This window comes from Phaethon aethereus (assembly GCF_964289735.1).
Source record: "Phaethon aethereus genome assembly, chromosome: 1".
NCBI lineage: Eukaryota > Metazoa > Chordata > Aves > Phaethontiformes > Phaethontidae > Phaethon > Phaethon aethereus.
This window is the reverse complement of record NC_138575.1, coordinates 40,800,308-40,944,486: the sequence shown is the minus strand read 5'-3', so window position 1 is coordinate 40,944,486 and position 144,179 is coordinate 40,800,308. Positions and strand designations below refer to the sequence as shown.

The window sequence follows — 144,179 nt, the reverse complement described above, 5'->3', positions numbered from 1 at the left end:
AATACAGGACCACAAGTGAAAAGCAGCAAAGCAGCAACCAAAAAAAAATGGGTCTTTTGGCCCACCATACCCAAGCCTTTGTGCAACCCACTGCTCCTCATGAACATCCTCAAAATAAGAAGATACATCCATATCTCTGATGTTAGTGTGAAATGACATTCCAGAAGTTACACAAAAATAACCTAGTCCTACAGAGCTCAAATCAAAGTGAGATGCACTCTTCATCTATAACTAGTACTTTGCCAACAAGACCCCAGCAGCATAGGTTCCCTTTGGAAATTCCATATAAAATCCTAACAAACAGCCCAGTAAAATTGTTATGTTTGCTGTTTTTCATCTCCAGCTTGGACACGTCAGTGGTTGTATCAGGCTGCACTGAGGCAGCATGCTGTTGCAACATGAAAAGCATAAAAACAGCACCAAATGTTTCACTCAAAGGCAGCCATTTATACTATTCTCCTGGAGACAGACAGCTATTTTCTCATTATTTAAATAGGACCCAAATCCTGTAAGAGAAGCTGCAAGTAACAGTCTCCTTATGTCTCTACAAAGGAGGCTTCCCTAGTTGCTGGCACTAAACCAGCTCTTATTTGACAGCCATGCTATAATTACATCTGGGTCAGGAGAATAAACTGACAAATTTTATTTGGAAACAATAATTAGGAAAAGAAGCAATATCCAGGCAGAGCTAATAATTTGGGATCCATTTTGCCCTCCTGAAAAGCCTTTTCACAGGTTCTTATTAGTGTAGCAATTAATATAGAATGTACACCCTGAAGAGTATGCGAGAGAAATCATGCTAAAAAATTAGGTATAACTAGAAAAATATGTAATGAACTCTGATCTCTGAGCTGGATGCTCTGGAGTGGGACAGTGAAGCAGTAGCCTGAGAGCTGCTGTAACAGCTGGGGGATTTGACCAGTTGGGTAGGAAAGACGAAGTTCCCTTTTCCAGATCCCTGGGAGACAAGACACCAACTTGGTCATCCACTTTTTGCTGCACGCAGTGCTAATTTCTGAATTCTTACTAATTACAATGACTAAATGATTATACCTTTAAAGTAGCCTATTGTGAATTGCAGCGAGGTGTCTAAGTGCTGGTCACCGTACCCTAGAACCACAAGATACTTGCAGAAGACAACTTTACTTCCATATTTTTGGAGCTCCCAGTAGTTCGAACAGACGCTTGACTGAATGAGATCATCAGTGACTGAGCTGCAGCCATGACATACGTTTATAAAAGCAGTGCCAAGAGGCCCAGAAGGATCAAGAAAGATGGTTGTAATGGTATTACTGACCATTTGGCTTGACTTTCTGTGTGAGCGATGCCAGCAGGCCATTTCAGTGTACAGGCAATTTCTGCTACTTGTGCTACAAGGGATGATTGTGGTCCAATGAGTACCAAGAAGACGTGGAAATGAGACCTTGCAGGGAAGATCTTCAGACTCCCAAGCTCCTCGCTCAGCACCTATGCCAGCCATCTGAGCTCTGACATACTTGCTGCAGACCGAGTGCCCCTCTGGGGTTTTCAGCACACCTACCTCTCCTTCGACTTCAGAGGCAACAACACGGGGAGAGCGGGTGGTCAAATCAGGTGTGTAAAGCTGAGCAGTGTGACCCTGTGGAAAGAAAACATGCCCCAAATAAGCAGATGTGAAGATGGTGCCATCCTGAGTGTGCCACGGACACCGAGTGCTTCTGTAGACTGTATCTGAGAGAAGCCATTTGCCATTTGATCCACTGCTAAAAGGTCGTGGCAAGCACAGTCCTGACCCTGTCCTAGGAGCAAAGTGGAGAAGCCCTTCAAACCCCAGGATAGAGAGAGGACATTTACAACAGGAGTTATGAACTCTACCATTTCTGAGGCAGGTTAGCTTCAGATGTGTTTTGAGAAAAGTCTTTTACCTGGAGGGGGATTCGCAATACCAGGCATAAGCTGCTGCTGCTCTCCCTGCTTTGTCAGGGAGGTGGGCAAGACATCAGCTCATCAAGAGAGAAACGGTTGCACTGTTTCCTTCGCTGTCGATGTAAAGAAACACGATATAGGTGATGTCTGTGAGATGCTGAGAGGGGCAGCAGCCACTGGCCCATGCTGGCTCCTGGCCTGGAAATAGGTCAAACGCCGTCACAGCAGTGAGTCAGTCGGGATCGGACAGCGAGGGGCAGAGGAGACTCTTCTCCCTCGTGCTTTCCAAGCCCAAGGATTAGCTTCAGCTTAGGGAGAGGCGGTCTGGGGAAGGAATAACAGGAGAGAGGAGATGGGGCAGAGGGGAGAGGAGTGAACTTGTCTAGGCATGGGGGAGAAGCCCTAAATATATAAAATGTGTGAGGTCATGGAAAGGAAAAGAGAAAATAGTAAAAGCCTCACATTGCCTCACTTGAGCAAGCTGCTTCTACACTCCACCAAAGGTTTAACATCTTTATAGCGTTTGGTTTCGTTGCCTACCTCTCCCCATGAGCAATTCCTTGGTCTGTTCAATTCTCCAGCCCTGCTCAGGACAGGCAGAGCAGCACAGGCATGTACCTGAGAGCATGGCCACGAAGAGCCATTGGGGTCTTTCGGAGGGGCCGTGCCCAGCGCAAAGATGTGCTGCGTTTTCAGCTGCTGCTGCTCTTTGGGTGCAATCGCCTACGAAATAGGAGAAGGGTGTGTATGTGCACACCCAACTGTCCACATCGTGGCTATGCGGTGTCCTACAAAACCCTTCCCAGGGGAGGAGGATGGTGCTTCAAACCATTCATAATGATTAAAAGAAAAGGTTCATTAATCACCTGTACAGTTGGGATTATGAAGCAATTAACCAGATAAAGTTATTTAAAACCAGTAAGCTGAACTTGGCATCCTTCTCCCATTTCTTACAGGGCTTCACAGAGCTCTGTGCTTATAGCAAAGCTCTGACAGGCAAAACACCCAGATGCTCCTGAAGAGAGAAGGAAACTTCTTGTGGTCACCAATGTGAGGTCAGATCCTGGTACGTTGCAGTCTCTTTCACACTTCCCAATGTCCCTTTCAAAATACCGATAGCACTGTGTTCCTAGAAAATATCAAAAGATCAACACAGAGGTGTTGCAACAAACAGTACTTCTTGTTCCCACACAGTTCTTCCCCCCAGGGCTACAAATCATTTAATGGGAGAATTGGCTATTTCAAAATGAACTGTTCATTACGGTATTTTCATTGACAGTTCAGTGAAACTGTCAGCTCGTCTCTCTCTAATTGCTTTTGATCAACAAAAGAAGAACATGCACCCTTAAAAGAATATTATTTTGACACAGCTGGGATGGCTCCCTCTGTACAGAGGCTGACATGTAAAGAGCAAGCAACAGACAACAATGAGAAGAGAAAGAAAGGGGGGGAAAAAATCTAACACGTTTTCCCAAACAATCACTTGTTACTTCAGTATTTCTGCAGACAAATGCAGTTACTCCAGAGGAAAACTTTTTTGGTGTCCTTCAGCAACCTCTGCCAGAAGAAGGATTTATCTGGATCAGCTCCTGCTAGCACTCAAGAAGAAGCCCACTCTCGAGTATTTATAAGGGAGCAAGTTGTTAGTTTGTGTTGTGTGAGTCAGGTTTCTCACTGGTGCCCTTCAGTCAAGCTACAGAGATTAACTCGGATATACAGCCCAGTAAAACCTGCCATGGAATACCCATAATTGAATTTGGGTTACAACTCTAGTCATAAGTCGCAGCCGTGTAATCCTAAACTCTAGTGGAAAGTGTGACCTGTCAGCACTTGGGTTTTAACAGATTTCTGTAAAACACCTCGCATAAAAATACTTGGTCCCTCATTGCTTGCCCTTCGTAATTCATTAAGCATTAGTACATCACACAGAAAACCAACTACTACCATGGTTCTTTAAAATGTAAATAGAAATTTCTGTTCATTTTCAGCCCTCTTCTTTTTCCCAAATCCTGAAATATGGAAGAGACAAAATAAAAATCTTTAATCCCAGTTAAATTTGGGGTCCAGAATAAAAGGAAGGCCTTGCACATTCAGAAAAAGCACAGGAAAGCCCCCAAACGCTGGAGAGCCACCAGCTCGCACCTTCATCGGACCTCGGGGTGGCTGGGGCTCCGTTCCCCCACGGGCTCCCCCCCTGCATGCGGCAGGGCGCGGGTGCGAGGACGGGTCTCGCCCCTCCTGTTCGGCTGCAGCATTCACCGCCTGAGCCTCGCTCAGCACCCTTTCCCTCCTCCCCTCCCGGCAATGCAGTCCCACCGCTCACAGCAGTGCTCTGCAGGACCCCGGCTGCCACCAGCCCCATCCTTCCTCCCGGCTGAAGGCACCGGCTGCCTTTCCAGGGCCAGGAGCATCGGGCTTCACCTCCAGGAAAAGCCCCTGCCAGAGAGCTGGAGGGAAATTTCCATACGGGTGATGCTGGTGAGAGTCACTGGTCGGGTCCTAACCAGAAAAGTTAGATCTGGTGTATGAGTTCAGGGAAGAGACAAGCACATCTGGCTCAGGCGACAGCGTGCTCTCTGGGAAGGACGTGTCTGCGCACCAGGTGGGCTACGCATCATTACGCTCTTCTAACAAGAGCCTTGATTTCTGAACATTTAAGATTAGAATTGATTTGGTTGGTTTTAAAAGAACTTCTGTATATAGCGTACATAATCTGCTAGCCGAAACAGTCACCCTTGGGATTTCAGCAGAATATGTGAACGCTCAGCTTTCCGGGAACAGATTTACGTACCTAATTATGGATTTAAAAGCTTAACTTGTAACATGCTGGTTTCAAAAATGTGGCCACCTCCTTCCTAGTTATAGAAAACAGCTGTGAAAAAATAAAAATGACGGAGAATGTCGCTTAGCCTGACCGGGCTTGTTTTGGCAGCCAAAAGAGCATCTCCTGGGGGAGCGCACGGAGGATACCTGTGTTTAGCTGCGAGACATGAACTGACCAGACGTGAGGCGGGAAGGATGGGAAGATACCTTGATTTGCCGTGTCAAATCCAAGCGTTGTGTGAAATTCCCGTCCCAGTTTAACCCGCTATTTCACATAGCTGGTGGTACTCAGGCACACCAAAGCCTTTGAAGTTGAACTGCAGACTCCAGACTGGCAGAAGGAAAGCAGGAGCAGCCAACACCTCCCCGATGGCCTCTGTCAGCTCCATCTACCCATTTTCCCAGTACGTGTCCTGCTTCTGGAGAAACAGTGCAGTTTACAAAATCACACTGAGCTTCACGTGACCACATTTTCCTCATGGCCTTGAAGAAGACAAGATGAAGACCCAGGGGTTATGCCGTACCTTTGCGGTGCTGCCTTTGCCCAGCCTGTAAATGATCAAGTGCAAAAGACCTGCAGGAACCTGCAAACTCCTCATGCTGTATCTAACCCTGCAGCAACAGCAGGCTTTTTTGCTTTCTGATGGTTTAATTTTTTCCCTCCTTGCTCTATGACTTCCCTAGAAACCTCTCTCTCTCAGATTTCTTCTAATTTTGCCTTTTTTTTCTATCTATCAGGCATCAGTTATTTTTACTCCTGTGTTCCTAATGTAGCCTGAAATTAATGCAGCCTTTTTATTTATGTATCAGCCTCCTCAATGATGTATGCGCAGTTTGAGGAGAGAAATAATTACAGGCTGTTGCGGAAGAGCACAACAGGCTGGTGTCATTACGTCCCAGGCAAACTCCAGCTTTGTTTGGAATTCACGGCATATGGGATTTTTTTTTTTTTAAAAGATGTTTGATCTGAATGTCGTTTCTCTAGACATCATAATAATTTAAATCAGATCAGGATGCAGGCGGTTTCATACTGTTCCTAAGTGATGCATGCAGTGCCTTGTGCAAGCCTCAGAAATCACAGGGAAAAAAGCCTGAGAGGACATGTCCCTGCTGCCCACTGGACAGGGCAGTCCTTCATCTAGGGATTTTTGAGCCCAAGTAAGGAATAGGAATGTTCTGACCAATATTTTAATTAAAAGCACTCCAGATGAACACATCTAAATCCAAGAAATGAAGACGCAAAGTTCAGGAGAAAAAACCTGCATCCCCTTTGCAATGACACCACTCTTGGACCTGTAATGTGATATTAAACCATGGATAACTCACTTGTTGCCAGAAAAAGCAGGTAAACCTTGCACTGTTATTTGAGAGAAGAGGTTCGGCTGTGACGCACGGGGACCAGCCGTGGCTGTGGATTTCATATGCTAAGGATTGCAAAGGAGGAGAAAACCAAGGAGGGGCCTGACATGAGGCAGCTGCTAAACAACAATAAAAAGAGAAAAAAAGAGAAAAAGGATTGAAGCTTTCCAGTGTCTTTCTAATGGCTTTTGGTGGGGTATCTTGCTGCGGTCCCTGAATATTTGGATAGAAAAAGTAGTGCTAATAAAACGAATATGCCTTTTATTTTTTAAAAAAAAGCTCGCCTCACCTCATCAATTCCTCCAAGGGCACTGTGGTTGAGATTAACTCTGGTTGGGAAATGGCTTTCCCATGCTTTGAAACTTCAGAGTTGCTATAATCTCTGGGTCTTTCCACCAAAAAAAGAGAAGGTGAGTGGAAGCCCAAAGCAGATACCAGATGACAAGGCAGAAGAGCAAAAAACCCCCAAACTTTCAAAACATGTAAAGCCTACTTTCTGTAGAGCCCCATCCATAGATGCTATGTATTGTTGCGTTACAGGAGGGATTTTAACGTACTTCTTGAAGCAACTGGGTTTTAACCTTTTTATTTGTAATTTCTATTCATAGCTAAATTCAGTTTCCATTTAAGAATATCTGTTGAATCTTCTTAATTTGTTCATTGTACAAATGCCATATAAAATAGGAGTAAAGGCAGGAAATGAAGAAACAATTATTTATGGAAATGATACATTTTATTGCGATTTAAATACTATGGCACTTAGTATTATTTAAATAAGGCAGCACTTTTTGTTTAACATTGTTCTGAGAGGGTTTTTTCCTAAAATAAGTTTTGAGTTACAGTCCAGGTACCAAACCAAAACTATTCCGAGCATTCTTGGCGCACAATCCAGCCAGCAAGATATTGCACAACCTCGTGTTCTAAAGTTCTTTGGGAGTGTTTAAGTAAATCAGTAAATTGGGATGGTGCTTGTCTTGCCTAGGGGTAGGCTAGATTAGCCTAAACTAGTCACCTAGGCTCCCTCCTCTGTCAAAGGGGAACGAGCATTTCCAAATGGCAGATCATCTCCTTAACTATTTAAAATTTGCAGGTTAAATAGCCTTCCACAGGTGCCTCTCTCTCCCCTCTGAGCATGGTGCAGGAACTAGAAGAGTACTTTCAGCAACACTACTTAATATTAGATGCATAAAATAAAGAGGTGAGCTCGTGCTTTAGTAATCCGATGACATTAAAGCCAAGCCTTTAATTTATTAGCTTTGGCATGAACCGTTGCACTAACTGCTATGAAAAACAGGTGCCATATTTCAGCAAAAAAATAACCAAACAAACATGGAAATAGTAGAACATGCAGTGCTTCAAAAATGACTGTCCCAGGTAAACAGTTTTATATACAGTGGTAGATCAGAAACCAATTTAAAAGGAGAGCAAGGGAAAAAAAATAATCTCTGTAGTCTGTACAATTTCAATCTGATAAAAAGACACCTTAAAACTGTAGTGGGTTTGGGTCTACTCTGAAAAGTACATAAAAACATCTCAGAGGGAAATCTCATTACACTACAACAACAATAAAAACACTTTTTAGTTGACCAGCAGAGCAATTCTAGAGAAACACCTATGAAGGTACTGAGCAGAAAAAAAGTGGATGGATTTTGCTTGTTTTTACACAAAAAGCTCACTGGATAAGTTGAGTCAGAAACCTAGAGAGCCTCAGCTCTGCAGACCTCTCCACTGAGCAGTAGGTAGGTCCTGTGCCTCGCTGTGTGCTCTCCCACGTATTCATCAGTCATCTAGAAAAAACAAGGAGGGTTTGAAACAAGCTTTGCTGAATGGCACTGAGAGGCACTGGAAACCACACGATAACCTGGGGGACACGCAGCAGAATGCCTGAGACAAAAATCAAGGACCGAGGGACCTCTGATTTCACCCAGGAGAGCTGTTCTTCTGATGATGCTGAATTAAATGCTCCTCAGGTCTGGAGCAAGACTTAGTCCCTGCCTATGACTGCGAAGTTCAAAAGGACTTCTCCTGGGAGTATCAAGAAGAAATAGCCACTGCTTATCAGCCACAGAAACAGGAGTGCTCTGTTCTTACCGCACGGCATTGCCTGGGCAGATGGATGGTGTGCCCCACGGCCCCTCGCACAAAGCCCCTTTGTTTCTTGAGAAGTGAGTGTTGGATTTCACCCGCATCTCAACACCAAATCTCTCTGCCATGTTTAATTTGTTTTCACTTACAAGGCAGGACAAAAAAATCTGCACTGCACTCACCCCAAGCTAGCTATCAAACAAATGCACAATTACATATTTGAAGAAGAGATGCTGAATATTAAGATTATTGTCACTGTAAATCCACCCTACTCTTTGCTGAAACCAGTATTCATTACAAAAAAGGCTGTATTTCAAGGTGATATTTTGTAAAATGGTAATAAACTGATGGCTACACGATTACTGCAAAGGTTGTATAATTGGATGATTTAGGATATGCAGAGCTTTTGAAATACATTGGTTTTGTTCCTTTCAGTAAGATTGCTAACACTTTCTTTTAAGTCATACATTTTATATTAATGCATTCATTTTACAAAATCCTCTTTTGCTAGTACTAGAAGGAAATTCAGTTGGGCCAATTCGCATTCTCTGTACTGTTTGTTATTGTACATCATTCCACCTTGTCTCTGCATTCATCTCCCCTCTAGATGAAAAAAAACTGGTTTTCTTCTGCTGTATTTCCCAGACATCTTTTCCTGCTCTCATTAATTTTTATGGCCCGGTTCCGAGCACACTCTGCTCTGCTAAACACCAAACAGAACAGGAGCCACGTTTCTGGTAAGGTGGACAGCAAGCTCCTCAAAAGGAAAAATAATAATCCCGTGTAATTTTTTTCCCACTCCATCCCTTACATAATCTGGCACTTGGGTTGTTATTTTTAAATCACTAAGAACATCAGCGAGAGGTTTTCTGCGATCTGTCAACAGTCACATTTAGCTTTTTCCCTCTGTCCCACCTGCAAATTAATCCAGCGTCCCCTGGGGTAAATCCATCGTTCAAATCATTCCTGTCAGCAGCTCGTGAAGGTCTTGGCCAGCTCACCAGTGCAAGCACTGATCCCAGACCTCGTCACCTCAGCGGGGACACAGCTGCTCGGTGCCGTGCCAGGCTGGTCCTGTCCCCTGGCGAGGGCCAGACAGCCCCGAGGCTTGAAGCCACGTGAATTTTGTCTGTCAGCAGGAGGCATGCTCAGGGCTTGCTCTCATTCATCATCCAGGAGGGCCAGAAGTACTTTTTGCCCCCACCGCATGCTCTAACCCAAATGTGGTCCCCCTCACACACACCAAAATGCAAGACCGTTAGTTAATTGCTCTTCCCAGTTTGCCTGCTCTAAGGGGAAATAGCTACTGGAGGATAAGTTGTACATTTGCATATTTTCTTGGGTTTTTTCCTAACTTAAATATTTGATGTCGTTTGCAAACCATGCATCTAAATTTTTTCCACCCCTTCTTTATATAGTTAATACATTGAGCAAATAACTCTGTGGCTCACCTGCAGAAGGTGGAAGTGCTGGTGGGCTGAACAGTGCCAGTTTCAAAACCAATTATTTTCTTTCCCCCTTGATTAGGAGAAAAAGGTCACAAGAAAGTCTGTTTGCTTTGCCTACTGTCTACCTCCTTTATTTGAGCCAAGGTATTTCCACAAGACGTTTGAGGCATCAGAGCTACTCTGTCAGGTGGAGGCCCTTCCCTCTGAGCTCGTGGAAAGGACACAGCCGCGTCCTGAGGACCCCTTCCCCGTGGGAGAGCCAGGACACAGCAACCGCCGAGGGATAGAAATCGGACTCGCTTCAAACCTCGAAGCATTGCCTTTGGGCAACACAGTCTCAGCGAAGCAAAGGTCTGTCCTCATGGGGAAAGCAAATCCTCCATGGCTGGCTACGTGCAAAACCTGATGGAACAACATCTTGATCAATACGGTTTTTACCTGACTACCACTCAGGCAAAGCTCAGCTAAACAACATACAGACTTGGCCTCAAGTAACCACAGTAGCATAAGAAAAATTGTCTTCAGTGGGATTTTTAGGTTACAGGAGTTATCTCAATGCTTTTACAAGACTGTAAGTTACTCCCACCCCAAAAGAGACAATCAACCTTCCTTGCAGGGCTTACAAATTGTTTCCTTTTCTCTTAAAAAGCTTTGAGAGTAATTAATTTTCTAGTTTATCTGCAGAGAGCTTGAATAAAGATAACTGTGTTTTACGGTGCTTGAGAGAATCCAGAAAGCAATTCAATGTCAACCTTTCTGCTAAAGGGAGCCAGATTCAATACCAACAAACACACTGAAGATGCATAACTTGGTAAATGCTAAAGCTCATCATATTGTAAGTGCAATTTCGATGACGACTACTTTGCCACTAATTCAAAACACCACCTGTCATTGTGTTTGAAGTAGGCAAAGTGCTGAACTGACAGTGCTGGAAGCTGAATTTTATTCAGAGATGCCTTATGGAGACACAAATGCAGCATCAGCTCCTGCAAACTGGCTCATCTCCGCATGTTCATGTCTATCTGGAAAGGCTCCGGCTTTCAGAGCATTAAAAATCCCTTCATGGCTTGTCCCTGGTCTCTCTGCCAAAGCAGGGAGCAGCAGAGCACTGCTGCAATTCCAGCTTTTGTAAGGGCTTCCCTTGGCTGGTAGTTGAACAACATGGAGAATAACATCCATGACCCCATGTCCCATGGTTGTAACAGATGTGGGTGAAAATTTAGAGGGGCAGCAACCCTAACCCCTAACCCATCCACAGGAAAGTCCATTCCCTTTTGTCTCATGCTCTGCCTTTCCCAAATTCTGCTGCTGGATGTCCCTGAATCACCTGATACCTTTCTTACTGATATAACTCACTTCTCTATTCCTGTTTGCAATGCATCAGACACTCCGTACCTTTCCTGTTCTTCTCGTAATAGGCCAATGAGAAGAAAACCTGAAAGTTAGCCGCTAACTTGCCTGATGAAGAAAGACATGTCAAAAGACACATACCAAGGACCAAACCAGAGGGTAGGATACAGCGCCAGCCTCCACCGCTTTTCCATCCGCACCAAGTCAGCCCCAGGTTTGCCATGCTCCTCACCACCAAAGCACGTCCTCACCACGGCCCTGGAAGGAGACTGGGGTGCCCCGGCAGGGTGGGCACAGCTGGGGAGGGGTCCCCGTCTCGCACTTACACCCTGAGCACCCGCCCCAGGCTGGGCTGGCGGAGCGGCGCGTACCCCCAGCCAACAGCCCGGAGCAGCGTTCACCGCATGCACCAGCAAAGCACTCCAGAGCTTTCATCATCCGTGTGACCAATACTAATTTACTGCTTAATTATGTCTCAGTGAGAAGCGGTCTTTTTCTCCACAGAAAATATTACTGGAATCAGATGGGGCCAGCGCTCGTGGGGGGCACAAGGAAGGCAGCAGACATCTACGCTTCAAGTAAGATGTTATCAGAGCAGGCTTTTTCCTCCCTCTTCTATTTTGAGTAATCAATCGTTATTTAATTAGAATTTAGCAATTCTAATACATGTTTAAATACAATGCAACAACTGTAGATTAATTAAAAGCCACCTGATTAAAAACATTTGATGGTTGATAACTTTGCAACTCATTTTATGTTTCATAACTCCTGTTCTCCAATATTGTTTGCAAAAATCAATTGGCACTTAATTAACCTTATACCATTGTCTCATTCAATCAAAACTAAAACACCTTCAGACATTTGATTCCATCTGTTAACAACCCTGTTAAACAAAATAGCCAAAGCCCCAACTGTTTTTTCATAATGAAATTTCTTGAGGACAGTTTCTGTCCCCAACTTCTTGTAAAGTGAGAATGAGAGAGAAGTCAGATTGTGGTGGGTTGACCCTGGGTGGGTGCCAGGCACCCACCAAAGCTGCTCTATCACTGCCCTCCTCAGCTGGGCAGGGGGGAGAAAGCATAACGAAAGGCTCGTGGGTCGAGATAAGGACAGGGAGAGATCACTCAGCAATTAGTCATGGGCAAAACAGTCGACTTGGGGAAAAATTACTTTAATTTATTGCCAATCAAGTCAGAGTAGGATAATGAGAAATAAAACCAAATGTTAAAACTTCTTCCCCCCTCCTCTCCCTTCTTCCCAGGATCAACTGCACTCCCCATTTCTCTCCCTCCTCCCCCCAAGCGGCGCAGGGGGACGGGCATGGGGGTTGTGGTCAGTTCATCACACGCTGTCTCTGCCGCTCCTTCCTCCTCAGGGGGAGGATTCCCCACACTCTGCCCCTGCTCCAGCCTGGGGTCCCTCCCACGGGAGACGGTCCTCCATGAACTTCTCCAATGCAAGTCCTTCCCACGGGCTGCAGTTCTTCATGAACTGCTCCAGCCTGGGTCCCCCCACGGGTGCCGTCCTTCAGGAACAGGCTGCTCCAGCCTGGGTCCCCCGCGGGGTCACAAGTGCTGCCAGCAACCCTGCTCCAGCCTGGGCTCCTCTCTCTCCCCACGGGGCCACAGGCCCTGCCAGGAGTCTGCCCCAGCGTGGGCTGCCCACGGGGTCACGGCCTCCTTCGGGCATGCCCCTGCTCCGGCGTGGGGCCCTCCCCGGGTGCGGGTGGAGATCTGCTCCCCCGTGGAGCTCCATGGCCGCAGGGGCACAGCCGGCCTCACCATGGGCTTCCCCAGGGGCTGCCGGGGAACCTCTGCTCCGGCGCCTGGAGCCCCTCCTGCCCCTCCTGCTGCTCTGGCCTGGGGGTCTGCAGGGCTGCTCCTCTCACATCTTCTCACTCCTCTCTCCGGCTGCAATTGCACGGGGGTTTTTTTCCCTGCTTAACTAAGTTATCCCAGAGGTGCTGCCACTGTTGCTGGTGGGCTCAGCCTTGGCCAGCAGTGGGTCCATCTTGGAGCCAGCTGGCCTGGGCTCTATTGGACACGGCAGAAGCTTCTGGCAACTTCTCACAGAAGCCACCCCTGCAGCCCCACCCCAACCTTGCCACACAAACCCAATACACAGAGTTATCCTGAGGCACAAAGGAGGTCACTGCTGTCTCTTGAAACTGCTCCAAAATAGTGTGAGGAGATACTGGGCATCTGTGCTGGCCTTCACGCAGCCATGATCTCTCCAGAGGTAAAAAACACTTCCTCAACACTGCTGCAGAAAATGAATTCCCAATGGGCCATCTCACTCTGCACTAAGGAGCAAAACCAAACAACTCCAGCCACCAGATTCCATCTTTAAAACTGAAAAAGAAAAAAAAAGAAATCTGAAGTCCCACAGGAGAGCAGGAATAAGAACTCACAACCATGACAAGGGTACGGCAGCTAAGACTCTCTCATTTACAGGACTTGGAAATAATAAATTAAAATTATCTCTGCAACACAAGCAGGCAAACGTGATGCCAGCAAAGGATAATGAAAGATGCAGCACCTCAGGCATAATCCCAGCACACAAGAACTGGCAGCCATCTGACATTGTACTTATGTTTGTCTGCTGAGGCAGCTGATGGACAATTTTAGGTGTTTGGGGGGGTCATGACTGAGCTTCTGGGCTGGAGCTCACCTGCATGGCACACCTCACTCTTTTACCTTTCCTGGTGGCCAGGGCTGCAGTCCCATCACGTACATCTGAAGATGAGGATGCACAGACCCTCTGCCCACCCAGTCAGAAACCACCCCTCATCCATGCATTAAGGATGCTGGGAGTACTGAGGACCACGTTCTAAGCAATAAGCCTACTAACAGGGGCACATGGGACAGTATCTTTAAAAAGCACTATAGGATTAAAAGGCTTTCCCAGAAAAACACCGGCTGTCAGCTTCAGTCTATTAGTGCCACAGCTGAAACATGAGGAGGGCCTCAAAAATGATCAGAGGGATGGAACACCTCTCCTGTGAAGAAAGAGTTGAGGTTGTTCAGCCTGGAGAAGAGAAGGCTCCAGGGAGACCTTATTGCATCCTTCCAGTACTTCAAGGGGGCCTATAAAGATGGGGACAGACTTTTTAGCAGGACCTGTTCTGATAGGACAAGGGGTAATGGTTTTAAATGAAAAGAGTTTTTAGACTAGATCTAAGGAAGAAACTTTTCACCATGAAGGTGGTGAAACACAAGAACAGATTGCCCAGAGAGACAGTAGATGCCCCATCCCCGGAAACATTCCAGGTCAGGTTGGACGGGGCTCTGAGCAACCTGATCTGGTTGAAGATGTCCCTGCTCATTGCAGGGGGGTTGGACTAGATGACCTTAAAAGGTCCCTTCTAACCCAAAGATTCTATGATTCTATGGTTCTATAAATATGTTGTATTTTTGTAGGTCGCAGAAAACTTGGGAGCATTAGAGGGTCCTTAGGACACCATCCCTAAAATGCAGCCTGCAAAAATATTCTCATTTTCCTTAGTACACTGGAGAAAAAGATAAAAGTTTTATTGGTACTCAGGCATCAGACATAAGGTCAAGAGAAATGCATGGACAATATGCTATTATAGAGCTTATGGATGTTTTTCCCAGTGACATTGGCCAGTATCAAACATAGGATGCTGACCTAGGTGTGGACCAGGTGTTATCCTGGAATGCAGTTCCTCTATCCGTAAAACAGTGATGACAACCCATCACCGATAATCCCTCACAGGGGTTTGTTAATCATTTTCTGACAGACGAACTCAAGAGAGAGCAAAGACCAGGGCAAGTTCTTCCCCAGCAGTGATTTATGGCCCCATATAACCCCAGATAGGCACCTGCAGTCAGAGGGACAACAGCTTTGCACTGATAACAAACAGAACCTCCAGGCAACAAGTCTTCAGGGTTGCCATGAGCTAAAATGTAGACCAACTTCATCAGCTTTCAAAGGTGCTGGAATTTAGGGTGTTCTTTCTTGATGCCACTTTCTGACTAGGAGAAAAATGACACCTTTTCAGAGCAGACCTGGCACCTCACTCATGCCCAGAAATCCACTAAAATGAGAAAGATTTGGAACCACTCCTGTCCATGATGCTGCAGGATGGCAGCTCGAGAGGTGTGCTTACAACATATTTTCTAACCTTCTCTGGCTTTGGTTGATTAAAACGAAAAAGCATTTTGCTAGTGACACTGAGCATCACATGGGCGTTTTATGCTCTTACAGCCAGAGATGTCTGGGGAGAAAAGCTTCAAGCCTGGCATGCCACACGGCATGAAAGTCCTGTGATACTTCCAGGCACCTGCAGCTTTTAACAGAGACCCAAGTCTTTGAATTTAGGGGCGATCTGGTCCTGCTGTCTGCAAGAAGATAAAGTCAAATGGTGAACTGCTTCCTCTGTGGCCAGAAAAACGTCTGAAGCGTAGACAGGAGTCTCTGAGTAGGAGGGGAGTCTATGTCTCGGGCGTGCAAAAGCCTGAGATACAACCTTGGCTATGTGTGATGGCCGATCATAAAACATGCAGAGACGAGAGCACTGCTAAGACCTCTGCTGAAGAGTACTGAATTAAGATAATTAGTGGGACTAAAAGAGCAGCTATAAATATGAAAATTAAATCACTTATCTTCCAGTTAACTCCAGGAGGGCACTTCATCCATAAAGCTACTGAGCCCAGGGCCTTGGACATTACAGGTCAGCTTGTCAAAAAGTCATACAATCAGCTTTTTAAGAGAAAGGAATTTTTTAAATTAAGGTTTTAGTCTTTTTATTTGCTTCCTCCTTAGACAGTGAGATTTATCTTTAAAGGAAGAACTTTAATCTTCTACTAAATTTTCCCTTTTATCTATAAATTCAGTCATGTGGGCTCAGGGAAGGTATTACAGGCTACATGAGTCAATGCAAGACCAGGTTGTGGCTGAGAGGCACAAGCCGGTCCCTGGTTGCATGTTCCCATGGCCGCTCCTGGGTCAGGGCTGGGGATGCTGCTGCCACGTGGTGTGTCAGACCAGCTCATGGGTCTGACCAGGCATTAACCCCGGCTTATTCATTTGCAGTATTAGGTTTCGGTGTGTTCCTCAGCCTGACCCTGATGTATCGCACAGTGGCACAGAACTGCAGCTACTGACACCAGTGCAGGGAGGAGAAGGGAGCACGTGGGTGGAAAGGGCAGGTCCAGCCCTCCCGGGGCAGCGTGCTCTTACACCCGCTTAAGCACACGAAGGTAGACTCAGGCCATATTGGAGAAGACGGTTATACTGAGACTTTGGATGTAAAGGAAAACCCATACCGTTCTCCACACTAAACCAAGAAGCCAACTGAATGTGACCCCATTGCTTTTGCAATGAAAACTCATCGTTACATGAGCTTGAAACACAAAAGAAATACCAGAGGAAGGTTCACTAAGGACAAGCACCACAGAAGTGTGTTTGGCTGAGAGTTAAATGCATTGGCTGCCAGTGACTTTACTGTGTGTCTGTGTATAAATATTTTCATGCTTTTATGTACAAAGTACGTGAGGGTACCTGGAGGCGATATTTTAAGTGGGGGGCACAAGGCGTGCTCAAAAGCCAGACCTGAAAATAGGATTTAATTGCATTTTTCAACTCATTTGATTATCTCATCATCAGAGGTTGAGATTGGGGTAGGTTTGGAGTAACTGATCTAAACCTTTTCTTCAGTGCAGTTCTGTATTTTAAGGACATATTAAGGAAGAACAATCATTAGCCAAGGTTTAGGTAATGCATAACATCTGATTCTTTACTGAGTCGAAATACGCCTTAAATAACAGTGATTAAGATGTCCTTTCCAAGTCTTGTTTTTTCTCATCCACAAAATGAGTGTAAAAATACATATCTGTCTCACCTCCCAGGGAAGATAAACCTTAACATTTCTCATGCAATTTTACCTTTTGAACAATGTCTAGGTCACTATTTATATTATTATTTCTCACCTGATTCTTCCTTATTATTTTAGAGTTATCATACTCTGCCTGGATGCATATTTGGTTGTCTCCCTTTTCAAGGGTATACAGATGATTACAAGTTTATTTTCACAAAATATGTGGCATGGTTATCTCTGCTAAATACCAAAACAGTATTCAATCAGGAGAATTAAGCTTATGAAAGAGATGTTAAGCCAATGTCAAAGATCTTTTAGGAAGACAGAACCTCTACGCAATAACAACACGGTTGGATTAACTTTACAACAAAAGGAAATTAGACTGGATTTCTACAGAGTCAGTTTTGTTATTCTAGCTAACAATATGATTAACATTGAATGAATGGTAAAGGCCTCATTCATGCTTCGCTTAGCCCAAATTAATGTGACTGATTACCCAGCCTCCCTGTTCTGGCAGAAATTCCTGCACCTTCTAGGCTCGTTTATCCAGAGAGTCTCACTTTTAAGGGGGTTGACCCCAGCCAGAAGGAAACAGTAGCTGAAGCCTCTGAAACTTTTGCACTTCATTGCCTTTTCCTCTGGACAAGCAGCTCCAACTTCATGTTTAAGGGGGTAAAAGTCTATGGCCCCAGCTAATGTAGAAGATCCAGCTGGGCTCCCTCACAGGCATGCAGGTGTTTGACATACAATTACAGTAACTCCAGGAATCGTTCCTTCCTCAGGGTGCTTCATTTTTTTCTTAAATTATTCCCATGCTCCACATTGCCAATTATCAGACCATCCTAGGCAGAAGCTAGAGCTAGGCTTGGGATTAGCTGCTCACCTTCCTTGAGGAGCTTCCCTGACTCCCCAGGGAGCCATGAATTAAGCTGCTGATGAACAACCCCTTTCTGCCAAGCACCTGAGGAACCCGAGAAGACCATATGGGCTGTGAAAATGACAATATGCACATCAAGCGCTGTTTGTGCTTGCTGTGAGAAAACAAGTCAGCACTGACTGACATCAATGTCAGCATGATGAAGGCTGCAACAAAAAATGTGAGCTGTATATTTATCCTAAGAGGCAGGAAACCAGCCAGGAGCAGGTAACTCCCACCGCTCCTGCTCCCCTGCCCCATAGCACCAGTAATGCTCTCTCACTGGAGCAACCCACTGCCAAAATGTAATCAACATGGAGAGAGCTGACTTTTCCTTCTCCTCATCCTCACCTAGGTATAATACAGACAAAAGCTAGAGGCAGTGGAAACAGTCTGTGTGTACATGCAGAAGCAAGCAAGCAGCTTTCCATGGTGCTCCTGCCGGCAGGTGTCTTTCCACAGAACCAAGACAAGCATCTTTCCTCCACTTACGGCAATTGGTTGTGGTGCAACAGAAAAAGCCAGCCCTTCACCACCGATCGTCCCCAACAGGAGCTCACATATGCCTTACATTATCCCTCAAAACCCTTCCACATTCAGCCGGAGGAGCCTGCCTTTCATAAGTGCACAGGAGGCACCCACAAGGCTGAGGGCCTCCTGTGGTTTCAAGATCTGGTAACACTTGAATGCAACTCCCAGTTCCCACCAAAAAAAATCTTCAGGTGGATTTCTGGAACCAGACTTACTGGTAAACTGACTCTTGGCTTCATCTTCACACATTCATGGCTGAATGGATGGTAAGTCACTAAGGACATAGCTACACTGCTGCCAAGGTGCTCGCCAGGGTATTGGCACTGACCAGTAGAGATCTTCTCAACCGCCCTTCAACTTCTGTCTTTTCAACCCCCAGAAAACTCTCTTAAATGACACTGATTCTTCAGACGGACCAAGTGCAGATCAGCGCTGGGCACTTTGGCCTTATGTGTTTAAATGAAAGCCAGTGCATAAATAAGGGGAGTAGCAGCCCTGCCATGCTAGGGGCAAAGCAAGGGAAGCAGCTGAGCCAAGCACGAGCTGGAGGGCACGAAATGGGAGCAAACTCACACTAGCTGCAGCTTAGAATCATAGAATACTTTGGGTTGGAAGGGACCTTTAAAGGTCATCTAGTCCAACCCCCCTGCAATGAGCAGGGACATCTTCAACTAGATCAGGTTGCTCAGAGCCTCGTCCAACCTGACCTGGAATGTTTCCAGGGATGGGACATCTACCACCTCTCTGGGCAACCTGTGCCAGTGTTTCACCACTCTCATGGTGAAAAATTTCTACCTTCGATCTAGTCTAAATCTGCCCTCCTTTAGTTTAAAACTGTTACCCCTTGTCCTATCGCTACAGGCCCTGCTAAGAAGTCTGTCCCCATCTTTCTTATAAGCCTCCTTGAAGTACTGGAAGGCTGCAAGGAAGGTCTTGCCAGAGCCTTCATTTCTCCAGGCTGAACAACCCCAACTCTCTCAGCCTTTCTTCATAGGAAAGGTGCTCCATCCCACTGACCATTTTGGTGGCCCTCCTCTGGACCTGCTCCAACAGGTCCATGTCTTTGCTGTGCTGAGGGCTCCAGAGCTGGACGCAGGACTCCAGGTGGGGTCTCACCAGAGCGGAGCAGAGGGGCAGAATCAGCTCCCTTGACCTGCTGGCCACGCTGCTTTGGATGCAGGCCAGGATACGGTTGGCCTTCTGGGCTGCAAGCGCACATTGCCAGGTTTCTTACCTGTTTTCTGCTATTGCCCAGCAAGGTACTGGGAGCGATGTACTGGAGATAGCTCTCAGGAGCTGGAGGAAGCCAAGGAGATGTGGGAAGAGGAGGAGTGAAGATGGCTCTGATGGTCTGTGGGTGGGAGAGGAAGAGAGCAGGACACTCAGATATCCAGAGAGAACACTGAACACAGCTAGGGAAGTCCCAATATTGTCAAGTTACTTCTATTTTTAAAAGCACACAGAGAAACTGAATGCTCTATATATTACAGGGAGGTTTATCCAAGCCAGAAGGACCTGGACAAGCTCAAGGAATGGGCCCGTGTGAACCTCATGACGTTCAACAAGGCCAAGTGCAGGGTCCTGGCACCTGGGTCGGGGCCACCTCCAGTATCAATACAGGCTGGGGGATGAAGGGATTGAGAGCAGCCCTGACGAGAAGGACCTGGGGGTACTGGTGGATGAAAAACTGGACATGAGCCAGCAATGTGCACTCGCAGCCCAGAAGGCCAACCGTATCCTGGCCTGCATCCAAAGCAGCGTGGCCAGCAGGTCAAGGGAGCTGATTCTGCCCCTCTGCTCCGCTCTGGTGAGACCCCACCTGGAGTCCTGCGTCCAGCTCTGGAGCCCTCAGCACAGCAAAGACATGGACCTGTTGGAGCAGCTCCAGAGGAGGGCCACAAAAATGATCAGAGGAGTGGAACACCTCTCCTATGAGGACAGGCTGAGAGAGTTGGGGTTGTTCAGCCTGGAGAAGAGAAGGCTCCAGGGAGACCTTATTGCAGCCTTCCAGTACTTCAAGGGGGCTTATAAGAAAGGTGGGGACAGACTTCTTAGCAGGGCCTGTTGTGATAGGACAAGGAGTAACAGTTTTAAACTAAAAGAGGGTAGATTTAGACTAGATCTAAGGAAGAAATTTTTCACCATGAGGGTGGTGAAACACTGGCACAGGTTGCCCAGAGAGGTGGTAGATATCCCATCCCTGGAAACATTCCAGGTCAGGTTGGACGGGGCTCTGAGCAACATGATCTGGTTGAAGATGTCCCTGCTCATTGCAGGGGGGTTGGACTAGATGACCTTTAAAGGTCCCTTCCAACCCAAGGATTCTATGATTCTATGAATAGGGTATGGATCCTATCACTGAGAGAGTGAAGGCAGCACCTGCATTTTCAGTGGACTGGCCCAGGAGGAGTGGCTGAAGGAAATGGTTCAGATATTAGTCATTAAGCAAATTACTTCTAATACAATTCTTAACACTATAAGCTAGGTAAATCTTAACTGCTGTGTTACTTCAGATGAACAAAATCCAAAACCAATCTCATAGCGAAGTTCAACATAAAATCAATTACCACTTGCTGTGAAACATATGCACATCTTGGAGGCCTTTGATCTTTCAGAATGGGTGACAGAAAGCTTCTCCTTGCAACACACTTCATACTGAAATGATCTGGCTATGGGGTTATGACTCTGAACACTGGCACATGCCACAGGCAATTTGACTCAGAAAAAGGCTCTATTCCTGCACACCGATCACTGGTTTGAGCGCTGGAAATCACCATTTTGGTCTGTTTTCATAAACTCATGTCAGAAGCACGAAAGGAGTTAGTGAATGCCTTCTCTCAGCCGCATGCAGTCGTCACTACCAGTAGCTCCTGCATGACAGTGTTTGAGTCTCCCAAAGGTCTTTCTGGCATCGGCAATGCACATGTCTGTGGCAGCCAGAACCAAACCAAATCCTCCCCGAGTCCTCTACGATGATTGAGAGAAGAATGGGAAAGCATCCTAACATTTTTCCTGGCAAAACTCTACTGAAGCTTAATTTTTATTACCGCCATGTAGATTCCGCCTGCAAAAGAAAACAAAAAAAAGAAAGGAAAAAATAAAAGGTTTCTCCACAGATATTCATATAATTTTCATAGCAGAGTAAGTCCTTGAGTCATGCAAAGGACAAAGCTGTGATAATGTTAAAATAGCATCACCAAATTTTTCAGCCCTACAAACTCTAAACATTTCGTATCTAGCAACGTTTATGTGCATTTTAAAAGGTAAAAATAATGAATTCTCACAGAAATAAGCATTCATACATACATTACATATAATATATGTTTGGCTTTTGGCTGGAAAAGAGGTTTGTACATTAAATCAGAAAGCCCTATAGCACAGAATACGATTCCAGAATGAAAACAAAAAAGGACAGAAAACTCCATTCCAATAGATTGTATTGTCATAGTTTTTCCATAGCTAAAAGTGAAACCATGATTCATTTTAAAGATTTGTCATTGGGACAGATAGAATAGTCTGAGCAAGAGACAGGAAAGGTGATCGGATTTTGTTACTCGTTTTGTTGTGTGGTTTTTTCATGGTAGTTAATTAATCTATAAACTTAACTGCTTGTGCAATAGCTTTTGTAGATCTTAATTAATTTATGCTTTTGAAGGGTATCCTTCTGTGCAAAGAAAGGCACCCTGAAACTGCCAGTACTGCACATCATTGTTTTGATGATGGTGATGGTGTTGAAAGCCAGCGAGACAGTTATCCACTTTCCTGAAAAAGTACATAGCTTTTATAAACATTTCTAGAAAGTAAATAATAATAATAGTAATATGGCACTCCAACACCGAAAGAGTGCATATATAAGAACAATGCATTTTCTTACAGAATAACGCTAAAGGATTTGGCTTTGGGGAGAACAAAGAAAGGACTCAGCTCCTGACAAGATAAACATGATGTCAGAATCCTGGACAGGATACATAAAGGGTTGAGCTCACAACAGGACAAACATCTACAATCATTGATGTTGATGGAATACTATATATACAAACATACATCAAACACCTGCACACTGCATTATAGACTATCTTTTTCTAAATCTAACAGGTTTCCCTGCTCTGTCACGCACATACAGTTTTGCAGGCTGGCTGGTAGGAGGACAGAAGCCATTTTCCCAAGGTGACCCTGCCAGCAAACCCCTCAGGGTGGATGAGAAGCGGGAGCTCTCTGGGGCCTCCAGCCCGGAGCCCTTTGATCTCAGCCACGTGTCCCCGCTTGGCAGCGGGCAGGTACGGCGCGTGGTGGCCCTGCGCCAACCACGCTGTGCGTCCGTGGCTCCTGGCAGAGAAACCGTGTAGTTGGTGGGGAGGAAAACCTCCTCAGGATGCCAGGGGAACGAAACGAAATGACTCCTGGCAGGATGCAGAGCAGGGATTTTCATGCACGGCGGACTTAGGTACCGGTTTGCAGAGTCAGGGGTTGAACGGCTGACAAAGCAAATGTAACTGGGAGGAGGAGCAGAGACAGACGGACGCTGAGAGATCTCCCCCCTTGGGAGCCAAACATACTGCTTTTGGCAAAAACATGATTGAGATTTAATTACAAGGTAAGAACAATCTTAAGATTGTTTCCCCAAAGGAAAATCTTGTATTGTTCACAGCAAGAATAAAATACCAAATTAATTTTTCTCAGCACATATATAATCCAGGCTGAGGCAGAACTAACATTTGACTTACTTAAACTTCCTTGTAGAGCAAATCTTTGTCTTATCCTGACAGGGATCAAATATCCATGAACACGCTTAGTTGTGGCATCACAAACCAATAGGATTTCTGGTAAAATAAACATATGGAACAGGTTTTACAGAGCTCGTCTCATAAACCAGACCAGGCAGCAAACTCGGAAGGGCTGCCAGTGCACCCAACTTTGCAGCTTCACTCCGAGGTGGACAGGGAGACGGGTTGAATTCCAAGTGGGAAGATTTGGTTGCCACCATCTACCAGCTCTTCTCCCCACAGCCTCAATTTCTCCTCCAGGAAGACCCAGCATAGTATGTTTTCCATGTTTTTGCAGAGGACAGAACAGAGTAAGGCAAGTTTGGCAGCTGAACATCTGCTTGGACAACATTACACAACAATCACTGCATGCTCAATAAGCCCTGGGATGCAATCCCTGAACTTGGGTCAAGTGCTACCACCGGCTGACTTCAAGCTCAGCACTGTTTGAATCTTCAGTACGGAGCTGAATGACTAGTCAGACATTTGTTGTAACATCCTTGGTTGATTTCCAGGCAGCACATAGCTGAACACATCAAACACAGTAAACTAAATGGCAGGAAGACAATCCCATCTTCCTTCAAATGCATGGGGTTTTCCTCAACCTCCACTCTTCTACTGCAAAACTAGAAATTCTTGCCAGCTTATGGACTTATTTTGAGAAATATGGATGCTTTCAGACAATACTCATGAACAGCCAAAAGACTAGTGGAAACTTTCACTGCAGTCCAGTTAAAATATTGTTATGAGTATCAGCCAGCCTGTTGCCGGTGCTAGCATGCTTTCTCAACATATGGGGTGAAGGGCTGGTTTTTAATGCCTTGCTCTTTCTTTCCCTTATCAGGAGAAACTGAAGTCAGTATAAGAGCAGTAAACTCATCACTTTGGTGAAAGCCAATGTGTGAAGGATCCAAAGAAACTAGTACCTGGTTATGGGTTGGGAAATTAATTGCAGAAAATTTCCATTATTGAGTCAGGAAAGAGGGTGCTTGGGAACTCTGGAAGGGCCCTTGTGTCTAGGAAATTAGAGCTAGCCAAAGTAACTCCTCTGAAAAACATGTTTTCTTCACTAACAGCACGATAAGCTTTGGTTGTCTTCATGTTGGCAGCAAATTTCTCATGAAGTCTTAAGCCATATTTTTTTTTATTCACAAGCAAGCCCCTAGTCATCCCCTGCAGGCAAATTTTAAGGGTAAGTCAGCTGGTAGAGAGAATCAAGGGAAATAAAGCGTTCACTGGAAGATTGGGAATTGGGTTGTTTCTTGTTGGTCTCAGGAGAGGACCACCAAGAAAGCTGTAGGCAGCATCTTGAGGTGTTCCTGCTGCAGGACACATAGAGATCTCAGTTCTTCGTTAGTGAGAACTCTCAGTCAGGATCCCACAGCACATCCTTGATAGAATAACAAATCAAATAGTAAGTATTAGAAAGAAGGATATAAAAAGCTTCCCCTACCAAGGCACTGTCCCCAGCTGATTGTAACAGCAGTTGGTTCAACCCAAAAACCTCCAATGCTCTTAAAAGGCAGCCAGACTCCCAGCTGAGCTGCATGTGCCTTCCAAACTCAGCCAAACAGGGACAAAACTTCCCATGACTTGATATTTTGGTAGGACCTTTCAGTAGGCTCTGTTGGTTGAAAAGAAATTTCCTAGCAAGTCTGTGACAAAATATATAAAATTAAAAAAAAAAAAAAAAAGACAACTGAGTTTTTTTAGTTCTCTTAAGACCTTAAAAACAGAATGGAATCACAGTCAAAAAACATGCTGTACCTGCCCGCTGCCAAGCGGGGACACGCGGCTGAGATCAAAGGGCTCCGGGAAGGAGTCCCCAGAGAGCTCCCACTTCTCATCCACCCCAAGGGGTTTGCTGGCAGGGTCACCTTAGGAAAATGGCTTCTGTCCTCCTAAAAACAGAGTTATGATCACAGTCAAATAAATACAAGCAGCAAAGAATGAAGTTTCACAAGATGCTGCACACGGACATATGCAGGAAAGGACCAAGAAACTGGGGACACCTCATAGTACGAAGCTATAAATATTCCACCAGCTGATGCAAGTGAAGCTGCACAATTTTGGGGTGCTTAAGAGAGAAACTGGCTGCTACTGCTTCAGGCCTGAAAAAAGGCCTGTGGGTCCAAACCCACATCTGTTAGATCAGTTGATACAGCTGGAAAACGCAGACAATACCTGCTCCAGCCTCCGAGCCCCACCTTGCTCACATTCACAGTGATGAAGCAGCTCCAAGAACCGGGCACGTACCCCTGCCAGGTCTCCCGGGGCAGCCACCGGTCCCAGGTGGTCCACGTTGCCCCAGAGCCCTGTGCCACAGATACCCCATCCCAGAGCCAAAATAGCCACGCCAGCCTGAGGGCAGCTCTGGACGAAGGCGCTGCAGCCGTTTCTGAAGACCAGGCTCGCAGGGTGTGTGCTGGCACGCCGCTCCCCGGGCACACAGCAGGACGCTCGGCTCGAGCCTGCCGTCTGCGCCCCGTGCACATAAATATGCCCTTTGCAGCTGTGCAATCCCTCTGGATGTTTCGCTGACCTATATTCCCACGTGTACACCCCGCAGAGCAGCACCGGTGCTGTGCCAGCACCGTTTCTTCCGCTCACCGCAGCAGTTTTCCACGCCGATCACATTGCACGCCGCAAAAAGGACCACTTCCAGCACGTCCTCAAGCCTTGGACAAAAGCACAGATCTTTGGCTGGGTGTTTCGGTGTCACCCTGGCTCCGACACGCTCACAGAAGGGGTGCGAGAGATGGAACGGCGCAGCTCGCATCACCAGATGTACAACTGTGTCTGAACAGCAGCGGGCCGGTATGTCAGATGCGGCAGGAGGTCATGAAAACAGGCCCATTAGCCAGAAAACTAGGGCACTCTGCCAATTAAATTATTAACCTCCAGGCATATTTAAATGCATTGAACACGTTCAGCTTTTCCAGTTTTACTCCTTTTGCTTCACACAGCAACAAGTACGCGTCACGGCGCCATTCATTTCTAAAGAGCAAGGTGCTTTATGCAGATAGGAAAACATCTTTGTATCATTTTGTAAGTGAAGAAGAGTGGAAACTGAGTCCAGCAGAAGATCATACAGCAAGTCAAGGGAAAAGCCAGAAGATATGGCTCCTGACTCACCACCCCGTGCTCTATCCATCACACCCCATTTCAGTGTAGGGGCATTTCCGGCTCTGCCACATGCTGATAAAGTTGTACAAATCCGGACAAAGGAGCTAAGTGTGCCGGATAAAGCACATGTGGGATTTTTACCTAAGGGAACAATCTCTTTGACTGTGATTGGGGTGCTTACGTGGGTAAAGTTATATACACCTTAACGTCTTCACAGGCCATGCTTTTGTAAGCATAAAGGTCTTACATTTCAAAATCTGTAAGTATAAAAATAAAAACAAAAACTAAAAAAAGATTATTTGTTTAACTCACCCAGTACCATTTCCTCTTCCTCTCTGCTCTGAAGCAAATGCAGGCTTCCATCCAGCGGCACTCTGGGCTCTGCCGAGTGGGGTATGTTGCCCATCGAAAGGCACAGCCGCAGCGCAGGAGCTGCAGCTGGCCAGGCCGCAGAGGGCTTGGATCCTCCGACTACATTTATGGTCACAAATTTTTCACTGGAGTTAAAGCTGAAAGAGTGAAATTCATTCATTCCTCAGGTCAAACTAATTAGTTTTTAGCAAGCCAAAACTTCCAAAAGTCACTTACTCATTAAATCACTCACAACCAAGGATGCTTTTTTCCCTTAGTCTGAACTAGGGAAGTACTGACGTAAGCACACCGGAGGAAGCTCTGCCATGTAGGAAACTCCAACGTACAGTTCCCACTGGTTTTTGAAGGCACTTATGCCCTTTGGTCCCACAAATGCTTTTGAAAACTTACTCCACCAATGCATGTGTCTCTTGGTAAGCTCCACGTTGAGTGGCGCTGCCCTTTGGTGTTGGGGAATGTCTGACTGCTCTCCTGATGTAATGCAAACAGAGAAGTGAAGGACAGAGACAAAACTGACCTTACTTCAAATCACAGAGCAGGGCCGTCTGTATTAATTAGTTCAATGTCAGAATATCAGAGAGGTTTCCCAAGTTTATCTATTTGACAGGGATTCTGAGAGGTTCAGGGAAGTAGAAACTACTTTTACACAGTCAGAACAAAAGTAGCAGGCAAAACCAGGTGTTAAAAAGCCTCTAACGCTGAAGAGTTTCCCTTAGTATAGTCTCTTTTGACCATCATATTTTAATTTCGCACGGCTGTTAGTTGGACATCATCCTACTACAAGCTCTAGCACCATCTAGCTTGTGCCTAAGGTAACTAAGCTCCATTACTTTCTCCGCAAGCAGGCAAACCCTTGATCGTGTCATTTCCTTTAAGTATGACTGTCTGTACTTTGGTTACTTCAGCTACTTTGAAATTATAGTCACAATGAAAGTAAAAATAGCAAGTACAAAGCAGTCTCACAGGTTAAAGAGGCTCCTTCATGGAGCAATTCCTTTGGCTGCATCCTTCTCTGTCTGTTGGCTTCTCTGTTCCGTCTTTTCTGGCCTTTAATCCTGCCAAAGATACGTATGTGAGTTAAATATTTCTGAAGTTTACATTTCAAATTTAGTTTGCTTAAATATGGTTCCTTAGAGGAACTCATTAAGAAAAACAGCAAATAATGTGACAAAATAATGCAACACCAATTCTTGTTCCAAAGGAAAAAGCACCAAACAATACGAAAACCAGAGAAGAGTTACTGCTCATTACAGGCAAGGCTAATGGTCCATACCGGGAATGGGTTTGCTCATGGAGGATTGAGGTGGCACCCAGTGGTCTTCATGCCCCACAGAAGGCACCTTGCTGCACCCTCTGCCTCTCCACCCCACAGCTGCAGTTGCAGCCAGGGCTCAGATACAGGCAAGGCAGGTGAGAGGAAAAACCTCCAGTGAACCACTCAGCGATGTGGGAGATGATGTTTAACCTGGATCACCCAGAAAATTGTACAACACGAATCCATTCAATACTTCAGCTGGCATAAAGTCTCCTGTCCAGATTCCCGAAAGTGAAATTCATAGTAAGGACGAATATCTGCAGTTATGCAAACTGTGATAATGACCACCATTACCCTGTGGCAGGTGTCAGAAGACATCTCCTGAGGAGTCAAGAGGGCTGGTCCTCTTTCCCTGCCACTTGACACAAATGCCAAGTGAGCTTTTGCAAGCTGTGAGGACTCTCTAGTCATGCCTCTACAATACTTGTGGAGACCTTGTTTACCTTTTGGGGTGAGCTTCTAGCTGGCTTGCCCGCTTCTCCCTGAAAAGCACCACGTAGATGAACCCTCGCTCATATGGCACTTACTTACACTGCAGCACCAAGCAGTGGAGGAAGCCAAGTAAATGCATCAAATTATTCTTCTTCAGGCCACTAACAGACACAACTGAATGACAGCACCTCGGTCTCAGGGTGCCCACTGCAGGGCTCCAGGAACCGCATCACCCACTTGCGATGGCTACTGCGTATTTCCCGCACATGGAACAAGTACAGGCTTTCTGTTTGAGTGGCTTGCTTAGGTCTACTGAAACAGCTAAAGAAGAAAGGAAAAAAGCAAGGCCTCCGAGGTGAAGCATAGTGCATGTTGTGTTTGCAACACCTTGCACCAGCTCTGTTACACAAATGGCCATGTCCCTGCTCAGACATGCAGCATGCTCCCTGCAAATGGGAGTATGGAGAGAGTGGTCAAGCATTGGAACAGGCTGCCCAGGGAGGTGGTGGAGTCACCATCACTGGAAGAGTTCAAAAAATGTGTAGACGTGGCATTTCAGGACATGGTTTAGTGGGCATGGTGTTGGGTTGATGGTTGGACTTGAAGATCTTAAAGGTCTTTTCCAACCTTAATGATTCTGTGATTCTGTGAAAGAGGGGAATGTTTGCTCCAGAGACATGAAAAGGTGGATGTCTGACCCCCATCCAGAGCCTCATCAGGACCACAGCAGCTTAGTATGATGCAGCATTCAATAGAAGCAAATTCACACAGTTCTTGCTCCATACTGACTATTTTCTTGCATTTGTTGCCAAAAACACAGGCTTATCTATTGAAGAGAAAGGATTAACATTCCAGGATATGTTGAACGAGACATTTTAAAAACAAAATCTGACATGGTTTCACTGAAGCAGAGCAATGCACTGACCCTGTGTCCTGGGAGTCTGCAGAGCCCGGGGAGGGAGCTCTGTTAGAACTGCTAAAGTAAATTTGGGAAACGTACTTTTCAGCACATTTTGAAATGTAAAATCTTTCCAGAGAGGAGGCAGCAATTGAAGAGAGAACTGCACAGGAGCCTCTGGAGGCATTATCAAAATCCAGCTGGGCATATACCTGGAGAAGAAAAGTTGCACAAATAGGAATAAAACCTGTAGGAAGTGGGAGAGGGAGAGGGAGAGGAGAGGAGAGGAGAGGAAAAGAGGATGCAGGTGCCAGGATTTTATAATTCCACAATCCACAGAAATGTCGTATGTCCAAGACGAATCATATAGGAAGCAACCTTGGCTGTCTCTTCCCATCCTGTGTAAAGCTTGTTCTCCCAGATACACCATGCAGTAGTGGCCACTTTTCCTCCCTCCCCAGAAGATGAGCCAGCGACTCCACTCAGCCAAGGGAGAACCTCACTGCTTCCGAGATAAGCACATTTTTGCACTAGCCTTTTTGGAGAAACATAAATTTAATCGCACAGTCAGTGAGATTTCACCCAACATGAAACCGTCTGTCAGATCATCAGGGTGATGTCTGCCATTTTGAGAAACATTATCGGACTACAAAACCACGTGAGCCTACGTGAGCTGGTTCTTTGCCACCTACTGAAAGGCAGGCACACAGCAGAGCCTGAAGAGGGGTTAGGAGACTTCTGTGAAAGAGCAAAGGTGAAGTGTTGGCTTGGAGGCTGTTTTACAATTTTGAAGATGAAGTTTCTGCTCCTTGCCCTGCCACGGGCCTCTTGGGTGACCTCAGGTCTCAGCCTCTGCTGTCCCTAGCTCAGCTTGACAATTTATCACCTTGTCCCCACTTCCTGGACATCTGAGCTGCCTGCCAGTCAAACTGCCAGTGATGTTTCGATATTTTAAGGTACACCACCGCCAGTACTGGTTTGCCTGAGCCACCCTCATATTCTGGGTATTTACCTCTTTACAATCACTGTGCGTGAAAGCTTGCAATTCCCACAAAAGCATAAATATAAACCTTTGTTGTAAGTATAATGTCTTTCTGTTAAGCAAAGATCATGGTGCTTTCCTCTTTGCTGTGATGCATACATGAAGGTGTGCAGCCCATTTGTTTCAGGTTTGATGCTGTTCAGTTCAGCTGAGGCAAGAGCCCAAATACAAAAACTCAATTCTTGATCTAACACTTAAGTTTAAAAGCTTCATCCTGAGGTTCCACAAATGTCGTTGGCCTTCACGAGGCAATCAAGCCCAGCAGATGACTTCTGGAAATTGCCCACACTGGGAAAATGTGCAGCCCAGCTTAGACACGGTTGAAATGAGTGGGCTCATAAGCAGCAGCGACTGAGCAAAGTTCCACTGTTTTCCAAGGATTTTGCTAAAACTCTACTCATTATATAATTTATCGATGGTGACACTGCCTCTCACAAGCTGCTTGAACTACATTTGTGACCCAGGTCATCACCAAAATGCATCAGGTAGCACCAAAGCAATGACACCACCATTTCACCAGAGCTTTAGGACACCAGAGACAGGACATCAGAGCTTTAGCTTTTCCTTGCCTCCTCTGCTAGTGCAGTGGGAACAGTTCTCTTCCACATGCGAGGCAGAGGACGAGGCTTGCAGACCAACTGTGTGTAATGTCACTGGGTAGGTCACATTCAACAAGTGCTCGTGTTATCTCCCTCTTGAACGAGAGCTGGCGAGCCGCCTCAGCTCCTCCACCGCAAAGGACTTTGTCAAGAAGGCACTGGGGCAAGCATTGATTCAGGGATCGTTCCCATTTTTGCTGTGCCGAAGCTTTAGGGAGGAACTCAACTGGCTTGTTTTCCTGTCAGCAGCTTCATCGCTCAATCACTCAATTACTGGCGAGTTACAAGGTGGCGAAGGCAAAAGCGCAGCAACGTAGGGAGCCTGGTCACAAGCAGGTGTATCTAGATTTTATAGGTATAATATATAGATATATTTTATAACCATGCGAAACCTATCCTTCTGTCTAAGCTCCCGTATAGCTTTACGTGCTTCTGGGAAAAGCCCTTAAGGCTGTCAGTCAGGGGCTTTCAGCTGAATTTTGCCAACATGGTAAGAGTTGAGTGTTTTCCAAACACGGCGATGAAAACCACAGGGACCAGGCTCAGCAGGGACAGTGCCCTTCGGAGCGATTTAGAGGTCCCCAGCTCTGCGCCATGCCAGGACAAACCATCTTCAAAAACCGCGTTTTCCTGCCTGCAGGATACGCTCACAGAGGCAGAAAGCTCATTACTGGCCCTAATCTGAAGCCCATCCTTCCCGATTCGGTGGCTGCGTGAGATGCCCGCACCAGCATTTTCTGGCATGGGGGGGCCAGGTCCCTCGGAGCGCTCCCCCCGGGCAGGGAGCTCGCGGGACGCGCGGCCGGAGCACCTGCGCGGTGACAGACAGCTCGTCTACCAACGGCGCTTGGCAACGCAGAACGATTTCACAGAGGACGCTCCATCTGTTACTATGCTCTGCGGCAGAGCCTGACCTCACTAGCACTAAGGAAGCCCCAGCAAATTAACATTTAACGATGCTTTCAGTTTCATCCCTTGTAATTTTTCATCTTTCGGAGGGCAGACATAGAAGAGGAAGAAAGTCGTATATTATGTACAGCATATGGGTCGTCTTCTCGCAACCATCTCCTTTAATATGCTTGACTTTGACAGGTTTGGATTTGTTTCCCTTTTCTGCATTGAAAAAAAAATTCATCACATCTATTTTACTCCAGAAACAGAACATCATCTGCTTCTTGTATACACAGACTGGTTTTGTTTTGATTTGTGTAATTGTGATACCTAATTCAGTTTAAATAAGTAAACACAGGGGGTATGGTTCTTGCTAGCTGTCTGAGCAGAAGGAGACTAAACCCCTTCCTCACTGAGATGGATTGAGTGAGATCCTTCAGGTCAGTCTTTTTGTTGTCTTGAAAAATACACTGAACCACATAATGCAAAAAGAAACCCTTAAGGGACAATGAAGTGACCCAGAAACACAGAGTTCGCATTCTTCTTGTTAAGCAGTTCTGTTTATTTTTTGTATTTTCTGCTTGTGAAGTGCTCAGCTTGTGCCCTGTATTGAGGAGCACGCGTGGACAAAGCACTCGGAGTCTGCTCTGTGTACCCAGAGGACCACCAGTGCTACACGAAGCACCAGCTGAAGTCAGCAAGACCATCCACAAGCACAGAAGCCCATTGAAGAAACAACACTACAGCATGAAAGCTCATTAAATATATATGTGGTTGCGTGGCTGAGCCTCTGATGATTTGATATTTGTAGGAAATAGTGAACTGGAAGAGGGATTTACATGAGAAAGCACAGGGACAAAAGTGATGGCCCAAAAGGAGAGAGAAACACAAAAGCCAGCAGAGAGATCCCAAGTTGATGGACATTTCTAGAAGATAAGGGCACAAATTTTGAATTTGGCATGGTATTTACCAGGACACAAGGCAACTGAAGCTTAAAGCAAGTAGATCCCAAAGGAAAGTGATAAGACAAATGCCAAGAGGGTAATCTGAGCTGCTTTGGACATGGTGCTGTAGCGGGGGAGCAAGATGGGAACGCAGGAGGCTATGGAGGAAGAGCATCGACTGAATGCTGCCACCAGTCAGTTCTGGGGCCAGAGCGCAGCCACTATGCACACGGTATTAAAGAAAATGCCCGAGATGGCAAAAGTCCAGCAAAAGTAAGAACAGTGCAGTCACAAGGAGAAAAACAAGGCAATTAACCTGGCCCACCCAGTAGCATTTTGGGGTTTGATTCTTTGAGTGGTGCCCACGAACCTTCAGTAGCCAGCCAAGCAATGCTCACCAGCACCCTATCAGCAATGAGGTTACCACAAGCAAGCTGCTAGTGCAAGTTTTGATGCCTGAAGAAATCAGAGCTTCAAAAACTATTATGAATGCCTGGAAAACTGACAAAAGTAAATTGGGAAGAGGGGAAGCCAGAACTGACTTTTTTGCAACCAAGACCCTCCAAAGTAAGAAAAAGGAACTGCTTTTTGAAGATTAAAAATGCAAAATCATAAGGTTGCAGCAGACTCCAAACCAGCCTAGAAACTGAGAAATGTGACTTCAAGGAAAGGGCACCCTACAAAGGCTTGAGACACTCTCAAGAAGATAGAGAAAGAACAGCTCCATTCACAAAAGACTAATCCTCAAATAGTCAGAGCTTGTGTTCAACAGTTCAAGTCATAGAGCTGGCTCCTAGGAAACTTTCTTCTTCTTGGTGTCATGCAAGGCCATGGTTATAATGCTGCAGGTACTTCGCATCTTCATGGCCTATTTCTGTTCTACTCTGCTGTAGGATGGATACCCCTGCAATGGCGACAGACACGCTGAGATGATGCATATCTTTCCTCAGAGTGAGAGAAAAGCTTCCAGAAAACTTTGGGGCCCTGACTCTTCAACCTGCAAATCCTGCAGCCCCTTGCTAAAGCTCAAAGCAGATAGCAATGGCATAGAATTCAAAAGGCAATGTATTTTGAAGAGTAAAAATGGGTGTTTGCAGTTAAGTGCAATTATCAAAACAACAGAGTAAAGCCTAAGCCCAAACTTCACTCCCCGTAGCAAAATTCTGCGGTATTAGTATGCATTATTTGTAAGCATCCATCATCACTTTGTGCTTTCTCTGCCCCAGATGTATGCACTGACACAGCCCCAACAGCAATATGCAGTAGGGAAGGGAAGAGTGCAGTGAAGACCTGTAGGTAGATCTCTCTACCTACGTAACATTTTCACTGGGTACCATCCTCAAGAGTAGGATCTTGGCCAAAATACTTTGGTGGCATAACTACAGGATATAACCACGTTAACCACCCCTAGATCCGAAGATACCCAAACCCCTCAGCAAGAATATCTACAGTCTTAATTAAATTTGTGAGAAATCAGGAAAAGATAGATTAGGCTTAGTTACTGCCTCATTTTGTTAATGAGAGATAATTGAAAAAACCACATGCTAAAGTGATTGCCTAATCATCACATCAAATTAGTTCAAAAAAATCAATTCATCATGATCAAATAGTCATTTACAAAAAATGCAAGAACACACAGGGTAGATTACTTGTTTGGGTTGAATCTCTCTCACTCTGGACAAACAGCCTTTGTGTGAGGCGCTGTGCAGAGCAAGAAAGATGGAGGCTGTGCCCCAGCAGCCTCTGGATGAACCTGGGGAGGCAGAGCATCCTTCCTGCTGCTCCATCACCTTCCATTTGAGAGCGTTTCCCATCCCTTTGCTACGCGTCCCAAGGAACCTCTGACGCCTGGATCAGTGCTCACCCTTGCAGCGATACCCTGACCCCATCCGCTCTCCCTCTGCCATCGAGGTGGTGGCAATGGGGGCCCACATGAAGAGCTTGCATGACCGTACGCCTCCGAAAGGCAGGATTAGGCCTATTGACAGCAAAAGTCCTCTGTCACCCCCGTCCCCTAATGACATTCTCTTAATCTAGGTTTTCAGTGAGGAAATGTGTCAGCCGTGCATTATGTCTAAGTAATTTAAGCTGAGGAGCTTTGCTCCAGACTCGTGTAAGGCTCTCTGGATATAACAAAGTGATCAGGACACAACTTATTTTAGGAATCAGCAATGTGCTTTAGGCAGAAATCTCAGTTTGTAAATACTGCATTCTGGCCCAGCAGACTCCCTTCCTGACAGACCATGACCGCTTCATAATTCCAAGGCAGAACCATGAAGATTAATAAAAAGCAGAAAGAGGATTTTAATCAACACAGCCAGCTGGTCTGTGGTTTGGATTATGCCGTGGAAGGGAAAGTGTAACATTAAGATTGAATGAAAAATGCAAAGCACTGATTACACCGCAGAGTATCTCTACCGGCTAAATTAACATTAAACTCAAATTTGTAAATCCTGTGCTTATATTACTGCGTGTAGGCCATTGCAATATATTTAACATCAACTAGAAATTAAAAGATCCGCCTTTAAAATAATGAGTTTTGTTTTAAATCCTGTTCATAAAAGTCACTTTTCCTTCTACCGGTTACTAAGAAGATGACCTATTTTAAATCTCATCCCTCAAAAGTATTGTAGTGAGCTCCTTTTTCTTGGAAGGTGGTACAGCAGGGGACAGGACGGCTGGAGAGCAACTAGTGAGGGAAGAGAGGGAGCCTGCTCAAAGCCCGGGAGCGGGAAGATGAAGGCTTCTCCCATACCGGGGCGTGCAGCCGGAGGGCAGGAGCTGTGGTCCGCCGGGGAGGAGCGCTGGGTGCCCGGGAGAAGGTGACTCCGCCGGGAGACTGACCCGCGGAGTCGGCGGGGGCTGCAGCCCGGCTCCTGCTCCTGGCCGGCAGCTGTAGGCTGCTGCCAGCTGCTGCAGGGCGGAGGGAGAAGGGGAGGAAGCAGCCGGCCAGACCCAGGCCAAGGAGCCACAAGAGGCTTGTGTGCCATCCCCGTGTAGCCCTGCCCCGCCGACCGCCCGGCCTGCCCAGAGCAGCCAGGGTGACCGCTGGGTCGGGACCGCCCGCGTGAGACCGCTTGTCTCGCGTGCGGGCCTTGCGTTGGCGCTGAAGATGTCCGTGCGTGTGCTATTTTGACAGAGACGTGCTATGCAGGGAAGCTGGATGGGGGAGAGGAGACTATATTGACGAGGGCATCAAAGCTGCCTGAAGTGCTGCCAGGGCATGAATTTTTTTTGTTTTTTCAACCTACACTGGACCTGGGCAGGACACACTGGGACTAACTGAAGTGCCTTAATGTGTCTCAAACCCCACTGCCGCTCTGGTTGTGCTCAGCAAGTCCCAGGTCCCGCGTCTTGCAGCGCCCACCCCGGGCAGCATCAGCCAGGCTGCGGGATGCAACCACTGCTCGGCACTCCCCAAAGCTCAGAAGATAGCAGGAGGGGCAGCAAGTCAGCGGACAAAATAGACGTAATCTAGGAGAGGAACGTGCTTATGCCTTGGCCTTCCCTTAGACAGCACTGCTCTTTCAGCCAAGTGATTTTGCGAGGGTGGGACATAGCCAGCAGCTGCCATGCCAGGTATTATTTGGTGGTTTGCAGATGTTAATTAAACTTACTCATTCCACAGCGAGCAAACACACCCACATCAGATTAGAAAAAAAAAAAAACAAATACTGTGCATGCATAATAGCAAGGGAGGGAGTGTGGAAATGTAACAGTGCAAACTGTTTCTTCCAATTACTTGATCAACATTGTCCAGAAAAAAAGAACTTCATGCTCCTTCCAAAGAAACATTTCTATAGCCTAACAAGGATTTTGAGTTAGCATGCCAAGATGAAAGCATTCAAACTGAAAAGATAAAGTTAGACCTATACACTCTTCACTGGGCCTGATTCTTCAAAAGTGCTGAGCACGCTGGTTTACTACAGGAGGTTCTGTTGGATTAGTCCCAAACATACACAATCCTGACACACAGGAGCATCTCAGGGTGTTTAATACATTTACCCTTACAACACTGCCCCACTTCCAGTTCCTCCTCCCCTTCAAGAAGGGAAAATACTATTAGCAAAGTTTTATTAGTGAGCAACTGAGGCAAGAAGGCTACATCACTGACTCCAGGTCTACAGAAGAGCGAGACCAAATCCCAGCTCCCTTAGTGTCAAAGATGTTATCCAAAGCTCTGGATCTACAAACTAAAATTTCCCAAACATCCTGTTTCAAAAAGCACCTTTCCCCTAAGAAACCTGAGAGCCATCACTCAAGATTCTTTTGTCTGGAATGAACTAAATCCGGGCTTTAAACAGAACATCAAATTTCCAAGCTGATATGACCCACCTCCCTGTTCCGCTTATTAATAATTCTAATGTGTTGACCAATGATAATCAAATTCAATAGAGGCTCAGCCATATTATGTTTCTACAAGATTCAAGAAAATCTGAAGCCAAGAAGAGAAAAAAACCCAAACTGGTGCACACATAAAGAAACAGACAGGCACAGTTTAATATTTCCAAAGGCAGGTAGGAATTCCCTGTGTAAGGGAGCAGCCAGCTTTCCCTGTCAGTATGAGAACAGCTCAAATCAGAGCTGGTCCTGCCTTTTGCCTCATCCAACAGGTAGGGAATGTGGAAAGAAGCAAAAATCATGTAGAAGAGCAATGCACAGGAGACAGCAGAGCGGCTGGGGGTTTTGCATTTTATTTTTATTTTGGTGGACTGTCAGCAATACCGGACACAAATCTGCAGGAAATGGTTTCTCTGTAGCACAGTTTAGCTGGGGCATTAAGTAGAATTATTCCAAGATGAAGGTAAGATCCATAAATGATTCCTATAATGTGTTTCCATCAGTTGTGTTCAATGTTTCTAAGTGTACTATAATGTCATATATAAAAGCCGTATCTTCCTATAAAGCAACATATCATATGAAAGTCTTAAAGCACTGCAACTAGTTCATAAATTATAATTAATTTTCTGTGTGTCTTGAAACTAGTTCCTATACCTACAATGAGCTGGTTTATTTTAAACATACTCTAGCACTCAGATGAAGAGAAAAAGTAAACCTGGTGTAAATCAAGTTTTCATTTTGCAGCTGGATTGTCTCAGGTTCCACGCGACGGATTTGTAATTTAAGAAGTGAATGACTCCTGAGTGAGCAACTTCTTGCACTCTGGGCAGAATTTAATCCACTAACAGTTCTTAATGCAAGTAGTTTTCCCAGGCTGGAAAGCAAGCTATAATCTTAGAAAAATGTAGATAAGCGGGACTTGATCAAAAGCTCACCTGCAGGTCTCCTTCCTTCAGACCCGTGCTGTGCAGACTCCAGACTCGGCTTTGGGATGCTAGCTTCTCACGGTAGGCTCGCATCGCCTCACCAGGCCGACAGAAACAGCCTCCTCGCTACCTGCCAGGCCTCTGCCGAGCTACAGTCGTTTGAAGCGAGCTGCTGCCAGAAGGCAACATGCCCCTTTGCTCCCAGCTGTCTACAGCTTCGGCTGGGTTTGTGCCCGAAGGCTATCGGCTATTCCAGCTGCGGACTCACGCTCCGGAACCGCTCGTTCTGCTCTTCTGCCTTGTCCTTGGTTTCCGTGGGGTGACCATACAGGATTTTCCCGCTATAGCCTCCCTGCTTAGTGCGCTGGGCACTCAGTGATCAAGTGGGCACTAAGAGCAAGTGATCTCAGGTCCTCACCTAAAGTGCCGCTGCCACCGCTAGAACAAACTTACTGAAAGCAAGGCCAGGTGATTTGTGTTACAGTCAAGTAAAAATGTGAATTGCCATATCATGTTCTTGGAATGAACACCACGGTTTGAAACCCAGATCAAGCTTGAGCTTTGCCTCCTGCAGTTTATGGCTCTGTGTATCACCCACACTGGAAGCTTGCTTTGCCTCAGCTCCCTTTCACATTAGGGGAAAATATTCCAGTGATGGATGTCTGGAAGTCTGAACAATTCATCAGCATTGTGTTAAAAAGAGGTAAGGGACGGGGTTTTCCTGTTCCAAGTACAATGTACATAATACATTAACAATTCCTCCTTAGGTATCATAAAATTTGTTTCAAGTTACATTGTAATGACCACTATTAAAAATTGTTGCAACTTTGTAACTGAGCACACAGGAATGGCAGAAAAACAACTGAGACGCTTGAGTTTTTTAGAACCATGTTTCTCATTTGGAAAAATCAATCCATACTTCCTTCAGCTGTTGAGGATGGAAAATGCTGCCGGCCGTGTTTCCCCCGTGGTGTTCTTCTGTGGCAGTCCTAGTGCAGTGCTGTACAAGGGTGAAGGACTGCACGAGGTGGAGAGTGTCAGCAGTCCAGTGGTGTCAAGATGAGTTCCGCCGCCCCAAACACAGGAAAGTGAAGACTCAGTAGATACAGGAGTGAGAATCATTCTTTTTGCTTCCATATTTTCACACCCAAATGGCCCGAAATCTGGGCACGTACGTCACCCGCTGTGCATATGGTGGGGCTGTGGCGCGGTTTGATCCCGGTAGGCAGCGAAACACCACCCAGCCGCTCGCTCGCTCGCCCCCAGTGGGGTGGGGGAGAGAATCAAAAGTGAGAAAACTCACTTGGGTTGAGATAAAGACAGTTCAATAGGCAAAGCAAAAGCCGCGCACACACGTAAAGCAAAACAAGGAATGCATTCAGCACTCCCCATGGGCAGGCAGGCGTTCAGCCATCTCCAGGGAAGCAGGGCTCCACCACGCGTAACGGTTACTTGGGAAGACAAATGCCCTAACTCCAAACGTCCCCCTCTTTATTCTTCTTCCCCCTCCCCCCGTATACGCTGAGCATGATGCCATATGGCATGGAATACCCCTTTGGCCAGTTGGGGTCAGCTGTCCCAGCTGTGTCCCCTCCCAGCTTCTTGCACACCCCCAGCCAACTCGTTGGTGGGGTGGGGCAAGAAGCAGAAAAGGCCTTGACTCTGTGTAAGCCCTGCTCAGCAGTGACAAACATCCCTGTATTATCAACACTGTTTCCAGCACAAATCTGAAACACAGCCCCGCACTAGCTAGAACAAAGAAAATTAACTCTACCCCACCCAAAACTGGCACAGGCGGACACCCCGTGGGCTTGAACCCACTGTACATGCGCTGTACAGGCAGCCAGCACAGGCCTGGCAATTCAATGTATTCGGAAAACATCATCCAGGGGGAAGGAGAGTTGAAACATTTTCTGGGATTTCCAGGCGACCGAGCACCTGGCTGACTCTCAGACAAGAGCAGCATAATACAAGTATAGGCTGAATCATTACACTGGGCATCTGCTCTTGCACTTTTGGACCTGGTGCATGTGAGATCCCAGGCAAATAGCAAAGTTTTTCTTTTTTAACTACACTAAACTTCTAGATGGAAAAACAGATCATGCTCAGGGATGCTCAGGGTTCTGCTACACTATTAGTATTTTCTTCTGGCCTCAAGATCCACTAACTCATTCAGTGGTAACCTCAATGCAATTAATGTCACGAAGGGACAGAAGTCATCTGATCCCATTTAAAATGGTCAAGACACGACTGTTAATATGTCATCCCATTTAAAAAAAGTCTTTCAGCTCACTGTCATTCACAGCAGGAGCCTGAAGACTATTTAGCACAGTTTTTTCAATGCCAAGTATTTAATTTCTGCCAGTTTCTCCCTAGCTTTTGCCAAGTTGGATTTTTGTTGCCTCGGACATGTCAGAACACAGCCTTCGTACAGCAACCTGTCATCTTAAATCTGAATAAAATCTTCAAGAGTACCTTGCTGAAAACATATGACAGGAGTAAAGAACTAGTTGAAAATTCTCGAATGGGCAAAGTAATGTGTAAAAAAATCACCACAAGCATTTTCACAATGAAAATAGTTGCTACCCCACATGCACCTCACCCCAGACTATAATCACAGAAGTTTTTTGATGGCAAGAAACACTGGGAGCTTATATTCTCCTGCTACAGTGCTCTGTGCCACTGGGAAGAGTATTTCAACCCATAACAGTGTGATGAAAACCAAGTGGGTCTAGAAATGTAGAATTTTTGTCAAAAATGCACATGCATTATCATCTGTGACCAGGTGACACTTCTTAGGAATCACCCTCAAGTACAGACCATAAAAAAACTAAAGGCACAAAGTCCAGTTTGTTGCTGGGATATTACAGAACGTGTGGTCTATACTATAAATACTTCCCAGAAAAAACAAAAAAACAAACCAAAACTAAACCTTTACGTGTTTAAGGACAAAACAGTGAGTCATTTAAGGCAAAAAACCCTACAGACATTGCAGTTAACCCCAGCTGAAGCACATACATCTAAAAAAATCAGTGAGAAGGCCATCCTTAAAGGAAATCCCAAAACAGTGACAAAAGAAATGCCAAACGAAGGCACAGAAACAAATTAAACTCTCCCATCACATCATCAGGCAATAAATACACAGTTAAGACACACTGCTGTTTACAAAAGCTGTGGTCAGCTCTTTTTTAGAGATTAATTTTTCTTCCTAATGTTTCCCTTTCACTGCTAAATAAAGAATTTCATTCAGAGTAAGGTTGTTCACATGTAACTTTTACATTATAAGTCTTTAAAAGCCTACAGTCTCGCCGCTGTATTTACTTTCTCTTCTCTACAAAAGTGAATGATCATTCTAAACATACCCCACAACACTATTTATACTGTACTTGGTTATTACATCTGTTTTCTTCCTGTCTGAGCAACTAATGTGAAATTTCATTCAAATAGCTTTACCTTAAAAAATTATTTCCTAAATATAACCAGAAAGATTTCTGCCATGCAAGTGTGTACCCACATCCATCTTAGAAAGCCATGCAGGCAAGACATTGTTTTTCTTCAATATTTCTGTTCTTCCATCACACTAGCATGTATCATAAACACCAAGAAAAAAATAACCTGAATTTAGAAGTAAATAGTTCATTCCTGCCATTTAAAAAGTTTTTTTTAAAAAAAGATAGCTGAAACATATCTCATTCAAACAGCAGCAGCGGTCATTAAATCACACAATTGTAATGGTAATGATGCTACTGCTTTCTGAAATGGAAATACTCACACCCAATAGAGAATTGACCTGTTGTTCCCTAATTTAACAGCACTTATTTCAGAGGGCATTTCCACAGCGCTACATATGTCTCTCAAAGTTTTGTTTGGTTTTAGTTTTGTTAGGAAAAAAATAAGATTTATATATAAATAAAGGGCAGCTGATAATAAGAGAAGGTAAAGGCCTGTAGGACAGAAGCAGGTCTCCTGACTGCAAATAACAGTTTATTGTGTTACTGTCTTCTGAAGACTGGAGTGCATCCCAGCTCAGCAGAGCTCCTACCCATTAGTTCTTGCTGCTATATGTACAATAGCATGTAACTTCACAATGATCAATGGGATTATTTATTTACACATCATATACACGATTCCATTTTAGAAAGAGTTCCTGGAAATGCAGAGCTACGGTCATTGTCAAACAATTTGTTTTTCTCATTTTTTTTTTAATTTAAAAGTGAAACAAACAAGAAAGTGCCGTACAACTCAGCAAGAGGTTTAAAAAAAACCATCCAGGGCCATTCACAAGTCTTTTTTTCATATCAAGAGCTTCATCGTCTTTTCTCCAAAGAACAGAATGATCGGTGACATTTTAGTTACACTGCCGATAAAAATAGAAGTAGTAATCAGTAAAAAATATTCCAGCAAAATAAGGATCTGTCGAGCAGGCTGCAAAACCCTGCAGAAGAAAAATAAAGGAGATTCATAAGGATCTTCTCTCAGATCAAATGCTATTTGTCTTTTGCTGTGTTGCCATTTGAAAAGGCTTACCGGTGCAGCTACACGGAAATAGTATGCACTGTCATACAATTTAGCTACAGGGAGAGTCCAAATATGCTGACGTCCCTAGATGATAAATGAGAGCGAAATATTAGATAACCTTATTTTGCATTAGACTGGAAAGAAGGGTAGGATCTGGAAACATTTCACTGGCAAATGCAGTGCAAAGTAATTACGATAACAAGACTTCATAGCTATAGTCAGAGTATTTAAAGACAAAGTGCTGACTTTAAACCCTGCAAATGTGGGTTTGCTCTGATCAGTGCTGCCCAAGAACTGACAGACATCTGGCTCCCAGCGATACTCAGCTGTCTCTGAGTAACTGAACTCCCTCCCTAGTTTTCCAAGCAAATCCCACAATAAATACGGATTGTTCCTCATGTGTCAGGTGGCCCAAGAACTTTAAGGTGTAATAGTAGCAAGTGGCAATTCTGCTGATTTTGAAACAAGAACTCTAGCTGTCCTCAGAAGGCAGTGAAAGTTCCTCTAATATTGTAAAGATATGAGTAGCATCTTCACTCAGTATTTCAAAAACAGACACAGGTAAGATTTCATGCTATTTTTGATTGCAGTGTCCTGCCATGTACAAATGAAATAATATATTATTTGCATCTGAAATATTTATGCTACACTGAATAAAATAAAATTCAATCCTCACCTCTTTTTAACCCAATGATCCACGATAACTTCTATTTCATAAGTTTCTAGTGTCTCCACTCCTTCATCTTTCCCTCCTCCCTTCACTTTCTGACACATTCTCTCTGTTGGAGATGGTATGTTCACATCACAGAATCACAGAATCACAGAATCACTAAGGTTGGAAAGGACCTTTAAGATCATCAAGTCCAACCATTAATCCAGCACCACCATGACCCCTAAACCATGTCCTGAAGCGCCACATCCACACGTTTTTTGAACACTTCCAGAGATGGCGACTCCACCACCTCCCTGGGCAGCCTGTTCCAATGCCTGACCACCCTCTCAGTGAAGAAATTTTTCCTAATATCCAATCTAAACCTCCCCTGGCGCAACTTGAGCCCATTTCCTCTTGTCCTATTCTACTAGTTACTTGGGAGAAGAGACCAACACCCTCGTCGCCACAACCCCCTTTCAGGTAGTTGTAGAGAGCGATAAGGTCTCCCCTCAGCCTCCTCTTCTCCAGACTAAACAACCCCAGTTCCCTCAGCCGCTCCTCATAAGACTTGTGCTCCAGACCCCTCACCAGCTTCGTTGCCCTTCTCTGGACACGCTCCAGCACCTCAGCATCCTTCTTGTAGTGAGGGGCCCAAAACTGAACACAGTATTCAAGGTGCGGCCTCACCAGTGCCGAGTACAGGGGCACAATCACTTCCCTACTCCTGCTGGCCACACTATTCCTGATACAGGCCAGGATGCTGTTGGCCGTCTTGGCCACCTGGGCACACTGCCGGCTCATATTCAGCCGGCTGTCAACCAGCACCCCCAGGTCCCTTTCCGCCGGGCTGCTCTCCAGCAACTCCTCCCCAAGCCTGTAGCATTGCATGGGGTTGTTGTGGCGAAAGTGCAGGACCCGGCACTTGGCCTTATTAAACCTCATACAGTTGGCCTCTGCCCATCGATCCAGCCTGTCCAGATCCCTCTGCAGAGCCCTCCTACCCTCCAGCAGATCAACACTCCCACTCAACTTGGTGTCATCTGCAAACTTACTGAGGGAGCACTCAATCCCCTCATCCAGATCATCTATAAAGATATTGAATAAGACCGGCCCCAGAACCGAGCCCTGGGGAACACTGCTTGTGTCCGGCCGCCAGCCGGATTTAACGCCGTTCACCACAACTCTCTGGGCTCAGCCATCCAGCCAGTTCCTCACCCAGCGAAGAATAAACCCGTCTAAGCCACGAGCCGCCAGTTTCTCCAGGAGAATGCTGTGGGAGACGCTGTCAAAGGCTTTACTAAAGTCCAGGTAGACAACGTCCACAGCCTTTCCCTCATCCACTAGGCGGGTCATCTGGTCATAGAAGGAGATCAGGTTGGTCAAGCAGGACCTGCCTTTCACGAACCCATGCTGGCTGGGCCTGATCCTTTGGTTGTCCTGCAGATGCCCTGTGAGCACTCTCAAGACCAACCAACATGATACAACTTATGTGAGACTGCTGAGTCCAAATGATTGTTGTCCTGCCCTTTGGCAGGGCATAAGCCTTCCGGTCCCTAGGAAAATCCTCTTGAAAGAAAAACTCTTCAGCTAGGCAGCATTTCTATTCTGAGTCACACCAAACCTGAATGCTCATTGCTGCTGGAGCGTAGTTAGCTTTAGCCTTCTGATGTGGATTTCAGGTTGACACAGGAAATCTCTTTGACCAGTTTTGGCAGTAAGCTTCAAGGGTATTTCTGCATTGCAAAACTCCCTGGGTCTGACTTAATTCTGTTGGAATTATGGCAGACAGGTCAAAACTTGGACAATTTTGGCTTTCTGATGGCTTTGCAGCAGTTGCAGAGAAGCCTGTAACTTTTTTGCAAAGACGTGAAAAGTTGATCCAAAAGTCAGCTTAAGGGTGGGGGTATCCCAACAGCTCTAATTTGACAAACCACCAAAAAAGTAATTTAAAATCAGTTAAGAACATATCATGTATGGCACCATAGATCAGAAATCTAAAGACGGCTCTGAAATGACCTCCAACTTCAGGAAGGTTTCTCCTACAATGTGTTCAGAAATGCTGCTATCCTTGCTTCTCCCCTTCCTCCTGATTTAGCCAGAATGAACATTTCCAAGCAATGTGGAAAAATTGAGGCCTTGAGTCTTCTATTTCCTGCTAATTTGAAAGGAGTTTAAGGCCTTCATCAATTTACTGGAGATGATCAAGTTTCCAAGATCCAGTCTCTAAATGTTTTTTTACTGGGGAAAGTTAATATGTTTTAACAGCTTTTATTCCCATTGAGGCAATATAGAGAACGACATGTAAACAACTCCTGCTTTTACAGTGAAGAACTTTCCCTAGAGAGATTTCTTGGTAAACTCCTGTTCACACAGAAATAAAGAGGAATACTACCATTGTTTCCAGTGAATTCAAGACTTAAAAACTGGAATTCACTACTCACAAGGCGCTAATGGAAACAGTAGAGTAGATGAGAGTTTGGAGGACTGTCTCCTAAGGCCCTGGTGAAAAGTACTCCTATTTCTTAACTGTTTCTGGACATACAGAGTTGTAGTGGTGAGTTAGGCTGAAGCAGACTCAAAACCGTCCTTGTAGAGTCAGCAGGTAGTTTCTTATAAAATTCAGCGGAAAACTGACTCCTGCAAAAAGGTTGCATCTCATGATGGTCATGCCAAAGCCAGCTATGAGTGGCAGACTAAAAGTACCATTTGGATCTCTACTACCTTAATCAAGATCAGAATTTTGCAGCCATTAATTTTGTAAGTCAAGTTCTAATGGACTATTTCTTTTTTCCAAGTGCCCATAAATACACTATTAACAAGGTCAAGGTGACTAGCTGGCATGAGCTTCCCTCCTTTCCACACTCCGGAGCTGAAGATCTTCATGGTATCGTTTATCTCTTCATTCCTTACAAACAGTGATGCATAAGGCTATTCAGCAGAACTAGATATTATAACAAGGTTTTTTTTCCACCTTCCGTGTCTCACTCTACTCCAGAATGCATTCACACAATGTTGCTTGAATCGAGTGTCATTCAAGGGACTGTGACGTCTTATGAGACTCTGATGCTTTTATGAAAAGCAAACAGAGCTTGCAGAAGGGAGCACCATTCTGGACAGCAAGGGGAGCTTAAAGCTAATCACGAATTATTCCAGCACTGTATGGTTTCAACTGCCAAAACTATCAGAAAAATTAACACTTTTTTCCTACATAAAGCTCAATTTTATTTTCAGTTTTGCACAGTACCTTTAATGCGAGAGATGAAAAAAGAGCCATGTGCTGGGCAGTATATAAAAATTATCCCCACAAGCCAGAGTATTGCTGCAAAAATCTTACCTGTGTGGTTTCTAGGAAATCCTTCCTACTGTTTTGGCTTGAAGAATAATGGGAGCAATAATTTCCAAATGTGACTTTGCAGAGAAATACGATTAATGGTTCTGTGGTGCTTCAAGAAACAGAGAAAAATAAGGATCTATCCAATTGCTCTTAAAAAGGAGAATCATATATATAAATACAAAATACATACAAGGCAAAAACATCCAAAGAATCAAACTGCAGACAAATAAAGTGAAGGAGCTTACTTCACTGGTTGATATGAAGGAGATGGTAAACCTAAGCCACCAACTTCTGATCTTGCCCCATTCTCTCCGATGAATGGAGGCTGTTTTGCATTCAGAAACTTGGGCGACCTTTACTGTTGTTAAGATAAATCTAGAAATGTACATTAAACTTCCTCAGATCTCAAGCATATTCATATCAGAAGCTATTGTATATGACTTTTTATGCAAATTAATGGTCATTACATGCTTGAGTTGCATGGCTTACATCTTGCATAGGCATAACATACCTGTACCAGAGGGTACCTGGGCATCTAAACACAACATCAATTTTATGCAAGACAAACCCATAATAAGACTTAAAACGAGGACCTATACAAATAACTCTCATTTGCTACTGTACACATGCAAATGTATCATTAAAAAGAAGTAAAAATATCCCAGACTTTGTTTGGGAAAGCAGTCGTAAACAGAATTTCATTCAGAATTTTTCAACAGCAAGGACCCCATGGTCATATCTTCTCCAAACTATCCCTAGGGAGAGTTTCCAGCACTTCCTAGCTTACCAGATGGCTTTTCTGAGAAGAATATAAACAAACAATAATGCCTTGGAGATCCAAAGAAACTCAGATATGGCAATGGCTAGCAGTAAAAATGAAAGCAGAAGGTGAGGAAAAGGTGACATCAATATTTACAGTTTATGCTGTGGGGAACAATGAAGTACGCCCAGCAAAATGTGCTTTCACAACCTTAACGAGGTATTTAAGAAACATCAATTTTAAAGCATATAATTCATATATGGCAGATTCTCTTTCCTACACAGGCTGCCAGTAGTGTGTGTTGCTTTCATTTGATTTTATTCAGCAGGCGTAAGAATTTTCCAAATATTTGAAGTAGTTACAGTGTCTTACAATATTCGGACACAGCAATAATCCAAATATGTTTGGGTTTTCTTAAGCGTTTTGGGTTTTGTCAAGTTTGCAGCTTTGTTTAGTGAAAGTTTACAGCAAAGGTATATATTGAAAATTCCCCTCCCCTCAAACCACAAACCAATATCCAAAATAAATTCAGCACGTGCTACAGTGAAACTCTGAGTATGATGTATTTAATCCCTGCACGGGAGGGCTGCATTATTAGTTTATAATAGCATACACTTAAAAGATTTTCAGTTGCTGTAGAAAATAAGCAGGCACGTCAGGAGTACCGTTTTATTTCCTCTTATCTGAAAAAGGCAGATCTTTACAAGGATAATATTCAAGATCAAAAGATTGGACCTAAAGACCATAACTTCACAGACCCCTTTCTTGGAGAGACCAGAGTCATGAAGTGTCACCAAGCAGAGTATTTGGCAGCTGTTCTAGCTATCGCTGGCCTTTCTCAGAGAAGAACCCCAAAAGAAAGGACTTGTTACTTCTGTAAGAACACAATAGAGCTAGACTTTGAGAAAATATCTGCTGAGAGGAGTAAGTTTGCTGCTTATTCCCACTGTAAGTCACAAGTTTATTCATTACCAGAGGCTCCTGCACAAAAGTTCGCTCCTACAGTGCTTGGCACAACAGGCCAAAAAAAGTGTTCTCTAGAGTTATATGTACATATATACATTCCTAATAATATTTATTTACACCAAAAAAACTTAAATCCTTAGTCTACAGGCCACAATCCTGCTAATATATGCATACATGTCTGCTCAAATTATTATTAAACTGAACCTTAAGACTACTGGGTTTTAATGTTTGCATTAATGGGTGAAATTGTCATTGGGCTGAGAGCAGTACTGGACCTCTGCTACAGCAACCCAGAGGTCTACATTAAGAACTTAGTTGTGCATAGGTTTGTCCCACTCCTCTGAAAAGGGATAAATTACTGTCACAATAGAAATCAGGCAAGAATTACTATAAGAAAAATGAACCACTGCCTTCTTATGTATGTATTATCTTTAATTGTACTTACTTTATTTCCAGTGAGATTTGTACATCCATGGGTGTATATTTGTTAACAGGAATAACATAGCTGTAATTTCCAGACCTGAAAAAGGTGGCATTAATGCACATAAGATTTTGAGATAGGTAGTATCTTTGCAAAAACATGGAAATTGTATTTAATTTAAGAAGAAAAAAATATCAAAAGATAGAATAACCTCCCGCACACCAGAGGAAACAACTCTGAGAAGACAGACAAGTAGCCATGCCACTTTAATGGTATTCTATTCCACCATAATAAAGCATAATAAAACAATTTACCTACCTGCACTGTAGATTTTTACTACAATAGCGATTGTCAATGCTTTGCTGATTTTCCAAAATCTGTATGGAACTGATTGTTGTATCAATCCCTAAAAATACAAAGAATAATGTTTTCTTCTTGATTATTTCAGAAATCTTAGATAAAAGCATAATAAAGTTGCAGTCAATACAGTGGTATCTACTCCTTTACTTGCCACTGCAGGAGTTGCTACAGGTCTAAATTAGCTCTCAGTAAAAAGCCTTTGGTTGACTACCTTCCTTCTGCCATTACAGGGGAGATAAGATCCTTGTTCGATTTACAAGGACAAATACCCTGGGCAGGCACCTAATACTGTAACATTTTATTTTGGGCAGATGTTGAAGGCTATTTTGGTGGTAGTCTGAGCAGGATACAAATATGCCAATGTTCATTTTGATGTACTAGAAGCCACGCTCATGCAAGTAACCATTAATTTGAAAAACATTATCTGTTCTGAGAGAAATAATTTGGAATGCAACAAAACTTGTTTCTAGTCGTATGTGCAGCAAAACTACCTAACTGTAATGAATATTATAATTTCTTCATAAAATGCTGCCTTGAACTTGGAAGAGCTTCGCAAGTTTTGTAATATTCTACATAGACAAATATCAGGAAATATGAATCAAAATATGGTCAGCTAACCAAAAGTATATATGCACTTTGGTCCTAAGTAAACTGTGGCAATAGGAATAACTAAAAACAGCAGTAGCAGGATACTATATTGATATCTTCCAAACACATCCTGAACTTGGAAGAAGTTTACAGTCTGAGGAATTGGAATATGGAATAAAAACTCTACAAAAATTTGTATTTTAAAATTAGCTCAACATCCTACGTACAAACAGATGTGTACACATTGTATTTATACATATGCACATGCAAGATATGTTTCAGGGCAGCACGCAATGCAGCTAGATATCTAGACTAGTAATTGAAAAACTAGTTTCTGGGGAAAACCACCACCTCAATCCATAGCTGGTGTACCGATTATCAGGAAAGATAAGGAAAGCAACTGGCTACCAGAGTGATTATGTCCGTAACTAAGCTGGATTAAACTCCCCCATTTGCCACAGGCTTCCTGTGACACCTTGGGCCAGCATCTCTGTGCCAAGACGGCCAGTTATGGTGAGATGAAGAGTATAGCCACAGTGGTGTGGCTCTTCCCTGAGGCAGATTAACCCTGCAGAGAGTTAGGCAGCAAGAACCAGTGTGCTAACACAGCAGCACAGCTTCTGCTTTCACAGCTGGCCTCACAATCGCTGCACTGAGCTGCATCCTGAAAAGCTTATTTCTTCTGGATACTTCTGCAGCATCCAGTCAGTGCAGGTCCATAGTTAGGACCTGCAGCATCTCAGACATCTAAACCAGCCCACTTCAGTCTGCACTGTGGAGGGCCACCAAACAGAAGGGGCCAAGCAGGTCTAATCCCCCCCGAGTGGGCCTAGGTTCACACTGCCAATGGTTTGGGGAAGGCCCAGGTGTGGAGGGAGTGCGTGAGCCATCAGAAGATAGCCAGACTCCAGCTGTTGCCTACGGCATCAAGCTGCTGATTTTAAGTCTTGCAACATGGTGCAGACAGCATAAGCAGGACCTGGTTCAGGAGGCCCAAGCCTGCTCTTCACATCCCACTGTGAACAGAGGTTTTGTGTTTCTGTGCCTCTGTTCTACAGCAACAGTTCCCTACTTTGCAAAGAAACTTGATTATGATAGGCTGACCTGTGCTCCGATTATAAAACACCTATGTGACCGTATACACTAGCTATATACACTGTAACTTTCAACATGCAAATAACCACATGTATGCTTAAGTGACGGAGGGAAATTGAGCACGTTCGTCTCCAAGAACTAGCACAGATGAACATTTCCCTACAACACAACATCTCATTACAACACGTATCATAGTAGTGCCACAGAGTCTCTTCTCTGAGGTGTGTAGCCGTGTAAAAAATCAGCAGGGGAATGATTTTTCCGAGATCACCCCACAGGGGCATACCCAGGCAACAAGCAGAACCTGTGTTCTGTTCCTCACATGGCCCCACGTAGCAACCTGCTTTAAGTGCATGCCAGAGTATAGACGTTTTAGCATCCAAATATTGCCTAATCTTTAATCAAACATTTATAAAAAACCCCAAACCTTGAAACAGGGCATCCACATGAATAGAAAAGGCAAGGCATAATCCTGCTCATACTAAATGAGTGTCAGAGCCTGCCATTATAACATACGTAATCAGAGAAATCAGAGAAAGGAATCAATATTTTCAGCCCAGACCGGCTCTGACAGCGGTGTGCAGTCACTGAAAGGGGAGACTGAAATCAAGCCAAATGTCCTGTGTCGAAGAACTCCATTTCATCTCCACTGACACAGGCAGTGTCAGGATCCTGAAGCAGAGATGGCCCCTTTCAGCAGCTGATGTTTTTAACCCATTAGGTCAACTGGGCCAAACCCCAGACACCTCCTTTACACTGTATCATGCATTTCCTGCACGCAAATACCACACTCATAGGCTTAAGCATTTTGCTGTATAAGGGTTAGCAGTGTTGAGCACCTTACAAGATTTCAGCCCCTGTCAAGGGAAATGTCATTTGTCATTTTATTGCACCTGAAGCAAAGTCTAACAACTTCTCTTAGGGAGAGGGCAGCCAGAATGTCTATAAAAATCTAATGAAGATGTAAGAATAAATTGTAATGACAAGAAAATTATAGGAATCACAGGTATTTAATAGATTCCTAAGTGCTAATTCTCTATAACGACTAGTTATAAATGAAATTTTTCTAAATTCCAGCAGTCAAATTCCAAGCCTAAAAGTAGCTCTTCGAAGTTACACAATTATGCACTTCAATAGGTTTTAAAAAAAATATGGGACTTACAGTCATTTCCAAGATCAGGTCTTCCATTAGATTTTTTGACTGGATCTCCTTCAGGTAACGTGTTACTTTTGCCTCCTGTGAGAGTACGTACAAATGTCCCCAAGTTAGCCTTGCATGGTTGTAACAGCGAAATACAAATACAACACCAGAAGGTGTTTTGTTAATTAACTCTTGGATAAAGGCATGCGTAACCAACAAGAGAAACCTTGAAAATACAATGTACCTCTATTCATAAGAAGATATATATGGTCAAAAGAAGTTTCTAGATAATGAGACACAAGCTTTTGAAATTCTACAGGATATCTAAAACATTTCAAAAAATAGCCTAATACAAAAGATTTCATCCCACACACAGAATATCATCAATTGTTATAATAAAGAGGCAAAGGGAAAGCCAATATCCAGTCAGCACAAATCTGATCATAAAGCCACATCTTTCGTATTAGTGAGAAAACAAATAAATAGGCATCTGCCATGCAAACACAGGCCAGGGGAATAACTTAGCTTTCTGAATGTGAGATGTAAGACACAGAGGACTGACCCAAGTAAAACATGGTACTTCAGTGAGAGAAGGTTGAGTCACCAAATTAAAGAAACTAATACACAGCTCTAACAACATGATCACCATGTTCACTGATGTCACCTCTGAAATTTCAAACATTGAACTAGGATGGGAAATACAAGCTGATGGGGTTTTTTTCTTTACTCTGTTCATTTTCTCTTTAAAAGATCTTCAAAAGATCTTTTGAATAATCATCATATTGTATGACCTGGGGAAGGCAAAAGGCCCCTCAGGCCCATGGGAAATGGTTTAAAGCTATTCCTGTGCTTTTACACTAATTGCCAGCCAAGAATCTGTCCAGAGACATGTTACCAATAAACTGGCACTGAGAAATGTTGATCTTGCCTAAACTAACATGCTTCATCAAAAACCATTTCATCTGGGAAAAAACAGAATCATGTATTTCTAGAATACCAAAATGCTCCATTCCCACATTTTCCAAAGGAAACATTCTGATTTCAAAATTACTGTTTAGAACAGAAGTCACTGCTTCATTGTATGAAAATTTATTTTTAAAAATGAAGTATCAAAACGCATTATTTCACTGAGTTTGAAACAAGAAAGCTGGATTGACTTTACTGTTTTATTATTCATTCCAGATTTTGGATTTCATTTCAGTATTGGGAAATATGAAAATTCAGACTTTCCTCATGCTAGTAGGTGACTGAGAGCATGGAACAGCATTAACAACTGGAATCTGAGGACCCAGAACCAACGTAATACAAAATCATCTCTGGGATTTCCATAATTTTTATGTTTTGATATGAATCTGTGATACTGCTGCCCATTATTCTTTGAATCAATTTTCTGTTTACTTGCTCGTCATACAGATTTGACAGTTCTGCCAGCCTAGGTGGTAACTGTTGCATGACCAGTAGTCATCTGCTGCCCCATTTCTTTAGACTGCGATCTGCTGCCACACATCTAGAGAAATGGCAACTGAACACATGCAATCAGTTATACATATACAGTAGGTCTTGAGGCAGATCTAAAAAAGACCTATTCATTCTCTCATTCTTCCTTTTAATTTACAAACTAGTTCTCACGTCTTCCTTTCACTTTCTTCTGTTTTCTCTTAATAGTCTAGATATGTTAGCAATGCATTAAACGTTCTCTGCCTTTTTACATTTTCATTAACAGAGAACTATTCTGTAGGAAAACCTGTATCCCCGGTAAAGGTACAAGACTGCTCACTGAAAGAAAGATGTTCTCCCTGTAGATACAATAGTTCAGCTGTGCAAGTGTTGGCAGGAATATTTATTACATACTCTGAATTACTAAACACTGAATACTGTGATTCTTTGACACATGATAGAAGAAAGCATTAAGTGGGTATGAGAAACCTGTATAAAAACTAGGACAAAGACAAATTTACTTCACAGAGATTTCAACTATTTAAACTGAGTCAGTAAGCAGTATAGAAAATTATTTTTACTTGGTTTTTTACTCTTCATAAAATTATTATTTCATTGTCCTTGAGGCTGATGCAACCCAAATGAAATGTAGAAAACAGGACCCTGAAGTTATTTTTATTTGGAACTCAATTTGCCAACTGAAAACACCAGGAACCACCAAAAAACCACTGTAGCAGCCTTCAATAAATTGTGGTAAACTTCCACTCTGTCACATACGGTAACTCTGAGGGCTTTCTCAAAGGCCCATGTGGGGTGTGAAGATCCAATTCAATAATAATAAGTATAAAAGTATAAGCATGACCAGAATGTAATGAAGACAACCATTATCTTCAGATAAGATTCAAATAAACTCATCCAAAAAATTTGGTATCCTTTTTTTCCTCAAGCACTTTCTGGTTTTAATTCACACAAATTGTGATATTCTATAGGAAGTATAGAAAAAAACTGCTGATGATTTCTTGTGGTGGTACCTTGCTATGAATAACTACCGTCTGAAGACAATAAATGAAAATACATTAAGTTGACCAAAATCCATCAGGAACCCTCACCAATCTTTTACTGCCAGGTGAAAGACACCAGGGAGAAACAACAATCTAAGAGAAAGTACAGACAGCCCCTGGTTACCACTGACACTTAACATGAAGGGGCAAGGAATGAGAACTAATGGCATGGAAGCAGAGAGCAGAAAAGGGCCAGATGCTGAAGGGTATTCATGCTCCTCCTTTCCACTGAAATCAAGAGGAATTTGAAAGTCTAAATCCCTCAGAGAAAGCAGTTCTTAAATAAAGTATGAGAAAAAAGGCCACATTAAGCTAGACTACATAAAGATGTGCTGAATTTTTGTTTAATAAATTTTCTCTTGCTTATGAATGCTTTTGTTTCTGCTTCAAAACTCCTAGCAGCCTTCTCAACAAATCTGAGATGCAAGGGATTAGGAGCTACACTGGATGCACTCAGTAATAGCCTACACCCACAGAATTCAGGTATCCCATGGTGGAACAGTAAAAGTTCTGTTAAATATGAACTCCTAAATTAGCATTTAATTCAACTGTGATGTCAAATAGTTTTATCTTTCCATGAATCAGACTAATCAGCTGTTTCTAAAATATCCACTGTTTATCTTGATTATACCCCATATTTAACTCCTAGCTTTTTGTTCTGAAAACATTTTCCTTTTCATTTATCTTGGCTACAGCTACATTAAGCAGTTTGTTGGTTTTCCTTCTGTTTGGATTTCATATTGACATTGTTACCTTCCGTCTGGGAATACATTCAGCTTCATTAAACTTGTGCAGATCTGAAATCTTTCAGTAGCTTATGTACTGTGCTGATTTTTCACTCTTGGATCCACACTTAATGCTATTTGGAGCATAAGACCTTGAGAAGGTAATGCTTTGTGTTTATTCTTATCTTCTCTTTCCACCTAATATCAAAAGCAGCCAACCGGGGACAGAAGGTTTTCATATTTCATTTTCATCCATCTACAGTTGCCTCATTTATAAATGAGATTAATGTCTTTTTAATTAATTAACACTCTTTCAAGCTTCAGAGCAATACAAATCACTTAGGTATGACCTCTTGAAAGCACTGTATTGAGCTGTATCTGCCACAGGGCTTACTGCAGCACTAATCACAAGAGTCACAAGGCATGTGTCATGCACTTACATGCAGCTTGTCTGCAGACAACAGCACTTTGTGGTGTAAAGAACGGCCAGTGGGTGAATCCCACTGAAACAGTTCCTGTGGTAAGAGTGTCACAGCAATTGGCAATGCCTGCCCTGGTAGACATTCGTCCTTCAGAGGCTGAACTGCATTTGTTCCCGATTTCACCTCAACTTGCCAACTATGGTTGGTGCAAGAATTGTTCCCAAGGCCAAGAAAGGAAGAGTATGAATGCTGGGTTTAGTAATAGTAACACTTGCTTCTAGATACTGACAATGTTAAGGCCTGGGAAAGAGGAATACAAATTCCAACAACTTGTACGTATCTTTGTGTATAAAATCTTCCTTATAAATATTATAGAAGTTGTAAACAATACACCTACTCTTATATTACACACATAACATCTGGCAGAATATATCTGAAAGAGAACTCATTCCAGTAAAAGTCATTTATTTCATAGAGTTCCACCTTCAAATAACATTTCTCTACTCAAAAACCCCGCCTGAATGAGCAGAGTTTTAATTCTAAGTCTTATGTTTTCTGGCAATTAAATTTCTGTTTCTGGCCACAGAAAAGATGTACTATCACCACACTGACACCATTAAGTGTTTTAGGTTTTTTTACATCTGTTAATTCACCCTCCGCTACCCCCAGTCAACTCCCGGCCAACTGTAGCCAAAGGTTAGTTAAAGGGATTAGCAACTTTCTAGTTCACATGAAATCATTTACCATGAATGGCCAGGAAGAACAGTGACACCTGACAAAACATCTTAGGACCCAGAACTCTTAAAGGTAACCAGGCCAGATTTTTCAAAAACATACTGACTGCAGGGATGATTAGCTATACAAGCATTTTTTAAATCTTCTGGCCTAGGCACTTTTGTTGCAAGCTAACTACCTTTCAAGATTCTTGCCCCTTCCCCCACACTCTTCATATAGTGTTTATTCAAATGGTAAATAATAGAAATGAATATTTCAACTTACGTTTCTGCTTTGCATTAGTTTTCTCGTAACTTAGAGATTTGACTTTTTGTTGATGAATTGAACAACAATAGACCTTGTCACAAGGCAAAATGTCACAGAAATTCACTTCAGGGATCCTGCTGATGGGTTGCGTGCTCTGAGAAATTGTGCTTTCCCTCTGAAATGCTAAAGAAAATAAAAACAGACATAATTCTCACTAGCGCTGTGTGTCTATTGGCATTTTATAATAGCACAGAAATTGAAAGCCTGTTATGTATATGCAGACCAGCAGAGATACAGTACCTGCTGTAGTGGTAGAGGGAAAGAGTACAACAGAACTGGAGGTACTGCTGATGAAGAAAAAGAAAAACAATTCATTAAGAAATGGGCATCAGAGTTGTGGACCAAATCCACAATCTATTACTAATTCTAATTCACTAATTCAACTACTTGCCTGTAAATGAGATGTTTTTCAAAACTTCTGTCATGAACGCTAAGTAAATATAGGGTCGATATTGTCAAAGCACTGTAAAAAGAGAATTATTCTATAGATTTACATCCATCTCTTATGTAACATAATATGAATAGTACCCTGACAGCACCTTGTCCAAATGTAGTAATGTCAGAGTTAACTATCTGATCACTTCCCCTTCAGTGGGAAAAATTTCAACTGAATTTAATGGGTTTTAGGTCAGATACTTGTATACAGCTAAACTCAACACAAAATATGATCAGTTTTCCATCGTAATACAATCACAACACCAGTTCAAAGTACTTAGTTCACGGAGAGATTGTAAGCCACAGGTTTTTGTCATTTTCTCTTTCCAGTTCAATCCCAAAAGTCCAGAGCCTACTTTCCTTTCCACAAGTCCAGTGTCACAAGTTAAACTTTCAGACTGCCTGTTTGTCACAGGACAAACATTGGGAACAAGTCCAGCTCCATTTCACACAACAGAATCACTCTGTACATCATAAATTGTACTTAGGCACAGAATGATTGCATAAAACATGCAGAGTCTCACAAGTCCGGCTTTGCACCTGTAGCACGAGCCACCAAGATACACTCAAGGTGCACCATACATAGTGAACATGGACAGAGATTAGCTGTGAATGCACCACATGAGTATCTCACTTTTCTAAAACAATTTCAACTTTACAATATTACTAGACATGTTCACTGTTAATTTTAGTACATTGTGTTCTTTGAGTAGGAAGGGTGAGAAGAAGAAAACATCTTCTTTCTGATAAGTAGAAAGGGGAAGGGAGAAACAAGTCAACTTGTTGATAATTAATTGTTACCATAGTGCCATAATAGCAATCAAAGCTATTATAGTCACCCAGAAAATCTTCATGGAGCAAGACTCTTTCCTCTTTGACAAACAGACCTAGAAAACAAAAATGTTTGGTTAATTTAAGTGGCACATAACTAAGCTATTACTTGCAGATTAAGAAATACTACACTAGTCTGATTTTAAGTTAACCTTGTTCCTTTTTGAGGAACCATACAAGGCATCCTTATATAGGGGTCAATGTCTAAAGAGAAAAACTCAAGCAATGAAAGGCTCCCTAAAACGGTGATTGCACCGCACATTGTTGGTACTCTGGGGACATAAACATTTCACAGGATGAAAGGCTGGGTAAAAATAACAGCTCCTTCTCTTTTCTTCCTGCTATTTTTCATACTCTTGAAGTATTTCAAAATCAAATTAAGAACTCAGTAAGCAGTGGCCAGAACTAAAAGATGAGCAGCTTTCAGTATATGGTCAGATCACGTTAAACCGGGGCTGGCGTAAATACAGAAGAAAGGCACTTTCCAGACAAGTAGGATGATCTTAGATGATGGAGCATTTTATTGTTATTATGGAATAAAGAACATTTATTTTCTCTTGCTCTTGCACTGGCAAAAGCAAGATAGGCAAATGAGTGTTGGTTCATCTTAAAGAATAGGACTTAGCAGCCTAGGAAGACTGTCTTGAAAAAGCTCAGCATACATTCCCTAACTCATTCAACCCCTGTGAAAAGCAGTCTCCTCTTTCTATACCAGGATGTGGTGAAGAGGAAATGATTCCGCAATAGCAATGACATCCTCTCCGGGTCTTAAGTACCTGAAAGACAGCATTATCCAGTGCAAACCAGGAGATGCTAACTGCAAACCACACTGAAAGACTCATCCAAGGAAGAAAGCTGAAGAAGAATTATCACTGTGCAGACTTCCAAACCGAAATGAGCATTTCTGTGTAAGGCTGCACTGCATCATGTAAGCACACCTACAGGCTCAACAATTCTCTCCTATTGAGGTCTCCTCCTTCACAACGTCACACAGCATGGATCTACTCTCACACAGACAACGCATAGGCAAGAAGTCGAAATGTCTCATATGTATTTTCTATCTCAGTACAGTTAGTTTTTAAGATTCTAGCATGGCACTAAATAATTCTGGATAGGGTATTTGATTCTGTATTTAGAAACATGATAGCTTTCAACAGTATTTCAGCACTTACAAAAACTGTCTCATAGGCATATTTCATGTATTTAATTTCACTCACCTTGCTGGATTTTAGCAGGACTGATTTTTTTGATGGCAAAAGACTAGTAGCTCGACTACACCCACTGTAAGAGACAAAATCTTTTAACATTCATATGCTTCAGCAACTAACAGAGGAAAAAGAGGTATTTTCAATAGGGTGCTAATGTCACTTGCTTTTGCAATTTTAACATTTAAAAAGAGAAAGGCAGAAGTGTCATCAGATTCATTTTCAAGAACAAAGGCCTCCAGTTAACTCATTCAGGTGAATGCTATTAAATGCTACATTTGATTTCAGAGAAAACTTGGGAAAATGATTTAGAAATAGGAAATGCTCATCACTTCCACTGAAGCACTAATGAAGATTCTTTCTTGCAGAAGCAGCTCTGCAGATTTCTCTTGGCAGCAATTTCCAAGCTCCAGGGCTGTAACTGGACATAATCTATCCTTGCTTTATGCAACTGAAGCAATTACAAAAATGACTGCAATTTAACAAGCCATTTCAAATATTAATTTTGTCAGTGAGTTAAAAAATATGACAAATTTGCATTTTTTGCACAACTTAAATGCTTGAAATGAGTTGAACTCCATTGTCAAGCAAATTGGTTTTCACTTCTACCACAGAGGCCACTTTACCAATTTCTGTGACAACTATCAGAGAACATTCTAGACAGAGGTACCTGACTTTGCTCCCTTCACTGGCTGTTGACTTTAAACTGCTCATCCGTTTCAGCCTGGCCAGTTTCCTATTCCACTGTTCCAATTCTTCTATTCTGACTTCAAGGTTGTTGGTTAGTTTACAAAGCTGCTTTACAGCACCAACATTCTCCATAAAGATCTGATCCTGAGAAGCAAAACAATGACAAAAGTAGATACAGTATATTCATCAATCAGATGTAACAAGCAGTAATGAGTACAGAATTCATCTATGTACGGATACCCTGAATATTCAAAATGCAAACACAAGTTATCTCACTGTAAATGGGACGCACTTATGACAATAAAACCCTTTTGCCAGATTGTAAAAATTGCTTATGTTCAATTTGCAATAAACTGAAAATGAGGACTTGCAGAAAATTTTGAAGAAGCTAACGGGCTTTGCAGACCAAAAATTTCAACTATATTTTACCTTCGTACTGTGTTGAATTTTAAACCTTAATACTGTCACAACAGGTGTCTAGTATGTGATTTGTAGTGCTGCAGCTGAACATAGATTTCAGAATCCCTTAGCAAAATGTACATCCAGCCGTCTACCTACAGGATTGACTAACCTGGCTCAGATAAGCCAGAGTTTCTATCCATGTTGTACACATAACGTTAATCACATGGGAATCAGTGAGACAGGGAAAGATCCAAACTAGAGGACAAGCTGCAATGGCATAGTATTTTGTTCTCCCCTTCAACCTCTCCAGCCTTTTACAGGAGTCCTGTAAGTTCTAATACCATGACCAGCTCTGCAGCTAACACAGTTCAGACACCCTCCATTTACTCCTTCTGAATATTTTACCCAGGAAAAGCCTTCTATTCTTCTACCCTCTCTTATCATTTAGATATCAATCTGCTGCTGGAGAAGCCCTCAGTACAACCATCCAGGTAATTTTATCCATTTCTGAGCCAAAAATGATTACTGATCCACTGCAGGAACATGGTTAACAGTATACTTTCTTTGCTGTGTTTGAAAGAACAGCTTTCTCATACTAATGTACAACCAGACTGAGGCCATTAAACCTTGCATGAAGCTATTACTAAAGTTAATGTTGCTAAATGTTCCAGTCTAGTCAAGTCATGCAGAAGTAAGGCAAAAGCAGAGTTTTGCCTTTCGCATTGTAAATGCCATGCACACCTTTCTTTTAAAGGTGACTGCATTCCACAAAAACAGACAGTATTTTGTATAACCAGAACCAGAGCACAGGTATCAGTGGTAAGTCGCAACTTCCTCTACTGCCAGAAGACCAAAGGCCTGTCTAACTAAAAAGTTACTTCAAAATTACCTCCTAGAAATGTGAAATCATTTCTATGGTCACTTGCCCTCCTATCAATGCTATGTAGTGGCTGTCCTTTCCATTCTCTTCAAATCATGCATGAGTCTATAGTCTAACTAGCTGAGAAAATGGCTCATCTGGCAAAATGAAGGAATACTTTCTTTGGGAAAAAAAGGACTGATTAGAGTTTTACTGCCTCACTGATGACAAAGTACTAAGCACAGAGCAATTGTGAAGAGAAGAAAGATTCTTGTCCCAAAATAGCAAATTTCCACACAGTTGAGTCATTCCTCTAGAAAGTAGCAGAGCCTGGTTCAAATGTGTAATGCAATCAATTAATTTTACAGAGTTTGACAGCTCCAAACAGGTAACTGCCAAAGGGACAGAACCAAACCAGCCGATAACCTGCTTATCTGGAACTAAACTTGGAATGTGAGATAACAAAGTCCAAGACCTCATCACCTGCCTAACTGAACACAAAGATATGAAGCAATGTCTATTTACTACTCAAGGTGCTGAGCTATTCTGGAGTTGTGAGCTCCAAACATTTAAAGCAGATGTTCCACCTGGACATCAGATGTTCCAAATCTCTGAATTCAATATACATCTTAAACTGTTAGACAAAGATCTCTCCTGCCCCTGTCACTCCAAAGGTCAAGAATTGGCATTCACATCTCTGCCACAGGTGTTAGGAGAAAGAGGAGAAAGCACAGATTTACCTAACTGCATTAAAACAATGTCAAAGTGTGTGTGAAGTGATCACAGACCTAGCCCAGTAGTCAAGAAAATGCTAAGCAGCAAACAAGCCATTGCTGTAACAACTCATTCATGCTTGGGCCACATCCATGGCAGAATCATGCCCTGCAGGGTGCAGCATTTCACCATTTGCCAGGTCACACACCTGGAAGACATCCTGGCAAGCATTGTCCAGAGACCCAAGCTACAGAGGAGAATGGGAACACAATGGGCCCAAACAGCAGTGCTGTGAGGCACTGTTACAAATGATATTTTGTGTGATATTTCAGCAAAGAGAGTTATAAATCAAAAGCTCAACTGTCCAACCTAAAAGCTTTGTCAGAAAAAAAATTACTACCCCAAAGCAGTTTTGTGGGGGCTCAAAAATGCAAATGATGCTGCAGCTGTCGCACAATGTAATGGAAAGGACTAAAGGGCAAAATGAACCTAATGTCACTATCTAACACCACTGCTCTTCCGTCAGCATCTAGAAATCAGCCACAGGCTGGAACCCTGACCAAAAGGAAGGGAAGAGAGCACAGGACAATAGACTGTGGCATTGTTTCCAACCATGAGCATGGTAATTACTGTGTGTACCATAAACATTTTAGAGTATATGATTTTGAAGCTATGATAAGGATTTCAGCCATAAAAACCTTCCCAAAGAGCACACAGTTAGCATTTGTATTTGGTATGAAGTGATTACACCAGGACTGGAGTAAGGAAGTTTCTATTTAACAAATAGAATGCCATCATTGCTTAATTCACTTCTAGAACACTTAAATAACTTAAACATTTAAACAAAAAGAAAACAAAAAAAACCCAAAGGAATGCTTGCGCCACACTTGTTGGACCAATGCTTTCTCTCTCAAGACCATACCTTGTCAACCATAAGGAAGTTTTCTATTTTTTCTCCATCATTACAAGAAACATCTCCAACTTCTCTAACAGCTTGGGGTAAAAGGTCCTTCACTTCCTGGGCTATTATTCCTGTCCACAAGATAAGAGAAACTAAAGTCAGGAAACACAGTAGCATGTCTTGACCATGACTGTATGCTTTGAATTGCCCATCCCTAAAAGCTGCAGGTAGGGCCAAACATGATCTAGCATTTCTCTATGCTAGGAAAATCCATTATTTCACTTTTTTTTTTTTTCCATTCCACACAAAACAAATCTTTAGAATTCCCATTTCTCTGCAGTAAGAACAAAACTGTTCATTCTCATTAAACCTCTGGAAAAAATAACCTACCTTTAAAAATTGAAATAGAAGTTGGAAAATTAACAGAAATACGTAATTTTGGCATTTTTATATCACAATACAGCAAAGTATGCAACTGTTGTATCCTAAGAAATTTAGGATGAAATGGTAGGGTGTGCACTATGGCACAGTAAGCAACAGTGGAAGTAAGTGAAAAGTGGGGAATTACCTGTTTCGTGGGTATTTTTTATTCCCATAACAGATGCAAATTCAGGCTTGTAGTCATACTCCACCAGCCTCATTTGTGTTATTCTTCTCAACTGCTCAGTCGTATCGACCTAGTTGGACAAATACCAAGATTCACATGTTGAAACACTAAGAACGTTACGGCATCTAGGACTTCACTGAGATCGCAACAAGCCTGACATGGCAACTTGGACAAATCTTTACATTGAAAAATATAGACAGTCTTCCTATTCCCCATTAGAGTGCTATTTGTATTTGTATATTCAGTTATCCTTCAGCCTGACAACTCCCATTTACACAGATATCCCTAGTTTCTATGGTCAGCCTCTTCCAAAGTCCATAAGCGATGGCTCTACAGGGCACAGTGGTACATCCTATTTCTCTAGGCCAGAATTTCAGCAGACTCAGAATAAAGAAGCTGCTTCACGTGTCAGAACAATGATCCACACATGTGCTGTGGTGCAAACATAAATGCCCTAAATACTCCACAGCCCTCACCTCCTGGATATTCTGTTTTGCTCGGCTGTCAGATGGATGCATGACTCTGCCCATAACTTTTGCATTTCCGCAGACAACCAGTGCTTCGTCTGGTGCATCTGTGTTAATTCCTACTCGACCATAACAGAGTATCGTCTCTGGAACATGTCCTCGCTGCCATAGTACATCATTGTCATTCTCAAACTGCCCTGGGTTAGATGCCTGGAAGAAAAAATTATGTTTAAAGATATAATATAGCATAGGTGGACCATTGCTTATTCCATCAGAAATTCAGGGAAAATGAAATGCCAGATCTTTAATATTTAAATTGTATGCAAGAGCTCTTCTAAAACACCAACAAAAAAAACTAGAGTGGAGTCACTTCTAAGTGTTTCTGCTCACACAACACTGGCCTCATTGCTTTTTCCCTTGAATTCTACTTTATTATCACCTTAAGCTAGATTACCAATGGCCAAAAATTTCCAAATTTTAAATTTGACATTATGCCACATAACCATTCTTTATTTACCAGCAAATTTCAGCTAAGACTGGAAATCAGAAAAGACCAAACAAGGCAGAGATTCAACACATGTGGTTCATAAAATCCTCTGTAATGTTTTCAATTAACTCCTATTAGACTTTTCATGTCAAGGGAACAGGGTCCTTCAAAGAACGCCAATAAAACAACGGAGTGTGTATAGTTAGAAAAGGCATTTGATTTCAATAATCAATTGTGTTTGTTTTGTGGGGTTTTTTTAAGTTTGAATTCAGGCTTTAAAATCTGACTCTGAAGAAAAGTATGATCAGGATAAAAAGTCCACACTCATTTAAGAAGCCAGGCTTTCACAAGGCTTTGCCACGTACAAGGCACGGTGCTCTGCACTTACCACTGTTTGTCACAATTAGAGCATGATCTGATATGCCTGATAACCACTACTCAGCTGTTAGTTTTGTTATGTTACATTTGAGTGTATAAAGGGCCAGAACATGAGCCGCTTTCTCTCATAGTGCATTTGCACAGCTTTGCCACTTTAAGGTAGCCAGTGGCTGGCTTGCTGTACCGTGCTACTGAAGCCCTGTCAGACATCTGGAAAATGACTTTTTTTTTCTTTCCAGCTTTCCTGTTGATATTTTCACCACTTCAGATCACAGCCTCTTGATCCTTTTGCTTTTCTCCCTTCTTTTTTCTTTGTCTGGAATAGTGGCCAGGTTTGCAAGATCTCATTCCCTGTATTCCTATTAAAAAACTGTCTCACACACATTGAAGGAGCTTTCTTCATTAAAATTTCAAAAGAATCTAACATTAAAAATGGTAGAAAAATGTAAATTTCTAAATCTTACCTAAAAATATATATCTTATAAGATAACAATAATCCCAAGGATGAGTCAAATGTGAAAATTCAACAGCTTTCCCAAATTAGTAAAACAATGATATTTGTAACACTGCTATATGCAGAAAGAGAAATTCAGATGAAAGCGGTATTGTAGAAATGAACGGACAAAAAAGGAAAAGAACTAAATACGCAGAAATTACACTAACACAATGCTTCAATGTCCTGAAATAAAAGAACCCACAGTAACAGCCAGGATGATAAAACTTCTCAGCAGGGCAGAAGACTACTCAACTCCAAACATTACTTTCAAAGCCCTTTCACAGGTCCACCCAGAAAGGAGCTCTCGGCCATGTTGCCCTCCAAAAGCCTAACCGTAACTGCAGGAAGAGGCCTTACAGCACAAGAGGACACAAAGTTATGGCCCAGGCAAAAAAGGAGCCAGGACTGAAACCGTGTCAAAGCCCTCATCTTCCTTTGGAAACCCCTGCACAACACCACACAAACTGAGGATTTGTACTTTCGCTCTCTCCAAACCCGAATACCAGGCTGTAACCATAAGCTTAGGCAAGTGATGTGCTGCCAAAAAGGACCCAAGCAAGCAATGGCCTACAAAAAATTATGCCAGGGCTAAAAGCTTTTGACAGCCCTCACCTTTCTTTAGGAACCTCTTCCCAGCCCCACTTAATACACTAGAATTCTTGGTCTTATTTGTCTCTAAAACAAAATGCTAAACCTATTCCTCACCATAAGGCAAGGACTAGAACGACTTCATGCAAACAAGAAGCAGCTCCTTGACTGGTGCGCATGTGAAGGTTCACCAGACTGCAATCTCCCTGAAGCCCTCACCTTCCTTTGCAGTCCCACCACACAACATCTATGCATCTCCTATCTTTCTAAGCCCTAAACATAATCTTCACCCTAGAAATAACCATAACCCTAAACTATGCCCAGTTCAAACGTTAACCACCAGCTATTGGTCACACAAAAAAGGGCCCAGGACTGAAAGCTTTGGGCAGTTCCCACCTTCCCTTGGCAGTCCCTTTGCAACCCCACTCATGCTGGAGCTCTGCGCTTTCTCTCTCCTAACCCTCCACAGCTCCTGTTACAGTAGAGCTCTGGGTTATTTCCCTCTTCCCAGTCTAACTCTAACTGTAGGCTAAAGCTGAGTACTAAAAGGAAAACTTTAGTGGATGAGGGGGCTGATGTAATGGTCATGAGGAAGAGAGACCAATTCTTCCTTTTTCTGTTTTGAAACCTATATTACAAACACCAAATTAAGAGCTGGGATACTCTGGAAACACACTGGAAAGGGGCAGCTATGGGTCTTAATTGTCCTAGAGCTGCTTGACCTTCTTTCTTTGCACTTTTTTTTCATTCTCATTCTCCTTTGAAAATGAAGCATCAAGCCAATGAAAGCATTTACGATATTCCTGGCAAGTGCAGGAAATTTTTTCACCCAAAAGCAAAAACACTCTGGAAAAATCAGCATATTTTGCTATGGAATTCAAAACAACCTTTCTTTTTAAATTCTTCTATAGCTCTACTTTTAACATTTTAAAATCCCAATAATTAAAAGATAACAACATACCCACAAATATGCAAGTGTAACTTTTCTCCCCTCAATCTTTTTGAGTCAGTGGTAATTTTCATGCCCAAGAATCACTCCCCCCCAAAGCCTCCTGGGAATATCAAACTAGTAAATACTTTTCACATGAAAGCAATATAAATTTCTACCTACCCTCACAATGACCTTTTCAGAGACATTTGCAGATAGTAGGTAGAATTGGTCCTGAGAGACAGCATACAGTCCAACTACCAGCATGAAGTACCTAATTTGAAATTGATTTAATCAAGACAATAATTGAAGTAATGTCTTCTCACAGAAAAAAATAAAATGGTTTAAATATAACTGCTATTACTGATACATAAAAAGATAGCCAGAACATTTTTTAATGTATTTATGTTACAATATGAAAGAAAAATTATTTCCTTCACTCTCAAATAATATGCTATTTCAATCCCAACAATCACTGAAAATGAATAAAGATTACAGTAATTTTGACAAATTTAAGTAATGAAGACTAAAAGATCAAGACCCTTCCTTCCCCAGAAGAAAATTATTATTATTTGTGTTTTTGGCTTCCAGATTTCATCAGCCATCCTTCTGGCTATGATTTTCTGAAACAAACTCCAACCATGAGGATGAGCTATTTTCTCCTATTCTCATATCATTCTGCGACTCTAGAAGAGAGGCCTTTAAGCAGGTACCAAGCATCACAGAATTTGAAATAAAATCACAGACTTGGCAACGCTCAGATTTTTCACAAACATCAGCTCCATTCTAAAAGCAGACATGCTCTTTTCCATTTCACACACACAGGCCAACTAGCTCCAGCAATACCTCTGGTCAGGATTAGGTTTCCCCTTTTTTCTCATATTGTTTGCTGTTGTTTCACTGAAATGCAACCTTCCCAGTGTTACTTTAGTTATCTGGTCACCTGGCAGATCAACTCTAAAATAGAAAAGGAAACAAGATCAGGGAAACAAGCATTTGGAGATCTACCTAGCTAAAACTCATTAAAACAGTTTTGAGAAAAACTGACAAACGAAAAAAACAGAGGAACCCCAGTAAAAATGCAGCAACCCTGGTTTATAAAAATGCATTAAAAACACAGTGATGATGTCAAGGAGATAAACAGGATAAAGCACCAGGGAAACTGTTCTTAGTAATAGGAGTCTTGTGTTTCTTTGTCTGTTTGTACACAGTCTTGAACATAGTAAGACCGCATGAGTTCCATATGATGAGTACTTGTTGCATGCCAAGGTTAACATTGCTTATTACTGGAGCTGAATTTCCACATTAAAACAAATAAATTTTACTGCTTGTCCTTTTTTTGACCTGCACCTACTTTATATGTCTGGAAGTATGAAACATACACCTATCTCTCAAATACATAGTGGCACTGCTCCTGTAAGTGATAAATAATAGGAATAATGAGTTTGCATGAAGAAAACCACAGTCCACCTAACAGTCACCCATGAAACTGTTTGTCAGTATGCAAATGGAAGAAAAATACCATGAGAGAGGTAATTTAGTGAAAATTGAGCCTTCTCCCAAGCTCAAAGTTCATTTTTGCAGATTATATATTGCAGCCTTTATCCCAGCACTGTCCTGTCAAACTTAACACTGTCTTATCTTTTTCTGGTTTAAGTCCTATTTAATTATTTATAGAGAACAGAACAGCTCCAACAGAAGACACTTATGCCAGAAGAACAAACATCGATTTTGCTAGTGAATTAAGATGCAAAGGAATGGCAGAGAGTTCCAGGGAGAAGCTGCACATATGTTTCTAGCAGAGGCACTCCCCTTTAAAAGCACTGCAAATACATCTCATGCCCATGTAGAACAGGAACATTACTGACTTTTTTCAAGATGGGAAATGCATCTGTTATAGAGCTCTAAACACCGTACAATGGTGTTGCTAGCTGAATATAAATATTTTGGATAGGTATACTTAACACATTTGTAAAGCTGCTGAAAATTTTCCTTAATGAAGGGAGACCAGGTATATGTTACTACTGTGATTCTATGTGTGCACCCAGAATGGAATTTAGGTAAAGATCAGAAAACTGGCTTAGAGCTACTGTAAGTTTCCAAGAAACAACTACTTCACATTTCAAATCAATCATGTATTGAAATAAAATGGAATAAATTTCTCAAAATTCTTACTTAACAGGATGGAAAGTTTTTTTGCTTCGATCTGACTGCGACTGTTCAATAGCAATTGTTTGATTTGGAGCTTCCACCTATAAAGAAAAAAGAATTTTCAAAAATGACAAGAATAGTAAATTTTCAAACACATAAAATTTGAAATAGAAATTAAGAGGGAAATTGTGTCTGAAACAGACAAATCTCTTTCATTTCTCATGGAACTACATAGAAAGTAACATGGGAATTGACTCCTGATCAATTGACATCTGACAGCTGGTCTAAAGCCCCAAATAATTCTGTGGACATAACTGAAGGGGGGGTAGGGGGGTAGGGAACGAAAAGTCATTGCATTAATTTGCAAAAGAAAAACTGCTTTCTGAATCTAGACTGTTAGTGGCTCATTCTATCCCAGAGCATAAATGTAGATATTTAACATGAGAACTGAACTTATGCAAGGCAGTTCCATAAGTTATTTTAATGTAAATTTCTGTACCTTTCTGGAATGTTACCAAGCAGCACTTTGCTTCAGATCAGAACAGGTGACAGTAATATTCACTAATTTCTTCTGCATTAGAATGCAGTAAGAAAACTGGCAGTAACTGCCTTGTGAAACAGCTACATGCATTTTTTTTCAAACCACAGAATTTTGGTAGTAAGTAAAAAAACTGGTAAAATCTTTCAGAAAAACTAAAATTTCATACTGCTACTGTATATGCAATGCTACTACTGTATATGCACCCTTGTGGACCCATATTGGCTGGGACGAATTTGTTTCTTAAAATGAAAATGGAAATCCTGGCAAGAAGAAATGGGGAAATTTTGTTGGTTTTCTACACATGAACTGTTCAGGAAAACTAGATTTGATTCTTCTTCTTTGCTTTGTGAATTGTTTTTTTCAACACATTTCTTTGACCAATGGGTACACTGGCACCTACATACCAGATGACAACCCCGCACTGCCCACAGAGGGAACAAAATTTCAGCCAAAGAGAGGGAAGTCAGTGAAACCATGGCAAACAGACAAACATGACATCTTTCAGCATATATCAGCACAAGTATCCCTAAAACATCTCTTTTTTGCAAGAGTCCCACACAGAAGTCACTAGTAACTTAAAACAGTTCTATTTTGCCAGTTCTTGGTCAAAAATGACTAAGTTCGTTTCAATTATTTACCTTATTCTATGGATAATAACATACTAACTTATTAGCAGCAATAATCCCAAAGAGGAGAAATACTTGCCTTTATTCCAAAAGCTTTCAAGCAAAACTTTTCTATTGGTTTCCCCTCCAGCTGAGTTTTGACATATTTTGGATGTCCAGTGATTCCAATATGGACTGTGATTTGGAAATGATTCTTCTTCTGGCACACAAAGGCATCATCTGTTGTTGAAAAATTAAATCCTTTATCTGTGACAATGTGATATCCTACGGCAGGTCTACAAAAACAAGAATAGCAACTTTAAGTACAGGCATATTTGAGTGACATCTTAAGTTCCTATTTTTTATGTGGTCTGAAAATCCATCTGATTTTTACTGACAAAATGGGAGTGGAAATACATCTTTACAATCACTAATTCTACAAGTATTTTCTTCTTAGCATCTTAGATGTGTAAAAATGAAAATGCATATAAAATGTACTGTAATTCTAGTCTGACACATGAAATGTTTGGAAACCAGAGGTGGTGAAGCTTACATAATCTTTGCTTATGAATCTGGTATAAAGGAACTCTGTGCACCTAAAAGCACAAGCAAACCTTTTAGTGTATTCAAGCATTCATTACAACATTGCCATAAACAAGAGCTGAACTACTGCTGCAGACAACAACATGCTAATGAGCCAGCAAGACCCTATTTTGTTCCTGAATTCCCACACCAAGTGCTTCTGCAGAAACTGCTGGGATTCGAATAAGGCTTTCCTCAAGCTATCGATACTAACCCTCTGGCCAGATGACTATAAAACTCTCCTTTACAATGTTGTCCAACTAAGGAAACCCTATTCTATTTATTCAAAGGGCCAATTTGTCACCCAAAGAGAAAGAGTATTCTATCTTAGGATTCACAGCAAACAAGGAAAGGTATCAAAAGATCTTTCTGAAAGAGCCAGTGGAGTCATCATCCCCACAATGCTTCCAGTCCTCTGATTTAAGTGACGGATAATTCTGAAATAACAGGACTACATGGCAAGGTCCTCTTATATGGGCATTGGTTTTTCTTGCTTTTGAAAGTTTGATAATGATGATTTCGTCTGATGCTACTGAGAACCTCTCATTGACACAATTACTGAAGATGACTTTTCAGAACTCACCAATTCATTTGAACATTATTAATTGGAAAAATCAAAATGTACAGACTTTACGAGAAATGTACAGAGTTTATTATCTTTTTATAAATTATGACAAAAGGCCCCTTTATCTGGGACAGGGAATGAAGAGAAAACTACTTTATAACTACTTCAAAACTACTAATTCATATCTTAATTAGTATTTAAAATTATAATGAGGGTCTACCGTCTCCTCAAAACCATCGTTACTAAACTTCTTCAGTTTCTCCCTACAACTGGCAATTCCTTCTATTTATGTGGGAAATGTGTGTATTTCATAGTAGGGAAAGGAGTCATTTTCAGATTTTGGTGTGAAGCAAATTTATTAGCTAATATTCTTAAAGCAATTTCAGAGTACTTGCTTACACAAGCAAGCAGACTGAGAAGCAAAGGTACAAATTTCCGTTTCTCCAAGTTGAATTGTTTGAAACAATGACTCCCAAAGAGGAATTTCATGTTTATTATTTTCTGAGTATGCCATTTACAGTAATTAAGAGCAAATACATATTTTGATCTGATAGCACAAAGGATGGTCAGTCTTACCAAGCAGTACAGTAAAACTTAAAGACTTTCAGATAGCAAGGGATATCCCTGTCACACAAGCATCCCTACTAGAAATACACTTCAAATTCTTCTTTCTATGCAGAATTTGACACTTCAGACAACATCTTTGGAACAGAGTCCTTCCAATCACAACAGTAATGGGACATGGCACTAAAAATGTGCCCAGCAGACACAATGCAGGGCACAATTAATGGTAAAACTAACCTTTTCTAACAAATCTACCTCAGCTAACAGCATTTTGCTGTGACAATTAAATAATCAAAAGGTTAAAATATCAGATGAATAAAATGGAAAATAGTAGCCTGAGAAATGTCCTTAAAGTGGGCACAGCAATTTCAAGGTACAAGATCAATCCATCTACACTGAGCAGTGATAAGCACATGACTCTCTTGAACCTAACAGAATACAGGATCACTACTCAGAAAATATGTCCAGTGCCGTAATTACACTGCACCTTGGAACAAAGGCACTGCCATTGACCTCACTTAAAAGTAACACTGACTTCCTCTGCAAATAATATCTCAATCCCCCTTCACAGTAACAGTAACGGTACGTGTATTTGGATGCTTTAATGCTCAGCACCACATTGTCTTTGTTGACACAAGCCACCACAAAATGTGAGTCTGGAACTTAAATTTTAAGCATATGGGAACCAACAAGTAACTGGGTAGCAGCAGGAGAGCAATCTCGCACCATCCACTCACAGCTCTCATGTAGCCGTTTGCTGAAAGCGTAACAGGAGTTGGAAGCCACTTCCATTCAGAGTGACAACTCGCATCTCAAACAGGGCTGGAAGGAACAGAAAGGTGTGGATGCTGAGCTGTCTGCTCTCCTTAGGAGAAGGGTTGTGTGGGACAGAAGATGTGTATTGCCCCTATCACGCTGTGCACAAACAGGGAACATCAGTGTATAGCAATGACACTGATAGACTCCAAACTCCCATGGGTGCTTTTAGCAGTTTGGGCTCCCACACTACTTAAGTCCTGTGGAGACAGTGACAAATTGTTTGCACCAAACCTAGGGAATAAACCAGGCATTGCAGAAGGGCTTTTGTTAAAAGGGATCCTTCACTAAATACTAGACTGGAGAAAACCAGGGATGTAAAGTGAACTTTGAATGACTTTTGCCAGATCATGTGGCAAAAAAATTATTTACGGTTCTGATTTATACAGGAAAACTCGAAATCTTTGACTAAACAGTTGCACATCATTTATATATGTCTATAGTTATCAAGACTTAGGTTATACGAGCCCAGAAGTAATACAGGTGTCTTCTATTTCCATTTTTCTTCAATATTATAGGTGATTAGAGGGAAAGGTGCTATACGCTCAGTAATTACTTGCCCCAATGTGCTTGACAAAAGAAACAAAAATTAACAGTTACTTTCCATTAAACCCATTTTTCTTTTGCCTCTAAATCCCTAAAGCGAAATCCAAAAACCTGGCATGAATTTCAAGCAATGTTTAAAGTTATGCTTATCTGATATATCTGCAGGTTCATATTTCATCATGCCTGCCATACCTCCTTCTCCAGTCTTATTTTCAGTAAGAACAAGGAATGCCAAATGTATCATTTATTCCCACAAAACCAGCAAAAAAAACCCCACAATAAACCACTTTTTCCAAGTGCAAACATCAGTGCTTACAGTTTTTCATAATTGGAGTTAAATAAGCTGTTCCACTGAGAAGTTTGATACGGTTGCCATGTTAGAACTTGACAGCATTTTTCCAAAGCTGCATTCTGTCCATCACTGTCATATTCTTGCACTTCGGCAGCACAGTCCTTAACAGTTGCTGTACAGAGATAGTGACAATTCAGTTATGACTTTTTTGACTAGTGAAAAATCCTGCATAAACATTTTTATAAATGTATTTACATATATATACACATACATATAAAGCACAAATACATTGCATGGATATTTAAATCCGATTGTCCTTTGTAGTTATTCCAAAAGGTTGCATTTATATTCCCTTGCCCTAAAAAATAAATTTTTCAGCTTTCCTGATTTGCAAAATATTACACAAGTAGCACTTCCTATTTTTATTCTCTCCAAAAGGATGGATAGTTTCCTTTGGGGCGGGGCAGGGGAAGGAAAGATAAGCATTTTACTATAACTCTGCAACACTGCAAGAAGCAATTAAGCAAAATAGGTACACGTTTCCCATTCTCTCTACTACAGGTTTAAACTGAATATACTCCAACTCACTGCAACAGGTACTTTGTTCCAGAGCAGGAGGCACAGTTTTCCAATAGCAAGCACATTCACCATACATCTGGTTGACTGCTTAATGCTTTCCGACCACCCATTATAGCATTCTGAGATAGACAGGGTCAACAGTAAGTCCCTGAGACGTCATACATTTTATGAAGACAGAGGAGCATGTGGTAAGAAAGACAGATAAATGGAGTGCAGTAAGGACAGGAGAAAATATGTCACTGAGCATATAAGCCAAGATCCATCCACAGCCAGTGGCAGCACAGTAAGACAGAGCCTACAGAATCATTTCAGGCCCAAGCTTCATTTGCAGTTCCCCACTTCTGAGACACAGCAGAGTGAAAATATAAAAACAACCCCACGGTAAAGAAATTCACACCTCATTTCTAAATGATCCCCATGCCATTTTTACAAAAATGTGTTCTTTTTCCAATAGCATGTGTTTATTAACAGTGACTCCCAAGGAAAGTGTATTTCAAAGCTGCATCTTTAAGTATGAAAAACAGCAATAGCAATTTTAGATACAGAAGCATCTGCTCATCTTCTCTTTCCAGCAGTGGTAGACTTAGAGGACTAGTCACAATCAAGCAACACTGATCAAATAAAAGATACCAAAGGATAAGTAATCTACTAAATCCAGTTGCTACTCATTAAAAGTGTTCTAAAAGATTGATTTAATACTTAAAAATAACTTTGAAGAAATAACAAGAAACTCTCAGATTTTCCACTAACAAACAAGGGTGAAATTCCTCAGTTATACTGTTCATTACAAACTGTTCATTCACAGCGAGCCTCACACTTCACAGAAGCTGATCCATTTCTGTATATGCCTGATAAGCTTTTTTGTTATCAGTTGGTATAAGCTTAGCATTTTTATCTTGATAGCACGATGAACCAAATTAATTTGGGTAAGAGGTGGGGAAGAACACACAGCTTTTACTAAGCTTGAGCACGATACGCTTTGTACAAAAAATATGGAGTTGAGATGATAAAGGGAAACTGCAATCTGTTTGCTCATCCACCACATTAATTCCCTGTTAAGCTGACCCAACATGGTTTCTTTGCCCACTCAATTTGGCGCCAAGCAAAGTCAGCAGAGTATGGTATCATCTGTGTACTGCAGGCTCACACATGGAGAAGGGCAGAGTATTTTGTCCTGAGAGTCTTCAGGAAACATTAACCTCTACCACTTCTTCTCTCTTTGACAAGCATAACTGGGTCCTGTTTTCAAAAACACTGAAAAGGTAAATTCCTCCAAACCTGGTAGTGGAGTACAGACCATTAATAGAACTACCTTTTCAGAGCCAGCAGGAGCTATGCTCTTAAAATATTTATTTGCCTATGGTATAAAACATTACTTTTCATCTTCACACAGTTGCTTACCTTGTCTGGAGTCCTGAGATCGGACTGGAGAATCAGTGGCATCTCCCAGTAACTGTGAGAGTTTCCTTTTTTTGCCTGACGCTGCAGAAATACTTTTTTAAAAATACACGTTGCATTACTCATTTAGAAGTATAAATACAAAGATTACAGAATCGTAGCAAGACAATACCCAGGTATCTCATTCTAATTGTAATGTAACCCAAATTCTGATTTGCCAGGTGGAGGAGATTGCTGTTGGCTTTTTAAAACTGAATTATGCAATTTTTCCCTCCAAAACAATAATGTTTATTTTTTTATTTCATAACGAATAGAGAAGTTGATCTCTTTTTAAAAATTTACACACTACATATGTGGCAAGTTTTACTGCCTCCTGACATTTGCATTAAAATCACAGCTTTATCTCAAATAATTGTACTCCACCAAACATGAACTCACTTTCCTTCTTATACAGAAAACAGTAGTGGCACTTAAACTAATGCGCTGATGAAGAGATCTCAAGGGGCAGCTGATGGGTAACAAGTTTTCTTCTCTCCCAGAAAGTGATATTTCAAAAAATGCTCCTATGTGCAAAGGGAAAAAATCTTATTCCAAAGTTTTGATATTATAAAATGTAGGCTAGAATACCCTGACAGGTGGTCACTCCTTCTAGACGGGGGAAAAACAAGCCAAACTCCAGGCCTCGGTCAGGCCCAGTAGGTACTAAAACTAAGGTTTCTCCATGAGCAGAAGAAAAACCTGCCCACCGCATTATTATTCTTTTTCTGAGTTTGTTCAAAAGTTCCACACTTGGTTAAGAAGTATTTTGCGTCCTAAGTTCCAATAACTAAAGTGTTCCCTCACAAAATGTGATTTTGACTAACTGGCATCTTCTACTGGAAAACAAACACAAATTGCTTCGCTGAGAAACCCAGGCCCAGCTTCCTTCCACCACATCACGTGCAACATGTAATTGAGCTCTGTACAGAAGAGGAGACAGAACATCTGCAAGCCCAAGACTAACACTGGTGAGTTCACATTTCTCTCCCGATAACCAGAGAAGTCACCCTCTGGCATGCATCAGTCAATTCATTCTTACTAGGTATCATGGCTGGACGCTTGCACTAGCCCGTGTACTTTAAATAATTAGGAATCCACAACACGGTGGTAGGTGAATATGGCAGATGGTACATGAATACCATTTCACTTGCTTACATAGACATGACAATACTTTTTATTTTCTCTCATGCCACTTGTCAGAACACTTACAAGATCCTTACTGACAAATCCCTACAACAGGTATTGCAAAACGCCTCCATGTTTTTATAATCCAGTTACGAAGCACCTGCAGATCCCACCTTAGCCTTCTAACGTTTTAAAAACTGAAATCCATTCCTACCCCCAATCTGAACTCCAATCAAGATGCTTAAAGAACACCAGTGTATCAAAAATGTCTAAACACTGCCATCCTGTGGAAAAACCTACACCCACTGGGATTTTACACCAATCAAACCATGTCTTCTACCAGCTCTACTTCTATTTGTATCTGCCTCATCCTTTGCATAAAAGCTTTATCATTTACCCAGAAACCTGGGATGCATTTGGCTGAAAGTATGAATAATTAACACCCAAACAGCTGGAGGACGTAGAATGATTCCAAGGAGTCACAGCATTTTCTGTCTTCAGGCAGCAGCCTTGGGGGATGGTGCAAGGATGCCCACTGGCATTGGGGTCAGAGTAAGTCTCCATGAACCTGCAGGGAAGCTTGCTGAGTGCCACACCAGATGGGCATGGCAGCCGAGGCTGCAGCCCATTGGGCCACGTAGCATCATACCATGTGGCTGCAAGTAAACAGACGAGTAAGGACAAGGAAGAGGAGCTGGAGACCTTTCTATGAGCTTGGGAGAGACTGAATTCATGTGACCTACTCTGGAGCTGTGGTGGAGAACACGGTTCCGATCCAGAGTCTGGTGGGGAGTCTGGCAACTGGCTTTGCCTAGGGATGAAAAAGAGATTTTAATTTCTACTGGGAGGAGACATGGAGGACAACCACAAGGCAATGCGAAAGCAGCTGATGGGGGACCACCAGCCTACTGACAAGGGTCTTCAGGAAGCATTGCATCACCATGGTTGCTGCCCCTTCTCACAGGAGCAACATCACTTACACTGCATCAGACCACCTCCTGTGGCCTTCTACCTCTCCTCCGTGCAGGGACGCCCCATCCCTACCAGCTCTTGCCCAACCATCCCTCCTGACTTCAATTCTCCTTCCTTCCCATGAGCCATTCTTCAGTGACCTCCGGGCACAGCACTGACTCTGAATACACAGAGCTCACAAAGGCTTTAAACCCATTCCCTCTAGACTACAGGTTAAAGATCTGTAGCATCTTCATCCACTAGCCAATTTCTTAAGACCTTAGCTTGGCCAAAGCGCTCTTGGTCTCTATCAGATGCTAGCAGGTCCCACTTATCCACTGTGCTCACCACGAGAGGCAGCCCAAGTGCGGAGGGGAACAGGGGTGGCCACATAGGTGGGAAACGCATTTGCCCGGTTTGAAAGGAGAGCTTTTACAAGCGCACTGGAAAGATCCAGAAATTAAATATGGGGTATCCACGGGCGATGAGCCACCTTCCCTCTTTTCAGTCCTACGGTCTTCCAGTTCCATTCGGAAGAACATAGTGGGGGACCGATAACTAATATCTTCTATGCCTAAATCACAAAAGAACTGAAAATAACGAGTACCAACAGGTCCATCCCAACAGCCTCCTTAAAGAAAAGCTTCAAAATCAAAACAAACAAATAAACAAAAACTCATTCCTCACAGAAGACAAGCCATTCGGTGGTGTTTTAACCCAAACACCACTGCTGACGGCTTATTTATAGCGCCTATCACCGGGGAGAATCTCGACGCATTGCTGAAACCTGAATGAAGAATAAACCGTAAGGGTGCGCGGGGCAGGGCTGGAGCAGCGGTGGCCGCAGGGCGCTCTGCGGGCCTGCAGCCACGACGCGCCCGCAGCCGGTACCGGCCGCCCCTGCCCCACCGCCCCCAGCCCTCCAGAGCCTCAACGAGCCAATCAGCGGCGCCCGCGAGCGGGCGGCGGTGGCGTCGATGAGGCGGCGAGCGCCGGGGAGGGGGGGCGAAGTGCATCCCTGCCGCGGCTGCGGCCCCGGGATGCGCCACGCTGGAGCGGGGACACCCGAGGGGACTGCGGGCCGTGAGCGACCCAAGCCGGAGCCGAGGAAAACCAGTAAGGAGCGAGAAGGGGGAAGGAGAAGGCGTTACGCACCGCCCCACCACCCCCACCGGCGGCAGTGGGAGGGACCGAGTGTGAGGAGCGGCAGCTACAAGGGGAGTAGGAAGGAGGGACAAGTGCTTTAACAAGGGGTTAAATTGAGGCTCGAAAAGGTGGCGGGAAGGACGGTTGTTTCCCTACGTGTTTAATTGTTTGTGCTCTCTTTTGCTCAATTTTCAGTCAGTGATCAAAAGTTTGTGTTAACTGATAACAAAGTAAAAATTTCTTGAGTCCAGGCTCCCTTGCCCACAACAAAGGGTGGTCACGAAGTGCCGATCCATGCAGCGCCTCATGCAGTACCGTCGTCCAGCAGCTTCCCTGCCACCTGCCGTGCCGAATTCAGGCGGAGCTGGGCCGCCCTCCTCCGCGTAGAGCTGCATAAGCACAGGGGCGCATCACAGCCTATGAATGGGAAAGCAGAGGCGCCTCCACAGCCGCTCAGGGCTGTTGGCAGCCAGCACTGCTCGGGGCCAACACCCTTGGCACGCTGGTGAGGCGAGGTCCCAGCATAGCACAGCACCTTCAAGCCCCCGGTGGGAGCATTACATGGAGCCAGGTGCAGAGGCGTGGGGACTACAAGATGGGAAGGCAGGCTTAAGACAGACATTACAAGAGCCACGGACTGGAGGCATGACAGAGGAAGCCTGGCTGGGAACCAAGGAATTCCCTGTGATCTGTAGTCACCTCTTTGCCAAACCCCTTAGCCAAGCAGGAGAGATTTATGTTTTAACACCCCTGCTTGGAGGGGTCATCGTGGAAAGCCAAACAACCTTGGTGTGCTCTGTGATTTTTAGTGTTCAGTGTTTGTTTGTTAATGAAACCGGTAAATCTCTGAAAACATGACCTCTCCTGATTCCTTTCTAAAGAATTGCACAGCTAAATCTTGCACTGCTCAGTAGTTTACTGTGCAACTTTCTCCCGATTTTCAGGCAGGAAGTGAATGTTTCCTTGTATGCAGCTAACGCTGAGCTTTGCTCTCAACTTGTCTCCCACAGCTCAGCGCATTCACATGCCTGAGGTTTCAGCGAAGGTTCTTGATTATTTGCTTTTTTGTACGTATGCTTGATTATATTGTATTATACCTCCCTGTGATGCTCTGTTTTGCTTTTACACTTACAGAGTTTCTCCTATCAGACAGCGTGTAAAGGATTGCTCCCTTTGAGTGGGACCTGGAACTACACCATAGTTTAAGCTAGGCCAAGTCCTTCACAAGTAGCTCACAGCAGCAAGCAGATGTTCACAAGCCATGTAGCAAAACCACATCATTCCTTTGGCATTGAAAATAGCAGCACTCTAAGTCAACAGCAGACTGCTACAAAGAGGCTTTGCGTCGGTCTCTATGCAGTTGAGGGCACAGGTCTGCCTATTTTATTTTTTTTCAGTCCAAAATGGTGCTTTCAAAGCAGCTTAAGGGAGAGAAAATGCTATGCCACCTCGCTGCCATTTAAAGGAACTCCAGAGGGTTCCTCTATTACATTAGGAATAGATGGAAGTTCAAGAAACAGACTTTTAACCCTTTCAGATATTCCTATGAATTGTAGGTTCAAACGCTGCTCTGAAGCACTACCTGAAAGACAAGTGCTGAAGATGTCTGTTAGGCTAAAAATGCTAGAGCAGAAGAAGGATAACAGAAATTTAGTGAGGCATACCTCCTTTACTAAGGCCCAGTGCTCCGGCAGAAATTGAATAAAATAAAATTGATTAAAGGGACACCCTCATACTCAGAAAACACATGTGCTCCCACATACACAGCAAATACTTTCAAGCACCAATGGAAAATTTCCATCACCTGATTTTCATTCTACTGTTTCTATTTCAGGCTTTTTTTTTTTTTTTTTTTTTGAGGTTGGATGGCACAATTTCATTTTTGGTCACAGCCTATTATTTTTGACATGTTTGTGTTTATTTCATAATGGTATCACTGCTGGTTTCCTAACATGCCACATCGACAGTGCTGCATTTTGTGTTACCTTCAACTACATGATTACTCTTAGAAAATAAATTTTTTAATTCCATATTAAAATAATCTTTAGTTTCCTTCAAAACAAAATTTCTGATGCTTTTATATACAGTGTCTACTGCTCTAAACATTGTTTTCAACTTTGAATAGAGTTAGTAACCATTTGAATTTATTTTTTGCTGTGGGATACTTGATCCATAGCTACTGAATTCCAAACGTGTCTTGTAAAATTTAGAGATACACCCATGAGAGTGTAAAACTTGCCCTCTACACATTCAGTTCATGTTCCTGGTTTCAAACACTGCCTTGAGTACTTGATTTCTGCTTTAAGTTAGAGTATTTCTGTAAAATACAGAGACAAATACTTTCTAGGACAAAGAAAGCCTTCATAAAGTACGGAGGTAGTAGGGGTACATCTCCAAGTTAGAACTTCACAGAAACTGGTACTGTGCTTTTTAAGGAAAAAATATTCTGTAGGTTAAATGATTCCGTATTTCAGACATTGTATATCAATTAAATGCCTACTTAGGCAAGGACATGCAACCTTGTTCTCCTTTCACTGCTCAAGAGTAAGCTATATTGCTGTAGGGAAAGATGAGGAAATCACATGGTTCTTCACTTGTGGTGCAAGAGAAGAATAAATAGAACGCCGATGGCCTGTCTGATGCAAGATGATATTTAACGGACACTTCCAGATGCACCTAAGGCCTTGGTGGCAACAGCACCCTTTTTGTTGCAGTCTGCATTCAGTATTGCACATGCCATTATGTTGATCTGCATTATAGAGATATATATACACACATATGTATGTATATGGAGGCTTTTAATATTCTTTTCCTTTGACACATTTTGACAAGTTCCTTTATGAGATTCTACTCTGTTTATGGACAAATAGTCTGCAGTACAGAGAAATACTTCATAATTTTACTTTCAGAGATGTAATGATTCAGTAAATGTTCTATCTTAATCCCATAATTAATGATGTATTACTGTAGTATCAGTGTAAAATCCTGTTGAGCCTCCAAACCCATAGAAGCTTTACAGATTATTTTTCTTGCACATAAATACTTAGTAGCTCTTCAACTATAACATCTAATGTACCTAAACTACATAATAGCATATATATATACACACACATTTATATTTCTACTATGTTTTGTGTATAAAAGCAAAGGAATAACGTTTTAAAGTTGTTTTACAGGAGTTCAATAATCTGTTTAATCTGATACATGTTTAGTCACTCTAAAAATAAAGGTTATGTATATTTATACACAACCACCTCTTTGTTCTTCTTTACTTTTATAGCATGGGCAGAGAGAGACTCAATTAATCATTAATTATTTAAAGCAGCCTGTTTAGCCCACTGTAAGTAAATATGCATGCTGCTGAGTGTGTCCGGAATGAAAAAAAGCAGTGTTTCCTTATTTTTAAAACATCCCTGCTTGCTCTGCTTCTTGGCAAGTGCAAGTGCCAGCCCATTAATAATATTTTTCATTGAACAGTCACCTGACCATTGTCTAGAGGGGTCTGGAGCACAAGTCTTATGAGGAGCAGCTGAGGGAACTGGGGTTGTTTAGTCTGGAGAAGAGGAGGCTGAGGGGAGACCTTATCGCTCTCTACAACTACCTGAAAGGGGGTTGTGGCGATGAGGGTGTTGGTCTCTTCTCCCAAGTAACTAGTGATAGGACAAGAGGAAATGGCCTCAAGTTGCGCCAGGGGAGGTTTAGATTGGATATTAGGAAAAATTTCTTCACTGAGAGGGTGGTCAGGCATTGGAACAGACTGCCCAGGGAGGTGGTGGAGTCGCCATCCCTGGAAGTGTTCAAAAAACGTGTGGATGTGGCGCTTCAGGACATGGTTTAGGGGACATGGTGGTTCTGGATTAATGGTTGGACTTGATCTTAAAGGTCCTTTCCAACCTAGTGATTCTGTGATTCTGTGAAGTCTATGATAAATCTATGCTGCATAACTTTCTGCCCTTGACTATGACCCTTTGCATTACATATCCTTTGTATCTCTTCACGTTAGTCTCAGTTTAACGGACAGTTTCTGTGTTCTGAATGAAGCATTAAGATGAAAACAGTAGCCCTGCTTCTCTCAAGCTGGGAGGTTTACATTATTCTCTCAGTTTATTACACATTAGTTTCACTTATATCACTTACTCTCTACATAAACACTAAACTAGCACTTAGAGGAATGTTAAAGTAAGAGCTTTGCATTTAATGCCACAATTAGCATAACAGTTGTGAATTATCCCAGACTTCATTATCATTCATTTTGGTGAACAAGATGACAACCATATTTCTATTACTGTCTGTAATTCATTTTTCCAAGTCTTATACAGCTTCAAGTAAGTAACAATATCAAGACAGCCACAATCCTCTTGAAACTCAGATTTCAGGTCTGGCTGTTGCATTCAGATTTTATTATGGCACAAATGAAAACAGTTTAAGAGATGGGGCCAAGGAGAGGAAGTACATGTTACTGTAATACTTACAAAGTTCCAAACTCTGCATCGCTACTGATGAATTCTTCCAACATACTTGTATCCACCATGGGGTTCTCCAAGGCTCCATGGAAGTCTTGCCCTAAAATTAAAAATTTCAAAAGAAATCACGAGAGTGGGATTCGGCAGGAATTGTCAGTACTTCAGACAAGTAATGCTGCCCGCATTCCTGCGTGAAGGAAAACCAAATCCGTGCTATCTCATGTGTAACAGGTGGGTTAAGCTTCTGGTTTTAGTCACTCTGGGAGAAAGGATGGCAGGAAGCGCAGAGCAGAAGAGGATGTACAGGGGAAGATGGAGATGACACAGCAGCACCAGGCAAACACCAGTTCATGCATGGCATTAAGGCTTCACTGAATTTCCACAGCAAGAGGGTGAAGAGCCCCAGTCTGCAGCTGGAAAAGGGGCATGTGAAGATAACTTCATGCTCTTTTACACTGGGAGCAAAACAGGTGATTGGGTCAAATCCCAGACATTGTCACACACACATCCACTTGCTGCATTAGTACTGCAAGTGAGTTTCTGAATCTCAGTTTGAAAATGCACCATGCTGAGCTTAAAGAAAGTTAGAAATGATTGATTGGTGGCTTCCTTTTATTCTCCAAAAAACAGCTCACTAACACATTAAATGTATTAATGAGTAGAAAGGTTCAGTACTTTGTCCTTTGTTGCTTGGTAACTGAAGGCTATAAACAGATTTTATGATTATAAAATCTCTAGAATTCATGACAACATTTGTAGAAAGTCAGACAGAACTCTCTCAAAAAAACAAACAAACAGAACTCCTTTGTAGGCTCCAGCAAGCCTTCCATAAATTCAGGTGTGGCCAGTCGGAAAGCAAACAAGATAAGGCCATCAAAGTTGCTGCTCTCTCCAGTGCATGGCTCTGTCCCACTCCTACACAGGACAAAATGGACTAGCCTGCAAGTCAAGAGCTGCGTGGCGCAGCGCCGAGTGGCCGACACCAACCAGTTCCCCTCAGCTCTGCAGCAGGGTGGGAGAGCACAGAAGGTTCATCGCAGCCCTTGAGCACAGGAGCAGTAACTGCCGCTGGTGCTTTCACTGTCTTCTCACCGTACCAGCATCAGACATGCGCGTGGTAAGAAGCCGTACCATAAAATTCCTTCTGTCCGTTTCCCGATGTCTCTGTCTGACATGGTTCCTTCTTGATCCAGTGTTTAGATGTTGCCTAACTGCAAGCAGCATCTAAAAATCCACTTCCACCACCTTGCAGAGGAATTCCCTCACGAGCCCCTCGTTACATAAATTCACATCGCTAACAAATGTCTCCTGAATTGCTTTGTGATCACAGATTAATCTAGGCATCACTTGCTTATCGCTGCTGCAGACTTAATTTTGGCTGCCTTTCGCTGTGACATAGCAACTTGTAGGTGTGCTGCCGAGACATCCTTGCATCCCAACGGATTGGTGTTGTATACTAACCTGTCCTCTGCACATCAGAGTGCAACAGATTCGGCAAGTGCACTGTACTGACTTGCCTCAGCAAAATTGTAACATGGGAAGTCTCGAAGTAGCAGCAAAACACCTTGCAAAATCGGCTTGAGAGCACAAAACAGCCTGGCTGTCCTTAGCAGCCTTCCTCAAACTTGTTGGATTCTCATCTTTTTGTTCTTCATGTCTGAATTTAGGATATCCCCCCTTGACGCTCAAACACTTCTCCTTTTGCTAACACAGCCCACAGGGAAATGATTCAGTCACCTTCTCTTCCTGTTACCCACCTGTTCCTCCTGTTCGAATTGCCAGGCCCTCATGCAGAATGATAGAATTTTGTTATTAACATGAGGCTAGAGATCAGGTACAAAGTGCTCTTCCCGCACCACAAAACCAAGAATTCCTTATTTGACCGAGGTCAGAAACAAGCTCTTCTGAAGTACTGCTATGAATCAAGCAAGGACAGGGCCTTCAGTGTGGGCATCCCACAGCCCAGAGGTTGGCCCTGTGATGACGACAGCTATATGTATCATCCCCTCAATCTCTCTGCTTTGCTTAAACAGTTAAATGAGTAGGAGGAGAAGGAAGGAAGAAGTAATTCCGTGCTGAGAGAGGAAGGAAGCAGAGCAGGAAGAAGACAGGCCACCACTACCGAAAGCTTCGCAATGCAGGTGCGCAGAAGAGCTGGTACGTTTGGCCGCCCTGTAGAACTTAGCTCTAACAACTTACTTTCCTCCCTTCTGAATGTACTTGCCTGGTCTGTGGCATCATGTGCTTGCTTGTATTGGCATCTGTTTCAGCAGAGGAGGAGCTGTTGGATCGTAGGCAAGTTTATTTATAAGTTAGTAGCCTCCATTTCACAGGCGTTTAATCACAGTAAGTGCTTAATAGATATGGGCTTTGGGATGATAAAGTACACTGATATTTCACTGGGAGTTTGTTTACTGTTCTTGTTGCTCCCCAGTCGTACGCAAGCCGGTCGCTCATCTGGACATTAGGCAGCTGCAAGAGCAGAGAACTGTGTGTGTGTCGGGGACAAGCCCTGCGGAGAGGCCCCTGCGAACACACACCTTCCCACGCAGAAGCCCGTGCCTGGCTGCGAGCTGCCGGAGGACGCGCGGAGTCAACAGCCGTTATCAGCCTGCGCTCGGGGATCTCTGCTCCCAGTCCACACTCCACACCGCAGCATGCCCAGATGTCTCTGGGAAGAGTCCGCACCAGGTGACACGCTCGACTTGAGCGTCACTGCGCAGAGGATTGCCAGCTACCCAAGAAACTGATGAAGATGAAAGGCCAAGATAGTGACTGGGGTTTCATACAAGTTGTTTGCAGAACAGAGACTGCAGTCATAGGCAGCATATGACTATGTTTTCCCCTTTTCTCCATAAGCTTGACATTCTGTTCTCTCTCCTTCAATCTGAAGTCTAAAACTTTGGTTTTAGTGGTCAGTTCTACCAGTGGCTTCTGCATCTCTCTCCATTCTCACCTAGCCTGTCCCCATTCCCAGCCCCAGGCCCCCAAGGAGCAGTCTGAGCTCCAGCCTCCTAATCCAGCAGTTGCTTGTTTCATCTCTCCCTCTTTGGCAGACATCCCCTCCTTTCCTCCAGTCATTTAGTCACCTGGCTCCTGAGCTTCACTTTATACGCTACACTTCTGTAGCTAACAGTCTCAATCCCTGAATTACCTGCCTCGATTAATTCTCCCAGCACTTCCACGTAGTGCCTTACATACAGCTGCATTTACAGTCGCTTGCCTCCTTTTCAGCAGTATCTAAATGCAAAGTGAAGGATGTGGGACAGAGAACCAGAAACTCCTTGCAGTAAGTTTTATGTCTTTAACAGGGTAGCTATTTCAGACAAAGTCACATGCAGCTGTGAATTTGGCTTGAACCACAGCCATCACTTTCCAAAGGAGTACCCAAATAACCAGGCTATTTTAGGGTGCTCTTTCCACAAACATAAATTCAGCCCACAACCAATAAAACATTCCCTCAAACTTTTTATATTGTCTAAAAATCAGTACTAAACTGATAATTTCCTGACATTAAAAGAGTATGCCAAGAGCTTCCCAGCCGAGTCCAGCTGTTTGTAGTAAAATCTGCATTGAAACATCAGCTATTCTACACAGGGAACAATCCTGAAATAATAGCTTCAGATGTGAAAATGACGCACAGAACACGGTCGGTGTTCCTTAATACCTGCTTGCTGAAAGGACAAATTAATAATGTTTGCTACAAACCCTCACAGCTTGAGGGAGGTGTTTCTGCTTGAGAACTATTACCTGATTTTCATGCAAAGATATTTTACCATTGAAGACGAAGAGGCCTCAACACCTTACGAGCTCCACTATACAGGCTCAGCAAAAAGTCCAGTTAACTTTGTGGGCTTACACTAAGGTGGTCTTACTAAAGGGGCTGATAGTTCATAAACTTCTTTCATGGTAAAGGACCCCGAGTATTGGCCACTAAACTGTTCCAGATAGTCCAGTTCATTTTGACTGGAACAGACCTGGAGTCGTTGATGAAAGCTGCTGGGCCATCAGAGCTACGGACATCAACCTCGGGCACACGGCAGCAACAAACAGGAAAGGGTTAAGGACAAAACAGCTGGGGTTAAGGACAAAACAGCTGTAGCTGGCAGAACTGCAGCCAGCCAGGACATACCGCAGTCTAGGGCAGCAGGAAGACCCATAACACTCCAGCTGGTTAGGAGTGAGCTTGTGTCAAGATAGTTTTTCCCCAAACTAACGTTTTCCAGAGAAACAAAACTCATCGTTAGTATCTTAAATTCCTTATTTCACCTTTTATTCCTGTTTCAATCTCTCATCCTTAAAATGGTATGAGACACCTTTGGGCTTTCAGTGTTTTGTGTTTAATGGCATGTTTGTTCTGTGGCTTAATTTATTTACCGAGAGCCCCAAACTGTATTCAGTGTTACCCACACAGAAGCACGAGTATACAGAGAGGTGGGGATTCCACTAAAAGACTTCTTTAGATCACAGAGAGCACTGAGACCAAACACACACAATTCATGCATCTCAATGTACCTTCCAACAATGAAAAAAAGAGAAAACGGAATTTAACAGTGTAACTAAGTCCACCTTCATTCAGTTTCTCAACCCACTGACAACAGAGTAGATTGCTCTGCTGCACAGGGACAGGCAGAAGAGCTAACCGGGAGCTCTGACCACACTTTGACAAGGAGGAAGTTACTGAGTCAAAAATACAAATGTTTTAATTAAAAATATTAATTTCAACAGAAATCATAGAAAAATGTGCAGAGATGAAACCTCTAGTGTAGGAGGAGTGAAATGAGACAGGAAACAAAGACAAGGACTTCCCACAACAGCCACACCACAAGAGAAAAGCCATTTACTTCAATAAGAAAAAGCCAAGGTCAAATCCCAGAGTCATATCTAATCTAATCTGTCTATTAACTTTTGAAAGTAGTGATCGACAGGAAAGCAAACACTATCTCATCTTCCTCGAAAACACTCCTTTTTCAGACTGTCCCCTCTCAATATTGCAAATGTGAGTTTATCTTACTCAGGAGCGTCAAAACAAATATGTGCTGTAAAGAACTAAAGCAACAGGGAAAATGGGCTCCTTTTTGCTCATGAATTTCAAATAATCTTACAAAACCGATCTATACACGTGCTGAGCTGCCAGCTGATGCATTTGGAAGCCAAAACTGAAGGGCTGATGAAGCGGAGAGACTTCCTCAGTGGCGGCATTCTCCACTTGATGCTGCAGGACTCAGCTTTTTTGTAGCCTTGAAAGACAACATTCTAACACTTCTACAGCTAGTCTCAGAGGCCACCAAGTTACAACTAGGAGTTCGTTGCTCTTGCCTCATGAGGTGGCATTAGAAAGCCCACAAGTTGTAGTGCTAAGCTGGAGAGAGGACATCAGTTAAAGTTGGCCATACGCACTCGGTGAAGCTAACCCCTGCTTGAAAATAACACAAACCCTGCTTTAGATCAGCTCGCTCCCTTTTCAGATTTACCTATGGTTTAAAAGCAAGACACTAACTACTGCGAGCTGAATGGAAGAATGATTAGCTCTTGTAGCCTTGACGTGTATCTAATCTCAGTGTCCGGATAATGAAATTCAGCCACCTAACCGCATTCCTCCACGCTGCACGATGCTAGCGGATCTCTGTCATATTCCAGTGCTACACAGCGGAACCACACAACATTACTGAAGGAACATAACCTCCCCAAGAGTTTTCCTTATCCTGTGATTAAATGGAATTGACAGGGCGTCTCCCCCTCACGCAGATGTTCTACGAAACTACCTTCTAAAAAGAGTTAAATTAGTAATTCTAGAATTACAATGAGTAATTCTAGCTAAAGACCTCATACAGCTAAAATATCAGAGATACCTTCTACCATCGAAGTATTATTGTCACAAAAGCCAACAGAACTTGGCCCATACTCCCTAGAGAGCCCTGTTTTCCAAGTCAGTTCCTAAAAATTTTTCTGATTATGAGTTTTTATAAATTCATGTCCAATGCTATTTTGAGTATTTAACAGCTATACAGTGCAATACTTGAAAAAATAGCTTGATAAAAGCAAACATTATGTTGCTGAAAGCAAAGCCAAGCAAGTTTGTTAGCTTTTTGATCTCCATGACTTGAAAGTCAACTTAAGAAATGTGGTATGAATTTGTTAAAATCTATAAACAACACATTTGGTGGCCAGCAGCTCTAGATTGTAGTTCACTGATTTACATTTCTTTGCTTAGATACATTTTCTTAATCAGTGCTGGAGAGTCTTTAATTTCCTAGATTGAAAATAAAACTCAAAAGTTAAGAGTTGCCACCTCTCACCAAGGCCAACAGAGTGCTGGGGACAGGGGGAAGAACCCAAATAAAAAACAAACATCAAAACCACATATTTAGCACAATAGAAGTCACATATAGGGAAACAAAAATTGTCCACGTTATTTAAAAATGGAAAAGGTAGTTTCCCAAGTTACTTTGAGATCAGTATCACATGAATATGATAGATAATAAGGTAACAGAAAGAAAACATACAGAAAGGGAAGTTTGGAGTAGAAAGGTTAATATTTATATAAAAAAAACAAAACCATGCAAAGTGTAAACTGGAGAAAGAGAAAATAAAGATTTAGTAAAAAAAGTAAAAAATACATAAACCTTTGAACAGCCATTTTGAATCACGTTATGGCAGTGCCTGAAAAATTGTTTTATTATGGAATCTATTAGAAAGTGTATTTTGTGGTAAGAGAAAGGCAGAAGACTAATGGGACCCACTTGAATGTAAAATGTCTTGGGAGAAAAAGCAGGACAGATCCCAGTCAAAAGACAAAAAAAAAAAGTTTAACCTCTCAGAAGGATCCTGACAATACTGCCACAATTACCACTCTACCAATTATAATCAGGCCATTTCAGAATAATATTAATGGAAAGCAAGCCCTCTTTAACGTGCCATGGTGTGATGGAGCAGGGAGAGAGCTCTTTAACCTCACAAAAATCGCAAAGATTTCAGAAGTGATAAATCACAAGGAGACCGCCGCCATTTCCCGGTTTTTCTTCCTGGCAATCCCCAGGCGGTACTGCAGGCTCTGCTGGGTCCACCCTTCCATTTGTCTTCTGGCCGAAGCACAAAGGGAAAGGCACTGCAGAGCATCTGTCCCATTTGTACTACTACATTCTGGTATCGCGCTACACAACAGCTTTGTGTAAATAGAGCTTTGGGGCTCTTTCTCTTCCTTCCTTCTTCAGTTAACCCCAAACAATTACTGTAATTTTCCTGCCACCAGAAATTGTTAAGACTAAAACTTGACTCTTACCTTCAAAGAACTGCTGCAAGGCCTCATTTTCTCCCACCACATCCATGAAAAGCCAGAAGTGTTTTGCTTTCCTACTGCTTGAAGAATCCCACTGAGAAAAACGCAGTCTCCCTTCCAGATGATTATGAACATGCCGAGGAACACATCATGTTTGTGACTGAGGTTTCAGTGACTTTGTCCCAGCTGATTTCATCCCTCTTCAACTAGGGAAGGGGCTATGCTTAAACTCTGCTACACGTACAGGAGAATCTGACAAGGCTTTTGAGGCAAGATGAAGGTGACGTGCGTTCTTCCGTTCAGTGTGGCTAATGTTCTTGTTTTAAGGACCTTTGGTCCCAGTACTAACCATAATTACACATGCGCAAAAAATGCAGCAATAAAAAATACTTATCTTGTCTCTGTACTTTCACACAGGTGATGTAATTAATACTACTGATGAAAGCAAAAGTAATCAAAAATGCAAGAGCAAAGCCATCACCAGTTTCACCAAGTGCACTATCCCATTTAAGCAGCTGAGCGTCAAACTGTCCAATTGCTCTAAAAAAAAAATCTCACAGCAGAGACCGTCCATCCACATTACTATAGTAGTAAAACTAAACTGCAGATTTAGTCTAAGGTAACATTGAAAAAACATACGGGAAAGCTGAACATTGAAGGTCTTTCAAAGTAGCAAAGCCTATTTCACTTTCTTTAAATTGATTTTTATACACTGAAAATTGCCCGTTCTGTCACCCCTAAGCAAAGAGCAGAAAAATATTCAGACATTTTGAGTAGGCAACTGTAAGAGGCATTTGCTTGTGAATGTAAGCTTCAGTGAAGTTAAGAAGTCTCGAATAAGGCCATTTTCTGAAGTAGTTCTATTCACCAGAAAAGTAACTGTTGCACAATTTTTACAAGCCCCAGAGGCTCACAGTGATGCAGGTTTCTCAGGAGAGGTAGCTTATACTAAAAATACAGAAAAGACTTCTGGGGGAGGGACTTGAAGACAGAAGCAAGCCCATCAGTATTTACAAGACATTGACATAATTGAGCCAAACTGTCATCACCACGGAGATACACTGGGTACATCTTCGTAGTCCCCAGTACAAGAAAAATCACCTCAGCATAATAAACTTTAGATCCCACTGATGGCTTGACACTGGCATGTGTAGAAAGGACCCTCCTCTCTGCTTGAATGAGCAACACTTGTGAGGATTATTAAGTCAGAATAGCAGCAGCTACCATTTAACTATGGTTAGCTAATCCTGGAAACAGTTTGATTTCATTGTGTAAACTAAGGATTAACAATCATTTAGGAAACATTTACGAGCCTAAGATAAAACAAATAGTACCAACAAATACAGTTTGTTTTCTACCACTGAGCAAATCCATATTTCCTTAGTATTATGGAAATAATAAACAACCTTTTAACAAGTGATGGTTAGAATTCTTCCAGGTTTTTACAGGAGGAACTAGTAATATGAGATTGATAAAAATATGTCATCAGTACTGAAATAGGCCAGGCTGGACATCATTACTAGTAAAATACTTAGGTTCAGTTGTTTGTTTTAATCTTAACATTGAAATGTCTCATCAAAGACAAGCTTGCAAAGTGTTTTCAGGCATATATACATGAAACGCAACACAAGTACAGTACTAAATTTCACTGCTCAATCTATTTACTTTTGTAAAAACAAAGAACACTCCCATCAGACAGTGATGAATAGCATTATTTTTGTTCTGCATCAAACAAAAGAAATCTGTATCCATTGAGATGCCTCTAGTTGAAGAACCAACTATATCAACTTGCCTTTACTTCTGATGTTTGTCAGTTCACCTGCCAATGCTTTGATCTTATCTGTAATGGACAAAAGGCTGTCACAGGACCAAGACCTAGTGTTTCTCCAAAAGGGCTTTTACATAGCAAGTCTACCACATACCCACAACTATTACATCCCTGTAACCTAATCAACTGTCTGCTTTCAGCTTAGACTATGCTCAGGGAAAAAGGACCACTTGAAGTGCAAAAGTAGCACTCAAACAGGAAAAAGCATCTTCCTTTAGAAGCCATGATCCATTTTTGGGGTTCTCTTTGTAGCAAATTGTGTGTGTGAAGAAACTGCTAACATGATATGGAAATTATCATCAGCATGTTAAAGAAATCATGTAATGGCTATATTCCAGTTTCAAGGACAGCTGTGGGAAATAGATGCATAAAACATTGGAAACTGGAAATCCCCCAAAAGCCAAGGGGGGGAGGGGGACGGGACACGGACACAGACGGGACGACAACAACATTTAAAAAGAATGGAAAAACTCTAATGAAAGAAAATTAGAGGGGAGGAAAAAGTTTTTAGCAGTCAGACAGGGGTCAAGAGAGATTTCTAACCAAAGAGTAAACAAGGTATGTTACTTGATGTTTGAAAAGCACCCTACTTTAGAGAGAAGAGACCTAGATTTATTACACTGTTGACTCTTCACTATGTATGTTTCTCTTCTTACATTGTTTTAGAAAAGAAAAATACAGGAAAGCAACATTTCAAAGAATTCCAAGTTTTCCTAATTGTCTGTTAACTGTGTTGGCATACATGCCTAGAGAGATACATACATGTACCTAAACACTACAATTAAGAAAGCATCAGGCATTTATTCCCTTCATAAAATCATCTCAGCTTTACATTTTGGCATGACTTATCAGGGAGGTTCACATCATTCTGCATCACAAAGAACAGAAGACAGATACTGCTTCAGACTAACACTTTAATCAGAATTTTTGTTTTTAAATGTAAATTACAATCACTAATACACCTGCAAGTGCCTACCACATTTGTTCAACTAAGTATGATATGTATGCATATACAGCATAGGTCAATTTAAAACAATCACAGTACTTCTTAGTGCAATCTGCAAAAGGAGAAAGATCTTGGACCCACTTTGTGGAAATAAATATTAAGTGACAAAAAAAATTCAGCAATTTTAGTTATGTATATTCAATGAAGTTCATGCATGCGCAAAAGATTTAGAGCTCTTCCTTGTAATAGCCAAGTTTTGCTAGTGACATCTCTCTCCTCAGCTGCATAACTTCCCAGAACATCTGATCCACTAAAAAAAAAAAGACAGAAATATCATTGAAATAAAATATTAATTCAGAATGTTTAACTGATGTATACAGGCTGCCCCACTGTACATCAGTTTAGGGGAACTTTAGAAGTAACAAACATTTAGTAAAACCAGAATTAGTATGTGCGAGGGCTATTTGTGCTTGGTTGTGACAAAATTTGTTAAAGTATTTATTTTAAAAATTCTAAATGATGGTCCTATAAAAAATTCCTCAAATTTTAAGATTATTTCTTTTTAAATTGGGGAATAAAAATACATCAGTAGTTCTTGTCAGGTTCAATTAATTGCTGTTTCTCATTTTAATTGCCTTGCCCCTTGACTCATTTTCTGTAAAATAAAAGAGTGCAAGAAGAAAAAAGTAGAACCTGTTCCATCACAGAATCTGTAACTTTGTTATAATTTTTTCCATTTTTAATCTTTCTTACTCCCTCTTTTTTCTACCAGTAATCTGCCAGCAACAATAAACTGGGAAGGAAAAACACTTTTTTTTTTAATTCCATCTGTATTTTGCTAAACTTGATAAGCCTAATGCATACCTTAAGCTTCTAGGTGCCACAGCAATACAAATCAAAATTACTGAGCATATAATTATATAAGACAAAAATAATTTCCATGCAGTCAAGATCAAGATGTAGAATGACTACAAAGATCATTAACCTGAGCAACAAGTACAAAGTCTTCCCTACCATAATTCAAAAATCGCTTTTGTAAAAGTGACCTTTGTCTCACAAATTACGTGACGCATGAGCAGAAATACATGCAACAAATTATGCAGAATTATCATGACTGCCTACATTCTTCTAAAGGTTTTGTTGAATATTTACATAAAGCTACAAATGCAAATTCCATGCTTTTAACGGTAAAGATGACAACTGAGCTGAAACACCAAGCTCAAGTTTCTTCTCATAATGCTGAGAATTTTATTTGATGAAAAAAATACCAACTTAATTTCTTTATCTCAACAGCAAGGTAAACGTTTTAGTTGAAACTGTATAGGCCCTTTTGATCAAATAAAAGCTGTTTAACTATAAACCAAATTAAAACTTAAATAACACATTTTCACAATCTTCTGCAATGGTAGTACATCAGTAAAAATCACCACCATCTGAAGGTTTTATTAAACATAATTTAGTGTATGAAATAGGTGAATGCCATGAAAATACTTCCCTTTGACAAGAAAAGCTAACAGCATCATTTTTTGTAAGGAATACTATTTATCATCTCAGGAATACTTCAGGTTAGAAATAGAAACAAAAGATTTGGGTGTAGCTAAAATACTGAGCTCTTGAAATTGGGAAACATCAGAAGAGATGACTATAGGTGAGGCAGATCAAAGTGGAGCTAATTCTAGCCAAATTCTGGATGAAGCCAATCCACACAGAATCAAAGACTGGAAGAATGAAAGGAACAGACATCCATAAACATTACAACGCTGTTTCACTCTACTTTCAACAAAGTGAAACCGATTTTTTAAATTAATTATTGACACAGGCCTAATGAAACTTCTTCTGCAATCTGTGCTTAGCAAATCCAGGAGCCTAGGTGATGTGGTCTGTTTCCAAAAACAAAAAAAAAACCCCCCACAAAAAATATTGCCCAACAGCCTTGGACCGAAGGCCATTGGGCAATATTCTTTGATCTGGACAGGAAATACAATCACATCAATTGTGTACAGTTTAAACACAAGCAAATCATTATTTTCTTTCATAGTGATAAACAGGTTAAACAGTCTTGCAAATGAAGACCAATCACTACAACTCCAATACACAATATATTTTTAAATTCCAGACTAGGTATACAGTGCATACATTTTCATAACCGTCTTCTTTTATATGGACATACTGAAACTGAATAGCACAGTTAAGCAAATTTTCGAATTACTGCGCAGACAGAGTTTAAATAGGCAGTTGTTGGATATGCTATTCTGACAGGAACAGAGCAGCCGGGTATCTCTGGTGGGAGGAAAAAAAAAATCAGCCTGAAGCAATGGCAGTAAAAAACACATTTCCCACTTGGGGTGGGGAGTAATCAAGCCTTACATTGTCAGATACATTTATAACCAGAGCCCTGATCAAGAGACCTTGCCATGCCACAGTAATGACCGACACCTCACTTAGCTGCACTCAGATGAATGATTACAGGATGGTTTCCTGTTTATTTTTTACAGTTTAATCCAAAATATTGTCATCCTTCCCAGTTCTCCCTGCAAGATAGTCTAACAAGAAAGACTGTCTGCATTCTCAAAGCATACAATGAGAAGACACACCAAAACACCAAGTGAAAAAGAAAAAATGGCCCAGATCAAATCAAACTGAAGGTTTTTTGGTCTAAAATACCTTCATATTCTGTGAAAGAGCCATTATTTTTTAATACTGTGTGGAAAAACTGTGACTAACACCTCCCATTACAGAATTTTTCATAACATTTCTTACTGAATAACATAAGGGGTCTTTAGATGGACTAAAAATCACTGCTTTTTAATTTGTTGTTGTTAAAAAAAACTCAACTTTATTGGAGGGTGAGCTATCACCAAATTCTCCTAATTACAACAATGAGTACCACAGATAGCTCTCCTGTAATATCAGGTCACTGCTGTTGTGCACAGATAGCAAGTTTTAGGCACATGCACTATGCAAATTTCTACTTATATATGCCAAATACCATTTCCTACTCACCATCTTGCTGCTTCAACAGTCCTTGCTGGATGTATCGAATATATGTAAAGAAGTTACACACAGAAGTGATCTGAACCCATGTAAAAATAATGGTGGTTAATATCATTTTGTATAACAGCATGGAAAAATAACTAAATAACTACTACTCAAAGTGACATCATAGTAAATTTACTTACTCTGTAACGACAGAAAGGAGAAATGTAATAATAATTGCTTGAATCTCCTAATTTGATTCTATGCTTGCATGACTTGCTTTGTCCACTGAGAGCACATTTCCTACAAAATATAAAGTTTCCACAATTTAATAAACAAATCTAACATTAATGTCTAAACACCTGCATATGTTTAAGGTGGTGATATAATTGCTTCATATTGGCACAGATACCCCAAGTCTCTGCTTTCGTTTTACAAGTTGCAATTATTACATTATGTTGTCAACTACTTTAGTTCCACAAGGACTATTTTTGCTTCAATACCAGTGCACCGTGATGCATTTCTGATTTTTAAAACTTCCTTCAGCTCTGGTCATGTACTCTGACATTCAGTAATTCAAGTCAGCTTGACAACTCTGGAACAGTAGAAGTTCTTTAATTAACCCTCCATATGTGAAATAAACGTTGTCTAAATTATCAGTTGATGCCAACATTTAAACAATTTTTTTAAAATTCCGCTTGATGTTGCATTTCACCATAAAAAATATCAGCTCTACAGAATAGCAGTCAATTCTCTGAACCTCTCTCAGATGCATTCTAATACCAGCTTTGGATTTATGCCCAAATGGAAATAATATTTTGTACTCTGAATATAAAATAATTTGAGACAAAGGAAAACAGGCTGTCTGGCAGTAATTCTTTCCATTGCCATTATAAAGAGCGGCGGTAAAACAATAAAGTTTACTCCTTCTGGTGTATTGCGAGTATGTCGTATTCAGGAAGGAGGAAAAGTCAGTAGCCAGTAGTCACCATGCATTCTTCCCCAAAAAAAAACAATTCAGGAAAAGGCAAAGAATTCTTAAAAATTCCCTCCAACATTATCTAGGAAAAGATGGTTTGAATCTCTTAAAGAAGCTGCTATGAATACAATCTTAATAAATGTAAATAAAACTGGAATTTAATTTATTTGGAATTTCTATATCGCAGCATCTCAGATTAACTGGGTTGTCATGGCATCCATTGTTTCATTGATTTTAAAAGCTTCTGGCTCGTCTCCCTTCCATTTCTACCTCACAAAATTAGGCAGTCTAAGAACAAGCAGCCTTTGAAAAGTGAAACAAAAATTACTAAGCTTCCAAGGTTCTTAACAGTGGCTCAGAGGCCTTTTAAATAGCCTGCAGCTGGTCCACAGAATCATGTAAGACAGGAGAAAATTGAAGAGTATATATGATTTTCCATAGCAATTTATGAGGACTGACAGCAGTCCATTGATCCAAGAAATCCTATAGTAGCTGAAGCAAGCTGATTGCAATTTCAGTCAAGCTTTTGTGAGAAGACAGACAGCCTTTCAGTGCTAGGAAAATAAAGCCCTTTTTTCCTTCTGGCTGTAGAATTACCTTCTATATGTTATCTTCCATCATACCAGGTTAAATGCTGGCATGACAGTTACTACTACTGACTCAGTTCTGCACTGTACAGCACACATAGCACTTTGTTCCCCATGGGGATGATTATTCAAATCCTGCAGGGAAACCCAGCTGTCTTACATTAAGGTAGCACTTACTACACACCATCACAGGCACCATTCAATAATTCCTGTATATCAAGAACCTTTCTTCACTATTATCACTGCTTAAGAAGCCTTCTGCTCCTTAATTTGCTGTTGGGCTATTACCCACTATTTTATGCATCTGTTCCCCCATCCCCCAGGTAATTGTGCAATAAAATAATTCCTTTAAAAACATTGCTCTAGTGTTTGTTATTATTTATTTACAGTTTGTCTGTATTTTGTTACCTATTTAAGAACATGGTTTCAATAAAAATAGCACTTTGCAACTTATAAAAATAAAAGATGTGAAACTGCTACTCTGATTCAGTGAAAACTGGAACACCTGTTTCCCATTCAGTGCCAGTAATTATACGTAAGGCAAAGAATATTTGCTGTCAAATTACACCTAAATACTGCATATTCCTTACCTATTACTTATCTACAAGCAATACCACAAAAGTTTTTGTCACTACATGACAGCGGGAAAAGGGAGAAAGGAGTACGCCTGGCCTTTTGATACATCTAATGTAACTAAATTACAATTTGTGCATAGGCATCTCAAAACATTAATCTATACCTAGCCAACTATTTAAGGATTATGTAAATTCTAACTAAAAATTTATCTTACACTGGAGAAAATAGGTTAAAATCTCATGAAACTTCTGAATGATGCAATTGAGTCTCCTTTTTCTGAGTAAATATTTCATATGTCAAGATATAGGGCAGTTGCTTGAACCACAATGATTTTAACTCAATTTGCCAATTGCTCTTTAATGACACATGACTTGTTTCAGTAGCTTCTGGCTGTCCAGATTCTCTACTGCATTCATGGAACACAGCTTACAGTGGTGTATCTTGGACTTGGAATCACCACCCCTTCAGTAGCTCCACTATTGGTGGTGGGCCCATCTGATGAGGGGGTTACAGCTCAAAGAGCATGTTTTCCAGTGACTCAAGTAAACTGAAGAATATATGAATGCCTGAATTTTGTGGGGTAGAAAGAATCAAAGACTAAGTCATAAAACACAGTTTTCATTTTATACAGCTTCTTTAAAGAGAAAGTAAAAGTTTTTGAAATACTTTAAATGTATTTTCTCTTCCACTCAAAAATAGAGGAAAAACCCCCAAGAACTCAAACCCAACAATAAAGAAAAAAAAAAAAAAAACACTGCAAAACTTAAGAGCCAGGTCAAAACATTTTGATGCAAGTTTTCTACCAGAAAATTGAGCTCCAACAAAACAAATGTTACAGAGAGAATTGTCAACTTGTCCAAAATCTCCAACAGAAAAGTCAAGGCTTTCTCAAGATTTGGAAGGCTTCAGATTAACACTGACCTTGCTTGCTTAATCCTGACATACAATAAAGCACACTACAAATCCCTTCCTTCGTCTCCACATCCATCAAAGTGCCCAGTGCCTTTCCACCTAACTTCAATGTCTCTATCACTACCTGACAAATCTTGCTTCAGATTCCTCTAGGCCCATTCCAAAATTTCTAAGATAACTTTCCTGTCATTCAAGTATACTTCCCGCTTTAGGTTCAAACTCACCTTCACCTTCATTCCTGCCTCATTGCATTCCTCCTGCTCAAATGCAGAGGATTTACTCTATAAACGTCCTCTCAAATCCTTCAGCTACCTTTGTCAGTGCGCTGTGTATGTCCTAAATTTCTTATGCCACAAATATTCTACAAGTCCATTATTCAGCCTGCACTACTTCAATACCTATTTCTTTCATGATGCTTTCCAGGTGATAGCCCCCAGTTCAAAAGCACCTCTTTTAAGTATCAGGATGGTCTCCTCCAAGGAAGTGAATGTTACTTTTGCAGTCAATGCATCATAAGTGAAGTGAACAGCTCTCCCAAAAAGGGCATTTGTCTTAAAGGTTTGTTCTATATTAGTCTTTTTTAAAAGTTGAATTTACTAGTTGCTTACTTTCCTCATAAAATTTTGTAACAGCAGTCTTGAAAACTCAGATTTTAGGAAATTAAGTTTAATAGAGACAAATTTGACTGAGGTGATCAGCTGATAACTCTTGGATTGAGAAAACTGCTATCTCAAATGAGTCAAGATTCCCGCACTGTCTGTTAGCTTAACATACTTTGGTCCCCCACATTCGACTGCAGAAGCTTTCACAAATCGAACAGGTTGCAAGCCAACAGGTTCAATGCTCAGAGTGTTGTTTTCAACAGCTTCCAGAACAGCTGAGGCCAACTGCAAGAGAAATTTAGAAAGCAGTTAAAAACAGCTCTGTATTATCCATTGCCTCAAAGCAGTGACATATTTCTTCTTCTGTAAAGTTAGGAACACAAAAAAAAAAAATCAACTGACCAAACAGAAATTCAATTACAAATGAGATTTTGCTTTCATTGTGAACAAGAGGTCCCATTTCCAGGCTCCTGTTTAAATTCTGCCCTCCAAATAACCCTGCCCTCCCTGAGGCAAGATAACTGCCTTTACAGTCAGGAATGTAGTCAAGCATGTTTAAAATGTTAACTGTATTTTCAGTCATTCCTCACAAGCCCAAATAGCACATCCATTTGTACCTGCAATGTTGTTCTCAGAGACTGGATATGGCAAAACTTTATTTTTAAAAATTGCTCTATTTTTATTGCATTCTAAGGAAACACAAAATGGTGTAGCATGCTTCCTTATCTTGCAAAAAACAAATATTATGTCACTTTTTCAGCCAAAGGCAGCTTTGGAAAGGTGTTTAAACAAGTAACACTGAACAATATATAGAAAAGCCAACATAACATATAGAAAAGCCAGCTGCAACTTTCAAATGCTAGTCTGGTTAAATCATCATCTTCAGGAAACAAAGTGCAACTTTCTTCAGGCTTTTTATGTTAATTCTTTATAAACACACAATTATAACACATTAGAAATACGCTTATTTTGCTTGATTGGACTCAACATGTGCCCAAGACTACTGTTTAAGAATGGACAAGTAATAGCCATTTAAAAGAAGGTGCAATTTATATTAGCGAAATACTTCTGTGCCAAGGTTCCTTCCTATTGAGTAATAAAGATATTTCTCTACTGTACTTTGAATATTTTAAAAACAGAATGTTACTATTAAAGTAGTTCATATGAAATACTTTTTCTCTGCCATGTCCCAAAAGCAAAACAAAACACCACACATACACAAGAGGCTACTGAGAGTTAATGCAGTTATCTGAATGACTGAAGTATTACATTTCCAATTATACAAAAATAAGAGAATACATGTATAGTTTATTGTTTGGTTTAACAGCACATTAGTTTATTGATATTCGAGTGAAAACAAGTTGGTCACTGTGCACAGCATCTGGAAACAGTAACCGATATAACTTGAAGCCTGATTCTCTCCTTAAGCAGAAATACAAATCTACAGTAATTATATCACCACTGAAGCAGAAAAACACAAAATGAACTTGCTGGGAAAGACAACAGGATGGCCTACTTACACATACTGCAGAAGCAATTTAATTCCCATAGTAACCAAGTAAACTTTTTAGTGGGAGAGGTTCATATGATGCTGTACACCAACCATAATGAACTGATACATAATTAACGAAAAGATCGCGCATGCTTACAGCCAGCAAGTAACAGTAGATGAAAAGCATAGGAAAAGAACATGAAAACAACAGATAAACATTATGAGAAAAACAAACATTTTCCATGTGAGGTGTTTAATTTTATTGGGAAAAAAATATATCAATTCTGAGGGCTTTAAAATTTGTTAATTTAATAAAGATCTAAGAATATGGTCCCTTTCCCCTAGAGACTGATACCACAACTACAGCCTGTAAATGTTGCTTAAGAACAAAAACTAAGTAAAGCAGTTGGAATCAGTGGAATCAGCTCCACATTATTCCCAGGAGAGGTAAAACTCCAGTCTTTCCTCTGAATGGGAGAGTGTGCTGGAATAACACAAGGAAAAAAAGTCTCACAATTCATTTCACCTAAAACCACATTCCCAAACTGCCCCTGTTGAATCACATCAAATCCCAAAGTCTAATTCTTGTTAACATAAATGTCTCCAAGAAAACACCCAGGCTGTGCTTGCAGCCTGCTCTGACTCATGAGAGAAAACTGTCCACAAAATTAGATATATTGGTCTCTGCTGCCCCCTATGTAAACAAGAGAGTGACAGGACAGTATTTCTACAAAACAGTTATCTTTGAAATATAGGAAAAAACCCACCATCCATTCCTACAAACATCAGATTCTGCCAGACAGGAGTAACATCTGAAGGAGTAGACCTAAAAAGACCATAGCTGGTCACACACGGCAAAGAAAAAAAAAATCATCATTTCAATACTCCAGACTAAACTTCAGCACTTCACTGTAAACTGTCAACACTCTAATGAAATAAAAATGGTAACATTTCATACAAAAACATTTTTAATACAGGCTATTGGATTCATGTAACATATTTAAGGGAAAAGTGTCAGTGACCACATTTAGACTATTTCCCTTACCTCACTTTTTGAGAAGGTTAGACATGGAAAAATATCTTCCCGATAAATTTTGTCCAAGAACGGACATGTTCTGTCCATAGTAGGCTCATCCTTCCAAGATCTGAATTCATTGTACAAAGATAGGTCAGCCTAGAACAAAGATTCACATAAGTTAGTACTGCAATTATCATACTAGTGTCTATCATTTGCAAATATCCACAGGTAAATAACGAGCATTAAAACTAAATGTTTTCCATTGCACTGTGAAAGAATGCTATTGTGCCCCAGCTATGAACACCTTCTTAAATCCACTTCCCTAAGACTGCAAATATAAGCAAATCAAAACATATCATTTTCAAGACACAGACATAATGCATTCACTGGTCACCGCAACACCAGGGACAAGCTAATTACCTCTCCCACATTTCCTAAGCTTCCTGGATAGCTTTGAAAAATGTAACCGATTGCTCAATAGAAAAAAATCCAAAAATTAATTTTCTTCTTGATGCATTTTCATTACAGTATTTTAGCCCATCTCCATTTCTGTGAGTTGTAGAAAAGCAGAGAAATCTAAAGAAAACTGCAATCCTAGACATGTTATATTCAGATGCAGGTTGAACATACAACACACTGCTAAACAGTCATTTAACACCCTAAATAATACTAACACAGGAAAACAGGAATTCAATATACAAATCAATTAAAACTATATACTTATCTTTAATTTTTCATCTTTATGCCCCAACTCTCTCCTACACCATGCTACAATAGGAAGGCAAAAATATTCAATGGGCATGATTTATGAGCCTACTCCCCCACAGCTCCTCTAGTCAATGGAGAAATACTAAAACAACCCATTAAATCACACCAGGAGTAAGCACGCTGTGTTAGGAAGAGTTGGTTTTACCCGCTTTGAAAACACCTTGCTTTGTCACCTCCATATTGAGATCAGTTTAGCAGTGGGAAAGCACCTACGCAGTCTGGCATTCAGGAGACTGGTACTAGGTTGCTATTAAAATCCACATTTATGTTATGGGACAGCCTGTCCTGTGGGCTGGCTACCCACCAACAGCTCAAGCACACTGAGGTACTCCCAGACCACATCACCTGGTTTAGGGTTACTTGAGAAGATCCTGTTTGTGGGCACCAACACTCTTCAAGGCATAAACCAAGCAGAGTGCAGACGAGTGCTTCCGGTGCATACTCCTAATCCAGCGTAAAAGACTAATGCCAGTCCCCAATGGGATACGCAACACTATCTGCAGATTGGTTTTGACATTTGCCAATACAGACTTCGGCACCTCTCCCCTCCAACTGGTTGTTAAATCGCTTTCTCGTACTATAGCAGACCTATACTCCTAAGACAAAAACCTAAACCTATAGGAAGGGATGTACGCTGCAGGCCAAAGATAAGCCACAATGTGATTTTTAGATTTTTTAATATTAAAAACAAATAATATAATGACAAAGGAAACATAACATGTTAAAAATTAAAATAACTGATTTTTACACTGCTTTGAACCAACCTCTTTCAATCTTTTGTTTTTTCCCCATGCATTACCCCTTCTCTGAGCTCCCAGCACTTCACCATTCTTTTACATATATATTTTGGGGACTTCTTTTGTCATTGGCGGGGGGGAGGTGTCTTGGGAAAAAAAGCTGCAAAAATTAGACTGGCAAATTTGTTTTCCATTAGAGCTACTTGCCTTACACTCAGGTACAATCAGGAACAACCATCTTAATTAACCTAGTCCATAAATGTTCTGGTTGCTAAGACGCCAACCTCATTGTACAACTGAAATTCAATAGGTGTAACTTGCTCCCTAAAGGAACACTTCCCATACCTTAAAACCTATCTCAGGTCTGGCTTTAAATTGAGGTATTTAAAAAGAGATATCAGGAGGGAAAAAGCAGCCATTTTTCATCTGTATTATATGATTCTAAGAATCTAAGAGATGTGTTTCTTATTAATTCGGTTATTTTCTAGATTTAACTCAATTTTCCACAAACCTGCAATTTATAAAGAAGCTGCCTTGAAAAAACTGCTCAGTAAACATAGCTTGATGCTCTTCCTTTTCAGTCTGTGTGCTACATGTGTATCTCCTCCCTGCCTTTACTTGGGCTTTCACTAGATCAAAGTTTTGATTACCTGCAATTAAATATACAGCCAATTGTAATAATAATTGCAGTTAAATTTTTAATGTTTTCATTTTACAGTAAAATACAGCATCAGAGAAACATTTCAGTTCTTTGAACAACACTGATGCATTTATCAGCATTTATACTGAGTGGATGCTACCTGCCTGCCTAAGATGCAGGCAGCTATTCAGCTTGCCTAAATCCTGTTAATACCTAAATTAATTAGACGTGTCTACTTATCCCAGCGGTTACTCCCACATGCTAGGAAGTATTTCTCTGGGATGTTGGCACGTTTCTGGCTCCACTTTAATTTAGGGTAGACAGATAGCCACTCTTAACTCTGTCTAAATTAAAAAAAAACCTGAGAGTTGACAAGTATTACACCCAGCTCCATCCAACATCTCAAAATGCAAAGCTCTGCGTGGTAGACTCTCCATAAGGGTCCAAAGCTATATTCCCCACGCCACAAGGCCACTACATACCCCTCAGCAAGGGTACTCTCAGTCTCCCTTTTGAAGCAGTCTCACTCAAAATCAGAAGAATGACATGCAAAGGGAAACCTAACTCAGTAGCAAGAACATTTGGCAAGAAGGGGCAGAACTAGGGTTTTAGACCCAGCTCCCACAAATGCAAAAACCTTTGCCTTAGACCAACAATAAACAAAACCAGAAAGCATTGGATAACAAAAGCAGTAGGGAAGGCATATCCCCTGTGCTTAAAACAATGTCCTAACCACCATGCCAGAGACAGTCTTGTTTTCTTCACCCCATGTTGCACTCCATTAACATATTCCTGCTCAGAAGAGAGATAGAAAGACTCAGTCCCAGAGGGTGGAAAATCCGTGTGTTTCTTACTGATTCCCTGGGCTGTCAGTGGAAGACAGTCACCTGTTTTAAGAAGCCTCGACTAGCCTTGAGTATCTCCTTATGCAGCCAACAGAAAGGAGACTGAATTAAAAAAAAAAAAAGTGTCAGGCAGACTGGACCTTCTGCAGCATGTCCTTCACATTCACCACTTTCTCTCCACAAGAAATTGAGGCAAAACAGGTTTCTCCCCTCTCCCGCTCTTGCCCAACACTTAAAAAATTGAGTCATGACTCGAGTGTGATGCTTAGAAAGTAAGTGGATTCCATCCCAGCTTCCCCCTTTTGTTTGCATCTTTCTGAAGAGCAACAAGCATTCAATTTTAATAAGGAAAACATCCTGGATACCACTGAAAGTGGGCAGGCAGGATGTAAAGTTTTGGGGGGTTTTTTGGGGTTGGGGTTTTTTTTTGGAAGTCCAAGTATGAGAAACAAACTGGAAAATGCCTTTATTTTCTAGATTTACAGTAAAACAGTGTATAGTATAAACGCACTTGACTGCTGGCAAAACAAACTATAAAAATGGCCACTGTGTGAATCACATTAAAGATCCAGTTAGCCTGTTACCCCTCTGACAATGGCCAGCAGAGAGCTGGCCTGCAGTGCAGTACAAAAGGAAAGAGCGATGTGTCTTCATTTTACAGCCTCCCAACTTCTAGCAATCTGTAGTTAAAGCTTACTAAACCAAATGTCATATCTATCTTCTATATACCTTGACAGGCTATTCTTTTGTCACTTTGCATGACTACATTTTGAACGCATTTATATTTCTAATCTTGCTACCTTGTGACAATGAGTTGTAAAGCTTCATTATGTACTGACTGAAAATGATTTTCTTTTTAGCTTCCAGAGTTTTCTTGTAATAAATCATTAATATTTGTTCACCATTCATCTTCCCCATGTCACCTGTGATTGTATAGATTTTTGTTCTACCTCAACACAGAAATACTTCAATAGGTTTGACCATCTACATCACACTTCCTCATATTTTCATTATGTCCTTTCTCAGATGAAAATATCATAGCTGCATGCATAGACGCACACATTTACTACATGTTTATACAGCGGAATAATGCTTTTTCTTTTGCTATTTATTCCTCTCCTAATAACTCCTAAGGCTCTGTGGGTCTTTGACCATCACTGAGCACTGAGATGGTGTTTTCAGAGAATTATCCACAACTACCTTCCCCGCCCCCCCAGCACAATGTAGTTATTTGTAAGTCCACAACTGCATGTCTGCTAGAGTTGCATTTTTGCCTAGATGCTTCATTTTCCATTTATTGATTTTGAATTTCATCTGCTGTTCTACTAGCCACTCAGTATCATACGATCCTTCCCAACTTTTTGCTACTACCAATCCAAGGATTCAAGCACCAACCTGTTGCCTCATTATTTCCCCATTTTCAGTTACATGAGTAGATTAAAAAAAACCACACAGGCCCTCCCTCTGGGACTCCAGCGATAAATCCCATCCTGTTCTCTAATAAATCATTGATTCCGTTTTCTCCCTGGCCCCTTTCACCCATTACTGATATATAAAATAGCCCCTCTTCTATTCTATGACAGTTCATGAAAAGTTTATGAAAGTTTAACTTTTGGTGATGGACTTTGTAAATAGCCACCAGGACTTATCATTCAGTTATACTGTATTTTTTCCTCTTCTTTTTTTCTCTCTTCTTTTTAAATGCTCATCTTTAAATCATTAATTCCAGTATTGCAAATTTTGTCTTATCTTCCCTTAAGGAATTAAAAGGTAAACAAGACTTGGAAAAGGAAAAGTTTTCTTTCATTAATGAAAAATATCTCTAAAAGAGTATTACATGGAGATTTAATATATACTAGATTTACTGTGAGTAAAGCAAAACAATAAAGCCAGCTCATCAGCAAAGAGGACAATCCTTGTACTGTTACCTCTTTACAGTCTTTTACAATTGGCTGCATCATGGTAAGGTCCTGATGACTGCCACCCATAGCACTGCTTGTACTCTTGTTTCTTGCATGGCCTTTCTTAAAAGGAGTTTTTCCACTAGACTGAAACTCCTTAGTTGGAGATGTCGGTGAAGTAGACAGCACTAGTGTTTTCAACGCTGCTACTTCAGCCTGGAGGACATCAATCTGGGGAGGGGGGGCGGAGGGGACGAGAAAAATGAAGTCATTAACAAACAAAAATATTGTATTAGGCTATGAATATATTAAACCATTTAACAAAATTTCCAGTTACCTTGGTTCAAATCCAGACTTCATCTTCCAACAGTACTAACACACAGATGCCTATGCAATTGCATACTCTAGTACTGGCTTCCTACACACCTTGCTAGCTATCTGATACGATGCTGTGTCATCAGCTGTGTCCACAGACAGTTAACTAAGAATACTTCAAGGTGACACAAAACCACTTAGTATATATTTTAATAATGTATACAGGTAATGCTCTATTTACATCTTCATGATTCACACTTTAGATTTATAACCATGTGAAAAGACAAAGCAAGCAAGTCGGAAAAAACTCACCTTTCCCTGTGCTTCTTTTAACTGTTTTTCTGCCGCAGCTTGTTTGACATTAGCTTCTTTAACCATTTTGTGTGCTTCCTATAAAAAATGTTGAGCTAGTGTAAATGCATCAAGTTTACAAGATCCAGTAAATAAATAAAAAAACCCCAAAACACTAAGGACATACTTTTGCTTCACAGAGACTACTTGTGAATAGTAAGTTGTGCACAATCTGAAATTAAATAGTTACGTACCAAGAAATACCTACAAATCCATTATTTGGATTCATCACTGGCTCACTAAGTTTCTTCTCCTTGGTCCTGAGCCCAGATTCAGAAATTCAGCAACTCCACCCACCCCCCTCCAGCTGGAACAATACCCGTCATGAACACCAGGCTCCAGTCACACTTCAGTGGCTGACAAGTCAAGTTCCTTGATCCCCAAGAGAAAGACTCAACCAGTAGCAACGAAAGCAACATGGGCACAGTAACACATTCAAAAGAATTTCTCCCTTCTTCTAGCCAGAATAACCAGTTTTAGTCATCTGTAAATTTCTGCATGAAGGAACTGGCCAAACAACTATGAAGTCTAAACGCTTACCATCAATAAAACAGACAAAGCAACAGCTTAAAAATAGTTTATGGATGAATAAACATTTCTTTAGTAGAACAGAAAAAGCGCTAAAAACCAATCCAAGTAAAAAACAAGGCTAAGCCAATAAAGAAGAAAGTGTAAAAGGACTGGGAATTTTTTTTAAACATCCTTTTACCTCATACCTCGAAGCCTTTTGTCTGCATAAGGTATTTGCTTAGGCTCTGATCCAGCAATTTGCGCCTGTGATCAAATTACTGTTCTTACTTGGTACTTACTGAAGGCAACAAGACTGAAAGATCAGGGCCACCAACTAAATTACTTGGGATAGGATCCTTCTCATATCTGTAAAGCGCCTAGCACGTATCTGGACGCTATATAAATAAAACAAAAAAGTTCATACATCATCATACCAAAAGATCTGGCTCCCACTGGCATACAACACAGCTATATAACATGGGTTTGTAAAATCCTCTAAGTAACAACAGACACATGCAGGAATGGGAACATACACATTTATACAATGTGTACAAATACATTTAACATTGACCATGCAGTTTCTGCTTAAGTGATGCACCTTCGAATGCAAAGCATGTTACAGTGCTATTACAATGTAATAATGTAATAGATACACCCAGCTGTGTAAAACAAGTCTTCATCCTCCATTAGGATGCATTAATATAATCTCGAGCATATCCACTTATAGGGTCACTGAAATTAGTGGGATTCAGAATAGAATGTGAATTCAAGGACTGTACATATCAGTGCAAAAATCAAGAAAACTCACTGTGTTTTGTTAGGCCCCCTTAGTGACATCAAATCACAAAAATTCAAGTGACATGCCCACAACAGTTCTTAATCATTAAACTCAACAATTATTACTAATACACTATATTTCAAACATAACTTTAACAAACTGATACATTGTTGTAAGTTATGAAGTGCCATTAATGTAAAATTTCACCGTTAATTTTATTTTTGTTTCTCTACAAAATGCCCAATGTTTTCCTCCCCCACTCAACATAGACAAGTATTTATGCCCAAAGGTACCTTTCCAGTCTCCCATCTATTCTCTACACACAGGAACTACTTTACTTTTAAGTAAATCTGCCCTACCGAGATGATGAAATAAAATGCATTGCCAACCCGTAGAGCTGTTTGTAATTTGACTTTTGAATGCCAGTATTTTCAAGGTTTTAATAGCACTTTTATACCAATAGAACATCATAGGTTTAAACACTGCTACTAAAATATACCTAATGTTGTATCTTTATGCATATGCTGAAAACCAATACTTACGACTTGGTAAACATACAAATCATCTCCAGATTCTGAAATTTATTGTGACAGTTATGGGTATCACAACTCAGCCGCTAGGCATTCCTATATATATTCCTATGATAAAATGAGAACTGCTCCTGCTTCAAGTATGGATTTAAGATTTTTTTTTTGTGTAATACAAGCTCACAATCTTTGCTGGCACTACTGCCGCCTTCTTGAACGAAAAGATCCCACTTAAAGTTCAGGTTTCTCACTTGATAACCAGGTTCCACCCCGGTGCATCACTCAGTACTAACATTTGTTTTCAAGTTTGTGGGAGTAGCATGCTGCCAGACCCAAAATTCAAAAGCTGAAAGCATAGTTATGTACCTGCTACCTCCATTGATCTGGAACAACATTATTTTTTTATTTAGTCACCATGGCAACCTCAAATTTAGCTCTTATCTAGATAGCCTTGTTGTCAGACAGAGAAGCTGTCTCAAAATAGTTATGCCAAAAAATAAGCCTAAATAGTTTTAAGCTTTCTGATATATTTTCCTTATTATCTTCGTTTTGTGTCTAGGCATACCGACAAACTGAACAAGGTCTCTCATCTAAGTGAAAACTCTATTCCTTGCTCTTAAGCCTCTACTTCAACACACCCAGGTCTTCAGGACACAAATCCCTTTATAAGCTTATTGCAGAAAAATTCAGCATACAATATACTGATTCTACATAAAACATCTGTCTCAGCTTCCTTTAAGTATATCACATCGAAGACTCCAACAAACCTCAAACAGACTAGCTGTAAGTTCTTCCAATTCCTGTCCAAGTTGATCTCGCACTTTAGAAAGCCTTTCACATTCTTCATCTTTTAACTTCAGCTCCTATGGAAAATTGAAAGTTATTTATTCTGACTTAATAGTAATTTGGCCTTTTAAAGCTAATACCACAGAGAAGGGGGAGAAAAAGAAAAAAAATAGAGGAATGTAAAACCTTTGCTAAACAAAGCCTTTCAAAATATTAATCTAAACACTAGAAACAATTAAATTAATGCTGTACATAAATAGCTATTTCCTCCTGCTATACAGAAATATGCCAGGCCAATCTAAAGTATCTCTATGCCAGACATCAGCATTTCCAAAATACTCTGAAGTGAAAAAAATTAAAAATAAAAAACAAAACAAAAAACCACACACAACACTTTTAGTCTTCTATACTTTCAGGAAAAAGTCACTTAAAATATAGATCAACTTAATTATTGGGACAAACAGAATACCAGTTCTGTTTACCCACTCCTTAACAGACGCTTAAAGAAAGTAATCCATTTAAAAAAAAAAAATAGTAATTCAAAAAGCTTTGTCTCTAGACAATCCACAATTCTAAAAGAATCTTACTATAGTCTCCTGCATATCTCCTTACAACTCACACAATTCCAAAATCGTATCGTAATTACAACCTTGCTCTTGTTTACACAGATATATAAATCAAATTAAAACATCTTAACGAAATTCAAAATGTTATTTGTCTACACCACTAAAAATTGAGTGAAGAAGGCTTGACCCTACTACTTTTACAGTAAGATCTGTTTTACAGATTTGGCAGTATAAGGGTTACACATGCCCAATCTCATCTGTATTATCCCAAGTTAGAGGGAAAATCGGGGTAATTTGCAGAGCAGTGCAAAATGTTAGACAAGGAATTGGAAAGAAGAGTTCCTCTCCCCTTCCCCAAACATTAAGCTCTGGAATCTCTTGCAGGAAGGAGAAGGCTGGAGAGAAAAAGGAAAAGAAAACCAGCAGACAGTCCATTCTGACCTTTCAAGCATTTTTTTGGCCATACCTCCCCTCCCATCCCCATCTAGTTCCTCCTCCTTTTCTTTTCCCCCTGCCAAGCTAGCCATTACACTACCATCCCTACTGAAATACAGGACCCAAGCCTGTCACTGACATGTTCAAGACTCCAAATGCAACATAGCGATGATTTGCTTTGAAAACCTCCAGAAACCAGTAAAGAAAACAGCTACCTTCAGAAACCTCTGGGAGGCCAGTCACTAGAGTCATAAAAAGGCCCAAAATGGCAGCTTCCCTGTGCTTCTGGGAGTTGGTTAGCATTTCTCCCAAAGTCTTCACGATTGAGGATTGTTGTACACAACGATGTGGGAAACCACGTAGCACGCTGATATTCTGTCTTGCTCTCAGTTTCTGCCATGAAACTGGCAATACATTTTCCTCTAAGATGAAGGGTCCTGTTTGACTTCAGCTCCTACATTTGACAAGTGTTTAAGGACTGTTCCAGACCCATTTAGTATCAAAGACGTTATTTCTACCCTCTTTTATTTGGTTTTAACTTTGGACATTTTGATTGATTTTTAGTCTAGTTTGCTTGCTGTTTTGACTTTTTGCTTTCCATATGCAACCTTTTAACTATTTTGAAAGGTACCACTTAAATGATGGTACTTTTCCAAACACTGTATATCTCAAATAGTACTCAACTCTTACTTACTAGCTGCTATTCTGCATACAGTGGCTTATTTCTCAGGGCAAAAAAAAAAAAAAGGCAGGAAAATAGCTACAAATGGAGGGAGGAGAGAGAAAAAGGAATACAGAAAGCCAAAGAGGAAAAAAAAGGTTAAAGAAAGGGGAGACAAAATTTAAATAATTAATTTTGTATTGGTTTACAGTATTTCCCATATAAAGTATGGTTCTTAATAAGAAAATAGAAGCATTTTGCATCCGAATCTTTCAAGTTTCACGTGTTCCTACAAATGGAGAGAATACATCAATACATCTCCTTTGCTTTACTTCACTGATTTCTAAGGAAAATGCTAGATAAACATCAATACATCTTAAAAACCAGTTATATTAATATTCAGGTCAACAGTTATCAAACTCACAATGAAGACAGAATTACCCCAGGTTCACTTCTGGGCTACCACTATAAATACACTATTTTAAGTAAGATGGTTACAGTTTTGCCTGCAACTGGAAAGATTAGGGGGGTTTAGATTAAAATTTAAGCAAACAAGTAAAGCTACTTAATGAAAACAAAAAGTAGAAAGCACCAGGCCGTCTGCTACACATGGCTGCTTAGCTAGACTTGTCAAACACTGGGCAAGTTTCCATGACGTGATTCAGGAGGAGCGTAATATAACACATTATTTTGCCAAGCAAGTTTAATAGCTCAAGTTTTTTAAGCAGGGCAGAAATAAAGAGTGCCCAAAGCAAAAAGCTTAGCAGTTATTAGAAACATTAATACTGCTTGTGTCTGAAAGGCATTACTGGAGACTTCCCAGCCACACAGAGGCAGAAAAGACAACTGTGTGTGCTGCACTAACCATCCACGCTGCAGTCTTTCCTGCATTACTGTTCTGAAGAAGTAACTAGACGAAGATGAGCTATTATGAAGCACAAACACAGTTACCAAAGTAGGTAATAAGAAAATTTAACTTGCATGCAAAAAAAACTTAAAAGATTAAAAAAGAAAACCTACATCAAAGAGTCATATTATTGCTTATTTCACTTTGATCTTCACAGACTACAAGGTGGGTCTTTAGAAAGAACCAGTGAGAGAGAAGGAATACAGATTACTGCTTCAAAACCATGCATAGTTTAAATTCTAGAAAGAAAATCATCCTGCATCTAGTTCAGCAATTTAACCAAGTCAGACTTAGATACAGAAGATCAAGGAAAAAGCAAAGATTTTCTACAGATACCACCTAAAATCAGAACTGTGGGACACTGATGAATTCTGAAGTTGTCAAAAAAGTTTGTATTAACATTAGAATACGTTTCTATTTGACTGGTGTTCACTCAGCACCCAAGTTAAACAAGCTATGTAAAAATTAGTCCATTGCAACCACATTTACAAGGGAGTTTAATGTGAGAGAAGGCCCAGAATATCTTTTCAGAGATAAGAGCATTTCAAAAACAATTGAATTATCTTATGGTGTGGGTGAAGATGCTTCTGTTTTGCTTGCATGTGATCACCTACTTGCCTGAGAAAATTTCTATGCCTACGATACACTACAACAGCATCAGTCAGAGGGTGTGGAAACTGAAAACTTTCATCACTCAAAGACAGAAAGGAAATGCTAAAACACCTTCAGGGAACCAACCCATCTTTAACAATCAGAAGCCAGTGGCCTTACAATTCAACTGCAATTTTGTTCTAGAAAAGCTTGAAAGTATACTCTTCAGTGGAGTTCTGTGATGGTATATTATTCTGGAACATCGTCATTTTTACTGTTTCTAAACTTACAAGCAAATGACAACAGAAAATTTAAAATTATGAATGTACTGTATAGCACTACCGGAATTCCTGGATAGTTACTGTGAATCAATTTATTCATTAATCCATGCAGAGTTTTAAGATGTCATGTTTTACTGTGGAAAAATAAAGAGATTTAACCACCAGTTTAACCTGTGCAGAAACACCATAATAATGTCAATAGCCTCTGTTACAGTGGATTTTTTGACAATGCAGGCAGAACAAGGGCGGCGGCGGGGGGGGGGGAATCTACTTCAAATCCTGTATCAGATCTTGTGTATTAAAGACAAGAGATCAAATTGTAACACTCAGTTTGTTTCTGAAATGAAGAAAGCGTACAAAAATTTAAGCCTCTGAAAGAAAAATCTAGATCTGAGGAACAGGTTCTTAAACTACACTGACATTTAAAATACCACATTCTATACTGTCACCTCTTTCACAAGAATCACTGTATCAGTGTGGAAAAAACTCAATTTCAGGGAAATATCAGTAATTCAAATTTCTACTACAAGAAGTCAAACATGGTTTTACTTGTTACCAACAAGGCTACAGATCTTATTCTAAAGACCTTGGGAAGCATGGAATTCATTCTCAAACTAAATACCGTATTTGCAACCAACATCTCTGGTAGACCGCTCTTTCCTCATCAGAGGAGGGGACTAACCACCAGTGACTGATGAACTTAACACAGAAACCTAAGTTTCCCTCTGCAGTCATGGATGACAGTCTGATTGATGAGGAAGTAACTTCAGGGCCACATGATACAGAAATTCAAGGAAAACATGACTATGAACTGCCACAGCTTAGAAACTACAAGCTAGCTATCCAAAATACAAGCAACATGCTGGTTAATTAAGACAAAAAGCAAAGAAAGGTATTCCTTTGCGAAGACACCACTAAACGTGCATATCAAGAAATATCATATATCAAAATACCATCGTTATTCTCTCAGGTGTTATCTAAGTGTGGTTGATCTACCTTCAAGAACCACAGTGACACAGCTCAATCCAAACATGGCAGAAAAAATGCAAATGCATAGAGACATGAGGAGATAAGGTCCCAGGGCTTTGAATCACTAAGTCTTCTCAATTTTTCTGCCACTGCTTTAAAAGGGGAAAAAAACAAGAAGAAAGGTTCAAATCATCTAAAGCAAGGGCTCTTCAGTTCCACTTTACAGAATATAGCCAGAAATCAAGTCTCCAGTGAAAAAATAAGCAAAAATGACCTGAATAGTCTCAACAAAGTGTAAAAAACCCATGTCATTTTAATTAAGGGGCATTTTACGGCAAAAGTATGTCCAATCTTATACGCTCCATTAGTATAGAATGCTGCCCTGCTGTTACCTCTGACCCAACCTTTCTCCCAATCCTATGACATTATTTGGTGCTGCAACTAATCTGGATTGAAGTAGAAAGTCTATTTCCTCTTGTCAAGAAACAAATTTTTGAAAGAGTACTTTTTTTTTTTTGCCAGCAATGCTGTTCAATTTGAGAAATGAAGTCTGTAGTCTTAAGAAATACAAGGCATACACAAAGGAGGAAAAAAGAAGGAATAAACCTTTATTCTATTCCTGAATAGTTTAAGAACCATACTTAAATATCTAACAATTGCACGCCATACTATACTCTAATATAAAAAACTGAAAGCATACTAAGAAAAATGTCTCCCTCCAAGTAGAGACATGAAAAAAAGTTAGATAGTGGATTCCTAAGCTTCAAAATTCCTATTTCCTTTCTAGTTCCTTTTCTGATCACAACTGTAACAAATTCAAATCAACATTTAATGCATATTACAATAGCATACAGTTTGGGTAAGAAATTTGGAACAAATGAGAAATGCAAGATAGCACATTTGTGTTTACTTTGTTCACCCCTGCAAAGTCTGTAAAGTTTCCAGGCTCAATGAGCTTACAAAATTCAAGTGCAAATAGTAATTCTAATTTTTCTCACTGCTCCTAGTAAACAGCACAGAGAATTTAAAACCACTAAGCAATAAACAACTAGCTATTCACAGGCACTACCTATTAATTATATCCCTACAGATTTTTAAGCTGAGTACTCACTAACAAAAGTGAATATACTTGGAAATAAAAGTTTAAAGACTGCATGACATACTGAATATCATGGAGTGGGCACAGCCCTACGTGAACAGCCATGACTTCTGGAAGAAAGCAATGAGGAGATGAACTAGGAATAGAAAAAAAAATAGTCCACATATAAGAAGTAGAAGAAAGTAGGTATTACAGAAGGGATAGGGTTTAATGTTGTACAGTCTGTAAAGACTCCTGCTATGATTTCTATGTAACCGAGCAATTCTGAAACAGTGCAAATATTGCCTACTTGTCATCTTAAATAAGTTATCCATCCAGTACAACACTGGTAAGAATCAATCTGATGGGTTGAGAATCAGCAAGAACTTTGACATCAACAGTCTCAAGTTAGTGCTGAATCGCTTTTGTAGAAGACAACCCAAAAGGTTTGAAAATACATAAAAAGCAGTTAATATGTCCTAGCAGCCTTACTGCCATTTCCTTAAAAACCTTAACTAATTTTGGAGTGAAATAGGAAACATTTCAATCTTTAAAGAGACAAAGTGGTATACACTGGAATAAGATTTTCAGACTATTCCAAGGTAACAGTGGCAGATCTGAGATGTGGTTTTCAAGTTTGTTACCTGTACTTTGGTATACTGTCAGAAGCTGGAAGAGCTTTTCTAAAGTTTAAACTTTAATTTGTTCTTACTTTCTAAGGTTCCAAGTTTAACTGCTAGGATTATACATTCACATGCAAGGTCATCAAGCTTAGCTCAGGTTAACGTTCCCTTTCAGTGGTCAAATGCTATGCAAACTAACACATTAGCAAAGGAAGCAACTACTCAGCAATAAACGATCAACAAAAGAAGTTATGTCAAAATCCATATTCAAGATTCACATTAACAAGGGAAAATGCAACTGACAGAAATGATTACATTCAAGAAGATGATGTAACAGAGGAAAACAAGTTCAAACACAAGATAAGATGAGCTTAAATCTAAACAGGAGTGGACTCATGTAGAGGAGAAGAAAGGGCACAGATACAAAGAGCACAAAAATCTACTCGAAAGTTTAAGCACAGCGGGATGTTATAATGATAAATAATGGGTTTGCATTTATATAGCACCATCCATCCAAACAAGACAAAGCGCTTTACAAATATTAATGACTTAAGCCACAGTGTCTTTCAAAGGTATCCATATTCAATTTGAAGTGTGGTGTAACAGTACTCTAAAGAACATCAGTGACATCTTTATTGCTTCTTTCCTATGCAGGTATTCCCCTATGAAACATCATAAGTACCCCTGCTCTACAGCATTTCTATATTCCATGACACATGCTATACTTTTATACTCTAGAATAAAGAAGACTCAAGAGGTATATAATCAGCATCTATAAATACTTACACAGTAACAATGGAATGACAGAAAATTACTCTTTCTCAAATGTCAGCATGAAAGAATGGTCTACATTTCAAAGAAAAAGTATGTTTAACCAGATACTGCAGCAAAAGCTTTCCATGGTTAAGTAGCAGCAGCACTAGAAAAAAAAACACTATCAAGGAATAATTCTAAGACATTAGCATTGCACACATTCAGAATAACTTTACATAAAATAATTAGATCCTAATAATTCTGTAAGAAAAGAGCAGACTTAGACTGCACCTTCTGGCCCATCTATCATTCTGCAATATTAGAACCACTTCGAAGAGAGAAAAAGCGGGAGGAGACAAGACAATGAGGCTTACCCTCTGAGCTTTTGCAAGTTCTTCTTTCAATCTTTCATAGCCCTTTTCTCTTACTTCCAGTACAGATGGGCTCCGTAAGTGAGATAAACTGTCTGTACTCAACCCAAAAATATCTTCATTTCCTTCAGCAACATCTGCTACTGTAGCACCCTGCAAAAACTCTCTCTCTGTGTTATTGCTCTCCTTTCTGGAATTATTGTGACTGAGTGACCCACCCTGGGGTCCAGAGGTAGAACAAAGTACTGCGTCGGTAACATTGATGCTGTAAAGAGAGTGATATATTTTTTTATTTATATAAGAACATTAAGAAGTATTTTAGAAATGGCAGTAGTGGTGTTGAATGTACCATTATGAACACAATTTAATATTACAACATTGTAAGTAATATTAAAATTATATCTTGAGTAAAGCAAGCAGTTTATATGCAACAAACATCAGCAATTTAAATAAAAAGATACACACAACTTACCTGACACCTGATGCTTCTCCACAATTCAGTTGTCTGGGAGATGAATAAACAGGTTGCGTGGGAAGGTCAGAAACATTTAATGCATTGGGTTGGATTGGTGTGGAGGACACAACAGAAGGATGTGGTCGGTAGATAACACTGGGTGAGGTAGTTTGTTCCTGAGTCCCCGGCTCATTTACTCCAAGAAGATCTGGGGTAGTGGGCGAAGCAAGGTTCACTTCATGAAAGCCTTCCAAGGGATCACTGGCCATAATAAAAGCCTCATCATATGAAACCCTGAATTAAATAATCACATTATCAGAATGAAAACAGGACATATTTAATTATATCTGACAACTATTGAATTAAAAAAACACCCAGTCAAGTGTGTTCAGGATAATTCATGATATAATGGAAACTGTGGACTAATTTTGCAAAAGTATCAACTTCAACCACCAAAAATATTTTTCCACACATCGTATTGTTGAGACTGGACGATCTAATACCAGACTACCAGACTCCTCATCTAAATGGGATGATGAAATCAAGAACAAGGTCTATATCATAAAAGAAAGTCATCTTTAATATAGCCTAGAGCTGTTTGGTATCAAAACACAAATATATTACGTTCGTGAAAGACAGGGAGACCTGGGAACCAATATGAAAAAAACCCCAAACTTAAAACCTAAAGCTTCCACTTTTAATCTCAATGAAGCAAATAGAGACAGAAGTCAGTGAACCTTTAAATAAATTACAGTCCATAGCAGTTTTGGTTAAATTACACATCTGATCTTGTCACCATTCACTGAAATGATAGAACTAGCCCATAAGACTTCTCATGAAGAATGATGATGTATATTTAATACATCACATGATTAAGTGATGATGACAATTTTAAGTATCACACCAAAAACATATTACAGGTAAGAGTGTACTATGAATTGGCAATTCAACTGACAGTATCTTCTCATTTTATTTTCATTTTTTAATTCTGTATTTTTTCATAAGATCAACAGAAAACAAGTACAAGACATGAATTTTACAAGCCCCAATAGAAAGCTTCTATTTTCCAGCAGTTTATCAGAAATAACAAAAATCTTTGCATAATTCAAAACTATAAATTGGAAGTAGCATGGAGAAATTTGTGAAAGAATTACTTAGCAGTGATTATTCACTGCAAAAAACATTTTCCATGTTATATAAAGAAGAGAGAAAACTAAGGCTTCATAAGGTACTTAACATGCAAAAAAAGAACTGTAGCATGTAAAGGAAATAATACATTGCATTTTACAGAGAAGTCTGCTCGGATCTTACAACTGAAAAGACAAGGCAGAGAGAAGTTCTAGAAAGTTGATGGTCATAGCCATGAAGAGATGATGCCATCTACTTACATGTACGTCCAGTTCATTAGCTAGAAACAGAAAATACCAAGAATGGAATCCCCAAATTAGCATACGCAGCAATGTTGTAGTTACATCAATACTTTTTGGTCATCTTAAACTCAAAGAGCACTGTTCAAAACTGGTTTGCATCTCAAGTATTGTACTAAGCGTGTATACACCTGCCTTAAGTTGCTTTACTACAGGTATATGTGGAAGAAATTCATTTGTTCTGACAGCAAGAATATGTTATTATTTTTGCTCTGCCTCTGTTAATTGCTCCCACAAAAAAATCAACCACCTCTAAGAAACTTCACAGACTTAAGGGACAAAAAGGACTTTACAGGAATGAAAAGGGATGTGTTTCGGGTTTGGGTTGTTTTTTTTTTTTTTTCTCTTATGCAGAAATTTGTTTTATTTTGAACTATCAACAGCAGTTGCAAAAACATGATTTACACAGAAAAACACTCACAGTTTTGTGCTTTGGAGCTTTTCTACTATAACACACAGATGAACAGCTGATTTTTTAGTTTAAGTTTGAAAAATATTATTGTTTGTTTTTCCTATTCTTAACTAGTATAAGCATTCTAATTACATGCTCTACATGATGATAAAGCCTGTCGAGTCAACAAATTTAAATGGAGGAACTGTCAGAGTTACAGGACATTTCTTCAAGGTTACATTTCAAAAATGTTTTCATTTCTACAGTACAAGTATTACATACCATTATTTTACATTTAATAAGCTAAAATTTTGCCATCTTGAAAAAATAAAATTGCATAAACAGTCCTTTTAAGTTCATCAGCCCAGTTGAAAAATATCCACCTCGCCAGTCTCAAAGTCAGGCTCATATCTACACAAACACATTCACTTTCATCGTTCCCACCACTCTCCTCAGTTTTGACCACCAAGAAAGCCAAACCCAATACTACTATATTGGCAACGCCGCCAAAATGTCTCTTCACATTCCCAATTCTCTGGATTCCACTCTTCACAATTAACAGAAGATGCAGGCTTCTGAAAAGGGACATGGAAAGGCTGCCTGGATGCCTTGCCTTTTCTATGCCTACAGCACCTAGGAAAGTGCACCAAAAACCACCCCACAGAAGCAAAGACTGAGAACATATCTGAGAGGAAAAAGGGAACAACACTTCTGCCACATCCTCCCTTCTGTTGACTAATTTCAAGTTTGAAAGACATGTTCATAGTTCCACTGAAAATTCAGTCTGCCTTGATGTTCAATAGTGGTACCATAGTATTTCACATCACCAGTACCACTGGTTGTTTTCAGTTGCATATCCCATTGGGCTGAAGTTTTCTATGAAATTTTTTTTCCGCCAAACTGATTTTTTAAAAAATACTATTTAGCCATTTCCAAGAAAAAAAGCTCAGGAAAAACTTGTCAGGTTTTAATGTATTTTACTATTTCTGTACAAATCTTAGGGCTATCTGTTTGGAACAAACACTTTAAGTAAATCAAGTAAGCAACAGGCTCAAGGATGCACTGTTCCATATCTTTATGATAATTCAGCTACGTTATGAAGTGCAGACAGTTATGCTGGTTCAGACAGATAAGAATTATTAGAAGCCTGCTTATTATCTTCCATATGTTCAAATGCATTTCTCACTCCCCCTCCAGATCGTTATATCAATCTACAGTAAGCAAAGTAGTACATTTGTAAAAAAAAAAAAGTTTTCTAAAATCTACCCTACCTACATACTCCCATAAGAAATGTTCCTCTTAACTCCCTTCCTACAGCTTTTCCACCTAACCTGCCTATATCCTGCAGTGTTTTTAACAAGAAAAAGAAAAAAACCAAACACACACACACAAACACCAAAAAGATTATGGAATTTTATTTACAAGACTACCACTTTGCTTATACATTAAATATCAATCTTAGCCTAAACAGGAGAGATTTATGAGTAAATAAATCCATGCATGTCTTCTCAGTTATCAAAAAAAAAAAACCTCTTTCTGATACAGTAAATAAAAAAGTTATACAAGTTATTCCCAGCAGAGCTGAAAATAAAGGCCCTCAGCTAAACTTTTCCCACAACCTATCAAATGGGCACTCGTAAGCATACCATCTGTGTGAAACTTTCCATTCACAACTTTTTTTTCCTTCCCAGCGTTACTTCTCAGTGAGCAGGCAGAAGCTGAGCACACCACCCATCCAAGACAAAGCAACCCATATTAAATATCTCAATTTCAAGACTCACCAACACCATTACGTTGTTACTGACATCAGCTGAAACACACGTTACTCATTAATGAAACCAAATGTACATGCAAAAAGCTAGGCGGTCCTAAAGATAAAAGCTCTCTTTTGGGAAAGAACTCTTCAAAGTAATGGTAAACAAAAGAAGGAAAAAAAGACACATTAAATTTCAGTGTCATTACAGGCTTGGCTAAGGCTGGGTGGTGTCATATTATTGACTATGGCAGCAATGGACAGCCTTGCTGTGAAGGAACATGAAGCGCAGGGTAAAGTGGAGAGCTTTACTAGGAGCCAAGCCGATAGTGTGTAAAAAACCACAGTGTTGACACAGCACTCTTTAGTAGTAATTCTGCTACTGTGAACAAAAGCTGATATTCTGACATTTCAGGGCAGCACACTTATTAAACAAAATAATGAATTTTCTTAATACTTTTTCTACCACATTAATATGTGGTGAAAGCTTGGAACAGCATTAGTGCCTACCAAATAGGTGATTATTTTTGTCTTAGTTGATAGTATGCAATTTGGATGACATACAAAATTCAAGTACTGTAATAAGTCAGGAAGAAACAACAAAATAAATTAATTCCCTTATGCTTTCATCTGGAAAGAATGCAAATTTGGTGGAAGCTGTCAAAATGTTGCACCTTTTTATTACCTCTCCACTGCCACACTTGCACTGCTGACTACCCACATAATTTCATGGGGAAACCATGCTCAAATCTGTTATTTTATCTGGTATTAAACTGAAACATACGACAAAGAAATCAGTTTAACAATGGTCTGTTTAATAAGTTTCTATAGCTTCTAACAGGAATCAAGAACTATGAACATTTTCAACAGCAGTCAAATCAAAATTCTTAATCGTAATTTTTCTGTTATTACTCTAAGAGTAGTTCAGCTACTTGTCTGAATCAAAGCAGTCAATAACTAAATACTAAAAAGCTCCATGAAAAGCAGCAATTTATTGTGGCTTGTTTTCTTTTGGGGGAAAAAAAAAAGTAATGTTGAAAACCACCTACTTCAAACTCTGGAATTTGTCTTTCATGCATTGCTTTTAAATAAAAGACAGGTTGAAGATGACAACTTTGAACAACCTCCTAATTGTTATAGTCCATTTAAAAATTATGTCAGCACCAAACATTTCACCAAGCAAAAATCTCGGTTTTAGCTTTAATAGTAAAGACTACCATCACAACAGAACGGTTACCTGCTCAAGTGAAAAAAATCACGTAAGGAAAAAGTAGTTACTGTTTCTAGACATTTTGATGAAAAGTAAATTCTAGCTAGCATTTACGAAAAAAGGCACATATTAGTGTTTTAGTCTTCACGCAGTAGGCCTTTCAAAATGTAATAAAGGCTCAAGGACTTCATTTATTAGACTCCAACGTCTGCTTCAGTTAATTTGGGAGAGGAGAGGAACGTGGATTTTTTTGGTAACATTTCCTCAAGAGGACTGACATTAGCCCACCACTGGGATTACGTTCTTCTCAATGGGTTTAAAAAAAAAAAGTTTTGAAATATTTGGCATTATACAGTCTGGAATGTAATATGTTTTAAGCTCTAAAGAACTTCATAAGGAATTAGAGTGGTGGACTAATAAATACCTTTTAAAGAAGCAGTCTAATTAAGTACTGCTACTCTATATCTATCAGATGCAAGCAGGCAATTTAAAAAGTAAAATTGTTGTAAAGCGTATATAGACATTAATTTAAGGTTCAAAACCAATTCAGTTATACCTATCCAGTATGAGATATTAATCAGATGTTGGCACAGGCCAAAGAAGTTGGGTGGAATTTTTTTTTTTTCCCCCTAAACTGTTTTATATTTAAGCTTAGCCACAGAATTCAAGCAAGTTTAAACACTGTTATTGATGTCAGTTCATTGCACAAACACAATTCAAGATTTGGCACAGGAATTCCATTAAGATTTGCAAAAAACAATTCCTACCTTTACAATTTTGCAATTATGTTAGAACCTTCTATTTCAGGACCCCAAATACGCAAGAATTTTTTTTGGAGACAGTAAGATATGAGAGAAAATAAAGCACTGAACTACTCCATTCTTTACATACTCTACTTTTACTTGCGAGTAGATTTACACTACATATTTACCAACAGACGGTAAATTAAGCAAGATGGTAAATAGAAGGTAAATTGTATGTTAGGCAAGTCTACAGAAATTAAGAACTAGCAAAACCACACTTGGTTCAACCTGAGAATATTTTTCTCTTGTATTCCCACTAGCGTGGTCATATAATGCTGTAACATGGGTCTTTTTCTCTTCGTTACTCTCATGTTAGGCATACAAAACACTATTTCACACTGTTTTAAAAGAAACATGTAGTCTATTTGATAGCAAGATTTTATAAAGTTAAAAGAATTTTTGTTTTGCTGAACTGATGGTTAAAAAAAATCTCTTTTGAAAACTTTATTATAGGGATATCTTCAACTAGAAAAATACAGGTGCAGGCAGCAAGTGTCTCTCTTACAGAAACAAGCAGGACCCAAGATTCAACGACTTGTATTTATGAAGTGCTTGCGAAACCTATAAATAAACATGGTTTAGAGGCTGGTAGCTAGTACACCTCTTCCTAGAGAGAAAAATCAGTGCTTTGCAAGGTAGCATACTGCAGACTTTTATTGTAATCAAACATTCAAAGAACCGGGTCACAAAGACTCTCTAAACCAAGTTCATTTAACTGCAAGTATGATTCTCTTTGCAGACGTCGTTCTTTTTAAGACAGAACATTGTTCTGCCGTATCTTGGAAAGAACTTCACAATCCCATCTCAGGTTTAAATCTGATCACAGTGACTGTGACTGCAGTATCATTCCTGCCAACACTTGGACCTAAAGACCCTCTCATTTTCAGTTAACACTGAAAATATTCCATTAGTAAACTTAAGTTAAAATGATCGCAATTTTCATGGTACGTGAAGATTTCTAAATGTATCTGCAAATGCATTTAAATAAACTTTTTCCTAATTTCTGAAAAACATGGTTAGCATATTAGAAGCATAATTAAAGTGGCTAATACAAGTTTTAGTCAAGTTACAGTGGACAGGATTTTAAATGCCAGATTAAAAAGGGTCTTAATAAAAATCTGAAGTACGCATTTCTTTTCTGGGAAAATCCATAAACCTAAGTGGAATAGTGAGAGACCAGCTCATTTGGCATTTTACATGAATTTTAAATCAAGTCAATAAAAGCTATGAAGATAGCTGCAGTCTATAATCAAAAGGCTTATTGTGGCTGTTTTCCTACAGAAAAAGGATCCCCTTTTAAATATAGTGTAACAAGAAGGGTATTTCAGTCGCAGCTGTGAGGGGCACTCCCATTTGTTATTTATTAAAAGCATAATGAGAATGGTAAATTATTTATCCTTCTTTGCTCACTAGGTAACACTAACCAAGCACAGCAGAAGAATGATTGCCAAGACACAAATACAGGCGGCCTAAGTTGTTGTTCTTCTCCTCCCCAGAACTCATTAGAGATATACAATAAAAACGATAAAAATATTAAAGCAACAAGACCTCTGGTTTTGCCCTGTATTTTACTGAGGAATACAAATATTTGAACAGATGGTAGCTACCAATACATGCTTCTAGACTGAATAACCTTACATCTGTTTCAGAAGCGAAGCTGATAATTTCACAGTCATGGCAAGTCTGTAAAGGATTAATTATTTTAGCTATCAAGATTACTGTTTTTGAGACTTCCTAAGAACATGCTTACAAATGCACACGGTGAAACAAATCAAGCAACAATAAAGCTTAGTACGCTACCTGCAAACAAAACAGACAACACTCTGAAACCGAAGAAAAAACACTGTTGCTTTTTGTCAGCAAGACGAGCATTGAGGGTATCATTAAGGATTTGGCCACTCGGTGTTCCCGTGCTTCCAGAGCCCTGCCACTCTCGCGGAATTAGTGGAGCATCAGCACTTTAGGCAGAACAAAATTCTGCACAGCTCATCACTTGCAATCAACTTGGAACCAGAATTTCCTTTCTGCGCCTTATTCTCTAACGTAACTGCATTACGAAATAGAGGTTAACCGAAACCCCTACTACTTAACTGCTACAGCTTACAAGGCTACTTATCGGCGATCAGGTATTAACCTCAACGTTGCTCGGAAACCTTAAAGCACCCAGAAACACCACAGGCGAGCGTAGCTCCACAGCCCCACGAAGCAGAACTCCCCTCCGGTCCCTGCCCCCGCCGCTCTCCCCTACCGCCGCGCCTCCCGCCAACAGGTCTGTGAGCGGAAAAGGGGATTTCAGCACCCGCTTAGCCTCTTCTCCAACCCCCTCCCCGCCCATGTCAGTCAGACCTGCCCGGACGCCCTTCCCCACCGGCCCTACGGCGCCTCGGAAGGGCGGCCGCCGCCGCGCAGGCAGCCCTGAGGGGAGGACGGCTGCCCCGAGCCGCCGGCTCCGGGAGCGCGACGGGCTCTTTGTCCACCGCCAGCGGCTCTCCTGAGGCAGGTGCGCCCGACGCTGTCCGGGGTGACCCCCGAGAACTACTTTTGCCCGGTTCTGGCTTGGACCGCGGCTGGATTTGGTGCCAAGCGCCACCCTGCCGCCAGCTGCTCCCTCCGCGCCCACGCAAACCCCGACAGAGCCGGGGGCGCCGGGGCCAGCGGGCGCCTTCCCGCCGCAGACGGCCACAACGGCACAGCCCGGGCCGCCACCTGCCCCTGCGCTCTCTCGGAGGGGCACCCCCCACTCCAGCCCCCGCAGCCGGGACGGCCCCAGCGGGCAGGCGGCGAGTCCGGAGCGGAGAAGACCGCCACCGCGCCCCGGCAAAAGGGGCAGCCCGCCCAGGCGGCGCCGGCTCCGCCCGCCCGGGCACAGGCTCCCGGGAGCGCGGAGCCGGGCAGGTGCAGTGGCGTTATCGAGGAGCCATGGCCCGGCCGGCCGGCCGCCCCCCTCCCGCCAGCGGGACCGGGTCCGCACAGCCCCACCGCCACGTACCTGCCGAGCGAGAGCCGCCGCCGCACCGCGTCCCCTCCGCCGGCCTGGGGGGCGGGGCGCTGGACAGCCGCCGCGCATGCGCCCCGCTGACGCACCGCCCGCAGGAGGTGTAGGGGCAGGTGTGCGAGACCCCCGCCGCCCCCTAGCGGGGATAGGAGTAACCTCCCTCGGGCCGGGAAGTGCCCCGAGGGGAGGCGGGCGAGGGGCCCCGGGCACGGCAGCCTTCCCGCGGCCGGGGCAGAGTCTGTGCCCCTCCAGAGGCCGGGTCCCCCCCCAGGAGCCAGGGTGCAAGGCCGGCCGGAGCGGCCTCCCGTCAGTGGTGGTGCCTGGGCTGCAACCATTTCCCTTAAAGCACCCACCAGCGACTCAAAATACTTCTGAGGGAGGGTCTCAGGAAGACTTCTCCTTCACACTCCTGGTAGGCAGCCACGCTGCCAGCGGACAATCAGGTTTCAGGTGCCAGAAGGTCTGGCAAGACAAGGCCCGAGGCCAAGGGCAGGTAGCCGGGACTCGTGGGTCAGGGGCAGCCTTCGTTCCTCCACCACAAGCAGCACCGGGGTGGCCCATGAACGTTCTGACCACAAAACGCTGTTATATCGTTTCCTTAGGGCCCAGCTGGACATGGCTGATGCCACACAGGGGGCAAGCGCTGTCAGGCACCACCTTTCGTGAGAAGGAAGGCTGCAAACAGACAGGCTGCAAACACTCGTGGCCTCAGGACAGACCAGCTGACATTTCTGTGCCTCCGCTCATCACCTGGAAGAGAGGGTTAAAACACTGTTTCTGTTCAAGAGCATATGAGGACAGGGCTATTAAAGTCTGAATGTTTTGTTACTATGAAGAACACAAGGAAGTTAGTAATTCGGTATTTAATGGTGTACAGTAACAAAGGCACAGGATTACACAATTAAAATGAGAAAATGAGATTTATGCCAGATCATTATCCAGTAATTTTCACTCACAGGGCATGCACTGCCCCAAATGTATGTAATAATTAAAGAGTGAACGGTAATTTATATGCACAAGACTTGGGAAATAAGGGCACCTATAGTGCCAAAATAGGGCTCACCTGCTAAAAAGATGTGTTTTTCTAGCTCTACTAGTTTGTCCAATAAAGAGATATTACTACTACCTCTCATCCTGGCTTGCCTATGTCCTTAAGCCATCATTACTGCCACTCTGACACAGGCAGGGTAGCTGGAGCAATTTTCCAGCCTTTCGGAGGTTAACATGCAGTCTTCACTTTTTGCCTTTTGAAGTCCTGGCATGTACTGTTTTGCGTTTCCCACGTCTTTAAAAGCAGTAAGCAAAATGCTGGAAAGCTGCTATAAACCAGACTCCAGTTTACCACTGGTCCGATTATAGTGCCAAAAAATATGCCTCAGATGACAGCAGTATCAGCTGGGTGATGTGCTTTCCTCGTTAGTGCAGCTGAACTGAACCGTGTGCTGCAACGGTGAGGAACTTCAGCAAAAAACTAGTGTAAACAAGATCTTGTCCCATTCATCAGTTAAGGAATCTAGGCCACATTCCAGCCAATAATTGAAACGTTAATTATCTTGACAGCTTTCCACTGAATGTGAAAGAATCCTGTTTGGCCAGTCCTGCAGGACATAGTCAGGGACAAATAATGTTCTCTGTGGCCCATTCACCATAGCATCCACCAAGCAAGAAGTTCATCGAGGGCAAAATAATATGACAAAGAAGATGGCATTGATACATTTGTCTTTTGACATTTACTCAGAAAGTAAATATATTACCTATAAATAGTAATATCTTCTAAATTCCTTTTCAGTATGTAAATCTACACTGACTACAAGGGGGCTCAGGCAGCAAAAATCGCTACAGAAAATCATTGCCTACAGATTTTCTGAAAACCAAGAGACCAAGCAGTGCAAAAAGTAGAATATTCAAATAGCAGTATAATTTGAAGTTTATTGTGCAAAGCCTCATAGAGCAGAGATGTTCAGTTTAAAGAGCTCCAACCTTTAAAAATTATTTAATATGCCAATATTGACATGCAGTAGAACCCAGGCAGCGCTATCAGATTACAGGTTTGCTAAATTAGAAGACGCATCAGAAAGTTCATTAAAAATATGATTGCAAAAGAGACGTGACAAGTGGAATCAGAAGTTGAAAACAATGTGTTAAGACATAGTAAACTGACAAGAGTCTATAATTAGGATCTGTAATCCTATAGTTCTTAATCCTGTACAACGACTATACTTGGCATGACAATCTGCTGTCTTAACTAGATTAGACATCTTGCATTTCAAGAAATAAAAGCAATACAGTTCCAAAGACATTTGACTGTGCTAAAATTAATCACCAACAGATTTATTTTGTCAAAGTACTCCTCTATGTTGCTGTATGTAATACTTTAAAAAGTCAGGCGGCCGCAAACCACAGAAAATACAACTCACATGGTTAGAAAAGTTGAAACAATTTGGATTAAATCCAGAAACATAAATAAGCAAGCTTTTTTTAAAAAATCTTTTTAAATGAGTACTTTTATCCAGCCATTGGTTCCTTCCTGAGCTGCACATCAGGGTCAGAGCAGGGCTACTCCTCCAGGCATCATGAGCTGGGAGCCAAGGGTGACCCCACCAGTGAAGGCACAGTCAGGAACAGGGCTACACTGGTGATAGCAACAGGCTTTGTTACACACTGAGTGACCATCACACAAGGTAGGACATCAAATCAAGTCCAGGATCCATCCAAGAAGTCTTGTCAGGAAGAGCAAGAGACAGAACTAGAGACCTATATGTAGACCTACACCTATAATATAGGTCTGAGGCTCATCCAAGGAGGGGACAACCAAGCCAGACTCACCCAAGACAAATCACAGGCAAGTCCTAGTGGCCTGGGCCTGAGCTTAAATGGATTCCTGGCATCCCAGCCCACTATGGGAAGAAGGTGGCTGAGTAGGGGCCCCAGATGAGGCTGATCAGGGCAATTAAGGCCTTTTAGTGCCCTTAGGTCTCAGGCAATCAGGAAAACTGCAAGTCCTTTTAGAAACAAAACCATGCATCACTATTGTTCTAAATGAGCAAGGTCACTCTCGCCAGTGGAAGTGATGGACAGTTTGCAGCTTTGGTGGCATAACATATGCCATGGGTGCCGCCTCTGATTAAATAGATGTAAGCTGACAGGACCATTCAACAAAACTGCACAATGTACAAAATCTGGAAGATGGACTTTGCTGAAACTGCGTTGTTTCTAATGAGCACAAGTATGTGCTGCTCCCATCAAATCTATTCACTCAGCTTGTTAAATCAGTTCATCTGTTCCTTCTGAACTCCTCAGTGCAGTTAAATGCCCCAAATCAGAAATCCCCATTCTTCAGCTAGATAGAAAGCTGCATAGGTATCTCGGCACAGACTTGGCCACAGCAATCTATATTCTAACAACTGCCTCGCTTGCGTAGCTTCTCTCCTGTCATACTAGTGCAAAATGTGATAAACATCGTTGCAAACAGTTCCCTCGCTGCACGGTGAATGGCATCTCTGTCTGTCCAGGTCTTCTGCATTTGAACCATCTGTCTGAGACACTGTGTCTTCAAATGTGGCTGTTTCCTTCACTAATAGTTCAATCCACTGGACAGAAGAAATCTGTTTTAGGGAGGAAGAAGCACGAGAGACAAAGGTGTTTGGCAGAAGGTAGCCCCAAACCATGGCAGGCTTCCCTGTTGAAAGGCAAGAATGGCTGCAGGACTTTAAAGAAGCCAAGTGCAGCGGTTTTCTTTGATCTGACTTTAATTAAAGTTTCTTATCTATATGCACCAACACAAATGCCAGCTAATCAAATTTTTCCTCCTACAGACTGGGAGGAATAAAAGAATGAGATGGTTGTTCTCTTAATAGCAGATGTTTGAGTGTGTGGTGGGGGAGAATGTCTCAACATTTTCACAGATAAATAAAGAAGATAAACTTTGAAATTTTATTTTCAACTTGCCTGTGATACTTTCCACTTGCTTCTGTTATTGTCTTTTTTTAATATTGAATAAGCTGTAGTTATTACCTCCTTTTCAGTGAAGATGTTATAAAACAATAAACTCAAGCAAGCCAATGGATGAATCTATTAATAGAAGTCACACATGCATCGCAACCCCACAGCACAGTGAAAAGAAACAAAGAATGTTCCACTATGTAAAAAAAAGGTACAGAGACTGTAAATCTTACCTATTTTAGCCTTTTTTTTTTTCCCCTTCCACTAGCTCAGCTGAGCCAGTGCGAGCAGTTATGGGAACCATAGTATAGACAAGAATTCCCCAGCCAGGCGTATTTCCTCAAAGTTTAGCTAAGCATGTGGAAAGCAGTTAAGTGGTACATTGGCATAAAGAAGCATCCAACTTATGGAAGTCCTAGAACTAAAGCTCTTATTTTTTTGCTGCTTTCCCTGATTCAACTGATATAACAATAAAAACAGTGAGGTATATGTTTTTTCTTCAAATCTACCCACCAAAAAAACCCAAAATAATAGCAAATAGAGAGGATTGATGTTAACTATTCCTGAAGCTCTTTCTCAGAGCTTCCAGTGGTGGAAGACAGCACAGCCTCCCTAAGCAGTGCATTCCAGTGCCGAACTATCCTTGGAGTTAGAAATACTTTCCAAAGTCTAACCTAATCTCCTTTGCTGCAGTGTAGGGCAATGGGTAACCAGCTTATCTCAGTGGATGCAGGAAGCAGCAGTCTTCAGGGTATTTGATGGCATCATCTATCCCCTCACTTTTCTTGAAGACTAAACATAGTTATTTTAATCTTTCCTCATACGTGATGGTTTTTAGACCTCCAATTGCTTTTATTATTCTCTGTGAGCTTCTTCCTGTGGATCCTCATCTTTGTAAAAGAACAGTGCTCAAGTCTGGACACAACACTCCAGCTGAGGTCTGAACAGCAGTGACTTTAACATATCACACACCTGCTTATATATCCCAGCAAAAATCCCTTGCTTTTTTTCTTATGGCAGCAGAATGCTGCTTTACCAGTCTTTCTCCAACTTGTGTGCGACCTCACTTGTGAACTTTCTTCTATGTCCGTTGATTCTCACTGAATTCTAAGCTTGTTCTGAAAAAAAATTTTATGGCCCTACATATCTTGCAAATTTGGTAAATGCACTCCCTATTCCATCAGCCAAGCCATTAATTAAAGTTTTGCACGTTATCAGAACCAGAATGATCCTTTGAGATGCTTTACGTTAAGAATTAGCCATCTAAAACCATGGTTTTGAGCATGGTTTTCATATCAGTCTTGTATTGTCTTTGCAATAGTTTATGCTAGGCAGTGTCTCTCCCTTTTTTATGAGACATCATAGGAGGGGATTCAAAAGCCTTACCAAGCTCTATCTATATCACATATATTCTTTCCTATTTGTCTTGGAATGACTCGAATGATGTGCTCAAGTCACACAGCAAAGAGCTTAAACAGCGTCTAAAAAGTGAATGCTTGTTAAAGCTTGGTATTCCTTAATTAAAACTCAAGGCTTAAATAAAAAAAAATATAAATTTGGGGAAGAAATTCCTTTCATACACAGCATATGTCTATACACAACCTGCAGAGCTCATTGACACAATATAACAAGAATGGCAAATTCTTAGCTGTGTTAAAAAAAATTATTATATCTTTATATGACTACTCAGAACCCAGCCTAACTAAGAAAGATACAAATTAATAAAGAATACCAGTTCTCATTTTTAAGGGCACAAAGCAACTATTAAATGACAAGAATTAAAAATAAATTTCCCCTTCTAGCAGGTAAGTTTACAATTGTCCACTTTGACCATAAGACTTATTCTGCAAACAAGCTGCCAAACCAGGCAGCTTCTGCTGTTGCGTATAAAATAAATAATGCTTCTAGGTTTTTTGAAGGTGCTTGTAAATATAACTTAATACTAAGTGGAAGAAACAAAAAACTGAAATGGCCTTACCAGCTTATGTAAGGACTGACATGTGGTTTTGTTTATCTTTAGAAGCAAGCTAGGGACGGATCCAGAGTATGATTGAAAATAGTACAACATGTTCAACCCTAGTTGGAAGACAGCAGAGATGCCAAACCTGAACTCAGAAATCAGAAAATAAAAATACAAAATACATTTTCACCTGAAAATTAACCCCCAAAAGCCAAACAAACTTTGCAGCCCTGACAAATCTATAGTTAAAACTCAAGAATCCTTTTAACCAATGAGACTCCATAAACAGCTCCACCAAATACACTGAATAATAACAGTGAAAAGCACAGGGTGAGGATTCAGGAATCCCATGGTTTACTCACAGTTCTGCTTTGGACCTGGGTACCCTCCCTGTGCCTTAATTTATCCATCTCTAAACCAAACTTCATGAGACTTCTTCCTCCTTCCCCACAACATGTGGTCACATGATAAAGTTTAAATAATGAATTTTTCAGAGGTCTGCATTCTTTCAGACCGAAGTTGCTATAAAAATGGAAGATGCAGCTTTAATGAATTGTTTTGTCTTTATTTTTGCTCAGTGACATGGAGATTCGAAACCAGACTTCAACCAAGGCTGCCAGTTATTGCTACATCCTGCTCTGCAAGGTGAAGCTGGTCTTATGGAAAAGTTTTTGCAGGTACCAGCTGTTTCCCTATGTGATAGAGATACTGTTCTGTTCATCTTCTGTCCAGCACTACCTAGCTGGTATGGACATCACTGCATTGGGCGTAGGAATGCCTCCCAGTTCGGAGTGGCCTTTTCTTCTCCTTGTCTCCCGAGCTGGCACACTGATGGTGGCAATGTTCGGCAACTTCAGCGCAGCAGAGAGGCATTTCTGAAAAGTAATCCGAATCCTTTACTCAGCTGGTAAAAAATGCTGAAGTAGTATCGAAAGCAGAGCCGTTCCGGTTCTGCAAAAGAGAGGGATTACTCTGTTACACCTCCTAAAGTGACCTTAAAAGTGCCAGGCTCCCCTGGAGTCTCATCTCCACTAGCATTTACATCTGTCTTACCTTGACTGGAAATGCGCCTACACTCACCACGGCAGGAGAAGTTTTCCCTCACCTCGCTAAAATAGTCAAAGCATGGATTTGCCCGGAGGAGTGTGAAGGATGAATTCCCCGACTTGCCCTACCCGATGCCCCTGGGTGTGCTGGGGCGAGCGCAAGGGTTTGTTTCATCCACTCTTGGCTCACAGACTAAACCTCGTGTCTCGGGGGGGGATCAATAGGACTTTCAATTTTGAACCAAAGTAAACAAATGCAGCCTAGTGCGTATTTTGCAAAAGCTACTGAGGCCGTTTCGGCATTTTTTAAGTGAAAAGTTGCAGAAAGCGGAGAACGAGAGGGCTTGTTGCCGTTCATGCAGTTCAAATGATTGGGCTTGTTGTCCATAGAAAAAGAAAGGCTGGCTCTGTTGGTTTGCTAAACTCACTATTCTTTTTCCTATTCTATAAAAAGAGAAGAGAGCTTTCTCTTTTTATACATTTTTTTTTTCCCTCTCTTAATCAATATCTGCAAAGCAAGCAAATGAAGTTCTGAGGGAAATGTTTAGCATTGAAGTTTACAAGGGAGGAAAGCCAGAGCTAGCTTTAATACAGGACTGGCAGGACCACCTGGGTCACAGAGTAAAGTCCTCAGTTTTATCCTTTTCACATGTGTATCAAGTACCATTTTTAACAGCACTAAGTATTGAGTTTTTTTTTAACTAAAACCAGCTAAATAAGAAAATGCACTCATGTGAGTTGCTCCTTTTACAAAAAGAAATTGATGGTGATCAGCCATCCTCATGATGGCTAATCCTTTTTTATGCACAAATACCAATAATCCTGTTCTCAAACATGCAGCAACGACAACCGTTCCAAGTCCTTTCCAGACAATACTTAACTCAAAAGAACTTCCCTTTTCTGAACACTTTTCCCTGCAAACGTTTTTCTGTCTGTTCTTACTCCCCAGCTTGTTTTTTTAATCTCTTCTGTCTTATTTTTCCCTTTCTCTCTCATACAAGCAGATACTCTCACAAATCTCTCTGCCCAACATACAGCTCAAAAAAATTCTCCATCCTTACAGTCCCAGTTGCATTTGGCGGTAACGTCTCCACATTTTGGTTTAAGGCCCCCTTTAATTTGAGTACATATAATGAAGGATATAGTTTCTTCCACATCAGCTGCAGCATGGTTGAATCATGCCTCTAACAGTGTCATTTATGGTAAACTGCACCACAGCTTTACATCTGTCATTACTGCACAGCGTTGATCTTTTAAAGTCGTGAACTAATCTGGATCGCCATGGTGATTTTTCATATACAGAAATCAAAATACATTCATACAGAGGATTTCTTCAAGGAATATGCAAAGCTGTCCTCATTAATTATTAAATGCAAGAAACAGAATGATTCGGCTGTACTGTTATGTATATCGTCCATTGTTACTTATTATTATTACTACTACTACTACTACTACTATTATATTTCTATGAAGGGAACAAGAGTTAACATTCGCTACTCTCAAAGATGTAACACCACCCACTGAAAACCTAGCGTTATTAACTCTGATACAAATAAACGCTTTTGGAATTCTTAGAAACATTCCAATGTGAGAAGAGATCCCTCTTTCTCAAATCTAACTCCCTAAGAAGTGCAGGAGACATTAATATACATTATAAAGCACAGACTATCAACCAACAGTATTCTTTAACGTCCACTACAATACAAAATTCTGTTAACATAATTCCTTCATTAAAAAAGGAAAGATATTAGAGTTTTGCAGGATCCCGTGTGTACAAAAGGATGAGTATGCAAATGGCTGTGCAATCAGCTGCATTTTTAGGCAAGCAAGGAAATTATCTAATATCGAATACTTGACATTGTGCAAGAAGTTTTGAAACCCTGGTTATCTTGCGAAGTAGGATGACACTGACTTCAGAAGAACCAGTCCTCAGAGCAAAATCAAGCACCTCTCCTTCTGCCATTGCCCTTTTGACCATGTAGCTTTCACTTAAGCTGGAGCTATGTTAGCATATATAGCACCCAGCTTGTTTCAGATGAACAAGATAAGTAGCACTTCGGAGAGGCAGGTCTTAAGTCAAGAAAAACCTGTCCCAGGCAACCCAGGCGTTGGCTTTCGAGCCCGGTTCCTGGTCGCCTTATTCCTGGTTGCTTTGTTGATCCCACCTTCTGTCTGACGACTCCCGCGCCATGACATCAGTTTGCTTTTGTGTGTCTGTGCCTTCCAGTAATAAAAGGATTGTTGAGGCTGATAATAGTCACAGTAATAATAATAATTCTAATACCAAACTCAGCACTAGCGCATAACAAATGGTGTTTGTTTCATTACAAGGAAGTTGCAAAGCAAAGTGTTTCTGAATACGGTTTTACAGTACTCAGAGAATTAATCTGGCAGGGCAGCAGGCTTTATCCTGCAGACAAATTCATTTGTAATCCTCTGAAGTATTCTACCATGTGATTTCCAGACATAAAAGAGCCTCCTCTAAAGTATATTTCCACAACCCACACTGAGTGATGCTAAGTACGGTGGTATCTCACTCACTAGATTAACTTTTAATTATTGCAATTTCTCTCATGAAAGAGACTGTAAGATATCACAGCAGCTCTCTACAAGTTCATTCTATGGGCAGAGGACATTTTATGTTAATTTACTCATTTATTTAATACAGGAATTCCAGCAGCAAGTGACAGTAAGTAGAAAAATAAAGTAAAACTCAATATATTCTCGCCTGAGAAAATATGACAGCAGCTTCTTTAATACTGCCCTCTCCCCAACATTTTAATTATTTACTTCTTTTCAGTAAGAAAATTCTTTCGTGTTGTTCAGACCACATGTTAGCCTAGCTGTTATGGCATTTCTTTGGATATTGGCATTACGTGTTGTTGTTACAGATACTGAAGTGTTTGCTTGAAGCTTCACTAGCACACAGTATGAATCAGTATCTCTTCCAGTATAAATGGGCGTAAAAATCAAGAGGAAAGGGGAGCAGGAAGCACAAATAAATGAAGTAACTTGTATTTGATGGATTTCTACCATCTGTTGCACTGCACTGTCTCGTTAAACACCCGTGGATGATATTAGCAGACACCTGTCCAGTTACACAGCACTTAGATGTTTTTGTCTCTGTGTGATTTCTGTGTCCCCAACGCATCAGGAGAACACGAACGCAAAATACTGCATTAGCAGTGATCATTAGTGGAGCTGCATATAGAGAGGAACTTCTGAAAACAGTTTATGTAGATGAGACCTCTCAAATTCTTGTGTACCGTATACACTTGTAAAACAAAAGAACCTCTTTTGCTCCTGTGTGATGATGATCCAACATTTGCTATGGATGTCCATTAGGAAAGGTCAGAAAAAGGACAGGAAGTGATAAAATTAAACTATTTATCGCAAATGTGAAACACTATTGTACACACTTTGCAAATTCATCCTTTTTTGGTAACCTTTTAGGAACATAGTGTATACAAACAGACTTTCTGCATGCTATCTGCAATATGACACCTGTAAAAGATATTTGCATGCGAAAGCAAAGGTGTGACTATCTTAACAAAGTGTTACTTACTTATCATGTCTTGAAGAGATCTTCATTTGGGTTAATAGTCCCTAATAAGTCTCCGTATAGATTTTAAATGGTCTCCAAGATCTGCAAAATAATTTCTTAAATGCAAAGGAGAAAAAATTAGTGGTTTATAATGTAAAGAGCCCTGGAATTCTAGCAACAGTTTGCAGGTCCTTGCTCATTATTATAAGATTTTAAGAATTCGCTATAAAACTTCATTTGCTGCAATGGACACGGTTACGTTTAAAAATCTAATAAATGGTCATAATTGTCCATACATCTCATGGTAGAAACAATCACATAGCAGAGGGGAGGCAATACAAAGAGAAATCCTTAGAGTAATTTTTCTTTTTTTTTTCCTTCAAAAATATATATTTATTTATTTCCTCTATTATGTTGTACACATCAGCTGCCTCTTAGCCAGTTAATCAGTTGGCACCCTTTCTGAATGTGCTTCTTCACTAAATAGTGTATTAAAGTGCTAGGAGATCACTCAGATTGCCGAAGTGGCTCTTTGTAGCATAGATTTGCTCATTCAACAAATTTAGCAGAAAGAAAGGGTTATGAGAAAGTATGAGAGAGGAGTTCCAGTTCTTAGTAATAGGTCACAGACCACAGGTCTCTCTGTTCTTCAGACTCTGTTCCCAAGCTCAGTGTTTGATGGAGTAGTCTTTGCTGTACCAGCTTGGAAGAAATCATCAGAATTATTTATAAAATTCTTTCTCTTGAAACTCTGGGAACTAGGACAAGCTCATTCCTTGATAACTCCAGGCAGATAATGCTCCAGAAAACACATGTCCCCTTTCCAGTCAAATTGCCCAAGGCTGCCCTGCCCGGCTAATGCCCACTGGCCCAACACAGCGTCTCTGTCCCAACCTTGTTGAAAGCTCATCAGCGATGAGTAGCATGCAGCAAGGAGGATTTATTGCTAGGCAAGATGGAGGGATGGAGGAAAGAGCCCTGCTCTAGAGGATGATTTGCCATAAAGGAACAAGCCCACCCAACCTTGACTGGTCACTGCTGCTACCCGGGAGGAGGCTGGGCAATCAGCAGCACCCATGAAATCGCTCCCTTCATCCCTCTGTCTGCCAGCTCCATCTCTTCTCCCCAAAGAGGTTGTGGGACATCCTGCTTCCACTGCCGCCGCAGCCATGCTGTCTCTGGCCACTGGCATGCGGTGGCCGATAATGGGGTGGGAGCAAGACGAGGATGTGGGACAGTTGTGCCCAGTGTCTCGTCATCCCTGGTGCTGTAACACCCCCGTGAGACTCCAGCCCAACGGTGGAGGGCAGAGGAAGAGATGCCACAGGCCTGCCTTGGCCCCGATGCCTCCTGCAGCTCTGCTTAGCCATGTGCTCACTGCCGCAGTGTCCTGTGCATGGCTTCCCTGCCATCGGCCCTCTCAGCGCTCCGGCAGGAATCTCTTATAGAGCAGGACCATCATGGCTGTGTCAACACCACCCAGTAGCAAAGGACCGTGACTGTCATTAACCGATATTTTCTCAGTCTTCAGCCTCAGCTGACACTTTTGTCAGAGACTGGGAAAAGCATTTGCTGCTGTTTTCTTCCTCCTGAGTCCCCATTTTATCCTCTGCCTCTGAAGCAGAAGGCAGCTTCTAATGTCTTGAAAAAAGGGAGCTAGTCCTTGCAGCTAGTCCTTACTGAACCACAGACATTATTGTGATGGCTTTCACAGCCCTTCCATAATAAATGAGCTTTTGGAGCCCACCACCAGTGTGTTGTTAGTGTTGTGGATGCAAAATACCAATATAAAGTTAAACTGAAGTGCTGAATCGAAATGTAAGACTGCCTTCAAATTTAGAGTAAAGGTCTGCACTCACTCATGCCCACACAAATATTGGCATCAGCTAGAAAAGGTAGTAAGTTCATTAACTGGGGACGTTGCAGTAGCAGTTACAAGCTATCACTCTCTCCCCATTCCTCCCATATTCAGGTGAACCCAAGCAACTTATGGGTCTGGAGAGCTTAAAATGGGAGGACCATTAGCTGGGAAAGGGTGCGCCCAGCCAAGCCAGAGGGTGCAGCACGGCCGTGCAGCAGCCTCTGTTAGCAAGGGCTCTACACCGATCAACTCTGCTTCCCTTGGGGAGGGGGGAGATGGGAGGGAGGTGAAATCATTGCCTGTCTTTGGGAAAAATCCAGCAAGGACTTAGGGGGACCTTAATGATAAAAAGAGGAGTATTTCTTACAGAACTGGTCACAATGGAGCTACATGGCTGGAAACCTGTATTTATTTCAGCCCCTTGAACACACAGGAGCTCTAAATCTCGTGTCTTCTGCAAAACCGCTCAGAGCCAGTGGAGCAATCTCAGCTGCTTCCATCTGCGGGAAGACCAAAGAGCCACCAGGAAAACCACCTGATACCCGCTCTGTGACACACAGAGGTGCTATTATTCACTGCTCAGCGAGGCCAGCGAGCAATTACACTCAGCAAAGAAAAATGTTTTAGGTCTAAGTAATTATTTTACCAGTGACCTTAAAATATTCCTGTTGTTAGGAGTTTTCCTTGCAGAGGGCAGTGACTGTAATAGGATCAGGCAGTATGTTTCTTCATGCCAAGTCACTGACTTCTAAAATGATTTGTCATCTTTCACCACAGGCCACTGCCTGACACACACATGCCACAGTCTAATGTCTCGCCTGCTTTGACATCAAAGTGTCTTCCTTCTGCCATTGCCAACAAGAAGAAAGGCAAACAGTGGCAGCAACTGATTTTCTTTCCAAGAGAGCTTTAATTAAATAAGTGGTCTCGAATAGCTTGATGGAACTAAGGCAGGGGGAAAAAACCTTTCATCATAAAATGTATTAAATCTATAAATCTTGCTTACTCTCTCCTCCTGCAATTTGTTTTTATTTACTTCACAGTCACATTGTTTCATACTCCGTAGAGATTTATGGCAACGTTATATGACATCTCATGGGCTTTCACAGTCTATCACCTTTTACAGCTCCCTCCTAATGCCGTGGGTCATAAAATACAGAGTTCATCTCATTTTACAAACGGGAAGGGGGGAAGAAGTACTGTGCAGATCCTCCAGTCACAGAAAGGTTTTCACATGCTGAAATGTACCATCACGAATAGGTTCACTGAGTCTGATGGGACTTTCGGTAACAGCAACTCTGCCTATTTGGAAGGATGGGTGATTTTTACAGTGTACCCTGAAGTCCTGATTTTCCCATTTGAATCAGCAATGCAGCAAAGCTGTGCTCCAAGGTGGGATCGAGGTGCAGCTGAGGCACATTCCCAAGTCTGGTGGGGTTGGCTCTGGTCTTCCCATTCATATGTAGTCAGCGCTGTTCACTGGTGTGTCTTCACAGGGCTGGCTCAAAGAGATCACTCTTTCCAAGAGAAGTCTCAGAGAAAAATGCTCCCTTCTTGTCTGTCCCATTTTGAGGGTGGGACATAAAATGTAGAAAACTGGAGGTGCCAGCCAAACCGTTGCCAGATCCTTCATTCAAATGAAAGGGGTCCTTCCGATGGCAAGTGGCGTTATAATTATAGACTAGAAAAGAGCAAGATCAGCAGCTGCTGCCGCTACTGCTTGCGTTTGTTCCCTCTGTAACTGACAGGACAGAGTACTTGGCAAAAACAGACTTCCAGAAGTGGAAAGACATTTTAACCCCTGTTCTTGTCAGTCCACTCCTCCTGGGGCTCGGCAGCAGCAGCCCCTTGCTTCAGGTTAAGGGAAGAGCAAGGTGACTATTGCAGACCTGAAGGGGACTTTGTTTGGGACATCTGAGAAAGAGGAAGGGTCCAGGATTTGCATTCAGGCTTGGATTGCCGAATCAAAATAACAGGTCAGTGCATATAGCATGAGCTTAATACACTTTTATAGTTGGCTTAACTCAAATCTGTCTCACTCACTTTCTCTACTATGCCATAAACCAAGAAATAAGGTGATACAACAACAAGGGATAGGTCTGCGCAGAGGCAATATTTATACATCCTGTAATGTGCCTTTCATGGTCAGTTAGGAAACAATGATGGCTGTTATTTTTTACTGTGGTTTCTTTCTGAATCCTAATGCATCCTGAAGTTCTCAGCCAGGCAAAAATCCCATTTACCGTTGGGCTCAATACTGGGGGGACAATCTTTTATTTTTAGGTGTTTATGCCTAAAGATTTCTGATGATCATAGCAAAAGTGAAGTAATATATAACTCACGTTTCAGCCTGTGTTTGAGAAAGTTTCAGAGAGGGAACAAACACTGAACAAAAGGAAAAGCGGTGTCATAGATATAAGCCAAATTCTCTGCAGGTATAAAACAGGCATAACTTGTGTTATGTCCTCAAAACTTGCAAATCCATACCAGCAGAAAGCCTAGCCCTGTATCTGCTAATGAAGCTAAGGGCAACACAATTAATAGGAAAGTCTTTCATGGAACCAGTGCCCGTGGTATCTAATCTAATACTCTCTGTCCTTCCACGGCCCCAGCCAAAACAGCGCTGAGGCAGGAATGTGCTGGGGGGCATCGCTATGCTTTGCTCTTCCTGTCTGTCTCAGTTTTAGCTTTTTAATTTCCCATGACCATGAGTAATGTTGGAAGGACTCTCAGTCAACATGCTGCCCATGAACCAAGGGCTTGGGACCACAGTGCAAGAACCAGACCCAGCACAAGGCTTTATACCAAAGCTTTCTGCTGGTGCGTGGGCTGTACCCAAGTGGTCGTAGTTGTTCCCAGAGAAAAAAACATAAGGGCAGGTTTAAATCTGTGCTTGCTATGTTGTGAAATCTAATCAGACAGACACATAGCTGTCTTTCATAGCTTCATGTAATTTAAAGTGTTCTTAGATCACCTATTCAGACCTAATGTGTATTTTAGGACATTACGTTATATTACTCTGAAGTCCCTATATGAACCCAATGATAAATGTTCATTAAAGCTAAAACACAAGGCAAGGCAAGGAAACCAAGGCACCGAAGCCTGAAACTGTTGTAACAGTCCCACTTTCATTTGCCCCATTTCAGAGGCAGAATGAAAAAGCTGCAGGCGTCCAGTGCCTCCCAAGCTAATATGAAGAGTTTCTATTCAGAGCCAAGGGCAACAAAATGCTGAGAGAGATGGCTGGAATCTGATTAAGTGCCATACAGTTGCTTGAATCAAGCATGCAAATTGTACTTCTTGGAGAAAACTCTCCTCTCCCAGTCTAATGTGGGGGGAAACATTCTTAATCCTGAATCCTGTTATCATTACAGCTCTGCAATTGTGGCCAAAACCCATCCACTTGGCCTTACAAGACAAGATTTGCTGCAACTCCGTAGAGGAGGTGGACCCATTTTGTCCAGCTCAGCTAGAGGCCAGTTTTTAGCACTGTCCAGTCCCCGATGCCTGGGAGGACAACTCCTTTCTGAACCCCATATGCAGAAACTGAGAGCTGTGGGTTTGACACTAATCACAGCCTTCCTGCAGAGCTGCAGATGCTGTGAAGGTGCTGCAGGCAGTCTTGTTCCCTCTGTGGCCCAGGACAGAAGGGATGAACAGAAAGTTTCACAGATGCCCAGATATCAGGGAAGACCAACAGAACCACTCAGCCTCAACCCTCTATGTCCCATCTATGTGAATTCTTCCTGAAGGTCATTTTTTGTGAAATTATCTGCTCTCGTCTTAAAGATCCTAAACCACAGGGTGTCTATCCAGTCCACCGTTCTGATATTTGGTTGCCCCCACAGTTAGGAATTTATGTTTTACTTCAGACTGCATTTGTCTAACTTCATCTTCTAATTGCTGCACTGTCTTACACTGTTCCCACCACGCTATAAGCCCTCACATTATCAGATGTCTTTTCTACATCGAAGTTCCTACACGCAGGCAGTGCCACTGGAGGTTTCCATTGCAAATTGGATGTTAGTGAGGAGGTAGGAGGACACTATGCGACAATAGGGCTTAAACACATATGCTCCCTAGCATTACTGGGCAAGGACTAAAACTTTTTAGAGTGATCCCAGGAAACTCAGTGTATCGTCAAGAGTATTTTTTTACCCTGTTCCTCCCCTATAGCCCAGCCACAGGCTTCTCCCATTGTTTATAAAGCTCTATATCTGCTGGAGAATGGAGATCTCTGCTTCCATTTTCTTAAGTGTTGCATCCTGACCACAGGCGTTTCAGCAGTCAGGACTGCGTTTCTGCATGCCAGTCAGCCAGTTTGGCTCCTGAATTGAACTTCTTGGAGTTCAACAATGACAACCAAAAATTTAAAGGCCTGTGCCAAGTCCAGAAATAGGAAAACTATCATTTGGATGCTAAAGAATAAAACCCATGTGTCTTAAAAAAAACAATAACACAAAAAAAAACCCACCTCCAAGCCCACGCCGGCAAACCTTGAGCAGCCATTCTGCAGACAAAAGGAGACAGTCTGCCAGTGATAGAAGGCTATGGCGTCTTTTCCCTGCTGATTCCCTTGGTGACTAAAAGAAAAAATATCACTTTTACAGCTGCATGTGAATGCCTTACTTTATGCTCTGCATCAGAGACACAGACAAGTTGCATAAAATACTATCAAGCCATCTATTAACTATGGGTTCACATTTTTGTTCTGAGAGTAAACGGCCTACACTGGCATCAAGAAAATATAGGCAAGAATCATCTTTATAGCACACAATAACTACCCTGAGGCTTTGTGCACGTGCTAGTTACTCCCTGTCATGCATGCTGTACAAAACTGGTGTCATCCACATTCGGAGTTCGGTGGGGTTTTTGTAGGCACACAAAAGTTTCTGTAGCATCTCCCTACACTGGGTAAACAAGTAACAAACCCAGCGTAAAACATTTACCTGTACACTTTTAGTACTGCTTTAATTGCCCTGTGTCGCACGCTGCCTACCGGCGCAACCCTGCGGCTTTTTTGCGTGGCCACGCGATGCTGAAGTATTGACGAGTTCGTCTGGCTGCCAAGCCGAGAAACAGCTGACCTCAGCTGCTGCTCTAACCACTAACGAAAGAGGCTGTCTCCCAATCTCGTTTCATTTTATATTAGCCTAATTACCAAAGCCAGGTAAAAATACTGGCTCAGGAGGAAAGTGCGTTTGTGAAATTTAGCTTTATTTCTGTTCCTGGAGTGCTGACTAAGTTTTGGAAAAAAATTTTCAAGTAAATTTACTTCCTTTTCTTTGCTCACACCAGACTGGTGTGAGTAAACTGGGAGTAAGCAGAGGTGTAACGTGTCCCTGCTGCTGCCGCCCAGGCAGGCAGCCACATTCGGCTCTAGCTGTTGCTTTTGGGTGGTCTTTGAGGTGAAACCCAAACACAGCCT

At 41.4% G+C, this 144,179-nt stretch overlaps 2 protein-coding genes across 2 annotated transcripts; both read right to left on the bottom strand.

The window, feature by feature from the left end:
* Positions 1-42,253: 42,253 nt before the first annotated feature.
* On the bottom strand, positions 42,254-90,105 carry MYRFL (myelin regulatory factor like; the record flags this gene model as incomplete). The annotated part of the gene is made up of 25 exons (XM_081996263.1): positions 42,254-42,340; positions 42,433-42,507; positions 46,410-46,518; positions 48,581-48,655; positions 48,875-48,962; positions 51,762-51,836; positions 56,385-56,541; positions 56,662-56,713; positions 56,818-56,889; positions 57,663-57,748; positions 58,910-58,973; positions 59,568-59,731; positions 62,485-62,594; positions 63,032-63,140; positions 63,547-63,747; positions 66,598-66,688; positions 67,261-67,371; positions 68,590-68,666; positions 69,812-70,007; positions 73,101-73,248; positions 75,057-75,148; positions 76,615-76,873; positions 76,961-77,028; positions 82,787-82,877; positions 90,060-90,105. The coding sequence occupies 25 exons, from the start codon at positions 90,103-90,105 to the stop codon at positions 42,254-42,256; spliced, it is 2,703 nt and encodes a 900-aa protein (XP_081852389.1).
* Positions 90,106-92,685: 2,580 nt separating this feature from the next.
* On the bottom strand, positions 92,686-118,109 carry RAB3IP (RAB3A interacting protein). The gene is made up of 10 exons (XM_082001996.1): positions 117,838-118,109; positions 117,369-117,630; positions 110,112-110,207; positions 107,491-107,568; positions 106,891-107,094; positions 102,000-102,128; positions 99,635-99,747; positions 96,010-96,109; positions 95,834-95,903; positions 92,686-93,140 (listed from the first exon to the last, which is right to left on the bottom strand). The coding sequence occupies exons 1-10, from the start codon at positions 118,086-118,088 to the stop codon at positions 93,058-93,060; spliced, it is 1,386 nt and encodes a 461-aa protein (XP_081858122.1). The 5' UTR covers positions 118,089-118,109; the 3' UTR covers positions 92,686-93,057.
* Positions 118,110-144,179: the final 26,070 nt, after the last annotated feature.

What these genes read in the sequence shown, in the direction of transcription:
- RAB3IP (XM_082001996.1), bottom strand. Translation starts at nt 118,088, where the DNA reads ATGGCCAGTGATCCCTTGGAAGGCTTTCATGAAGTGAACCTTGCTTCG. An exon ending in AACTTGCAAAAGCTCAGAGG is followed by an intron (nt 110,208 to 117,368) that starts GTAAGCCTCATT and finishes AATTTTCCATAG; the next exon opens with GAGCTGAAGTTAAAAGATGA. An exon ending in GTCGAATGTGGGGGACCAAA is followed by an intron (nt 96,110 to 99,634) that starts GTATGTTAAGCT and finishes TATATTTTGTAG; the next exon opens with GAAATGTGCTCTCAGTGGAC.